This window comes from Primulina tabacum, chromosome 5, assembly GCF_025594145.1.
Source record: "Primulina tabacum isolate GXHZ01 chromosome 5, ASM2559414v2, whole genome shotgun sequence".
NCBI lineage: Eukaryota > Viridiplantae > Streptophyta > Magnoliopsida > Lamiales > Gesneriaceae > Primulina > Primulina tabacum.
This window is the reverse complement of record NC_134554.1, coordinates 14,382,262-14,504,490: the sequence shown is the minus strand read 5'-3', so window position 1 is coordinate 14,504,490 and position 122,229 is coordinate 14,382,262. Positions and strand designations below refer to the sequence as shown.

The 122,229-nt window shown below is 32.8% G+C and overlaps 11 protein-coding genes, 1 long non-coding RNA gene and 1 pseudogene across 22 annotated transcripts; 4 read left to right on the top strand and 9 right to left on the bottom strand.

The window, feature by feature from the left end:
* Positions 1–8,555: 8,555 nt before the first annotated feature.
* LOC142546905 (serine/threonine-protein kinase-like protein At3g51990) lies at positions 8,556–10,355 on the bottom strand. Its single transcript, XM_075654874.1, has one exon. The coding sequence runs from the start codon at positions 10,214–10,216 to the stop codon at positions 8,873–8,875; it is 1,344 nt and encodes a 447-aa protein (XP_075510989.1). The 5' UTR covers positions 10,217–10,355; the 3' UTR covers positions 8,556–8,872.
* A 17,185-nt stretch (positions 10,356–27,540) lies between these two features.
* LOC142546904 (agamous-like MADS-box protein AGL15) lies at positions 27,541–37,599 on the top strand. The gene is given in 9 exon segments (XM_075654872.1): positions 27,541–27,973; positions 34,081–34,156; positions 34,491–34,555; positions 34,642–34,741; positions 34,999–35,040; positions 35,726–35,752; positions 35,754–35,768; positions 35,894–36,066; positions 37,331–37,599. Coding segments are annotated over 9 exon segments (747 nt in total). The 5' UTR covers positions 27,541–27,791; the 3' UTR covers positions 37,398–37,599.
* A 4,606-nt stretch (positions 37,600–42,205) lies between these two features.
* LOC142546903 (N-terminal acetyltransferase A complex catalytic subunit NAA10-like) lies at positions 42,206–44,072 on the top strand. The gene is made up of 2 exons (XM_075654871.1): positions 42,206–42,598; positions 43,636–44,072. Exons 1-2 carry the CDS (start codon positions 42,299–42,301, stop codon positions 43,900–43,902), a joined length of 567 nt encoding a protein of 188 aa, XP_075510986.1. The 5' UTR covers positions 42,206–42,298; the 3' UTR covers positions 43,903–44,072.
* A 1,070-nt stretch (positions 44,073–45,142) lies between these two features.
* On the top strand, positions 45,143–58,718 carry LOC142546902 (glutamine--fructose-6-phosphate aminotransferase [isomerizing] 1-like). Its single transcript, XM_075654870.1, has 11 exons — positions 45,143–45,527; positions 46,331–46,503; positions 48,166–48,274; positions 53,327–53,472; positions 53,733–53,897; positions 55,898–56,258; positions 56,642–56,892; positions 57,060–57,174; positions 57,256–57,511; positions 57,587–57,755; positions 58,158–58,718. Exons 1-11 carry the CDS (start codon positions 45,317–45,319, stop codon positions 58,239–58,241), a joined length of 2,040 nt encoding a protein of 679 aa, XP_075510985.1. The 5' UTR covers positions 45,143–45,316; the 3' UTR covers positions 58,242–58,718.
* A 447-nt stretch (positions 58,719–59,165) lies between these two features.
* Positions 59,166–66,983, bottom strand: LOC142546901 (protein RETICULATA-RELATED 4, chloroplastic-like). 2 transcript variants are annotated; one of them, XM_075654867.1, is made up of 8 exons: positions 62,376–63,084; positions 61,726–61,794; positions 61,320–61,451; positions 61,190–61,243; positions 61,047–61,091; positions 59,988–60,127; positions 59,766–59,891; positions 59,166–59,679 (listed from the first exon to the last, which is right to left on the bottom strand). In XM_075654867.1, the coding sequence occupies exons 1-8, from the start codon at positions 62,865–62,867 to the stop codon at positions 59,631–59,633; spliced, it is 1,107 nt and encodes a 368-aa protein (XP_075510982.1). In that variant the 5' UTR covers positions 62,868–63,084; the 3' UTR covers positions 59,166–59,630. The 2 variants fall into 2 exon arrangements, with proteins under 2 accessions (XP_075510982.1, XP_075510983.1); XM_075654868.1 differs by lacking the exons at positions 59,166–59,679; positions 59,766–59,891; positions 59,988–60,127; ... (2 more) ...; positions 61,320–61,451; positions 62,376–63,084 and adding exons at positions 63,691–65,280; positions 65,557–66,983 and having other exon boundaries at positions 61,725–61,794.
* LOC142544156 (uncharacterized) lies at positions 66,638–66,949 on the bottom strand. The gene has a single exon (XM_075651225.1). It carries the CDS (start codon positions 66,947–66,949, stop codon positions 66,638–66,640), a length of 312 nt encoding a protein of 103 aa, XP_075507340.1.
* A 1,467-nt stretch (positions 66,984–68,450) lies between the features above and the next one.
* LOC142544842 (uncharacterized) lies at positions 68,451–68,908 on the top strand. Its single transcript, XR_012820116.1, has 2 exons — positions 68,451–68,581; positions 68,684–68,908. It is a non-coding gene; the product is annotated as an uncharacterized LOC142544842 (long non-coding RNA).
* Positions 68,909–69,458: 550 nt separating this feature from the next.
* LOC142544841 (mitogen-activated protein kinase kinase kinase 20-like) lies at positions 69,459–70,738 on the bottom strand (annotated as a pseudogene).
* Positions 70,739–78,422: 7,684 nt separating this feature from the next.
* Positions 78,423–80,957, bottom strand: LOC142546900 (protein TEEBE-like). The gene is made up of 3 exons (XM_075654866.1): positions 80,798–80,957; positions 79,652–80,149; positions 78,423–79,198 (listed from the first exon to the last, which is right to left on the bottom strand). The coding sequence occupies exons 1-3, from the start codon at positions 80,874–80,876 to the stop codon at positions 78,672–78,674; spliced, it is 1,104 nt and encodes a 367-aa protein (XP_075510981.1). The 5' UTR covers positions 80,877–80,957; the 3' UTR covers positions 78,423–78,671.
* Positions 80,958–85,338: 4,381 nt separating this feature from the next.
* Positions 85,339–99,480, bottom strand: LOC142546898 (protein SEMI-ROLLED LEAF 2-like). Of its 3 annotated transcripts, XM_075654864.1 has the most exons (20): positions 98,990–99,480; positions 98,378–98,452; positions 97,215–97,330; positions 96,362–96,476; positions 95,932–96,060; positions 94,162–94,209; positions 93,321–93,517; positions 93,028–93,224; positions 92,626–92,918; positions 92,300–92,449; positions 91,842–92,216; positions 91,600–91,749; positions 90,190–90,262; positions 89,315–89,442; positions 88,980–89,186; positions 88,758–88,892; positions 88,559–88,687; positions 87,798–87,971; positions 87,023–87,156; positions 85,339–86,880 (listed from the first exon to the last, which is right to left on the bottom strand). In XM_075654864.1, exons 1-19 carry the CDS (start codon positions 99,122–99,124, stop codon positions 87,037–87,039), a joined length of 2,946 nt encoding a protein of 981 aa, XP_075510979.1. In that variant the 5' UTR covers positions 99,125–99,480; the 3' UTR covers positions 85,339–86,880; positions 87,023–87,036. The 3 variants fall into 3 exon arrangements, with proteins under 3 accessions (XP_075510979.1, XP_075510978.1, XP_075510980.1); XM_075654863.1 differs by having other exon boundaries at positions 85,339–87,156; XM_075654865.1 differs by having other exon boundaries at positions 85,339–87,156; positions 97,215–97,307.
* Positions 99,481–100,322: 842 nt separating this feature from the next.
* On the bottom strand, positions 100,323–102,953 carry LOC142544840 (polygalacturonase-2-like). Its single transcript, XM_075651875.1, has 9 exons — positions 102,687–102,953; positions 102,329–102,460; positions 101,824–101,985; positions 101,657–101,683; positions 101,363–101,570; positions 101,202–101,283; positions 101,010–101,118; positions 100,813–100,929; positions 100,323–100,705 (listed from the first exon to the last, which is right to left on the bottom strand). Exons 1-9 carry the CDS (start codon positions 102,888–102,890, stop codon positions 100,466–100,468), a joined length of 1,281 nt encoding a protein of 426 aa, XP_075507990.1. The 5' UTR covers positions 102,891–102,953; the 3' UTR covers positions 100,323–100,465.
* Positions 102,954–108,438: 5,485 nt separating this feature from the next.
* On the bottom strand, positions 108,439–111,151 carry LOC142546897 (mitotic-spindle organizing protein 1A-like). Of its 8 annotated transcripts, XR_012820546.1 has the most exons (5): positions 111,045–111,151; positions 110,120–110,180; positions 109,191–109,408; positions 109,000–109,089; positions 108,439–108,906 (listed from the first exon to the last, which is right to left on the bottom strand). XR_012820546.1 is itself a non-coding variant. In XM_075654862.1 (3 exons), exons 1-3 carry the CDS (start codon positions 110,587–110,589, stop codon positions 108,894–108,896), a joined length of 261 nt encoding a protein of 86 aa, XP_075510977.1. In that variant the 5' UTR covers positions 110,590–110,998; the 3' UTR covers positions 108,439–108,893. The 8 variants fall into 8 exon arrangements, 1 of the variants encoding a protein (XP_075510977.1); XR_012820540.1 differs by lacking the exon at positions 109,000–109,089 and having other exon boundaries at positions 111,045–111,144; XR_012820543.1 differs by lacking the exon at positions 109,000–109,089 and having other exon boundaries at positions 110,120–110,183; positions 111,045–111,088.
* A 1,285-nt stretch (positions 111,152–112,436) lies between these two features.
* On the bottom strand, positions 112,437–116,463 carry LOC142546896 (acireductone dioxygenase 2). Its single transcript, XM_075654861.1, has 7 exons — positions 116,324–116,463; positions 114,205–114,316; positions 113,816–113,910; positions 113,345–113,459; positions 113,133–113,257; positions 112,939–113,009; positions 112,437–112,781 (listed from the first exon to the last, which is right to left on the bottom strand). Exons 1-7 carry the CDS (start codon positions 116,339–116,341, stop codon positions 112,715–112,717), a joined length of 603 nt encoding a protein of 200 aa, XP_075510976.1. The 5' UTR covers positions 116,342–116,463; the 3' UTR covers positions 112,437–112,714.
* Positions 116,464–122,229: the final 5,766 nt, after the last annotated feature.

Here is a 122,229-nt window from a genome sequence, read left to right as displayed (position 1 = left end):
CTCGTTGCCAACCCCTCCTAATTGCATTTCGGAATTCTCTATTTTACTTTAAAAAAATAAAATAAAAAATCAGCCGATACATTCATGTGCATTCACACAAAATAATTATAATGTATCCAAATGTGCATTGCCAAATTTATTTCGTAAAAATAAACTAATTCTTTTGAATCATGTTTACTGGGTACCATGCACCAAAATATATTAAGCAACAATACCTTATATCCTCGGAGCGAAATTAAATATTTTCTAGTTTCCGAGAAAATCGTCATATAAATTTTAAAATCTCCTAATTTAAATTGAATTTTTTCAGTTATTTACTCATCATTAATTTAAATCAAGAACTTATATACAAATGACAAGCTGTTTTTCATTAAATAATGAATTGAAGAGAAGCAAATTAAGGTGAAACATTGATGAGTGGAGCCTTCACTTTTGCAAGTGCTCACTCCTGTGAGAAATCCATTTGCACGTGGCTTTGAGACCTCTTCAATATATATATATATATATATATATATGCAAATGGAAATACACTTGACCTGTAAAGGTGAGAAGAATGGCATTTCCATGCATGCTGCTCTTCACTAAATGACACTGTTACTTCCCAAAACATCATGTTTTTTTGCTGAAAATGGTATTTTCAAGTAAATGTATAAATTTCATGGTTTTATTTCTTATATATGTATATGATAGTTGGTTGGCTGGAATGATAGGTCTCTATAACTGTAAATGAAGATGCTTGGACTTTGTGCAGTCCTTTTCTATGCAGCTGTCAAGAAGAAAACTTGTATTTTGGTTTCATGTATTGGATCTGTTAAACCACCCTCAGTCACACCTAGAAATCATTTCATTTTAACCAAGAAAAGGTGGGAGATATGTGGGATAAATTAATGGTGGATATTGCACAACACACCCGGTGGAACATAGAATAATCCGGAGACATGCACTCAAATACGATGCATGGTTCAGGCAATACAGACACAATGAAAAATGTATAAAACCTCTTTGGTGGTTGTATCCATGTTAGAGATTAATTAACACGAATAATTTTGTTCTTCTGAAGTATCTTTGTGAAGGGAAATATAATTTCCATATTAAATTGATTTCCCTAATATTATCTTTTCCTTGTTGATTTGATTGAGTATAATATTTAATTATGGTTTTGCATTTCTAGATAATTATGTTAAGAATTTATTGTGATATAATATCTTCCTTAAGTCTAATCTCATTCTTGATAAGATTATGTGGAATATTGGATTTGACTTTTTTAGATATTATATTTATGATAAAGATCTTGAAGATATTATATTATTGATAGATAACTCTTGATTTCTTTATTTTGTAGATTTTCTTGTGAGATGAAGTGAATTATAAATAAGAGAGATGAAGATTAAAAAGAAGTGAGAGAGTTTTAGTGGAGGAGTTCACGTGTAGGATTTTCGTGGAGGTGATTTTCTTGGGAGCTTAAAAGAAAGAATTTTCGTGGGAAAAATTCAGAGAGTTTGTGTGTAAAATTTTCGTGGAGTCGAAGTGTTTTTCGTGGGAAGTTTTCGTGAAGAGTTTTCACGTGAGAAGATTTTCTTGGAGTTTTTAGTGAGAGTTTTTCTTGCGGCTTCTTCCCCAGGTCAATATTCACTTCTGTGTGCACGTTCAGAAATTCAGAGAAAACCCTTATTCGAGAAACGTGCTGTGAAGAGGGTGATAGAGTGTTGCTGTGAATGTTGAGAACATCTGCGGACAACATTTGGGAAGAAGTTGATTGAATATTGTTTCTCGTGGATCTACTGTTTGGCAACACGTTTTTGCTTTCTTGTTTTAGTTTTATTCTGGTTGTTTGTTTTAGAAAGCATTTGTTTTCTCAACTTGTTGAGTAAATTGATTTTTGTCATAATCACTAGTGTTAGGTTTTTGTAAACGATTGAGTTTTCAAGTGATTAATTTTTGGCATAAGGCACCGCACAAGTATTTATACTTGTGCATATTTAATCTCGTCCATTGTTTATTTAAAGTGAATTTGTGTTACAAAATATAATATTCCGCTGCATGTTGTCCGAGATGTTGTAACATCTGGCACAACATTTAATTCTGATAAAACATGAATTTATTATTTTAAATCATATTCTGATATTCTTATTATTTCGATCATCTGTCGGACAAAATAATCCCAACAAGTGGTATCAGAGTCTACTCTTGATATACTAAGTGCTGATTCTGGTTTTTATTTTGTTTTGACAGAAATATTTAATGGAAATATCACTTGCAAACGGAGCACTTCGACCACCAGCTTCTAAACCTCCCGTCCAACAACAGTTTCGACCAAAGAATGAAGAAAAACGTTGGTTGCAAATAAATCCTTTAGGTGTTGCCCTAGGTGTTGCCACACCTGGCCGCAACATCTGCGAAAAATCAATCTGTCTGAAATCTACAGCTTCTGGAAATTCAAGTGGAGATGATGAATTAGAAGATGATGAAGAAATCACTCTTGAGAGTGCTCAAAAACTTTATGAAGAGCTATTTGAAGATTGGACCAAAAGAAACAAGCTAAATTCAACTCTCACGAAGGAGAACATTGATCTAAAAGTCGTGGTTGCCAAACTACAAGTAATTTTGAGCAAAAAAGACTTAGAACTTGGCAAGACCAAAGAAGAGCTTCACAAGGCAACAGAAACTTTGTCCAAATTCAATTCAAGCACATCCAAGCTTGAATCCATACTTTTGATGGGAAGAGATGACAAGAAAGGCTTAGGCTTCAAAGATAGTGTGTTTGAAATAGGTGAATCTTCCAAGTCTACTGTTTTTGTGAAAGGAAAAGCTGATACATCTCCACAACCACAATCCAAGTCACCAATCAAAAGCTCTCCATCAAAAAGACAACCTGCTGCACCCATTCCTAAGAAGAAACGCAGGTATGTATGCCATTACTGTTTTAAGCCTGGTCATATCAGGCCTTACTGTTTTAAACTCAGGGATGATCGCATGAATCAAAAGTCGAGCCAGATGTTGCCCCGAATGTTGTCCAACATTTCTCGCAACACCTCCAACCGCCGACCTGCAGTAAGACAAATTTGGGTACCAAAGGTAAAAACTCACTGTAAAGTTGTCTATACTTCATTGAAAACTAACACTGCAGGTCATTGGTATTTTGATAGTGGAAGCTCACGCCATATGACAGGATCACAAGAACATCTAACTGATTATGTTGAACAAAAATATGGTAGAGTATCCTATGGAGGGGGAGCTAAAGGAAAGATTGTTGAAAATGGAACATTAAATGTTGAAGGACTACCAAAGCTCCACAATGTGCTTCATGTTGAAGGATTAAATTCGAATTTGATAAGCATAAGCCAACTATGTGATGATAATTTGCATGTCGAGTTTGATAAACATATGTGTGAAGTGTTTGATGAAACTAACTTGTGCATTATGACAGGTACAAGGTCTTCGGACAATTACTACCAAATAGGCGAAGGACTTTCATGCAAACATGCAGAAGTTAGTGAACTCGACCTATGGCATCAAAAACTTGGACATGCTAGTTTCAAAATCCTGAAGAATTTGAGTAAATACGATGCTGTACGAGGTATGCCTAACCTATTATCTAGTACACCATATGTTTGTGGAGACTGTCAAAAGGGTAAGCAAACTCGCGTGTCACATCACACGTTGCCTCACTTTGGGACAACACGTTGCCTCGAATTGCTACACATGGATCTTATGGGTCCTATGGAAGTGGAAAGTTTTGGAGGTAAGAAGTATTCATTTGTTTGTGTTGATGATTTCTCACGGTTTTCATGGATAAGTTTCGTTAGGGAGAAATCAGACACTTTCAATGTGTTTAAAAAATTTCTCACAAGGATTACAAACTTTCATAATTTGAAGGTGAGAAGGATAAGGACTGACCATGGTAAGGAATTTAAAAACTCCTCATTCTCATCTTTTTGTGACAGGAAAGGTATTTCACATGAATTTTCTGCTCCAAAGAAACCATAACAAAATGGGATAGCCGAACGTAAGAATAGAACATTTCAAGAAATGGCAAGGGTGATGTTGACTTCAAAGTACATTTCAAAACGTTTTTGGGCAGAAGCCCTTAACACCGCATGTCATATTTCAAATAGGGTGTATTTAAGAAGTGGTTCAACCATGACTTCTTATGAAATAATCATGGGAAAGAAGCCTAATTTGAAATACTTTCATGTTTTTGGTTGTATTTGCTATGTTTTGAATGATAGGGATCAACTTGCAAAGTTTGATTCAAAGAGTGATAAGTGTTTGTTTTTGGGATATGCCACTAATAGTCGAGCCTATCACATGTTTAATTTAAGAACTAGGACTATTATGAAATCCATTAATGTTGTTTTTGATGACTTTGCAGATCTCAAAAAGAAAACAGCTGAAGATGATGTGGATGAGTTTCTGGAAATTCCAATATCACTGGAAAATGCAGATGTTGCTCCAGATGTTGCAACACCTAGCACAACACTTGACACTGAAGTCACTGAAGCTGAGGACGAAACGAATAATGATGATGGACAGAATATTCCAAGTAAAATTCAGAAAAATCATCCATCATCTCAAAAAATTGGAAGTATGCATGAAGGTGTTCAAACTCGAAAGAAAGAAAAAGTGGATTACCGAAAGATGGTTGGACTTATTTGCATGAGCTCCTTATACTCACAGATTGAGTGAATATCTACTGGTAATTGGCTTCAAACGAGGTGAGATAGACAAAACTCTTTTTATTCAGAAATCTAAATGTGAGATTATTATTTGTCAAGTCTATGTTGATGATATAATCTTTGGTTCCTCATCTCAAAAGCATGCTGATAATTTTGTTTCTTTTTGTGTCACTTTCAACTGCTGAATCCGAATATGTGGCAGTAGGAAGTGGTTGCACTCATCTTTTGTAGATGAATCAAATGATTGAATACTATGGACTTACAAGTGAAACTTTAGTTGTGTACTGTGATAATTCTAGTGCAATAAACATTTCAAAAAACCCAGTACAACACTCTCGAACCAAACACATTGACATTCGTCATCACTTTATTCGAGATCTAGTAGAGAAAGGATTGATTCGGAATGGAATTTGTTGATACAAATAACCAATTGACCGATATATTCACAAAAGCATTAGACTTTGAGAGGTTCTCAAACCTTAGGAAATCTCTCAGCATGTGTTCTGTCTGATCATACATGGATGTTGTCTCAGATGTTACAACATCTCGGACGTAATCTAACATGCATGTGCATTTCTAGGATTTAGACATACTGCATTTTCATGCATTCTGTGATATGATGTGTTGGAATGATGTTGCTTAATCTTCTGTTACACTTACAATTTCTTATTCTATCTTAATTAACACACTTGGATATGGTTAACAATCTGATTAAATCACAAAGTAGTTGAAAGATGATCATGTACTCCATGACATTGTCCCATACGAAAAGTGACTTGAAAAGATTGAGTAAAAAGCAAAATCAATCATGAATATGCTCTGTATCAGAAGAAAAGATGGAAAAAGCTACCTAAAAGAGTCCAATGAAGACTGTGTTTTTAGTGTGGGAGCTACCTCTTCTGAATTCAATACAGAAAGAAAAATAGAAGAAAATGAAAAAAGCTACCTAGAGGAGTCCAAAAGAAGACCGTTCTTCTAGTGTGAGAGCTACCACTTCTATGGTCAGAAAAATAATAAATCTCTAAGTGTGCAGAAAAATCAAAATTATTTTCTGGAATTGGACGTGTTGTCAAAAGATGTTGCCAACATTTGCGAAAACATTTTATTTGTGAACATATCTCATATTTGTTTTCATGTTTCTATTTCTGTTACATTCTGTTATTAGGCATAAATAGGTTATGCATAAACATAACATTGTGAATATTGTTGTGTCAAGCGGATATGCGTATTTCAACAGAGAAAATTCGATGAAAATCCGGATTTTGCTAGAAATCCAATATTTGTGATTTTTGATGGTTCAGTGGTGTTAAAATCGACTGTGGGTTCCAATTCTGAAATTATTTTGAAATGATTTTGGACGCAATTATCTCAGTAATTTTGGTAAGTGAGTGCGAGCCAAAGCTGATCTGGTCTCCTACGAGAACTTAGTTTATGACCATCGTCTGGCTATGGTGGTAGATGTCCATTCTGGACAAAAAGGGGGAGAAGACGTGACTCAAACTCAAGGGAGTGTGAATTGAAAGGATCAAATGATACTATCTATCTGATACATTTGCTTGATTTCATTTTTAATGTTCTGCTTTGTTAAGGTTCTGCTTCCCTGATGTGTTTCTGTTTTAATGAACTGCTAATGATTTTTGCAGGTGTTGTCTCAGGTGTTGCCAACACAACGAACAACACCCGTACTAACTTGATTTTATTCAGGGGAAGAAAAATTCTCATATTAAGGGGGAGTTAACTGGAGTTCAATTGTGATATTTGAGTTTGATTTGATTTTGTCCAGAAAGGCAAAAAGGGGGAGATTGAAGGGAAATATAATTTCCATATTAAATTGATTTACCTAATATTATCTTTTCCTTGTTGATTTGATTGAGTATAATATTTAATTATGGTTTTGCCTTTCTAGATAATTATGTTAAGAATTTATTGTGATATAATATCTTCCTTAAGTCTAATCTCATTCTTGATAAGATTATGTGGAATATTGGATTTGACTTTTCTAGATATTATATTTATGATAAAGATCTTGAAAATATTATATTATTGATTTAACTTTTGATTTCTTTATTTTGTAGATTTCCTTGTGAGATGAATTGAATTATAAACAAGAGAGATGAAGATTAAAAAGAAGTGAGAGAGTTTTAGTGGAGGAGTTCATGTGTAGGATTTTCGTGGAGTTGATTTTCTTGGGAGCTTAAAAGAAAGAATTTTCGTGGGAAAAATTCAGAGAGTTTGTGTGTAGAATTTTCGTGGAGTCGAAGTGTTTTTCGTGGGAAGTTTTCGTGAAGAGTTTTCACGTGAGAAGATTTTCTTGGAGTTTTTAGTGAGAATTTTTCTTGCAGCTTCTTCCCCCAAGTCAATATTCACTTCTGTGTGCACGTTCAGAAATTCAGAGAAAACCCTTATTCGAGAAACGTGCTGTGAAGAGGGTGATAGAGTGTTGCTGTGAATGTTGAGAACATCTTCGGACAACATCTGGGAAGAAGTTGACCGAAGATTGCTTCTCGTGGATCTACTGTTTGGCAACACGTTTTTGCTTTCTTGTTTTAGTTTTATTCTGGTTGTTTGTTTTAGAAAGCATTTGTTTTCTCAACTTGTTGAGTAAATTGATTTTTGTCATAATCACTAGTGTTAGGTTTTTGTAAACGATTAAGTTTTCTAGTGATTAATTTTTGCCATAAGGCACCGCACAAGTATTTATACTTGTGTATATTTAATCTCGTCCATCTGTTTATTTAAAGTGAATTTGTGTTACAAAATATAATATTCCGCTGCATGTTATCCGAGATGTTGTAACATCTGGCACAAATTTAATTCTGATAAAACACGAATTTATTATTTTAAATCATATTCTGATATTCTTATTATTTCGATCATATGTCGGACAAAATAATCCCAACACTTTGTGTCATAAGTTGTAAACGAGTCTCGACTCTCGACTATATTTGTAAAGATCCTCGAAATTTCTGTAAGCGTTAAACGAACTTATTATCAAATAATCGGAAACAACCTAAAAAACTAAACGCGATTTCAAAGTTGACTCTAGCCCATTAAAACCACCAAAGTGATCACGAAAAAAAATTGCAAAATCATTTGATTTAGTTTGTTTAAATAATTATCTTTATTTTTCAAAGGAGGACTAGGAGTTCACAAATAGGACAATGGTTAGGTAATGTTTCGAAGTTGACCTATTAATGAACAAGTAACATGGCTCATTCCCCTATACAACAGTCAGAAAAACAGCATGCAGAGTAAGTGAAAGGTTAACTGTAAACAGGTTAAAATAAGTGTTAAAATGAGAATTTTGAAGTAAAATGTTTAATTGAAATGGTCCCTCGAATCCAAAGCAAAAGAGAATTCTTTGCAGCTAAGGTGTAAAAAGACATGACAGCATTCAGTGAGGACCATTTACAGAAGAGAGGGACACCAGCTACAGTTCAAAAAGAAATTGAAGAAGAAAATTACAAAACACACGGGAGGAAAAATAGAAGACAAAATGGCACCAAATGTAGCTTTAAGTATACATTTTTTTTATAGACCGGATTTGATTAAGATATCAAGAATGTGACTCAAATATTTTAAACAATACATTAGATGCTACCAACATTATTTTACAAAGTATTTCCAACCACCTTTAGGCTTAGAGTTGTGCTGATATGGATAAGACAAAATTGTTCAACAAAGTAGGATTCGTCAATCATGGAATCTAAGTTAATCAGTCATATATACAGGAAACTTTAAGATAGACAAGTTGTCAAGCTATTTACATTATTATAATGGATAAGGATGCTAACCAGATACGAATTTGGCTCGATTTATTGAAGAAAAGTGAATCTTCAAATGAATATCATGATTCATGTCATGGAAAGCTTTGGAATAATGAACTCATCATGATGGCATCGAAATATGTTTTAACTGTCAATATTATCAAGTGATCCTAGAATATCTGAATACAAAGTGAATTGGATAAATTATCCTCACTATCAATGTAAGTTATTACAACTGAAACACAAGTAGCAATCGACTAGCCCGAAACCACGAGCTTAACAAGTGACTGATCGACGCGCTACATCAACGAAACAATAACTACAGCTGATAAAGCACAAATACAGTCCAATCAAATACCATATCGAATCAAGAACAAAGGTGTATTCAGCCAATGCATAACTAACTAGTTCCCCTTTAAGGAAGAGTCTTCATTCATCTTTATTATCCCCAAGAACCACGGTCCTAACAGTAGTCCTGCCAACGAACCGTTTACTATCAAATCTAAAACTAGGAAGATGCTTAGTTGATTCCATCTTAGGTCCTAAACCATCATCCTCATTGCGAAAACTAGATTCGCCTTTAGGACCAGCCATCAACTCCATCAAATTGCTCCTAAACCCCAGGTCGGAGTACACTCTCCCAGGAATATTGAAGGGTGTTGCATCTCTAGCATCCTTCTTATTAACACCATCATTTTCACCACCCATCCTTCTTGAATTCACTTGAACGCCTCTCGATTGATCGGGTCGCCCCACGGACTCTACCATCAAACAAGGATTAACAAATCCATTCCAAGAATGATCTGGGACCAATTTACTCAGCCCACTCAAACATTGCACAACGTCCTTCATAGAGGGCCTCCTCTCCCTACAAGGCCTCACACATTTTGTAGCCACAACTGCCAATAGCTTCCTCACCGAAGGATCCTTAGGAGGTGCAATCTTAGGATCATATATACTCAACAATTTACCTCTTCTTATCAAAGGAATAGCCCAATCAACAATACAAGGCGGCGAATGGCTCACATCAATGGCTTTCCTACCACTAATAATCTCTAAAAGCAAGATACCAAAACTAAAAACATCAGTTTTAGTACTCAAGTTATCAGGGGTCACATAACATGGATCCAAATATCCCATTGTCCCCGCCGGTGGAGTCGACCTCATCTTAAAATCATCTACACACCTCAATGCCAGCCCAAAATCCCCCAATCTTGCACTGAAATTCCTGTCAATCAAAACATTAGCAGACTTGATGTCCCTGTGAATCACAGGGGGGTTCAAAGAATGAAGCGTATCAATGGCTTTTGCCGTTTGCAGAGCCAACTTTATCCTTCTACCCCACGAAAGAGGCCGAGAATGTGAATGCAAAACATCATAGAGAGTGCCATTGCTCATGAATTCCACCACCAAAAGGCGGTCCTGGGAGTCATTATTAGTGAAACCAACAATGTTAACCAATCTTGGGTTCTGGAGCTTCGACAAAATCTCAATTTCATTCTCAACCTCATTCGGGTTCTCAAAATGTGGCTCTGCTTGCGCGGTTCTTGACGGTTTCTTCACTGCCACAAGGCGGCCGCCGCGGAGGACGCCTTTGTACACCAGCCCGTGGCTGCCTCTGCCCAACAGTTTAGTGTCTGAGAAATTGTTTGTGGCCAACTCAAGGTCTTTGTAATCGAATTCTTGAACTTTGATAAACGAAGAAGTTGATGTCGAGGCAAACGAATCGGCGGTACAGATTGCTGACTCTGCGTTGCAAGAGAGATAACCCATCGTCAAAATCCAGAATTTCTAAGAACTGAGCCAAAATTGTATGCGTAATCTCGTGTATGCGTTCGAAATGTGGAAATTGGAGTTGGGACAAAAAAGGTAGAAATGGAGGATGAAGCAGTACGCCAAGTCGAGCAGAGAGAGATGAATTTGTGGACTGCTAATAATAATATATATATACTGACAAAATCAAACGTATTGGAAAATAATATTTAAAATGTGTGTATTGAATATTTGAATGTTGAATATTTGAATGTTGAAAATAAGAGTTGTAAATATTGAAAATTAGTGTGTGATGATGTAGGTAATGATGTATTTTATTTTTGGATTATTTGTAAAGATTTTCTATAAATAGATCTCTCATTTGTGAAGAAAATCACAATTGAGTAGAGAGAAAAATATTATAAAGTGTGTAGTTTGGTAAATTTTGAGAGTTTGAGATTTTTACTTTTTACCATAAATTTTTACTTTTTCACAACACGTTATCAGCACGAAGCTCTAAAAGTCCTACATACTTTTCCAAGCTCCAAACAGAAGAAAAAGTTAACAAAAATAATTATATTTATTTTACTGTTATTTATTTATTGTGTATTTATTTAATATACAATATAATGTTATTATTAGAAATAATAAAAATAAATTTTTCATAAACTTGTTATAAATCCTGGGAGGATGTTAAGACGACATCCCACACTCCCGGTAAGGGATACGACAAGTATAAAAGCCTATAAGGTTTTTAAACAAAATAAATTATGACACTCATTATAATATTATGATATGATATACATAATTATTTAAACATGTCTAATATTATATATATCATATTATTACCATAAAATTATACAAATACATACCTTTATTTTTTTAGTACCCCAACGGTCATAAATGGTAAAAAACGGCTAGTTTTTGCCCTATAAATATGATCTCACAAACACATTCCATCACTCAAACTTTCTCTTCTTCTCTAAAAATTATTCATCATCAAATTTTTCGAAGAAAAAAGAAGATGGCTTTCTCAAGGATATTTTTAATTATTTTGGTTGTCATACTCACGAGTCTTGTATTTATCGGAGAATATCCTCCTCGTGCGTTTTCTTTATTTTTACAAATACTTGTACTTGTTGTTTATCCGTTACTTTGTATTGCAATAATTATTAACTAATAAAATGCATCGTAATTTTTTTTAGTACCACCATGTCAAATTTAACAAAGCTCGAATTTGTTGCGCTCGACATCACGGGAAAGAATTATATGCCATGGACTCTAGATGTAGAAATGCATCTTGAGTCATTGGGTCTAAGCGAGACCATTAAAGAAAATGGCATATGCACGTCACAAGAAAAGGCAAGAGCCATGATATTTTTGCGTCGACATCTCGACGATGGATTGAAATGTGAATATCTGACAAAAAAAATCTCATGGCTTTGTGGAAGGGATTAAAAGAAAGATTCGAACATATAAGAGAAGTTATACTTCCGACCGCCCGGGATGAATGGAATACATTGAGATTCCAAGACTTTAAAAAAGTCAGTGATTACAATTCGGCGATGTATAGAATAATCTCGCAATTAAAATTTTGTGGACATGAGGTCACAGAATCTGAGATGCTTGAAAAAACATTTTCCACGTTTCATGCATCAAATATTACTCTACAACAACAATATAAAGTACGTTGATTCGCGAGATATTCTGAACTCATCGCCTGTCTTCTTGTGGCGGAGAAAAACAACGAGCTATTAATGAGAAATCATCAGTCCCGACCCACTGGATCAACAGCATTTCCAGAAGTAAATGCTGTAAGTAAAAATGAATTTAAACCTGGAAACCAAAATCAAATTCAAAGACAAGGTTTTGGTCGAGGTCGAGGTCGTGGACGTGGACGTGGACGTGGAATTGGCCGTGGTCGTGGTCAAGGCCGTGGTTTTGAAAATAATCGAGATAGTTATTTTTATAACTCATCTCAAAAGAACGTCTCAAACCATCCACAGAAAAGGCATTATGAGAATACAAGTGTTAATGAGAAGCACTCAAAAAGATATGAAAGTTCTTGTTACAGATGTGGTACTCCAGGACATTGGTTCAAAGTTTGTCGAGCCCCTGAGCACCTTTGTAAACTTTATAAAGAATCATTAAAGGGGAAAGAAAAGGAGACCAACTTCACTGAACGCAGTGACCGTTTGAGTGATTCAACTCATTTTGATGCTGGTGATTTTATGAATGATTTATCTGGAAATGATCAATATGTTGGTGGGATAGAAATGAACAATATTGATGCTGCAGATTTTCTCAACGATTTCTCTGAAAATGAACAATATAATGGTAGAATATAAATGTACAATAATCTATTTTTCATGTATTCATAGAATAATGTTTTATTGTATACTTATGATTTGTGTTATATTTAAATATATATTGCAAGTAATTTATTTCATTGCATATTTTTTTGAAGTTCAAATATGGAAAATGCTATGAACAAAGCTGAAGTTTGCATACCCGATAGTGGTACAACGCACACTATCCTCCGAGATAAAAGATATTTCTTGGAACTAAAACCAACAAAAACAAGGGTGAATACAATATCAGGTCCTGTAGACTTGATTAAAGAATGTGGTAAAGCACAATTTTTGTTACCTAATGGTACAAAATTTTTTATCAATGATGCTTTATATTCACCACAATCGAAAAGAAATTTGTTGAGTTTTAATGATATATATTCCCATGGGTATGATACTCAAACAATGAATGAAGGGAATGAGAAATATATGTGTCTTATCACATATAAATCAGGAAAGAAATATGTGATTGAAAAACTACCAATGCTCCCTACTGAATTGCATTATACACACATAAGTCCCATTGAATCAAACATGGTAGTTGATAATTCTTCGATATTAACCAATTGGCATTACCGATTGAGACATCCTGGTTCAAAAATGATGCGAATAATTATAGAAAATACACATGGTCATCCGCTGAAAGACCAGAAGATCTTTCAGAATAATAAGTTTCAATGTAAAGCATGTTCTCTTGGAAAACTTATTATAAGACCATAACCAGCCAAAATCCAAACTGAATCACCAATGTTTCTTGAACGTATTCAGGGTGATATTTGCGGACCAATCCATCCACCATGTGGACCATTCAGATACTTTATGGTATTGATTGATGCCTCCAGCAGATGGTCACATGTATGTTTATTGTCAACTCGAAATGTTGCATTTGCAAGATTACTTGCTCAAATAATAAAATTGAAGAATCAATTTCCCGATTATACAATCAAGAAGTTAGACTTGATAATGCTGGTGAATTTACTTCCCAAACTTTCAATGATTATTGTATGTCTATGGGAATCATTGTTGAGCATCCTGTTGCTCATGTACATACACAGAATGGATTGGCTGAATCATTGATTAAACGTCTGCAAATGATTGCTAGACCAATGATTATGAAAACAAAGCTCCCTATTTCTATATGGGGACATGCAATTTTACACGCTGCTTCATTAATTTGCATCAGACCAAGTACATATCATAAATACTCCCCATTGCAGCTTGCATTTGGTAAAGAACCAGACATTTCTCATCTGAGAATTTTTGGATGTATGGTGTATGTGTCTATTGCACCACCGCAACGAAAGAAAATGGAACCTCAAAGAAAGGTTGGAATTTATATCGGTTATGATAGTCCATCAATCATTCGATATCTTGAACCTCAGACAGGCGACGTGTTCACAGCACGTTTTGCTGATTGTCATTTTAATGAGGAAATCTTCCCAATGTTAGGGGGAGAACAGAAACATACCGAAAAGGAAATTACATGGTATGTATCATCATTGTTACATCTGGATCCAAGAACAAAACAATGTGAAAAAGATGTACAACAAATTGTACACTTGCAAAGAATATCAAATCAAATACCAGATGCATTTGCATACACAAAAGGGGTAACTAAATCATATATACATGCTGCAAATGCCCCTGCTCGAATTGAAATTCCAAAGAAACAAATGGAAGATACTCATGATGTCATTAAACGCCTGAAGCGTGGAAGGCCAGTCGGTTCCAAGGATAAAAATTCTCGAAAAAGAAAATTCATAGAGAAACACGATGATCACAAAATAAAGAATGACGTTTCTGAAGAAACACATGATGATCACAAAATAGAGAATGGTGTTCCTGAAGAAACACATGATGATGAAAATGTTCTGTCAGAACCACAAACTGACGAGAATCATGAAATCTCTATCAATTATATTAATACTGGAAAAATATGGAACCGAAAAGATATAGATGAAATTGATGATATATTTTCTTATAATGTGGCAATCGACATCATAAATGATAACAAAGATCATGAACCAAAATCTTTTGGTGAATGTAAAAATCGGCAGGATTGGATAAAATGGAAAGATGCCATCCAGGTTGAATTAAATTCGCTAAATAAACGTAATGTTTTTGGACCTATAGTCCTTACACCTGAAGGTGTAAAACCTGTTGGATACAAATGGGTTTTTATTCGAAAGCGAAATGAGAAAAATAAAATAGTAAGATATAAAGCTCGACTTGTTGCACAAGGTTTTTCTCAAAGGCCTGGAATTGATTATGAAGAAACGTATTCTCCTGTGATGGATGCAATTACGTTTCGGTATTTGATTAGCTTGGCGGTATCTGAAAATTTAGAAATGCGTCTTATGGATGTTGTTACAGCTTACTTATATGGATCACTTGATAGTAATATATATATGAAAATCCCTGAAAGATTTAAGATGCCTGAAGCACAAAGTTCAAAACCCAGGGAATGTTATTCTGTGAAATTACAAAGATCATTATATGGGTTAAAGCAATCAGGTCGAATGTGGTATAATCGACTAAGTGATCACTTGATGAAAAAGGGATATGTAAATAATTCAATATGCCCTTGTGTTTTCATTAAGAAAACAACATCCGGATGCGTAATTATTGCTGTATATGTTGATGATTTAAACATCATTGGAACGAATAAAAAAATTCAAGAAGTTGTGTCATACTTGAAGGAAGAATTTGAAATGAAGGATCTTGGAAAAACCAAGTATTGTCTGGGTTTACAAATTGAACAAAAAGAATGTGGAATGTTTGTTCACCAGACAAATTATACAGAAAATATCCTTAAACGTTTTAATATGGATAAAGCAAATCCTTTAAGTACTCCAATGGTTGTTAGATCATTAAACATAGAAAAGGATCCATTCCGTCCATGTGAAGATGATGAAGATATTCTTGGTCCAGAAGTACCATATCTAAGTGCCATCGGTGCCCTTATGTACCTTACAAATTGTACAAGGCCTGATATATCTTTTGCCGTGAATCTGTTGGCAAGATTTAGCACATATCCAACAAAGAGACACTGGAACGGAATTAAACATATATTCCGTTATCTACGAGGAACGACAGATTTGGGACTTTTGTATTCAAAAGATGCTAATCCAAGTATAATTGGTTATGCTGATGCTGGATACTTATCTGATCCACACAAGGCACGTTCCCAAACTGGATATGTATTTACTCGTGGAGGCACTGCAATATCTTGGCGTTCTCAGAAACAAACGCTCGTAACAACTTCATCAAATCATGCCGAGATTATTGCACTACATGAAGCAAGTCGTGAATGTGTGTGGTTAAAATCAATGACCCAACATATCCAAATTTCATGCGGATTATCATCTGATGAGAAGCCTGTGATACTATATGAAGATAATGCTGCATGTGTTGCTCAAATGAAAGAAGGATACATAAAAAGCGACAGAACTAAACATATTCCTCCTAAGTTCTTCGCATTCACCAAGGAGTTTGAGAAGAATAGATGTATTGATGTTCGTCACATTCAATCAAGTGAAAACTCATCAGATCTCTTCACAAAGGCACTTCCTACGTCAATATTCAGAAAGCACATATATAATATTGGGATGCGCAATCTACGAAATTTGTGAAGAATTGTTCATGTCAACATCAGGGAGAGTTTACGTGACTGCACTCTTTTTCCCTTACTATGGTTTTTATCCCAATGGATTTTTCCAAGTAAGGTTTTTAACGAGGCAGTACAAAAACACGTAATGAAGACATCATCGTATCATGATCATCATCACAAGGGGGAGTATTGGAAAATAATATTTAAAATGTGTGTATTGAATATTTGAATGTTGAAAATAAGAGTTGTAAATATTGAAAATTAGTGTGTGATGATGTAGGTAATGATGTATTTTATTTTTGGATTATTTGTAAAGATTTCCTATAAATAGATCTCTCATTTGTGAAGAAAATCACAATTGAGTAGAGAGAAAAATATTATAAAGTGTGTAGTTTGATAAATTTTGAGAGTTTGAGATTTTTACTTTTTACCATAAATTTTTATTTTTTCACAACACAACAAGCATTTTGGGTTTGATGCACTTAATTTTCAATAATCGGTCATTTTATTTCGGAGATTTTAACATATATGTTTGTTCTAAATATATATTGTAATGACATAATAATTTACTGTCGGTATCGTAAATATATAAACATATTTATTTAATGTGCTGAAATGAATAAGAAGTTGATCGAAATTGAAAGAAAGCTTTTGTGAAGAGAGAGAGAATGAATAAGACGGCTTATTTTTTTGAAGGACATAAAGTTGGGACAATGGGTCCGTTCCTCGAGTTCATGCGTGACAAACATTATATGTAAGTAAATACTTATTTTTATAATTAGTGTATTGAAAGTTTTTTTTTTTTTTTTTTGAAATGATGGCTATTGAAAGTTAAAAATCCCTTATTAAATTATACAATGATATATCTATATCTAATATATAAATATATGAGTTTGAATTGTGAGCTTACTATTTTACCATTTTATTTGTTTTACAATTTATCATTTTAATGAGATTCTTTAAGTCATTTTCTATGTTGGTTTAATATAGTCATTAATAATGTACTTAATGTACTTAACTCAAACAAGATAATTATTTTGAGCTTACTATTTTACCTTTTTATTTGTTTTACAATTTATCATGTTAATGAGGTTCTTTAAGTCATTTTCTATGTTGGTTTAATATAGTCATTAATAGTGTACTTAACTCAAACAAGATAATTATTATTTTGATTTTACTTTCAAATTTAATTTAATTATTTAATTTTATACATTTCCGTCAAACTCATGAAAAATCCTTATCATAATGTTATACATTTAAAAAAATCTAATACTATTATGAATAAATGACTTTAAATTGTGAGCTTACTATTTTATCATTTTATTTTTTTTCCAATTTATCATTTTAATGATGTTCTTTAAGTCATTTTCTATGTTGGTTTAACATAGTCATTAATAATGTACTAAACTCAAACAAGATAATTATTATTTTGAGCTTGCTATTTTACCCTTTTATTTGTTTTACAATATATCATGTTCATGAGGTTCTTTAAATCATTTTCTATGTTGGTTTAATATAGTCATTAATATTGTACTTAACTCAAACAAGATAATTATTATTTTGATTTTACTTTCAAATTTAATTTAATTACTTAATTTTATACATTTCCGTCAAATTCATGGAAAATCCTTATCATAATGTTACACATTTAAAAAAATTGCTAATATTACAACATATATTACTATTATAAATAAATATTATAAATATATGACTTGATTTTACTTTCAAATTTAATTTAATTAATTTTATACATTTCTGTCAAACTCATGGAAAATCCTTATCATAATGTTATACATTTAAAAAAATTGCTAAAATTACTAACATATATTACTATTATAAATAATAAATAATAAATAAATATTATAAATATATGACTTTTATTTTTAACTTACTATTTTATCATTTTGTTTGTTTATAATTTTCTATGTTCATGAGGTTCTTTAAATTATTTTATGTTAGTTTAATATGATTATTAATAGAGTGCTTAACTCAATCAAGTTATTTATTATTGTAATTTTAAATTTACTTTTAAATTTAAAATTAATTGCTTTAATATATTTTACATTGACATTAAATTTATAGAAAATCACTATCATAATGTTATAAATTAAATAAATTTTTAATATTACGAACATTAATTTAATAATGAGAAGACGAATGGAGATGAGTGTGATTGAATAAAATTAAATTATTAATAAATATTAAGATCATATAAAACATTTTTTTCTCATTTAGAATATAGATATTTTTAGACTACTTATGTATCAAAATAGATACGTGATTGAGAGAAAAATGTTTGTATGTAAGTGATTTAAATGTAAACATTTAAGCTATTTAGTCAATTTTCGATATATGATGCTAAATAAATATTACAAAATAATATATTATCTATTAATCTATTAAATATATGAATTATTTTTGTGAGCTTACTATTTTACCATTTCTTATTTTACAATTTGTCATGTTAATGATGTTATTTAAATATTTTTTATGTTAATTTAATAGGATCATTAATAGTGTACTTAACTCAATCAAACTAATTATTATTTTAATTTACTTTTAAATTTAATTTTAGTTACTTAAATTTATACATTGCTGTCAAATTTATGGAAAATCTCTACCATATTAATGATTGGTAATAATGGGAAGACGAATGAAGGTGAGTCGGATTGAATAAAAATAAATTATTAATAAATATTAAGGTCATATAAAACTTCTTTCTCCCATTTAGAATAAATATATTTTCAGACTCTTTATGTGTCAATAGAGATACGTGATTGAGAGAAATTATTTAATGTAAGTGATTTCAAACACTGTTTTTAAGCTATTTATTCAATTTTTTTAATAAATACTGCTAAATAAATATTATTAAATAATATGATCAATTTGATCATTTTGTGTTCTTGCAATGAGAAGAGTTTTTTACCCTAGCGTTAATATGTTTTATTGTTATATGTCATTTGTATTGATCATGTTGTGTTTGGATTGCTTATGTGATTTGTTTGTTTGCCGAAAGAAAACAGAAAATAAAACCACATATTCCATGAAAATGGTTATTTTTCAATTTTTTATTGTTGAGATATTTTGTTAATTTTTAAACACATAATGCATGTTTTCTGTTTGCTTAGATTAATTAGTTTGAAGTGACTTAGAAAATATTAAAAATGCCGAAATATTTTTTGTTTTTACCTTATGTATCAGAATATCAAGAGATAATATTTTTTTATTTATTGAGGCAAATGTTTTTCCAAAATCATGTCTATAAATCAATATTTAAAATTTTTTACGACATTATTGTATTATCTATTCAAAATTTTTGTATTTAGATTGATAGAAAGTATTTGAATTTGAGTTTTTATGTGCTTGCTTATATTATTTTTGTAGTAATATTTATTGTGAAAATAATAGGTGGACTAAAAAAATTCGGTACGTTTAGGAGTCCTCTTGTGGACGACAAACATGAATAAATTGTTAAAAGATATAATATCCGGTAGATTTTTTGCATGCGATTTTGTTCTAATTCAATGATTATGCATGATTCTAAATTTTAATTATATCACCAGTTAACATATGCTTTGTTATTGCTAGATATATTTTGACAACGGTCTAATATTTTTCTTTGGTTTAAGAAAAATTGTTTGACTTTATATTATATTTTTACGACTATTTTTCTTAATGGTTTTATTGAAGGATTTTTTCATGATGATTTCGAGGCACCATTTTTTCCTTTGTGCGTGTGTGTGTGTTTTTTTTTTTAAAAAAGATGTGGAATATCTATGAAATAATGACGTTAATAAGGCGCCTTCTCTTTATTTGAAAAAAATATTGGAAAATTTATACAAATTGTGAATAATATGAGTTAGTATTTAATTTGAGAGTGATTTGTGCTTTTTGTTGCTCGTATATACTTCCATTTCTGTGTTATTGTACTAAATAAGTTATTTTAAACTTTGAGTTATCATTTTTTTCTTATCGAGTTTGTTTGGTTTATGATTTTTTATTCATTTTGGTTAATATTGTTGGCGGTAATTGATTTTTCTGATATTATATGATGTGCCTTGTTGTTTATATGAAAATAAGTATGAGAGTACACCAATAAAAGCCACGTATTTTGGGTCTTCTGTTCTACGAAGAGGATAATAGATGGCTTCTGTGAAATATATAATTTATTGGTTCTTCATACATATAGTCTACGAAATGCGTCAAACTTTGAACAAAAAAGTTAAGACAAATATAATGGATGAAAAAAGACATGTTAAATAAAAAATAATGTTGCGTATTAATATGTCCTAATTTCTGTATGATATAATTCAAACACATTTTTTTATAGATATTTGAAATTAGGTATAACTAAGCAACATGAAACATATACATATATATTAAATCGTATTTAAAGCAAAATGTTAAAATCAAGAATGATTCAGATTTAAATTTCAATGAAGCACAATGAAGAAGAAATTGAAGAATTGTATGTGTACGTTAAGTTTTATATAGTGATTTTGGTTTTACTTCATGGTTTGTGACATATGGATGCCATATAAAATGTCAATATTTCTAAAAAATAAAATCGTTTTTCAAAAAGAAAAATTATTCAGTCAGAAAAAAATACAGCAAAAACAAAAGGTGCATAATTCTCATTCTATTTATAATGGTATGAGAATAATTCTAAAGCGTTGTGGACACAATAAATCAATTTTGTCCATTTTATTGAGACATTGAGCCATTTCACTTTATTTTCTCCAATATTATTTCGATATATTTCGAAGTGACTAAAAGGTTGTTTTTGTCTCATTTTTAGTCAAAGTGTCTGACCAATTAATTAATAAGATATACGATGCTAGCATAGAAAATTCCTCGTCAAATAAATTCACTTAGTCAAATATTTAAATTCAAATAGAATTCTACAATATTTCATAAAATTAATTTTGACTATCATAAAATGATTATAAAATATAAACAGTTGTATTATTAGATGAGATATTGAATAAGACAAATACTTTGACATTTATTTGAATAATATCTCATACGCATATCTTAATTACGTTATTCGTGTCTTTTCTCAAGGTTTTTAAAATAGTGTTATTAGTTTTGTATGTTGTTCCATAAGATATAAAATATTATAAAACAAAATGTAAACTCAATAGAAGAAAATTTTTTTTGTTTCAATGAATAATATAATATTATGTTCTAAACACAACAAATTAGATTGAAACTATATCATCCTCATGACATGATGCACACAATCATTGTTCTAAAGCTTTCAAAAAAATGACGAACGAGATGAGTTTTCTGAATTGAGTCAAATTAAACGAGGACACAATTCTAAGATATAGTCATTTGAAGAAATTTTCAAGTATTTTTTATCACAGTGATTGAGAAATACTGAAATAATTGTTAAAAATTTATTAACTTTATAGCTATATGATGACAATATTGATACTAAATATATAAAAATGATATCACAAATATCACAATGTTTGAAGAAGGTGCAACACTATTCATTGATTATGTTGTTGAAGAATATATAGGTTATGCATACTTTTAGTCACAAATGAAAATCTATCACGACTAAAAGCATGTTTTCTTGAGAATTATAGTTGATGATTGTCAAAAACTGAAAAATCATTTAACAACAAAACAAATAGTCGGAAAAATAAGATTATCAGATAAAAACAATGTAGAAAACCGAAAAAATGCCGTGATAAGGAAGCAAACTACGAGCATGTCAGATCTCAGATGAGGATTGTAAATAAAATAATAGATGTTAAAAACGATCAGATACTTGTTGAGTATACCAAAATGGTTATATGCATATTATAACAAACTACGACAAAGAGTTGTTAAGTTATCAAAATAAACCAAGAAGCTGGATAAGATAACTTCTCCAATTCATATAACGTCTATGGTCATGAATTTTTATTTTTTGTTGTTTGGTTTGTTTCAATTGATAAATGCTATTAGCCATGTTTTAATTAATTTAAATATGATTAAAATTTCGTATATATCTTCAGCAGTTTATGTTCTCAAGTGCAACACACGTGCATTTTTCTAGTATATATATATGTGTGTGTGTATGTATATGTGGATCATATGTACGAGACAAGATGGAAAATCATATGTGGCTCAGACTACACCGTTGGATTAAAGCAGAAAATGCATGGAAAATCAGATTTGGAGTCTTTTGATCATTTATATTCCAGGTGCACTGTCTCAAGAAGAATTTGAGACGGCTTTAGAGAAAGTTCATGGCAACTTCGACAGCTACACTTAAAACGTTCAGAGACGTTTATCGAGGTAATTTGATTCTAAATAAGATGAGATGTGTTACACTTACCGTCATAGTTTTGGAATTCAAGGAACCGTGCTATGTTTTAGAGTGAAAAACCGGTAGTAGAAGTCATAGTCAAGAATATTAAAATTCTTAGCTTTCGTTGTATTGCTAGTGCGATTTCGATTATTGATACTTTATAATAACTGTTCTATGATATAGAGTTCATTATCGTAAATTCTCTTCTGATATGTCCAGTGTAGTTGTACATATTATCTTTTTATTTTATTTAATGGAAGTAATTTCATTTAAAAAAAAAAGAAGAAAAATGCTAAAAAATTTCAATCACTTTTGGCCTCAGATTCCATTTGAAGCTACTAACAACAAAATCTGCGGGCCATTATTTGTGAAAAGACTATGAAAACTCTTATTTTTTTAACCAAGTCTGTGGGAAACTTTTTAAAGTTTGCAATCTGTTTCTTTCACACATCATCTTAATATCTACATAAATAAATAATTCAGGTGGCATCTCATACAGTTCTTTGAAGTTGGATGTTCTATTTTTTTAGGTTTGTTTAAAAAATAAATTTTATTTTAATATATCATAAAGTTCGCTCACCCATTTTGTTTGACAGATTATCATTGAACAAATGACTCTTAGTCAAAACATACTAAAATTATTTTAATCTATAACAGATGAATGTTGTAAAAGTACAAAGCCACTACTTTATTGCAATTAAATTTCAATTATCGAAGTCAATTCAACATGTTTACTTATTTAATTAATAATTTTTAAAAATAGGTAACACTAATTTTCAATAGTAATAAATAATAAAACTTAAAATAATTTAATTATAAATACAAAAATTATATCAATTTTGTTTGTGAAAATATGTATTAATAAAAATAAACAAGACAATTATTTATACTCGAACATAGAGAATATGTATGTTAAAATGTTTGCAATTAGCGTAACTTTATAAATTTTAATATATTTAATTTATCATAATTATCTTTATATATGCGTGTTCATCAATTTATGCATCCATCGAAAAAAACGTCGGTTTATCGAATTCTCAGATTGTAGCAATCTAAAAAAAATATTTATTTTTGAGAAAACACCCGAATTTGGCCAAAATGGAAACAAGAAATAACCCATTTAAGCACAACAGAATATTCAGTTCAAATATCATTGTAATATAAATTTTGTTAGAGTCAGTGATTACTTTCCAATAATTTAAAGTCTTTCTTTTTTGCCGATGGCCTTTGGCATCTTTTCAATTGCTTGGATTTGCTTTCATAATCATTGGCCTTGGGCATCTTTTCAATTGCACCAAACTTCACATTCTCAACCCAAAATCCTACATAACCTTGACTTGGTTCCAACCTCCAAGACTTAAATACTTTGAACCCATTTTATTCATGCTAGTTTCCGTAGTTTTTGCGTAGATGGAAATTTTCGTGGGGCGAAAACCAATACCCCTTGGAGGAACCATCTCCTCCAAGAGTCTCCCACATTTGGAACACTCAACCATATCTACGTTCTATTTTGTTTCATCATTTTTCAGCGTTATTCTCGACAAAATCGCGCCTGCGGCTCAACATGGGCTAATCTATTTGCTCCAAGCCATTGCATTCAGCCAATAAGTACTAATTCTCCATCTCCATTCAACCGAACACATGGGAGTTGAAGGGCGATACCATTGGCTACTTCAAATTGTCACATTTGTGTCCTAATCACTACCCTTTTGGCATTTGGGCAGCCTAAAAGTTTCTTGAATGCATTTATAAGAGCACATAGTGTTATTCTCCAAGGCATTTGGCTCGTGGTAATAGGCTTCATGCTATGGACACCACAACTGATTCCTAAATGTTGCTACTTGAAGTCCTCGGACGTAGGCCGAGACATCGTTTTGTGCCATGGGGATCATGCCCTAGAGCGAGCCAAAGCGTTATTGAACATTTGGTTTGGTCGGTATATATATGATAAGATTAACGATAGGTATATATATATATAGAAATATCTCTATAATTTATAGAAATCCAACTATACATTATAGCAATTATCGAAAATTTTCCTAGCAAAATATATCTTCAAAACAGCTCTTGAATTGACCCAATCAGCATAATGCAAACCAATTTATTAATAATAGAAGGATTGAAATAATTGTGTATTTATTTATCGTTTGGTTTGTGTGATATGATAAGTAAATGATATATAATAAGAGAGATTATAAAATGAAATGTAAGGATAAATAACACATTGTGATAAATTATATGATGCTTGATATGATTTTAAATTGCTTGATTATTTTTGTTAATTATATTATGATTACTAAAATGTCATAATCATATATCAATTAGTAATATATTCTTAAAATGATTGAATAAGTAAATAAAATTTTAGAACTAATTTATTTAAAAATTATAAATAAAATTAAATATTATATTAATTATTAAATTTTCACTAATTAAAATATCAATCAATATTATAGAAAATAATTAAAAATTAATAAAAACACAAATATGCATTTGTGATAATTAAAATAGTAATACAAATTTGAATATTAAATAATGCTTAATAATAATAATAATAATTAAAATATGATTAATAATAATTAAATTAGTTATAATATTAGTCCAATTATAAATTATATTTAAATATTACTAAATCTATTAAATTTATAATTATTTTAAACTTTCAGATATTAAAAGAAAATTTAAATTAATCAAACATCATATCTTCTCTTCTAACTGATAATATAACCAATAAAAGAAGATAATAATGCTTATACTGCTGGCTGAGTGCGGGTTGAACGAGCCTATCAAAATCTTAATCATACACACCAAACACATGATAAGCAAATGATTAAAAATTGATATTCTCTTATCATATACGACAAACAAACATTATTTATTTATTTATTTTGAAACATTAGGATGAGTATATATTTTCAAATCACAATTTGGGATAACAAGATAAACTGATATTTTTGTTTCAAAACTTCTTCTGAAAATCTTTATATCATTTAATCTATAAATATCGAAAGCAAAGTACCTGATTAATTGGGAATTTGGTTATTTTTTTTTTCGACAAATGAATTTGGGAATTTGGTTATTTTTAAATTTCAAATAAGAGAAACAATCAAAACTTTCCTTTATATATATTAAATGATCTTGCACTTATTGCGTTTCCATTTCACTGCCAAATAATAATTCAGAAGATCTCTTTCACCATTCCAAAATTGATATCAACAATCAAGAAAATTTAATTCTTTCCTCTCATAATAATTAAAGGCAAATCTCTTGAAATTAAAATTATTCCAACCACCCACTATAAATTTTATTCACATATGTCTCATTTTCACACACACACATCCTATATATTTTAATTAATTAATATTTTCTAGCATCATGGAAGCAAAGATTTTGGGATGTGTCATCCTTTGTATTCTTGTACTGAATCCTAGCCTAGCAAATGCTGGTTTATCCGTGAAGAAGCAAGAGCATCACGATCTTGATTGGCCATATTGCACAGATAAAAAGTGCTTAGGTTATTGCATAGCAGCTTGTTCCAGCCTTAATGTCAACTCAAGTTGTGTCGATCAGAAGTTGTGTAAATGTACATGTTTGGGCTAGGAATCAATTGTTATTGTTTTTATTTTGATAATGAATAAAGAGATCGGAAAATTTCAGACGCACGTACTTCTTTATGATTTAAAATATTAGAATTTCATCGTTATCATCGGCTGATAACAATTTTTTTTTTACCAAATAAAAAATGTTCGATAATCATTCGTCAGCTCCGATTATAATTCTTTTTACCAAGTGAAAAACGTTCGGTTTCATGATCATCATACGTGCACACTTGATAATGAACTAAAATGAGTAAAACATAGTGGTGAGTCGTGGCCGAAACCACTACTGAGAAGATATGGAAATGACAATGACACGCAGCCTGCCATTACCCATTTCTGCAGTTCGTATTTTGCTAATTAGGGGTTTTCCATGCGTAGAAATTTTTTTGGTACATTTTGTGGAATTGTTCCATTAATATAATAGAAAGTGCTTTTACAATTACTATTATAAATAGTAAATATAATTGCCAATAATACACACACTCACACACACACACACATATATATATATATTGATTTGAGCTGGATATTTTTAATAATTAAGATTTGATGAATCAATATAATATTTTGAAGATAAAAACTTGTGTATTTTGTGAGACAGATATCTTATTTGGATCATCCATAAAAAATATTACTTTTTATGCTAAGAGTATTAATTTTTATTGTGAATATCGGTAGGATTGACTCATTTCACAGATAAAGATTCGTGAAACCGTCTCACAAGAGACCTAATTTTTTTTTAAACTTCTATGAGATATATCGCCAATTACTTATAGACAAGTGTCCCAAAATTTTATGTAAAATTTAATAAGATTTCACTAAATCGATTACAATTTAATTAGCAAAAGATACTCTTAACTTTAATAGATAGATAGATATATTCAGTTGAATTTTAATTTTCGAAATAGTAGATGAGATGCAGATTGATTTTGGAAGCTATATAAAAGATTCACATGTATAAACATATCCAAAGATAAATTTGAATTTTGTTATCATTATAATTATAAATGGAATGGTAAAAACTTAAAAATTGGAAACTAATAATAAAAGTCAAAATATAGTGGTAAATGAGTAAAATATGAACGAAAACGAAAAAAATAAAAATAGCAAAAAATTAAAAATATACACACTTTTTTTCCTATATATGATATGCCATTTAATTCTTTCTTTTAAATTTTTTGTTTACTTTCTTTGCAAGTATCTCATTTGAAATGTATTTATCTTTATCTTTTATCCATATCTAACCATATATTGGTTTTTAGAATTTTAAATATGAAAAAGAATAAAATATAAGATTTACTCAAATCATTTATCTTTCAAGAAGATATACTTTTATTTAAAATTTAAAATTAAACTAAAAAGTGGAAAGTGGGACCTGCGTGAAAATTCAGAATTTCAATAAAAGGAAAGACCTACCTTAATGAGGGAACGAGTACAATAAAAAGAAATAATAACAGTCATGCATTGAAATGCATACAAGTATAGGCCATGCAGAAAAGAGCTTCCCAATTCGATGCCATTTGTGGACTCATCAAAACCTCTGCCTTCTCTCCCCGTCTCTCTGTATTCTCCTCTTTTTTCTACACTGTTTTCTTTTCTATTTCGAGTAAAAAACAACCCCGTCTTTGATCAAAGAAAGAAGCGTGTGGTCGAGATCTGGGATTAAGAAAGAGTCGTTCTTTCGAGACTTTTGGTCTGTGAATTTTTGGTGGGTTTTCGGAGAGGGGAAATGGGTCGGGGCAAGATCGAGATAAAGAAGATAGAGAATGCGAATAGCAGGCAAGTGACCTTCTCGAAGAGAAGGGCCGGGCTTTTGAAGAAGGCGCATGAACTGGCGGTGCTGTGCGATGCTGATGTCGCCGTTATCATTTTCTCCAGCACTGGGAGGCTCTTTGAGTTCTCTAGCTCCGAGTATGCATGTCTTTCATTTCTTTTCCATGTTCTTTTTTTATATATTTATTTTTTTCCTGGTGGGATTTATTCGTGTGGTTGCATGTGTGTTTTATTGTTTTGATTTATTGATTTTTGTTTTTGCTTCTGAAATGGTCTGTTTCGATTCTGGATTCGCCTTGCTTGGATTAGATTTTAGTTGAGGTGATCTTCAATTACGAAAAACAATAGATTTGAGTTGAATTTTTTTCATTTAATATGGGAACGAGGGATATTATCAAATTTAATAATTATATTATAAAATATTGTAAATTTTTAATCGAAAATAAGATCAGCAGCGTAAATATAGTTTATATAAATCAAGTTATCTATTTGTACTTTGGGTTTTAAAGTTTAAAGATTGATTTATACTTCGGTTTATTGTTCCACACGCTTACGGTTTGATTCAATTTTGGCCCGACATCTAGCTTTGGAGCGGAAATTGCTTGTTCTTTCTTTTCTTTTTAGTTAGGGAGGACTTTGTTACGACGACGTCTCGAACTGAAATCATGTTGGACTTTGACTTGATCTTTCATGGTCTATGGGATAGGACTTGGTGGCTTGTCTTTTCGTGTTGTTTTCTTTTAAGACGGAAAAGAACCGGTGAGAATTAGACAAAGGATGTTATTTTTTTGAATGAATTTCTATTAATTTTTTTTAATCAACAAACGTGGTAATCGGAATTTCACAACTTATTGGTTGTGTTCATCTGATTTCCAATAAAACTCGACTATCGATTATTGTTGTGAGATTTACCCGAAACTCGATCAACCTCTCTCAAGAACACTCAACGTAATTTCAGAAACTTTGAATTGAATGTGTGTGACCAAATGGCAGAAACTCAGAGATTAATAATCACACACAACGAGCACTCCAAAAGATGAAATGCAAATTGAGAAAAATGGAAGACGACCGATTTACGTGGTTCGGTTCAATGTGAACCTACATCCACGGCAGCCAACCAAACAAAGTCCCGCTATCACTTTTGAAAGAATGAGAGAGCACAATATGAGTTTCAGCCTTATGTCACTTGTCATACATGATATATATATGCTATCCTCCTAACTACCTTCTAACTGTCTAATATCTATCCAAGTGATTCAAGACTTAATCTAACTCCTTTCGATTTCCCCAATTCTTATTTACAGTGCTCCTTGTATCCATGAACAGGACCATCCTTTGACATTTCTCCACCTTGGTTCTGTTATGTCTTCAACCTATGTTTTCTTCTGTTGGCTGCAATAAGACCCTCAACTAAGTTTTCACCTCCTTAAACAAGTTTAGGCAATGTGTGAACTTGGTTACTGGTAGGCTTTTAGTTAACATATCAGCTGGGTTGTCTTCATTAGCCGCCTTCGCAATTTTAATCCCACATTTCGCTATGACTTCTCTTATGAAGTGGAGTCCAATGTCGACGTCCTTTGACCTCTGGTGATACATTGGATTTTTCATGAGGGATATGCATGCCACTTCTATTATTGCAGTGCTCATATCTTCCTGAACTTCGCCCATCTCCTTAATGAAACCATGAATCCATATCCCTTCCTTTATTTCTTCGGTTGATGACAGAGCTACTACCTTTTGGAGACTAGCTTTCCAACTTATGGCTCCACCAAATGCTGTGAATATATATCTCGATATTTACTTCCTTGTGCACAAACAACCAGCATAGTCTGAATCCACAAAGCCTTTCACCATTGTTGATGCACTTAAGTTTGCTTTGAATTTGATACCTATGTCCCAAATTCCATTTATATACCCTAGTATCCACTTCAACACTTGTCAATGCTCCTTTCCTGGGTTGGGCACACTCATTGCATTGGCTAAATCTGGTCTACTGCATACCGTACAATACATTATGCTTTCTATTGCATTTGCATATGGAACTCCTGTCATGTACTTTGTCTCTCCATTGTCTTTAGAAGCCTGTGAAACCGAAAGTTTGAAGTGTTGTGCAAGGGGAGTGTTTACTGGTTTTGACTTGGTCATCCGAAATCTACCCAACACTTTGGATATCTATGATTCTTGTGACAAGAACACCATTCCTTCTGTCCTATTGCGTCTAATCTAAATCCCAAAATCCTACTTGCAGCAACCATGTCTTTCATTTCAAATTCTGCACTTAACTGTCCTCTGAGTTTATTTATTTAATGTCTGTCTTTGCTTGCCAACAACATATCATCCATGTATAGCATTATATAAACTTGACTTCCTGTTTTACCATTCCTATAGTATACACAAGTGCCATACTTTGATCTATGAGACCTATCTTTTCCATAAACTAATCGAAGCGGAAGTACCATTGCCTCGGGGACTGTTTGAGACAATATAGCGATCTCTTCAATAGGCAGACTTGATTTCGGTTCCTTGTTCAAAGCCACTTGGTTGCTTCATATAAATCTTCTCATGAAGTTCACCGTGCAAGAAGGTTGTCTTAAAGTCCATTTGGTCTAAGTCCATATCCTGTTGAGTTACCAATGCTAATATGGTTCTTATGGACGTTTGTTTGACCACCGGGGAAAATATTTCATTGAAAATTGAAAGTCCACCCCTTCTCTTTTAGTGAAGCCTTTTTCTACAAGCCCTCACTGCTTCAATGCTGAGGATCCCTTCCTTTTTCTTAAAAATCTATTTGCAACCTAGTAACTTTTGGCCTGGTGGTTTGTCCACAATAATCCATGTTTCATTCTCTCTTTTTCTACAACCCCTCACTGCTTCAATGCTGGGGATTCCTTCCTTTTTCTTAAAAATCCATTTGTTACCTAGTAACTTCTGGCCTGGTGGTTTGTCCACAATAATCCATGTTTCATTCTTTCTCAAGGATTTCATTTCCTCCTCCATAGCACCAATCCATTTATGCCTTTCCTCAATCTTGACAGCCTCCTGAATATCCAGTGGCTCCACCTCAACTATGTATTTGCCACTACAAAGGCATAACCAATAATATCTGCATAACCAAGTCTTTGGGGTGGCTAACAGTCCTCTTTTGCCTAGCCCTCACTAGCTGGAAATCACCTAAGTCTTGTTCCACTTGAGTTTGATCAGTTGGCGCAGGTTCTTCTTGAGGACCTGCTCCGTTGATATCCGTACTGTTTTGAAGTTTTAAATGTAGCTTGCCAGTATCACTCTTACCTGGTGACCAAGGGGTTTTGTGTGTCTTATACGTTGTTCCTGATTCATTGAATACAACATCTCGACTCACAATACATTTCTCATCTCCAGCTTCAATACGCCCCAATCTATATCCTTTTACACTATCTGGGTAGCCTAAGAATACACATTTCTTGGCCCTAGGTTGTAGTTTATCCTGTTTGACATGGGCATATGCAGAACATCCAAAAACTTTCAAGTTTGAGTAGTCCGGTGGATGCCCTGTCCGGGCTTCTTGTAGTGCTTTGAAATCTCTAGCAGATGATGGTGACCTATTAACTAAGTAGCAAGCTGTTTTGATTGTCTCTGCCCAGAACGTGAGTGGCAAACCAGACCTAATTAGCATGCATCTAACCTGTTCAAGTAATGTCCTATTCATTTTTTCAGCAAGGCCATTCTATTGCGGTGTATTATTCACAGAATGATGCTTCGAGATTCCTTCATCCTTACAATATTGATTTAACTGATGCGATCAAAACGCTAATCCATTATCTGTGCGAAGTTTCTTAACCTTCCGATTGAATTTCCACCATAACCTTCCATTCCTTGAATGCTTGGAAGGCCTCATCTTTGCTTTTCAATGCAGTGATCCATACCTTTCTGGAGCAATCATCAATTATGGAAATAAAATATCTCGAGCCACCTTTTGATTGACCCTTGAAGGACCCCATAAATCTGAATGTATTTTGTCTAAAATTCCTTTGGTCTTGTATCTCGATGACAGCTCTTGCCAAGAACACTTGCCTCACAAAAACTCCAGACCTTCTTGTTTTTCTCCGCACAGTAGACCTTGTTTGTTGTGTTCACTTAAGTTAATGTGGCCTAATCTTTGATGCCACAAACGAGTTTTATTAGACTCCTCTACTGTCGAATGTACACTGCCAAGAAAGTATTCCTTTCCAAAATGTGAGAATGCCATTTTTCTGCACACCTCTCATTGTGATTAAGGAGCCCTTTAAGATTTTCATCGTTCCATTTTCAATCTGGATGGTGTAGCCAATCGAGTCAAGCATTCCTACTGAGGGAAAGTTCCTTTTCTGATCAGGAACATATCTCACAGACGTGACAAGTTGTTGCAACCATTTGCCATTTTTTATGTTGCCAACACCCGTAATCTTGTGTGTCTTATTGTTTCCCAAGAGAACACTTCCAAGATTCCTCTTCAACTAGGTCTTGGAACCGATTCTTTTTATAAAAAATTTTATATATTCGCATCTATTTTTTCTTTCAAGTAAGATAATAAATATCCATATTAAAATTTATAATGTAATACATATATAATTTTGATTTTGATTTTAAAAGATAGTAAAAATAAAAAAAAATGAAAATTTGAAGAAAAAAATTATCTATAATACATGTATATGTTATATATAATTATTTTATTACATTATATAACTAAAGAATTACATGCATCTGCTCTTCAAAATCAATTATCAATCAAAATCTTAAATAATTAATGCATGAAAAGAGATATTAATGAGCAATATAAAGACACATAAGTTATTATTTTCTATTATAAAAACAATATATGACATAATCTTTATAATAAATATAATTATAATGTTCATTGATTAACATTTGTCAAATTATGAGAATTTTTACATGTGATATCTTAATATTTTTATTTAATTATTTTGAAATCAAACTAACTAATTCAAAAAATACAAAAAATAACATTTTTATGAAAGTTTATTTTTTGGTTATATTTCAAATTTTAATGGTGGAAATCATACCAGTGGTTTGAAATCTATATTTAATAATTATTGTATGAGTTTATTTGATTTTATTTGATTGGTATTTACCATATAATCTTATTTGAATGTCTATTTAATTGCATATGTTAATTTATTTATTATTTTAAAACTGTAGTTAACAAGAAATTAATAAGTCATCAATGTTAGTGTACGAAAGATCGATTCTGATATATAATTAATTACCCGTGATATAGAATTCTAAAAAAAAAGTAAAAAAAATTTCGAAGGAGGTTAAATATTATTTAAATTGAATATTATGAGTTATATTTTACTATCAATATTACTATTTCATTAGTTTTGATATTGTTTTGATGAATTAGTTACGAGGATTTTAAATCGATAATTATTTGTCTTAATGTGCTTCACTTATCTAAATTATGATTTATGCATTGATAAAATTCATAATTTTGTTGATTTTTAAGTTATTCTTTTTTATATGTGATGTTTGGATATATAATTTTTTAAAAAAATTTGTTTCAACTCATTTCGTTCTATATGTTATGTTCATTATCATTTATTATTATAACATAAAATCAACAGTTTTAATTTTAATTTTGGAAACAATTTTGAAAGTAAGTTATATAAGTTCTAAATTAATTTATTCGTCTAACATGACAAGAGATTAGACCCAGATAAATAACAAAATGATTCAAATTATTTTTTTAGAAAATCAATTTTTTTAATTTTTATGATATAATTGATAAATGCGTGAATCTCATGTACTTCATGCTAGTATTTTAAACACATAGTAGCTCAAACATAAAGTTTCGGTTGTTTTTCTAATAGCTAAATTATGTTTCCAAAGAATGCTCCCAATAATCATAGCGATTTTGAATTCTTGAGAATCAAACATGTTATCTTGGCCTGATATGCATTGTAGGAACGAGCAACTTTCGTTTTACCAGAGTTATATAATTGTGGAATTTCAAATATTTTAAATTGTACAATAATTCGAGTGCCATATTTCAATGACTTGGCCTTTAGTTGCACATTTTGTTGCCATGTTTCAATGACTTAGCCTTTAGTTGCACATTTTGTTTTTGTTTTTGTTTTTGTTAATGTATTTGGTTGTGTGTGTGCATATATACATATAAGTATGTATACATATAAAGTATTTTGATATTTTCTTTTGAAGAAGAAAGTATCTTGATTATGAAGTGTTAAAAAAATTGCATATGTTTTCAGAATGAAAAGTATACTTTCAAGATATAACAAGTGCCTGGATTCTACTCAGGTTGCTGCACTGGAGTACAAGCTAGAGGTATGCTACTATAACTCTGAAGTATGAAAAGTATACTTTCAAGATATAATTTCTGCCGGATTATCGTAGCCAGCAAAAATTCGAAGTTTGGTATTGGACCTACTATAAGTCTGAAGCTTTTTATATCCGATGTTGATTAGTTTAATGAATTTGGAGAAGAGATAGATCTTTGTGGGGTTTTGAATGATTTACGAATAGCCTATGACATGGTTGTAGGTTACACATGATACTTTTCTACGAAGTGTTGTACTATAATTGTGATGTAGTAATAAAGGATGGCAGTGTACAGTTAAAATGGAGTGTTCAAAATGTTTTCCCTTATTTTTTTAACCAGAAGCAGGAACAGAAGGAAGTGGATGTACTCAAAGAGGAGATATTGAAGCTCAAATCAAAGCAACTGTATGATTTCCTTTAATAAATTATAAAAATAAACATCCCGCAGAAATATTTGGAAAACTAAATCCTGTGTTGGCCGTTATGTGAAGGCAATTGTTGGGTAAAGACCTCACAGGTGCCAGCTTACAAGAACTGCGGGAACTTGAGGAACAACTGAACGAGGGGCTGCTTTGCGTGAAGGAGAGGAAGGTAGGCATATATAGTGAATTCTAAAACTAATTAATTTGAGATATCCCATTATACTTCACATCTGCGTTCTGAATATATCATTAGTCCATTGATGTATGCATTGCCGCGAAGCATAAAGCAGATGAGTGTTCAAAATTTATTTACTGAATTATTAAACAAAGTAATTCGATATATTTTGCCATCGAGATGTGTGTTTTTTTGTTTTTGTTTTTGTTTTTTTTATTTCGAGTCCGATGATGTATGTTCTATAATTCCAGGAGCAAATATTAATGCAGCAACTAGCACAATCTAAGATACAGGTGTGTGAAAGAACTTTAATTACCGTCGATCAGTTGCTAGGATACAAAATGTTTCTTTCTGGAAAAATTATTGAAGTTCTCATTTGTGGCTCATAGAGGTGCACACGAGTCAAGTCGAGCTCGAGTAGTACTACTTGAGCTCGACTAGTAATACTCGAGCTCGACTCGATTTAAATTTTGTTACTCGAACTCAATCAGTAATCCATTTTAAGCTCCAGCTCGACTTGTGTATATATCAAGTTACTCAAGCTTGAAAAGCTCGAAAGTTTGATTTTATCATATAGATCTTGAGCCCGGGCTTGTATATGTATTGACAAAAATATCCCTCATTTTTTCTTCTAAATTATATATATATGTATGTATATATGTGTGTGTGTGTTTATGTAGTTAGTACTCGAGTAGCTCACGAGCTACTCGATTACAAATAATTGAAACTTGAACTTGACTCCAAAAAAATACTTGAGCTACTCAAACTCCACTCGAACTCGGTCAAATCAAGCTCGAGTCGAGTTTTGAACGAGATGCTCAGGAACTACTTACAAGTAGCTTGACTCACTTGCACAATATTGTTGAGTGGATTCGGATTTGAGAGAACAGAATTTTATGCACTAACAATTTCCCTACAAGGATCCATTCCTTTTACTTATTTGAATGGAATTTTTCTATGATTAGCTTTTCTATGCAGGAACGAAATGCTGTATTGGAGAATGAGAACCTTACGTAGGCAGGCAAGTAGTATTCATGCATGCTATGAATATTCGATTTGACTTTTGACACTGCATATATATATATATATATATATAAACCATTTCTCGGCTTCACAAAAAAAATTTGGGCTTAATATGAAGTGTAGGTTCAAGAGTTTCAAGGTTTTTTCTCGACCACCAATCTTCCATCACCACATTGTGTTCAGTATGAACTAATGGAAAAGAGCAACTCAACAATCAAAGATGGCTCCAGAAGCCCTGAAACTACATGCGACAATGGTCTTGCAGATGAAGACTCTGACACCACCCTTCAATTAGGGTATTGTGTTTCCTTTAAATTCCTACATTTTTTTCTTAGTTCCATCTACTCTTCCTTGTCATTGCATATGTTACATGTTGTTTGGGGACAATTTGATCCATGAGGTTTGCACAAAAGTGTGTATGTTCTCATGGATATATGGGAATTCAACAATACTATTAGAATCAAGTATGATGTGGTATAAATACAGTGAAGGTTGCATTTGGATTGATGAAATTCTCTCAACGTATTTCAAATGTGTTTTTGTTATTTGGAGAAGTAATACCACGAACTTCATATCCACCCTTACATGTTAATTAGGATATATATCAAGTTTACTCAATAATGATGTCATTTGAAATTCATTCTATTTTATATCATTAATGTATAAATAAGTAAAGTATGAATTTAAGATTTAGCTTATTCTTTCATTGTTAACAATGAATCTATAATCGAAATTCATGGATTTCAAATCCATATCCCAAAATGCAAGCTAAAACTTTGATATTATCAAGATTCTGTAATATCTCTGATACGATTTATTGGTGAGGTTGGAATGATTTAATCTGCTGTATCCGTCCCCACCATCTTATGTACATGGAAAGGAGATAGTTGTATTCCAAACTTAATAGTATCTATCTATATCTTGGATGCAGGTTTTGTTGTTGAAAATTTGTAAATCATGGTTTCATCTGTTCTCTTTGCTAGCATTTTGCTATTTGAAATTTAACTCGGATCAGAATAGGGAACCATAATCTATTTTTCTTTTCCATCTTGTGCGTCATTTATAATGAATCCATAAACAACCGGTCAACTACTTCTCCACTGCACTACTCCATGCGGAGGACAGAAAACTGCTTCGTTCTTGTTCCATGAACAGAGAGCGACTACAAGAACATAACCACACATTTTGGCTATCTACTTCTGGGTCTATGTATGTCAAGTTAGCAGATTAAAGCTCCCATAATTTTGTTCTGCATATGTTATCTCTGTTTCTTTATCCTCTCGTGAGCAAGCTTATTAAGATTGTTACTCAATGTTCTCTCTGATTCTCTGATTTTGGGTACAACACCGTGCAAAGATCTTGGTTTCATGTTAAATGCTCCAGTTCATATTTTCATGTTTAACTTCATGGAGTGCTTTTGAAATTGAAGACCATACCATATTCAAAACCAAGACAGACCATTAAGAGTTTTAGCCTTTTGATCATCTGTACTGACGATGTAGGTCTTATTAAAGTTCATAAAATTTGCCAGTTCTTAAACACACTCACTCTCTTGTCCAGGCCCCCTGTTGGTGTTATTCGTAAAAAGAGGGCAGTTGAGGGTGAAACACATTCCAGCAGTTCTTGAGCTCCAGTGCCTTGCAATGATCTCTTTCTGGCTATTATCTCTCCTGTTATTCTGTAATCTAGCATTAACATTAAACAAATTCAGAGCAAACTTTGTTTAAGCACGATTTCTATCAGATTGCGTTTATTCTAACATTGTATGTTTCAAGCAATGTCGATTCAAGTCTGGTTCTTTCACTGGATTAAAATGTCCATAACTTTTAGTCTTTTAGCTTATTTCATTACTTCATTTGAATGGTTATTGAGGGAAATTCAAAGAACTTCTCAGGTGGATAACGCTTGTTCATTTGTGGTGCTATTTTGGTTTTCTAGTTTTATTTTTATGTTGTGATTTCTCTCACTGTTTTTCTAACTTCTGGTAATTCTCCTTGTCCGTTTTGTTTGCCTTATCGCAATATCCCACCGTCAGTCTTTTATTACGCAATGACTACGATATGTTGTCACATGAAAATTGATGTCAAATTCGTATTTCAGTAAGTTTAGAGCCAACACTCGAATCTTTATGGTCTTAACTTTGGTTCTGGCAAACTTCTTTGAAAATGACAACGGTGTACTGAAAACAAGGAACTCGAGTTTTCGTATGTATTTAACAGCTAACATCCACTATCGCAAGATTTACATATTCACGGTTCATTTACATATTATATATATTACCCACGTAACTGCAAACAATTATCTACACACACCTAATTTATTTAATCCAGGGGATGACTTGATGTATTGTAAAATATATATATATATATATAGAACAAAATTATCAGAAAAATGACAGATCCATCCTCCCGAGTCTACATGTTCTGTTTTGTGAGCCGAAAATTGTCTAACAGTTGATTTCTGGTCGCCAAGACTTCAGAGAACAGATTGTTTGCTTGTTTCTCTATGTTCCTGCACCAGATTTTCCACCTACTTCCAATCTCGTCTTTAACTTCTTGATTCCCTCGTCCCAGCGTTTACCCGATATCGCCTCCGGGACCCTCTCCAGCATATCATTCAACTCTTCGACCTCTTTTGCAACACACTTTGATCCTATCATCTGACTGAATCTCAAGTTTAGCCCTTTGATCGAGGAGTCTTCGAACCCCCCCGAAATTCTTCTCAGTTCCTTGTATGGTTTAGCATCACTGCACAAACCAGAGAGTATTAAACCAAGTGCCCAGTATCCGATCATTTTTGTCGCGGTCAAAGCTTCAAGAACCACATATTCCTTCTCCGAGAATGGCTTCTCCTCTGTCACAAATAAGCCCGTTACCTCTTTCCACTCCAATCCCAGATTTCTTGAAGGGATTCTCTTAAATTTTCGTGCCGCAGAATGTGTTGGATTTTTGAACTGATTCAGGGCATGGAAAACCGAAATCTTGGCTTCATTGACGTATGCAACAGAGGAGGTAATGCAATTTATCAAGTGTAGGAAGTTTAAGGTGAAGTTGAAGTAATTCTCGATGGCTCTGCCACCCCATGTACTCATGGGGTAGTCTATCTCCACCACCAGCTTAGCTAAAGCCTTGCTGGTAACATGTATCAACTCAAAACACTGGGATAGCCCGGCCAGCGACAGATCATTCGATCCAGATTCCTTTAGAAACGAGGTTTGGCTCACGAAATTCGATATTTTGGACCGAAAATTGCGTAATGACGCCAACAGGGCCTTCGAATTCAGGTGGTGATCTTCCAGCTTGGAAGGTAATTTGAGGGATTGGCAAAGTTTTTGAATTACAAGTACCATGGCAGATAAAACTCTTTTAACTTGTTTTTTGTGGTTTTAGGTGATCGATGTTTATATATGGTGGAGGCACATTATTTTAAAAAAACAAGTGGGCATGAAACAACCAGTCAAGTCGTGACTTGTGAGTTGCTTTGGATAAACATTTGCTTAAATTAAATTTGAACAAAACCAGCAACTTGCATGTGGTTTTCTGTATGGTTTAAGATCTTTGTATTCATTAATTATTTATTATGTTCCTTGCACGTATGTAAAGGGTCGCCCAAATTTAAAGAAAAAAGTAAATAATTTGATTGTCAAATATTCTTGTCCGTGTCAGTTCGTCTTAATTGTTTATTCAACACGCGTTTGATAAGCATCCGGTACTGCTTCTTTTCCACCCATTAAAGCCCGAAGGCTGAAAGGTCAGTCAATGAATTATCTCACACGAAAATTAATTTTTTCGGTATCTTAATTTATTAATTAATAACATAAGATTTTGAAACTTGGCTCACACTTTATTTTATTGTTTCTGATGTTTCTGATGTAATATTCACACACACACACACACACACACATATATATATATATATAAGATTACATGAATATCATATATGGTTAGATATGTGCACCGCCTTTATATTCTAGATGATGAATTAGAAGATATTGATTAAATTAAAATCTTGATGATGTTGAAAACAAATTAGGAGATTTGGTTAAATTGGAATAAGATATGTTTCTGTTATCATGTACCCAACGAAGATATGCAAAAATTTGTGTGAGACGGTCTCACGAGTCGTATTTTGTGAGACTGATATCTTATTTGGGTCATCAATGAAAAATATTATTTTTATGCTAAGAGTATTACTTTTTATTGTGAATATCGGTAGGATCGACCCGTTTCACAGATAAAGATTCGTGAGATCGTCTCACAAAAAACCTACTCAAGAAGATAAACGAGGACCGATAGGCGAAAGATAATGGAGATTTTGGTGGAATAGAATAGATTCTACCATCACAGACGTGGGAAAATAATGGATTTACTTGCTAGTTACATTATAATTATATATAAATAAAAGAACTGAAACGGGCCGCTATCTCCACAATATTAGGGTTACAAAAATATAGAGCAGATAAATTGTTATGGTTTGGCAAAATCTTGGTTTGATTTAATTAAAAAACCAAGTGATTACATCGGTTGAGTTTAAATTATTGTACAACCATAATAATTGATCTAATGACTTATGTTTTGTCACATTATGATTATCGATATTAATATTACATATGCGTGATTTTTATATTTTGAGTTGGAGGAATTCAAATCTCGTCTCAAATTTAAAATCTTGATGTTAGATGAACTGTAAGTTGTTTGATGTTGGGATTTATTTCTTGAATTGACTAATGGCTATATTTTTTTCTGGGAAAAGAGAACTTTTTTTTTTTTTTTTGAAAAGTGAAAGATCATGTGTCTGAAACGGAGGAAGAATCATACTAAAGGCAAAATTCCCAAGACTGGTGCGGCTTGGTAGAAGCAAACAACTGGACCGTTGAAATTGCATCTCAAATCATTAAATGAGAGAGTAAGAAGATGAAAAGGTAAAAATTACAATCGTTATTAATATGTTTAGTGCGTTCATGATACATGAGATTGGTTGTAATGTGGATCGCCGCCTGATTATCACATAAGAGATTTGTTAGACCCAACAAAGTAACTCTCATGTCAGATAATAATTCAGAAAGCCAAATTATTTCACAAATAGTTGTGGTCATAGCTTGATAATCTACTTCCACATAAGATCGAGAAACATTGCTTTGCTTCTTTGTTCCCCAAGAGCTCGAAATACTCTCTAAATTTGATATAGAAACTTGTCAAGAATCTACGGGTCATAGGACAAGGTCTCCGGTTGGAGAACTGTTGGTTGACAATAAAATCCCTAAACTAGGATTGTTTTTTATATATTTGACCACTCTGACTGCTGGATTGTTTAGGATCATTCATAAACTAACTCAATGTCGGAACAACATAGCATATGTCGGGTGTCTTGTAATTTTAAAATAAACTAATCTCCAAACCAATCTTTGATATGAATCTAGATCAAAGAGCAAAGGGTCAAGTGTACCATCAGGATTGGTAGAATGAGAGAGCATATCCAGGGCATAACTAGTCAACTTCGTATGTTGTTCCATGGGCATGTCATAAGGCCTAGCACCAGCCACTCCCATCTCTCCAATTAGTTCCAAGCCATACTTATGCTAAGATGAATAAATCATTCTTTAGATCGGGCGAGACGATCTCAATTTCTAAAAAATATTTTAGAACCCCAAGATCTCTAATTTGTAGGTGAGAATGCAAGAAATTCTTGAGATTGACGATAACCAGCAAAGATCACGACATTAGAAAATTTGCGTTTTCACTGTCAAGAAGTATGTTTTAATCCATAAATGACCTTCGTAGCTTACAAACTTCTGACATTAAAACATGACTAAGTCATTAAGAATTGAAACAAATATGTTCTTTACAAATTTGAAAGATGAAAACGAATCCCGTAAATTGAAATAAACTTGAAATAATTATGAACAAAATAATGAAAATTTGAAAGCTTTGTTATAGATCTGAGTTGATGTCCATCTTTCTACGATCTTGTACGTGTTTGAGTGACCTAGACATTTTTCCTCCAACTGCCTAAATTCAGCACATCAAATTCTTTTGCATAGTCCTTTTTTTTTTGTTAGCTTTTTCATTTTCTTTGTGGACAAAAAATAATAGTTTTCAGGCCAACAATTATATTTTATATTAAATTAAATAAATTTTATTTAGTAAGTTGTGAATCACCTATTAATTTTAATATATTTAATTAATCATAATTTATTAATATGTTTAAAAGTAACTTTGAAATAATTATTTAAACTAGACTTAGAAACCAAATTGGAATGAAACTTTACTAACTTTAAAGTTATATATAATTTTACAATTGAATTTAAATATATAAATCGATAAAATTAGTTATATTCTTGCGAAAAATATATATATAAATAATTTGTCCAAAAAAAAATATAATAATTAAAGAAGAACCTTCAAAAAAATAAAATAAAAATAAATAAATAAAGTAGCCACACCACACAAAAAGTCACCAAAATCTTCATCTTCGCCACCAATCAATCAGTATTCAGTCCCTCCTAAACCCTAGTCCGTGAATTCAACCATGGTGTGCATCAGGAAGGCGACAGTGGATGATCTACTGGCTATGCAGGCCTGCAATTTGTTCTGCCTGCCGGAAAACTACCAGATGAAGTACTACTTCTACCACATCCTGTCATGGCCGCAGCTACTGTACGTGGCGGAGGATTACAACGGGACGATTGTGGGATACGTTTTGGCGAAAATGGAGGAGGAATCCTCCGAATGCCACGGCCACATCACCTCGCTAGCGGTGCTGAGGACGCACCGCAAACTGGGCCTCGCCACCAAGCTCATGACTGCTGCCCAAAACGCCATGGAACAGGTTCTTGACGAATTTTCATTTGGCTTTCTATTTGTTTAGCTGTGCTGGGTGATTTGGCGGATTAAATTTTGAGTTAGTGTAATTGGATTAAGGATGCCGATTTGAAGTTGATGTAAAATATGAAGCTTTAATGAAATTATTTATAATTTGGATATTACGTCTCCCAGTTTCAATCTCAGACTAATTTCTCTTCTCTGCATATCATGGTTTGCTAATGTTATATGTTTAAGGATGGATCTAGCAGGAGAGGCGCGAAATGTTTGCACTCCTAAGATTACAATTCACCCCATCCCCTGCTCTTCCCCAACTACTAATTCAAATCCATGAAACTTGATTTCTCACTTCTCTGAATTTTGTTCTCAAGTAATTGTCTTTCAGTTTTCTTAAAATTATTTTGCTTTTGAGATAAATAACTAAGCATTCCCAAATGAACACTACTTGTGCCTGTGAATGGGTTGTGAATTTGGACAAGCTATGATAATATTTTTATCCTTTTCCTAGTCCTAGCATCCTCGCTTTTTTTTTTTAAATACCAATATGTTCTTAATTTTTCCGTGGCTATTGGTTTGTATGAGCCTACGGAAAGCAAAATCATATTCTCATGCCAAGTTTATTTTACCTACACGCCATTTGAATCTAGGATATAGTGTGAGAAAATATATAGTAAAAAAGAACTTTATGCACTGCTTTCTTGTTTAGATTTAAATTTTTTGCAAGTGCACCATATTGTTTCGAAAATCCGTTATTTTTCTTAGTCTAACACACAATTGAGATTAAAATAGGTCTCTAAGTTTTACAGTCATTATGTGGCATCATTCGTGCTTCAGATTTGAAGTTGGAACGTTACGGCAGAATGAATAAGTTGCTCGTTCTGGGCCTTTTTGCTCTTGGTTCGTGATTGTGTTATAATATGTACACTGAGGTTGATCAATTTACTCTATTCTCGGTATTATTTCACATGAGTGCCATTGGCAGATAGAAATTGAATTACGTCCACTTCAACAGATAATTAAACCTTGCGTTTGTTTCTTGAACAGGTTTATGGGGCGGAATATGTATCTCTGCACGTAAGGAAAAGCAATAGGGCTGCATTCAATTTGTACACTGAGACTTTGGAATACAAGATTCATGATGTAGAGGCTAAATATTATGCCGATGGTGAGGATGCCTATGATATGAGGAAGCAATTGAAGGGTAAGAAGCACCAGCCCCACCACCACCACCACCATCATGGTGGCGGTTGTTGTTCTGCAGATATGAAAGCAGAGGAAAAGCATGAGTTAGCAGCAGCCAAAACCGAGTGATGAGATTAATGCAAGGGTCAGAATTTCGTCAGTTTCCATGCTTGATGTGTGAAAAAAGCTCTGAACTTTCTTAGCAATGTCCTGGAAGCTTGGATAATTGTTATAGACTTATTAATGTGTTGCGCATTTATACATCCTTGGGTTTTATTAATCCTGGCTTCATAATTTTATACAGAGACTGCTAATTTGTTTTATAATGTTCACCTCGAAGAAACATGACAGCTCTTAGTGGATACCTACGCATGTGCTTCAATATTTTCTCCATACTTTTGTGCAGGGAAAGTCAAAAATATTCATGTATGATCCATTATGTGATCTTTATATCAGAAAACCTAATCTAAATTTTGGCCATAACTATTAATTACACGTGGATTACGTGTCTCTAGTGATTGAATTGGTTATTTATCTATATAGAAAGTCATATGATCTCATATTTTTTCTTTAAATTTTTTAGATATTAATATGCTCTATTCACATCACATTTTTGTTCTGTGTCCGTAGGCATATTTCATGCATCATATTGCCTAGTGATAAACGTTTAGCTCTTTTCTGATTCTATGGAAGCAATCCAAGCAGTGATGACATCCTCTGAGTATTTGCGACCTGAGTGGTCGTTGATCCGGCAAATTCAAAACTTGCTTTCAAAAAACATCCAAACATTTTAAATAATCATTCAACTCATCAAGTATATAACTACGCTCTTTTTACATGTTTAGATGATCGTCTGCAAATGAATGTTGAATTAAAAGTTAAGGTGAGACATAAATATCCGAGACGAAAATAATATATATGATTTTACTTCTATTAAGAATATCCATGCAGATTGCAGGTTTTGAAAGAACCTCAACATGATATTGAAAACGATAACCAAACTGCCCAAAATACAACCCAAATGAGCAACTACATATATATGAACACAAATGTACTAATTATGCCTAAATTGGAGAGAGCATTGTAACACCTCCAATAATACGAAATACTCATCGAGTATTTATTTCAAGAAGATTTTAAATTGTTTATAACTATTTTTATAAAATAGTTGAGAAAGAAGAAAATAATATAGAATTAGAGATAGCAGATATATGAATCCGTAATTCGTAAATTTGGATTTGGAGTAATGCTTTTAGAATTTGTTAAATTTATTGTACAATTTTTTTAGAAAAAACAATTATTGTAATTACAGAAATTCAAAATTGATAAAACTACAATTTCCATTTATATATATAAAAAAAGAAGCCACCGTTGGTCAAAGGAAGCTCCAAAATCCAAAAAGTCACTCAATTATTTTCGTCTCTCCTTCTCACCACCCTCAGCTCCTTCTCACTCCATTTTCTCCATATATTTGTAGAAATCGAACAGATTTGACCAACCCCTGAATTTGTAGAGACAAATCAAGCAACAAAAACAATTTAAAATGTGTGGGATTTTCGCATACCTGAATTTCAACGTGAGTAGAGAGAGAAGTTATATTTTACGATTGCTTTTCAATGGACTCCGCCGTTTGGAGTACAGAGGCTATGATTCCGCCGGAATTTCCATTGATTATGCTCATGAAGCTTCCACTGCATCTCTCGTGTTTCGCCAAGAAGGCAACATTGAGACCTTAGTCAAATCTGTCTACCAAGGTGATTCTTTTTTCTCGTTTCTATTTCCATTTTTGTTGGGTTTTAATCTGGATCATGGATTTTCGGCGATGTACTTTGGTTTTTGTTTAGGATGGAGTCATAGTGACGTTGGTTTTGGGTTTATTTATCTTCTATTCGTAATAATCATCGCAAGAATGTTTTTTTTCATATTTGAATATGCGACAATTTTTAATGGAATTTATTGTGATTTTACGCGTGTTTAAGTTTCATATTAGGGTTTAAGTCATTTTATACAATATCCCATCTTCTTTTCTCTTGTAATGGAGCTAAATTAACAGATTAGTATCTTGCGTGATCACATTTTTAACAGTGCTACATTTGTGGGTTTGTTGATAATATCAAGATTAGGACTTGGGTCTAACTCCATGACAAAGCTAGTTCCAATCGAGATTGTCCAACTTCATATATAAACTCCCAATAACTTAATGCGGATGAGATATCTAACAAATAAGAACACAAGATAAATTCCATCTTTTGTTTTAAGAAATGGCACGATTCACCTAAAATATGGGAGAAAAAAATACGATCTCACCAATAAATCATTTCAAGTGCCACTATGGTTTGTTTTTTTGTGCAAATGAAGTTTCTTATTCACTTACATTTTCTCCCACGTTCGAGCGATTATTATCAGTTCGTATTCTCAGAAGTTGGTGCCACAACTTTGTTGTGGGATGACTACTTAGTTGCAGTGGCTATGATTTGGTTTTTTGTGCAAGTGAAGTTTCTTATCCACTTACATTTTCTTCCACATTCGAGTGATTATTATCAGTTCATATTCTCAGAAGTTGGTGCCACAAATTTAAATTTGGAAGAATCATTCTCAACTCATGCTGGAATTGCGCACACACGCTGGGCTACACATGGGGAACCAGCTCCAAGAAATAGTCATCCTCAGACTTCTGATCCAGAGAATGAATTCTTGGTTGTTCACAATGGGGTTATAACCAATTATGAGGTTGGTTTGCCTCTTGTCTTTTTAACTCTTATCACATATCTTCTTTTACAGAAAACATATGATCTGGTCAGCAGATATATTTGTTGTTGGATTGACTATTTGCATTTACAGCCTTCGCCGTTGCTTCATTATTCTACAAAAGTTTGTTTTGTTTCTTTATGACTTTTTCAGCATTATGTCTTGCTTGACCACATGAAAATCTGTGAAATACTCAACAAGCTGGAGTTCGATATTTGCGGCACACGCAAGCTTTGTATTTCTTATTAGCTTAAGCTTCAAGTTAAGCTCTACTAGTTTGAACTCTTGTCTGGGTTGTGAAATGTTTCCAATTCTTGATGCAAAGAAGAATTGCAGGAGTGAGAATTCACGAGAAACACAGTCAAGGTCTTGTTTTGAGATAAACTGCGAGATATTTCTGCAGTAGATATTATCATTCTTACTATGACAAAAGCTTGATTATGGATAGGAAATTATTAATATGAATTCCAGCATCATATAAGCCTGTGTCTGAAATGGAATACACCTATTGGCGTATATTTTACATGACCAGAAAGTAAAAGTTACTAACTAGGAACACCTAGTTGAACTAATATTTGAAGCCTTACAGCTCAAGTTAGTAACTCCTAGTTGAACTAGTATTTGAAACCTTATAACTCATTTTACTTATTTTGATTAGATTGTATTTTTATCTGCTGCCTGGCATCCTGGAATATCTAGTTTAATGGGTTTTCGGATTTGATCTCATCAATGCGTCTGAATGGGAAAATGTACAACTATGTGTTTCATGTGGAATAATATGTTCGGTAGCTTCATGCTTTCTGTTAAGATTAGGACTTGAGGCTAACTCTACCTCAAAAACTAGTTTCAGGGTGATGATTGTCCAAGTTAATATATACAACTCCAAATGACTTATTCCAACTGATGTGTGATATGAAACACACCCCCTCACACTCAGAAATGAAAAACTGGAGCGTGAAGTTTACAAGACATTATCGGATGACCCATAGAGCAGTCCAACACATAATAGTAGACTTGAGCTCTGATATCATGTTAAAATTGAGATTTGGGTCTAACTCTACCCTTGAGCTTTTGGTGTGAAGTTAGGCAAAAGTCTTAATCTTAATATGTTATCAGAGCTCAAACTCAACGTTACATGTTGGACTGGTGGGCCACCCATTAATGTCTTATAAACATTACGCTCTAGTTGTTCATTCCTGATCTTGAGGGGGTGGTCTTAGATGTCTCATATCTGCTGGATTAAGTAATTGAGAGTTTTATATATAAATTTGGACAATCTTCCCCCATTGAGCTAGTTTTGAGGTGGACTTAGACTTAAGTCCTATTCTTTAGCACTTTCCTGCTCACATTGCTGGAAGATATCAAGTGGATAATATGGTGCTATATGAATAACCGTTGCTACTGAACTTGTTTTCAGCGTCTCCATTGCTGTGGTAATTTGATTTACTTGGTCTTATGGCTAAGAAAATGAATCTCTTCTCATATACATCAAGATGACATTTTTTATATATCCTTGGTTTTACCGTATTTCTACATAGACTTAAGATGTCATTGTTCTAGAGCTTGTGTGCATATTCATTTGCATTTCGATAATCTATCCCCAATTTTTCTATTTCTTGTCCATTCTAATAATGTGGTTTTTAGGTATTAAAAGAGACACTGGTTCGGCATGGTTTTACCTTTGAATCTGAAACAGATACGGAAGTAATTCCAAAGCTTGCAAAGTTCATCTTTGATAATGCAAACGAAGAAGGTATTTTACCGCCATAATTGTGGGACAATAATTGCTAAAAGTCTAGTTCCTCTTGTTTAATGTCTCTTTTCTTCTCTCCATACATAGTTTAATCATAAATCAAGTATCGTGTGCATAAAAGCTGCACTTTTTCCATCAATTCATCACATTGAAAACAACAGCAATAAAATTAACCATATTAAAACATACAACAAATTTGGTGGTTTAATGCATTGGAATTCATTAATAAATAATCAAATTGTGCGTAAATGCCTTATCTAGTGCACAAACAAATACACAAGCTTCATGAACCTGAAATGCTGTAATGCTGCTTTTAAAAGGGAAAAATACAGGGGAGAGATAGAAATTGCAACTTTGGTGAGAAAAACAAATTCTGGCTAATTCTGAAACAGTAGGAAAGTTTCATAGTGTGTGGCTAGCAATTCTACCTGTTTCCTTTGGGTCTATTGATATTTCACGTATCTTGGCTCATGTATGATAATCCTTTATCATCAGTGTGATTGTTTTTGGCATATGTTTCTCCTGTTGTTTTTGGTACTTTTTACTGGACTAGCATAAAAGCACGTGCATTCCGCACATGAACCCATATAAAAAAAATAACTAAAAAATAAATTAATAATAAAAATATTTTTAATCTTTGCATAACGTGATCCAATCCATCAAACAACATTTCGTTAAGAAAAAGATAGATCAAAACAAATTATAAGAATTTGGAATAATGATTTATCAGATTAAGTACTAAATTGAACTAACATAACAATACAAATAGAATGATATGAAAGGATTTGAATTGATTAAGCAATATAAGAGTGGAAGAGATATTTTAGTACATGATGTTGATATTTATCTATTCATTACATCAATTAATTGATAAATATGTTCCTAAAATGTAAAAATTACATCTTGAAAATATAAAATAGTACTTACTTATAATTTTGGAATAATTAAGAACATGTGACAATAATTTTTCATTTTAAGTTATATTCCAAACTATAACGACATAAATATCATAAATTCGAAATCTTTCACAAACCTACATTTCGTTAGTCAATAAATTATATAAAATAATAATAAAACATTACATTAGCTAAAGAAAGCCTATGGACACAAATGGTATTTTGAGAAAAAAAAATTAATATATTTAAACACAAGAATTGAAAATAAAATAAATAAATACTTCATTCACCCCTTCTAAGGATGACAACAGGGCGGGGGCGGGGCGGGACGAGTTCGGAGATGGGGATAGTAAACTCATATCCGTTTCGAACTACTTCGGAGATTTTAAAAAATACCCAATCCCAAACCCCAACCCAAAAAAATGGGGATCTCATCCCCGTTTCGGGTTTTCCCCGCGGGGTCCCAAACCAGTGGGAAAAGTTGTCATCCCTAACCCCTTCTATGTCTTAGATATATTTGTTTAAAGCAGTGAACTAAGAAAACTTCATTTCCAACAATTTTATTAAATGAAGATTCATTTCCTTAAATTAATAATTGAAATATCATTATTTATATCAGAAAAGAGAAAAAAATACCACCACTCTAAATTAATCTTCAGTGTCATGTATCATCATAATCATTATCCTCTCATTTTTTTATAATTACATTTGCTAAGGTTCGAAGCTATATATATTAGACATTAAAAAGTTAATAAATTTTAATTAGAATAAATTATAATTACTTAAGTATAATAATATTTTTCAATTCAATTGATTATTATTAAAAGATTATCAATAAATTAGATTCATATCGTGCCTAACTTCTTCAACTTTTTTCTTTTTTTTGTTAATTAAAAACAATAAAATTTAACATCATAAAATGGTGATGCATGAGATAATAAATAATAATGAGATAGTAATAAAAATGGATAATCAATTCTTATTAATTATTAATCGGGATGGTCAAATTGCGACTCATGATAATAAGAAATATTTTAGAAGGTGTCAGATGAATGATGAAAATGTCATATTTATAATGGTCTAACATTTTTTTTTCATATTTTAAAATTTATTATATCATATTAATATAAGTGATATAATTGTCATAACTTAATTGTTTTACAATTGTAAATAGATAAAATTATCTATTCCTCTATACAAATTCAAAGGCATCACAAAGATAGAAATTTAGAATTTTAACATAAAATATAGAAAATTAATTATAGACTATTTTCTCCCTCTCATTTAAATTCTAATTTGTATATATTATTTGCACAACTGGTGATTCTCATTACACCAACCATAAAAACTCTTGCGAGATGATCTCACAGATCAATTTTGTGGGTCGAATCTTTTATTTGAGTCATCTATGAAAAAATATTACTTTTTATGCTAAGAGTATTACTTTTTATTATGAATATTGGTAAGGTTGACCCGTCTCACAGATAAAAACTCGTGAGACCGTCTCACAAGAGACTTACTCTACACCAACATAACTTCCAATTTAGTTATGGTAACGTTATACTAAGAAATATATGCAGGAATATCTTGCTTTTACTCCTTTTTGACTCATTTGTTTCATTTTTTAAAACAATTTTCTAATAATTTTATCTATGTACCATTTGACTCTATTTTTTTCTTCATATAATAGATGCCGTCATTGATTTTTTTTAGAAAAATAAGCTGAAAAAATATCAATTGTGATAACATATGTAAATAAGCTCAAAATATTTTTTTTGGTTCAAATTAAGTGTTTATTGATTTTTTTATTTAATGTTTGATTACTTTTTTTCAATATAATTGTTATTATGTACTTGTATGTAAATAATTCTACAAATATAAATAAAATGTCATGTCATTATTTTTATGATTGAGTACTATTTGATAATATATAAATATGGGGAGACTTAAATAAAACAGAATCTATGAGAGTAATTAAAACAATTAGTCATTAAATTTATTTAGTATCAAAATTAATGGGGAAAAACTAATGAAAAAATTGATTGATTTTCTACGTATTTCTTTCTCATTTTAGCAACTGTACAACAATATTTTTCTAGTATCATATCATTCGATGTATGTGGATAAACGATTCATTTGTCCACACTTTTATATGTACTTCTTATTCAAATTTATTAATTTTTTTATTAATATTATTTAAATTCACAATTAAATTTAGGTTTATAATATATTATATTTGTTCATGTATTTAGAGATTAATAGTTTGACAAAATATATTTAAAATTTTGATTAAATATAATTTTATTTTCAATTACAAATCGTTTTATTTAATTTAAAAATAATAATGATTATTTAATTTTTTTATTTTTTCATTTGTCAATATTTAATTTAGAATTTATTTGAATGACTTTTCATGAAAAGCACTCAGATACTTTATCATGGGCCCTTCATATATATAATTTTTTGAAGTTTTTTTAAAAAATCTAATTATATTAAAATTTATTTTTAATAATTCATTGAATTATTCAAATGATAGTGAAATAGAACAATAAATAATGTAATTAATTTAATTTAGAATTTAAATGAAAGTCCAAGAAAATTACTAAAATCGAAAAAATAATTGATATTAATATTAAGTAAATTTAATAGTATCTTTTTTAAAAAGTAGCTCAAACATTTAAGAACATGGAGATGACTTATTTGCTACATATAAATTAAAATATAAATATACTCAACTTTATTTCTCATGCTTATTTACAACAATTAGAAAATTTTTCTATCATTCACAGATCTATATATATATATATATATATATATATAATTTTTTTAAATGAAATATGACTTAATTAAATATTATTAGAATAAAAGAAAGACATGGGAAGAAAGTCAAAATTACAAAATCATAACCATAAAATGTGATTAATTAGTATTAATTAATAGAATAAATGTGAAATTACTACATATGTTACTTAATAATGAAAATAAATAAGCATGTAAAAAGGATAATTATGTCCGTTCACAATTGGAAAAGAAGCTATTAACAGAAAATTTGAATTCGTTTTCACTATATATTTATATTTTAAGGTTTTTCTTATTATCGTTTGAAAAATTAAATCATTTCAATTCAATTGATTATTATTAAAAGGTTATCAATACATTAGATTCATATTGTGCCGAACCTTTTCAATTTTTCTTCTTTTTTTAATTAAAAACAATTAAAGAAAAAACTAATGAAAATTTTTTTATATATATTTCTTTCTCATTTTAGCAACTGTACAACGATATTTTTCTAGTATCATATCATCCAATGTATGTAGATGAACGATTTATTTGTCCACACTTTTATAGGTACTTCTGATTCAAATTTATTAACTTTTTTGATTAATATTATTTAAATTCACAATTAAATTTAGGTTTATAAAAAATTATATTCGTTCATGCATTTAGAAATTAATAGTTTGATAAAAGAAATTTAAAATTTTGATTAAATGTAATTTTATTTTCAATTCAATTCGTTTTATTTAGTTTAAAAATAATAATGATTATTTTAAATTTTTTGTTTTTTCATTTGTCAATATTAAATTTAGAATTATTTGAATGACTCTTTATTCAAAGCATTCAAATACTTTATCATGATTCATTTTTTGAAGTTTTTTTAAAAATCTAATTAAATTAAAATTTATTTTTAATAATTCATGAATGTATTCAAATGATACTGAAATAGCACAATAAAAAACATAATCAATTTAAGTTAGAATTTAAATGAAAGTCCAAGAAAAAATTATTAAAATGAAAAAAATATTTGATATTAATATTAAGTAAATTTAATAGTATGTTTTGTTAGAAAGTTAAAAGCACGAAATCATAATCATAAAATGTGGTTAATTAGTATTAATTATTAATTAATAGATTAAATGTGAAATTACCACATATGTTACCTAATAATGAAAATAAGTAAACATGTGAAGGGTAATAATGTCCGTTCACAATGAGAAAACTTTTCTATTATCCACACTTTTATAGGAATATGGATTAAGCTGCAAAGCTTCCTATAAGAATTTAACAGGTCACTTGTTTATCACTTTTTATGTTCTTTCTTATGCTTTTGTACGAGTATTTGTTATGACATGGTTACGAAGTTCCAATTACTCAACAGGTGACAAGAGTATGATGTTTAGTCAAGTCGTGCTTGAAGTAATGAGACATTTGGAAGGAGCATATGCCCTTATTTTCAAAAGCCGGCATTATCCCAATGAATTGATTGCATGCAAACGTGGCAGTCCATTGCTCCTGGGTGTAAAAGTAAGTACTATGTTACCACCTCTTGTTGATGCAAAACTTTAACATGCAAGTAAGTAGTATGTTGCCTCGTGTCGATGCATTAACATACAATGCAAATGTGGCAGTCCACGAAATTTATATGCATGATGAATGAAACAATTATTGTAGCTTTTTATATCCACAGAGCTCTGTGCTTGACTGAAGCACAAGCCTGCTGTTTCTAAAAATTCCCATAAACTTTGGCTAAGTCTGTTCTGAAAATGATATTGTCGTTATTTCAGGAGTTAACAGACCAAACCAGCAATGGTGCATCTTTTAATGATGTGAAATATCTTTCGAGCAACGGGCAACCAAAAGAATTCTTTTTTTCGAGTGATGCAAGTGCTTTAGTGGAGCATACAAAAAAGGTCTTGGTGATTGAGGACAATGAAGTTGTTCATCTCAAGGTACTTTTAACTGTTACTAAATTGTATTCTATAATCACGCTTGTCACAATTATTCCCTTAACCATTAAATTAACTTCAAACATTTAAGAAGTACCACATGCTCGTTATGTTCTGAATTTTGGACCTGAGAAAATATCATTTCCCAAGTCTCCTGATTAAGTTTCTGTTCTATCCTTCCCTTTTCTAGTCATTTTTTCTGTTCTTCAGCAAATGCATGAAACTGAATATTGTACTATTAGTTTGCAGAGTGTGCAAGCACTTCTGCAGTATTATTGGTGTAAAAATGTGACTATTTTTTTCAGATCCTTGCAAAAATCTTGAGCTTTGGAGGTGACCAAAAGACCAGATATTCTGTTCTATCTGATGCATGCCTAACTATTGCTACTTAAAGGCTTGTCTAAAACTGACTTAAATTCACATGATCAGTTTTTGGAAATCAATTATCTTTGTTATGCTATGAAATACCAACAAAATTAAATAAGTTCTCTTTCTTAAGAGTCTTGAATTTCTGTATTTCAGACTTGCCCGCCCTTCAATTTGAATCAAATGAGAAAAGCATTGACCCTATCCTATCATAACTTGAAAATTGGTTATAGTACTTTTACATGAAGACATTCTCTCTGTCTAAGGTCCTAAAAAGGTACCAAATGTAGTTAAACAGGGATGGAATGGAACCAAATGATGTAAATGTTTGGGGACATTTCTTTAGTTTGTATTTATTAGTTCTTTTGACTTTGAGTGTTAATTTTACATAAGTTTAGGGAAGTATATTCTGACTTTTGTACTTGATCTTTGGTGAAGAGGAACTGCTTTACTTGAGAAACCATCATTTGTACAATTACTGGAGGGTTTTGGCGTGTGTTGCACATGTTACTGTTCTATGTTTGTTCTCCCATTGTTTGCATTGACACAATTTCCTAGTCTTCCTTTCTACCATTCAAAGTGTATTTTTTATTTTTTAAATTCAGTGGAAGTCAATTGACCAATGAAGTACGAAACAAAGATAAATTTTTTAAACCAAAATTGAAGGTGTCATTTTATAATATATTTTGTGCATTCAGGAACTTTATGAATCGAGGATGTTTGGTTAGTGACATGATTATATGTAATTGGATTTGCTTCAACTTCATTTTAAGTTACGAGTTGCGCACCAGGGTGGGTGATTGATATTCCCAATGGCTGGGATTGCACCTGGAATTTTGATTAATCAGGAAACCATGTTGCCAAAAATGGTTGGTTGCTTATCCCAATGGCTGAGATTTATTGAAAGCATTGCAGTCAACTATCCACTGGCAGTGATTTAAACTTGTGAAGAAGGGGAAGTAGTTCAATTATTTTTTAGAAGAAACGGATAAGGTGAGAATTGAGTTGAGGATAATGTTTGAAGAAGACTTGCTATGATCATATTTGACAAGCTAAATACTTTCTTTACAGGATATATGTTCTCAGGTTTTTTGGTAGCGAATCTCGATGTTGTTTATCAAGCTTTGTCCTATTCATCAACCCTCAGAGACATAAAGGAATGACTTACCTTAATATGTTGAACGTCTTCAATTGTGAATTTCATATTTGGTCATTGTATCTTTATCACACAAAATACAAGTCACCTACATTGACTTGCTTCAATCCATCTCTGCAAAGTGCAAATTCTACTTTACAATTTTATAGTTTCATTGAAGATTATTCTGAGTTACGATCCAAAACATTGGAAGTCATTCCCGGTTTGTTCACAGTGCAAATGTTACGTCTTTTGGTCCAATTTCTGCTTGCTGAAATTTGTAATATCTTGATTTTTATCGTTTGAAGGGCGTTATATGACGTGAATGATACCAACATGAAGCTGATTTATTTATTTATGCTCGCTGCAAATCTAGTAATTTATTTGCATATATATATATATATATATATATATATATATAAAATAAAGAAACAAATAGAGTTTCTATTCATTTTTTTACTGAACTTAAGGGCTTCGCTTCTGTTGAAATTGTTGGCTCCAGGATGGAGGTGCTTCCATTTTCAAGTTCAATCACATTAAAGGTAAACATGGGGGAACTCTTACTAGGCTCCCATCTATTGAACGTGCTCTATCTGTTCTAGAAATGGAGGTTGAACAAATAAATAAAGGGGAGTACGAGCATTATATGCAGAAAGAAATTCACGAGCAACCAGAATCTCTTACAACATCAATGCGAGGAAGGCTTTTACGTGGAGGATCCTGTAAAGCCAAGAGTGTCCTTTTGGGAGGATTAAAGGATCACCTCAAAACCATAAGAAGAAGCAGAAGGATTGTTTTCATTGGTTGTGGTACAAGTTATAATGCAGCTTTAGCTTCAAGGCCCATTTTAGAAGAACTTTCTGGTTAGTCACGCGTCTAAATTTAATATGTAGAATGTAATTATATTTTAAACATCAAAATTTAATGTACTACATCATTATTAAAGCAAGACTATTTTAGAAATTTTAAAAAATCAAGTCTCTAACATAACATAAATTTACAGCTTCATACAGTGCTAGGGAGAAATGTCTTAGAAAAAAGACATGTCAAAGAGACCAAAATGTGTTCACATCTAGAGAACCTAAAGTACTATATTATAGAGGGGCGTTTTAAGAAACAAAATGCTGAACCAAATAGACCAGAAGGGCTTACTCTGGGTCGCTCTCTTTCTTAAATATGGAGTATAGATTTCTAATGCAAATGGTGAGAATCCATTCCTAAAATAATTACATTACTGGCACTGCAGGTATTCCCGTGACAATGGAGATTGCTAGTGATCTTTTGGATAGACAGGGCCCCATTTACAGAGAGGATACAACCATTTTTGTTAGTCAATCGGGTGAAACTGCTGATACTTTACTAGCATTAGAATATGCTCTTGAGAATGGTGCATTGTGTGTTGGCATCACAAATACTGTTGGTAGTGCAATCGCCAGGAATACCCACTGTGGTGTTCATCTAAATGCTGGCTGTGAGATTGGTGTAGCCAGCACCAAGGTAAACTAACTGCATATAAACCCTTATTTGATTTACGTAATAATACGAAAAGAAGACCTAGTTCTAAGTTGCTCGGTATCAATGATGTTGAGTTTCTCAATCCTTATACTTATGACTGAGTCAGCATCCTTTTATGAAGTTAGCTAATTATTTATTTCATCAAACAGGCATACACAAGCCAAATCGTAGTCATGGTTATGTTGGCGCTTGCAATTGGAGGTGACACATCATCTAGTCAAGCAAGAAGGGAAGCTATAATAGATGGTCTATTTGAGTTGCCAAGTACGTATGTGTGAACTTTTGTTGTTTCCCCACATATTTTTTGATGACTTATGTGCGTTCGATGTTTTTAATAAACTGTAGGTAAAGTAAAAGAGGTGCTGAAGCTAGATGAGGAGATGAAAGATCTTGCAAAGTTACTTATTGCCGAACAATCTCTTCTTGTTTTTGGAAGAGGATATAATTACTCTACAGCTCTGGAAGGAGCCTTGAAGGTAAAAGAAGTGTCACTCATGCACAGTGAAGGTATGCTTGCTGGTGAAATGAAACATGGTCCATTAGCTCTAGTCGATGAGACTCTTCCTGTTGTTGTTATTGCCACCCACGATACTTGTTTCAGGTTAGTCTCTTGTATTAAAGAAACACAATTGCTTTCATTAAGAGAATTTCCTTAAAATTTTCTTCTCATGAACAGCAAACAGCAGTCGGTCATTCAGCAACTTCATGCTCGCAAGGGTCGACTAATAGTCATGTGTACTAAAGGAGATGCAGCATCTGTCTGTGTTGGTGGATCTTGCCGCGTGATTGAAGTTCCTCAGGTTGAAGATTGTCTACAGCCTGTAATCAACATAGTTCCATTGCAGGTAAATTGTCTTTGTAACTTATCTGCCACCTTTTTTCTATTAGCGAGTGCATATTCTAAAATTTCATGTCTCAGAACATAACTTCGTTCATCTTTCTAATAACTACAAGTTCTAGTTGGAGTTTCATTAATCTTATCGTTGGGAACAACAATTACCTTTGTTGTCCCGTGGACACCATATGGTAGGTATAATGATCGAAATCTGGTGTTTAGACAGTTGCACAATTGAAAAAATTTGAGTTATGCGACTACCATTAGTTAAGCTTTTGGCATAATGACAATAAGTGTGAGATCCTACTTTTATATATCCCTTGAATGTCAACGTAAATCAGGAACTTGCGTTTTATATGAATGGAAGTTTTAGCGACTTCCTTTGATCCCTGTTAGTTTTCTTTGGCTGCAGCTCTTGGCGTATCATCTAACTGTTTTACGGGGATACAACGTTGATCAGCCACGAAATCTTGCAAAGAGTGTTACAACTCAGTGAGGAATACAAAGACTCGACCTGTGGTTGTATGTGCCTTCTGAACCTTGACAATAGCATAAAGCTCTTCTGCAATATTTTGCTATGTGATTCGGGTTCATCCCATTATCCGCACATATTAATTTCTGGGAAATCGGTAATTGGTACGTGATGTAACTAAGTGGCTTTGCATTAATCCCCATGTTCACTCCTTGTTATACCCTGTCATCGAGAAACTGTTCATGGAAGGCTGTCTATGTTGTCCATTTGGACGAGGCCTCGAGCCTCTTCAGATTTGTGCGGGAAGTGGGCTTGTAATGTGACACGAGCCTTTCTTTTTTGTTGAGCTAGTTTTGCACGATTAATTCTTAAAAGCCGCAGTCGACTGTTATAAAGAGATTGTACTAAAGTATAATTGGTGAAATCCCATCATTTTTAGTGTTCACTGTTTAGGCATTGTATTATGTTCGTCTACTTTTATGTAATTCTGTATTTGTTCTACTTTCAACCTGTACAATATGTATGCATATGTTTACGTAGTACTGCGATTGGATGGAAGGATTTGGATTCGAGAAATCATTCGAGAAATGATTTAAAATAACTTCATGTTTGAATGTGTATTCCACCACAATATCTCAAAATATAATTATTTAAAAATATTTTCAAGAAGATTTACGCAAACAAATTAATGAATTTGTTATTATGAATTTAAAATTCCTAACTTCAAGTTCATCAGTTACAAAAATCTGAATTGAAATTGAACCAAATATTATTTGTATATATTTTTAGTTATCTATAAATTAAATTATTTATAGTCAGATCAAACTCTATCTATCAGGTTTAACTTAATTATTTAGCTGCATCAGATAAAGTTTAGTTCTAATTTTTGAGCCGTCCAACAAAATAATTTAAATTCAGATTAGAAATGAAACTCAAAATGGTTCAAAGTCGACTTAACTTCAACCTTTAAATTCATATCACATTAGCAATCACTATCGATTTAATTCATTTGCATCCAAATATATACACTTGTATTAGTAAAAATTTTGCTAAAAAAGGAAAAAGAATGGGCGACATGTGCATATTGCACACTTACAAGAAGAATATAACCTACCTATATATCCTTCCATTTTCAAACACATTACCGAACTTGTGTAACCACAGGTCTCGATGTCTCTAACCTAAGAAGAACAATGATCTTCACCAACTTCTCGAGCAACAATTCCATAATTCGGGCACAAAACTTGAGAGTCTACGACATCAAAGATTGGCAAACTTTGATGTAGGGGCGGTAGGTGATCATTTTCTACAGGTTATGTTAATTTGGTTGCCGAAAGCAGAAATACAAATCAGACAGGTTAAAACTGCCCAGTTGATTCAGTAAACGCCTGGCCAAAATTGTACAGCATGTTCTCATCCATTTATGGTTTGGATTCCAATCCAATGTGCATAAGCCACCCACCTAATGCATGAGTTTCAAGAAGTAAATCAAGGCAACAATGGATACAAGCAAAAAGGTGTTTTAGTAATGAAGCACAAAAATCTTACATCAGGGATCCCAAAAAGGTATTGCCTGTTCGAATAGCAAAACACATTGTCCCTAGTATGAACTTATGTTCATGGAACAACGGTTCTAAAATACGTTGTTCTATAACTCCAGCGAGTATTTGGTACCTACACAATAAAGAAAACTAGTCAGCGAAGCATGGCAGAAGAAATGCTGCATACTTTCAAAAGTTAAAATTTGGTGATAAGTCGTATAAACTATACCTAAGGTTACTTGAAACTGCCATAAAGACCCCATATGCAACACTTGTTGGTAGAATGGGTAAATCGTTCGTTTCACCATCAAAAGATGCAACAATTGCCATTCGTGCAGCGATTAACAGAACTGTTAAACCAGTGCCAATCTACATAAAAAGATCACATAATGGCTTAATAAAAATCGTCTGTCCACAATTAACACAGTTTGAAATAAGAATACAAAACATTGTCTGTTACCTTATAATAGAAAGTACAAATAAAAACACAAAAGCAAGTTACCCAATAAAGTTTCCAAGTAAAAGAAAATGGAAGTTGAGAAGTAAACAATAACATTTATGGTGGGTAAAGTAAGACGCATATTGCGATCTCAATCATCCATGTATGCAGAGAACTCAAAACTTTCTACGAGGCCGAGATGGGATGGAGGTCAGCTCTATCACCAAATCCATACATAGGAAAACTGTGATATTGTTAAAATAGTTGATCCTCTTTTAATGAAGAAAAAGTGGCTGCAGCCTGTAAGATCCGACAAACTATTCTTAAAGGCGCTTCCTATAAGAAATAATGGCTCATTGGAACAAGCTTTATTCCAAAATGTATTTGCACAGAGAAGCCAAACTGAACAAAAATGTGTTTTTTCTCCTCAAAAAAGCACTTTTAGGTCTAATGTGGACATTAGATTATGTATTTTTAACTTTAAAAACGCTTTAAAAACTGTAAAAAGACGCCCAAAAATGTAAACATACAGGTTTTGCTTCAATTTACTTGAAATTTTTTAAAAATGTGCTTTTAAATTTTATATCTAAAAATGCTGCGGCTTCTATTTCAAAACTTTAAAAAAAAAAAAAGTCATTGATAAAGTGGTCTTTTTGAGCTAAGTACTTTTGTATCCAAATTAGCCACTGACCACTTTAACAATGAGAGAGAAAGAGAGAGATAAAAGTTCATAATAAACAAAATACTCCACATCTGACAAAATGCAATCTATTAAGAGCGCTTAATTCCAGAAATTTTTTGCAATATTAAAATCAAATTTATTATTTCCTAAATGGGATATTGACTTACCAGAGATGCATCGGTCCCTACTACAAATAGTTTTCCTCCATTTCTCTGCAAGGCAGAAAATATAACTCTAAGTTTCATGATTTCACTCAATCCTTAATACAGAACTGTGGCTTCAATCTATTGTTAAATAAATATCAACGAACCATTATAGCCCCTATCCTGTGTAAAAGTGAATAGGACATACCAGCAAAGGCAACCTGCAACAAGACTAAAAATCATTCAGTAGCGATACACAAGTTTGTGAAAAATGAGCTTGCACAGTTTGAATGTCACCTGAAATGCATTATCAGGGCACGCATAAAAGAACTTATTGAGATATCCAGCATTTACAGACAGAGGTGGTTGGAGAGAAACAGTAGGGGCTGGTAGCCAAACAAGCATGAAATCTGCGATGATGGCCATTGCCTGAGACATTAAATATAAAAAATATGATGAAGGAACAAAAGTAAAGTTTCAAAAGTTCGATCAGGAAAACAAACTGGTCACTGTACAAGTAGGTGAAGGACAAGCTGGGGCAAGATGACATACTCATAAGAAATTAAGAATTGCGTGAGTTAAGAAATGGATTTTGATGCATATCTATAACTATCTCGGTAAGTTCAAGGACATATAAGTGATGTATCACATTAATCCTTTTCCTGGTATAGCTAAAGATACAACAATATGATATTAGACATACCAGGTCAGCAAATACAAAATCTAGCTCCCTTGTGAAATTTTTTTGACGCCCTGCCAGCTCTGCAGCAGTCTGACACGTAGATGGTACATAGTGAGCAATAATCACGTCTGATTAACAAACAAGACATTGAGAGATCATATATACCAAAAATGAATAAAGTAAGGCGACAAGCAATCGACCATCATCAATTTTTAAGGCAGTTCTATCATGGGTTACTTCTCATGCACTACAAAGTTCCCAACTGGTGTCGCAAAGCAATAGTCCAATTTCCAAAATGCACTTCCTTCCAAAATAAACCCGAGTTTGAATGGACCAAAAAGTCCGCAAAGAAAAAGCCATTTAATGCCTCTATATACCAACAACCTGATCAATTAGGAAAATGGAAAGGAGCTGTAAAACTACGATTCTAGAGAGTCTGACCAGGAATTGTGTTGAGGACTCGATTCAATTAATGTATTTTGAAGGCCACAAACTTTTTAGAAGAGTTCCATATGAAATCTGAATCTTTTCCCTCATTTGAGGGCTACTTCCCCCCTTAGGTCGAGCCTCTCTAGCCTTGAGAGAGCCAGAATTTCAGCAATGTCATCCCAGGTTCCAAAACTATGGGGAAAAGTATTAATCTTGAATGATTTATAGGTAAAAGGACAAACCTTGGCGAAGATTCCAACACCACACTCGATGACGACTTTAGTCAAGAAAAGATCATCAGCAAGCAACCTTTCCTTAAACCCTCCAAATCGAAGCAACCAGCCAAGAACCGGAGAGTTCTCGAGGTCAAAATACCGATGAACTACCATCGCCGGAATCTTTCCCGACTCAATGGCAACAGCCAAATCATGGGGGATATTACTCAACGATCTACCCACCTCAGCCAAGGCCCCGAGCGCCTCTCCCCTGTTTAGCTTCTTCTCCACAGTTCCATCACTGTTATCTCCTCCACCAACATCGCTTCCATCAGCACTGGAGAAGATGTCGGAGGAAGGACGAGAGAGGATTTTTGGCGATGAATTGGAGGAGAGAGTAGTTCTCCGCAAATGGGTATTCAAGAATACGTAGGTGACGGATGATGGGAAGTAGTGGTTGCACAGACATGGCGATACAATGAATTGGGACGCAAGGTGCGAAGAAACTGCGGTAATCATGCCGGCAGCGGTTGAACGTGTGCGTAAGTGCTTAAACTAAAGAGATGCGGCGGCTCCGATGCTTGCAGACGGTATAAAAATTCGACGAAAACCGACGCCGCGGATTGGAAAAAATATCAACGTGGGGTTTTTGGCAACGAGATATCTAGCGAAGTCTAAGATATCATCCTTTTGTTGTTTTCCGACAATAATCGATTTGACATGGTATGGAAGGCACATTCGAATTCGAAACATGGATAAAAATCTCTTTAAAAACTTGTAAAATCAGCCATTATAATGACGTGTGACGTTTTAAGTGGCTCAAATTATTATTATTTTTTATTTTCTTACCCCAATTATATTTATTATCATCAAGAAATATTATTATCGTTTGAAGAGCGTATTTGATCATTTTCATATTTGTATGAAGGAATATTAAAAAAAGGGAGAGGATATAATATCATATGTGAAAGTTATTATTATTTTGAGGTTAATTATTGCATTTTCTAGGGAAAAAATTGGATATTAAAAACATTTCAGATATGGTATATGGAGTTAGAAACTACTGGATAAAAATAACTAAAACCATATCGTTGTTGATGATGGAATTGTTTCCGGTTCTCCTTTGGCAAACGAAAATAAAAAGGATTTCTCGCGTATAATTCCACTGAATTAAAATCAACTAGCTACATACAACATTTTATGGACTAAATACAATAAAATATAATGCAATTAGATATCAATATAAAAGAAAAGTTCGCCAATCAAAACCATATAAAAAATACATCTTTTTTTTAGACTAAATCAACAATTTTGATATGCCGAAAGCCAAAATATGGAGTACCTCATTAGCCGTGCGTCTACAATGTTGGACTTATAAGCTTGATATCCTCGATCCGAGATGACGAATAAAGGATACAATGGCTTCATCATCCGCATACTGAAGTGAATGAGATATAGATCTTGCAACATTGCTAGCGTTGGTCTCGAGGATGACATGGTGCCAATGGTTTTGAGATTTCCTCCCCTTGCTGCCAGTAGTTCGGCGACATAGGCTGAGAAAACTCCATCTAAGCACAAAGGCCGAGTAATTAACACTATTCCTTGTTCATTTCTGGCTACTACACCAATACCCACCGGCTGAATTCCCCGTGACACCGCCACATCAACATTAATCTTTACAATCCCTGATGATCGTGAACACCAAGAAGTATGCATAGATGGAAGCGAGGTCTTTGGAGAGACCATTGGTTGACATGCCAGAAATTGTTCCCATGGAGAACTTGCTCGAACTACATCCTTAGGTGGCAACGCTTTACCCTGATGTACAAGTTGATTTCTATCAAGCCAAATGCTCCAAGATACCATTGCAACACTGCCTAGATCCATGAAAGATCGACCCTTAAAACGAGCGAGTATCAACCACATTGCCGATTCCGACCATACATATTTTGCTCCAGAAAAGTTCCACAGAGCATGAAAACTATGCTCCGGGAAGTAATGGCAGCGCGGACGAGAGGTGTCAATGGAAATGCCCCTTGCTACCAGATGAAGATTAGAAGGTAATACCGCATGGATGGCCTTCCAGATAAAGATTTTGATTTTGTTTTGAATGTTCAAGTGCCAAAGTTTTCGGAAGAATTGTGCACTATTCCTTGATAATAAACCGTCACTACTTCCAACTCCATCTGCCATCGCAAGATGATATCCGGATCTAACTGAGTAAATTTCATTAAGAGTTACAGTGCCAAATGATTTTATCACTTCCAGACAGAGCGTAAATGGGAAAATGATCTTCTCGATAAGGGATATATTCGACTGAGTGTATCACCTTGGGAGCTCCGGTTTTATTTGTTCGAAAGAAAGATAACGTCAAAATTCATCATGGACAATTGGCCAAAAAAACTGTTCAATTAAGGACCAATTCCAATGCCCCGATTCTGTTCGTAAATCGCCTACTGTCAAATTCTCAATAGGTGAATCCGGAATTGTGATGGGCTTAAAAGTGAGAGGTCACATTAACCAAGGATCCGTAAATGCTCGGACAGACATTCCAGAACCAATCTTAAATGGCAGAACCACCCCCCCCCCCCCCCCCCCCCCCCCCCTCTTTTAAGCAAATTTATACCACAAAGCAGACTTCTCGATTCGTACTATGGATTATGTCCCAACAAAATACAACTGATTCCATTTGATCCAGTAAATGCATCCATCTTTATTATTGCTCCACCAGAATTTCGTAACCATCATTTGAAGAGAACCGCATAAACCAGGGGAAATCTTGAAAACGAACATAGTATAATTAGAGGTGGCTTGAGCAACTGCCTAATTGAGATCTCTCGTCCAGCTACAGAAAACATATTGCCTCGCCAAGATTGTAAATTTCGAAGTACTCTTTGCTTGACGCCATCAAAGACCCGGTTTTTACTTCGACCTACAAAAACCGGGAGACCCAGATATAGTTCATGAGATTCATTTTGAGGCATTCCCAGAATGTGAAATACTTGAATTTTCTGAATCGATGTCAAGTTGGAGCTAAGATTTCGATTTGTCAGTGGATATATAGAGCACCATGAAATAAATCAACTCCAACAATATGCACACAAGTGTTTTCCCCAACTTCAGATATATTATTTTCAGTGAGTCATCTAAAAAGAACTGATGGAGAATTAATTTATCATAATTAGTAGGAACTAGGAAGATTGCTAACCTATTCAGATTGCCAACAGGATCAGAGTAATAACATTCCTGCATTAAGCATACTGTATCAAGAAATGAAAGCCTGCTCCCCAGAAACCACCCAAAGCACCAGTTCTCGGGCATCACTTCAGCCACCACTGCCGGCTGCCGCACATATTCAGATAACCTTTTTGCCCATTTATATTCATATACCGTTGCTTGTAATATCCTCTTGAAGCAAAAGTCCAACACCAGATAAGTATTCATTTTTGCATCTTGAAACTCATTTCAGTAACAAAAGTCCCATAAATTTGAGACCGGACAGTTTCAGACACCAATGCTCTCGATTCTCAATAAAGACGGAAACACCAACAGCAGTAGTTAGTTACATATACTGTTACAGGCAAAATTCCATTCTCACTAGCTGGTTCCAATTAAAAAGACAATCTTCGTCCCAAAAATTCACAGGCACTTGTGGTACTCAAGATCCAAGAAGAACTTGAATTCATGGAAATTGCATCTAACAATGGGAGGGAGAATGGAGAGAAAACAAATGAATCGAGACACAAAAACCAGGTTTGAAGAATGCATTAATAGTTTACATCGACTCATTTACCACCTATGAAACACAGAGACAGCATTCTCAAACATCCACCCACAGTTCCTACCGCCGCATAACTGGTTTGTACACAAATACACACAGAAAATTCATAAAACATTTGATGATTAGAAATATTGAAGTAATGTCAACTTGAACACATTCACAAAAACATATATAATCCGGGATAAAGAAGAGGCATAAAATAATTGGGACGAAAATTATTTTTTTAGATTGTTTTCGATTGCCACTTTCCACTACTTGTCCGCCATGATGTAATTTCAAGAAACACATAAGTCTATCTAGCTAGCACAAAAGTAACAAGACGAAAAATCAAATCTTCTATATTAATATTGGCCATCAGAATAAATAAACTAAAATCTTATTGAACCCTTCAACAAGATTCAGAAAATTTCACAAAAAAGGTCATTAGGAATCCAAACAATCTCTTCATCCCCCCGAATTCCCCACTCAAGCTCACATCTTGGCTTCAGGAATACATTCCACGAACAATTCAAAAGACAACACGGAATTGTGGCGCCTCGGCGCCGCTTGCCGGCAGAATCTCCCAACGACAAGGTTCGAGCTCGTCAGATACGGGGCAAAACCCCGCCAGAGTCACCTTGTCAGCGGTGGCAGCGACACAACCGAACTCGAACACCGATATTTCAGCGGGAAGCTGGTCGGGTTTCCGAACCTCTATAGCTCCGTTCCTGCCGGGGACCTCTGGCACCGTTTTGGGGTCGGATTTAGAGGCCGGAATCGGTTCCTCCCGCTTGCTTCCATTACCGTCACCTTTTCCGGTGAACCACGAGAGAATTCGCATTGGGATAGGGCTTTGCCACAATTCACAAAAGAAGATTTTTTTGCAAGATATTTAAAGATTTTTGTGAATTTCGTTTTTATAAAATTTTATAAATTTTATATTAATTATAACATATTATGAGCTAATAATTAATTGACATATATAACATATTCAGTTTGAAATATTTTTTCGATATTTATATTAATAAGTAAATTTATTTATTTAAAAGTTAAATCATTTAATCTTTACATATGTATATACGTGGGTTTGTATATATGTTTGTAAATTTTTAAAATACGTCAATTGATTACTTTGTAACATTGTTTTTGAATTGATAATATACATGTGAAAAAATATTATTTATCATTACATAGAAATAATTTTGTATAAAAATATCATAGCTTACACATTAATTGAAACTGGTAAAAAGAATTTAAAAGATCATGGTTGTTGCGAGACTATTCAATTATTAAGAATTAAGCGACATTTTTTTGATCATCTTTTATTATTATTGAATATTACATTAATTTATATAAATCATAAATTAAAAATCACAAAATCAAATCTAGAATTCAAAATTTCTTATGATATTAAAATAAAAAGTTATTAAATGAAAAATCAGCCAAAAAACTGAAAAATTTGCTAAGGAAAGATGAAAATATAGAGATACATTTTGAAAATTTAAGAGAGTGATAGAGATAGATGAGAGGAGAGAAGATAAGAAGAGAGGTGATGTGAAACGACAGAGAGAGATATAAAATAGCTTTTGTATGAGTTAGAAGTTTTAAAAATCCATCCAAATCTTTGAATTGAACCAAATACAATTTTTAACAATTTATAGTTGTACCTTAGACTTTAATGTTTATATGTTAACTAATTCCACGAAGTTATTAAAAGTCTATTGAAAATTTGAATGCCTCTAGACTTTTATAGAGTTTTTAAAAGTCAACGTTGAATATCACTTGACTTTTTAAAACTCCATGAAAGTCTATTTTGAATACCACCAGACTTCTATAGAGTATGCAAAAGTCTTTATTGAATACCTCTAGACTTTTAAAATCTACAAAAGTCATTAAAAGTCAATACGAGGCATGTTTCTTTCAAGCAATGGTATTGGCTGGCGAAGACATTAGCAGAGCAAACTACGGTGAAATATGAATGGGATTGATCTGGTAGTGATGAATCCTGGGTTCGTGATTGGTCCTCTCCTTCAGCCAACTCTCAATGCTTCGTCTGACTTCATTTTGGACATCATAAAAGGTCCTATACATAAGCCTCAGGACTCTTGGGCCTGTTCCAACTTTGATATAACATAATACTTACTGTTATATTATTTAAATGACATTGCAGGAAAAAATGTATTTCACGACTATCAATTTGTTGATGTTAGAGACGTTGCGTCTGCTCATGTTATGGCTCTTGAGGATTCATCGGCTAAAGGAAGATACATTTTAGTCGAATCGTCGGTGGTTCATGACGAGGCTGTGCAGATTTTACATGAGCTAATTAGCCCTTCACACAACATGTTATGGCTCTTGAGGATTCATCGGCTAAAGGAAGATACATTTTAGTCGAATCGTCGGTGGTTCATGACGAGGCTGTGCAGATTTTACATGAGCTAATTAGCCCTTCACACAACAATCCTCAATAGAAGTATATCTCTAGAACTTATAGTTGTCATCTTTTAAATACGATAAAGTTTACAACAAGTTATATATGGTGTTATTTACTTGTTAGATTTGATTGTGATTGCAGTGTTACTGGGAATCTAACATTTAAGGTGTACGTCCAAGAAGAAAGCCGAGAGTTTGGGGTTGAATTTTATACCTATGGAGGTGAGCTTCCAGGGCATGATCGAGACTTGGAAGCATAAAAACTTCCTCCACATTTGGAAGAGGCGGGACCAGTGTTAGGCAAGAGCAGTTCTATTCTATGTTTTATTTGATGCGTGTCTAGTTAGAGTCGCCGGACTCCTAGAAAGGGGGAGAAAAAAGAGATTAATTGGGGTTATACAATATTTCTCTCGTGTATCCTACTTCACTAGAACGATGTAATTAATTGTATGTTTTTATTACAATTATAATTTTAGAATTACAACTTATATAAATGTTGCAAATTAATTTGCATCTAGTTTAACTTAATGTTAATTTTTTTTTAAGTTACTCTCATATTCATGCATATTAATGAGGGGAAAATTGCAACCTTGGTTATATAAATTGGCTTGTTTAGAATTTTAGTCATATAATTTATCAAATTTTAATTTTAATCCAATAATTTGATATTTATTTTTCGCTATTTTTTTTATCGAAAGCTATTAAACTAATCAAATATTGTATATTTGGCACGAGGATAATAAAGCAATATGATGTACACGTTAAATTAATCCATGAAATGTTTTCTAATTGGGCTATTTATTGTTTTATTTTTGTTGCCTTTATCGTATGTATTCATGACTATTTCAGATGCTGCAACCGCTTATTATACACCGGACTGGAGTGCTTCCTCCTTGGACAAAAAAGAGTGAATGGGGAGGTTTGGTGCATGCTTTCGGAAATTTGGAAAATGTTCTATGCTACGCTTCGGGTTTCGGGCAATAACTAATGAAATTCTATCTAATTATAAGGTTGCAAATTAAGAAGAAAACATGCGTGGAAGAATCCCATGCTAATATTACTACAGCAACACGTTCAAATGGTGTGTGTTATAAAAATCGATCTATTTACAACTTGATTAATTGTTTTGCCGTTGATCACATTAAACAGGACGGACTGCAGCAGAGTCAACGACATGAAAACAGCTGGGGACCAATGAACTGATGCCGTGAGATAATCTTGAGGTGAGATAACGGTGGTGGTGGTGGTGGTGGCTGCTGCATTTTCCGGCATGAGGGGAGGCGTTTCTAGCTTTGACAAAGGGATGATCTAGAAGCATGTCGGCAGTAAATCTTGATCTTGGATCCTTAACAAAACACTTCTTGAGAAAATCTACGGCCTCTTTCGAAATCTTCTTAGTACTCGGGATCTCCGGAATCTGATCACTACAGCCGATCGTCATCATCACATCCACGGCAGTCGTCGGGTTGTCGAACTTCCAAGGAGATTTCCCAGTCAACATGAACAAGAGAGTGCATCCCAAAGACCAAACATCTGATTGAGGTACGTATGTTTGATTGGCAATCGACTCCGGTGCCGCATAAAGAACGGTGCCCCTGAATCCCCCGTCATCCTCATCATCGCCGCCACGCATGTTAATAGCACTTCCGAGATCTGCGAGCTTTGCAGTTTCTTCGCCAAAAGTGTTCACACTCGTTTTCTCGTCACCTCCTTTAACCATTAAGACGTTGTGTGGCTTAATATCGCAGTGCACGTACCCGAGTGCGTGCATATGAGAAAGAGCCATGAGAATCGATCTCGTGTGATTTTTGACAACTAGGCTCCGGCAAACCTTTGCCGCCGCAAGATTTGATGACATCTGCCAAACAACCTCCGGATGCGTACTCGAGAAAAATATTGTATAGTTCCTGGCCATCTTCTAGGGTGGTGTCGTCCCCGAAACATCGGATGATGAAGGGACAATGGTTGAACCGATCGAGCAGCTTCTTTTCTTTGAGAAGAGAGTTGGAGTGGGATGATTTAGAAGATTTGACAGCGACGATGGGTGGAATATTACCGAGGCAGCCATCTTGTTGGGTTGTTCCTTTAGAGACAAAGGCAAAACCCCCTCTGCCCAAAGTTTCTCCTCTGATCCAATGCATCTTAATTAATTCTTCGTTTCTTTGCAATCTTGAAAACAATGGAGGCTGCCCATGTATGTAGATTGGCCGAGTATATATAATATTGTTTGAATTCTAGCACGGTTTGGATTCGGTAGTTAGAACACGTACATATCAAATCAAATCATTCAATATCCATCAGGTTTCTTCAAGTGTATTAGAATCCAACTTATCGTAATCGAGTAATTTGTACGCACTTGTGTCGGGTTGTTTGCTTAAGATTTTCTTCAGTTGGATTTTCTTGGATTGGGTTCTAACAGCTTCCTTGTTTTACGTTAACTACATCAAACATATGCTTTTACTTTGTAAATAGATTGTTTTCAAAAAATCTAGCAGGAGACCAATTTGCCTTCATTTAAAAAACATGAACATACGTAGCTTTTGCAAATTTAAATTAAATTGTTTTAAAAAGCTTTAATATATATCAAAATATTGAGCTACAAATTTACAAGATATTGATTAATTTCATACTAAAAAAAAGTAAGTCTCATCTGATACGGTCTCACGGATCTATATCTGTGAGATTAATTGATTCGATTTATATTTACAAAGAAAAATAATATTTTTAACATTAAAAATAATATTTTTCATGAACCGAATCGGATTGAAGCGTCTCACAACATTGATCCGTGAGATGATATGATAGGAGTTTTTGTCAAAAAAATAAATATTAATGTTATGTGAAAATTGTCATAATCTTCCAAATAAAAAAAAATCTGTCATAATTTCTTCCAAAATCATGAAATCTAGCTTTTTTTTCCATCTAAGTGTGCACCCTTTATCGACTTATATAATTTTTTTAAAAAGGGAATCTTTTACTAAATTATTGCGTAAATATACTCTTTAAACGAATTCTTATCTTAAATAATAAATGCTTACAAATTTATTTGCGATCATGGCTGAAATAGTTTAATTACTTAATACTTAAAATATTTATTAATTATGTGATCATCAAATTAAACACCCTTGGTGTTTGTACGTCAACTGATTTTGTAAATGTATATTTTTTTTATTAAAAATTTAAAATACATTCAAATCTGAAACGCCCTTTCTTATTTTTCAAAAACATTATAGGATTAAGTTTCGACTAATGGTCTGTTTGGTTTTTTTCCCAACTGATCAATTGAAAAGCTGAAGTAAAAACGACGAAGCTGCATGTGCATGCTTTGCGTTATCTCTCCAAAGATGATTTTAGGGCTCTTACCGCCGTCGAAATGGGTATGCGCAATGTTTGTCTCCTTGCCGTCTCAATGTTTTCTTAAAAAAATTATAATTGAGGAGTTTGTTTTTGCTGTTTTAGGACTTGGTAGGACTTCATTCGGGGAAGTCAATTCGAAACGTGATTATTTAAGGCATCGAAGTAGTTATAGTTGGCTGTACTCGTCACGATTAGCTGCTCTCAAAGAATTTGCCTTCATGAAGGTTTCTTTATGCTTAATTATTATATTAGTTTCCGTTTAGTTCTTTTATTGGAAGAAACAAATAGTGTTCTGCTTCTGCCGTTCACATTGAGTTGGTTTTGTTTATTTTGTACTATTCTCCACAGGATCTGGATGAACATGGCTTTCCCGTTCCACATGCTGTGGATTGCAATCGGCACTGCGGTATCATGTCACGCATCCAAGGTTATCCACTGTAAGTGTTATCTTGTATCGGCCAAGTGATGTGCTGAGAATTTTTTGTTAGAGATTTTTCTCAAAATCATGTTTTTTACGTATACATGAACATGAAAAAATATATGCGGAAGCTTAAATCGAGTGTTACTTCCGGCCATTGAAAATTTTGATTTATCTGATTTTCTTCTCTATTGATGCCTTCTAAACACTTCAACACTCCTTTAGATGGTGTATTTTCTGTATGAGATTGTGTGTTTAGGTACCTCAATGCCTTCGGTATTTATAGGCACACTCATACCATCACCGAGTGTTTTTGGGAGCTCGAGATTCAAACCAAGTTTGTATATTTCAAAATTTGAGGTTGCCGTGTACAAATTTTTTTCAACAATTGTTGGCAATGACCGTCGTCATTTTCAACACGTTTATTTTACGGGTCACAATTTTCTTACATTCTCCCACTTGACCCGTATATCTCATTTATCATAGCAGAAATTAAAATACATGAATCATGGCGATATGTCATCTAAAAACGATTATTATCTTTCATGTATCACAATGTATTATATCTCTCAAATAACTTAATGAATAAACCCTATGTTTATTCGAGGTCCAACTTTATTTATATTTTTCATGATAACTGAATATGTACATAACTGAATATGAAAAATATCATAACTTATTGAGTTTCATTAATTTTGTTTTTTTACAACAAAATTACATAAAAAAACCAAGTCCCATTCTTTCTGTATGATCCTTGAATTTCAATGGTGGCATGCCTTTAGTCAAAGGATCTGCAATCATCAATTCAGTGCTAATGTGCTCGATAACCATGGTTTTATCTTTAACATGTTCTCTTATGGCTAAATACTTAATGTCGATGTGCTTGCTTCGACTACTACTTTTGGTATTTTTAGCCTTAAAAACAGCAGCTGAATTGTCACAATATATTCTTAATGGCCTAGATATAGAATCCATAATTCTAAGCCCCGAAATGAAACTCTTCAACCATACACCATGTGAGGTTGCCTCAAAACAAGATACGAACTCAGCTTCCATAGTGGAAGTAGCAGTCAATGTCTGCTTTGCACTTCTCCAAGATACAGCTCCACCAGCTAGCATAAAATTATATCCTGAAGTGGATTTTTTTGAATCAATGCAACCAGCATAGTCTGAATCAGAGTAGCCAATTACTTCCAAATTTTCAGTTCGTCTGAACATAAGCATATAATCTTTGGTCCCTTGAAGGTACCTCATGACATTCTTTGCAGCTTTTCAATGGTTTAAACCTGGATTACTCTGATATCTTCCCAACATCCCAATAACAAATGCAATGTCAGGTCTGGTGCAAACCTGAGCATACATCAAGCTTTTGACAGCAGAAGCATAAGGAATGTTTTTCATTTGTTCCCGCTCTAGATCATTCTTTGGGCATTGGCTCAAATTGAATTTATCGCCTTTCACAACGGGAGCTATACTTGGTGAACAATCTTTCATCCGATATCTCTCTAAAATTTTGTTAATATAGGTTTCTTGAGACAGACCTAGAATACCTCTAATTCTGTCTCTATGTATCTTAATGCCTATGACATAAGATGCATCACCCATATCCTTCATATCAAATTTTTTAGAGAGGAATTGTTTCACCTCATATAACAGACACTTATCATTGGTTGCAAGTAATATATCATCCACGTATAGAATAAGGAAACAAATCTTGCACTGACCTTCTGGTATATACATTGATCCATGGGGTTCTCAACGAATCCGAATGAAGAGATAACATCATGAAATTTTAAATACCATTGACGGGAAGCTTGTTTCAATCCATATATAGATTTCTTAAGCTTACAAACCAATTGCTCACCATTACTAGAGAAGAATCCTTCAGGTTGTTTCATATAAACATCTTCCTCTAGTTCTCCATTGAGAAAAGCTCTTTTCACATCCATTTGTTGCAAATCTAAGTCAAAATGTGCAACTAATGCTAGAATGATACGGAGAGAATCTTTCTTAGATACAGGAGAAAAAGTCTCCTTATAATCGATTCCTTCCTGAGTGAATCCTTTAGCAACGAGTCTTGCTTTATACCTTTCAATGTTGCCTAATGAGTCTTTCTTTGTTTTGAAGACCCATTTACATCCAATGGCTTTTACACCATCAGGCAACTGAACAAGATCTCAGACTCCATTAACTGCCATAGAATTCATCTCTTTTTTCATAGCATTAAACCATAATTTTGACTCATTACAACTCATGGCTTGTGAAAATGTTTCAGGATCATTTTCGGCTCCAATGTTAAAATCCGATTCTTGTAAATACACAACATAATCACTAGATATAGCTGATCTTCTTATTCTAAAAGATCTCCTAAGGTTGTTTGGTTGATCAACAATTTCTTGTTGTTCTTCATTAACAACTTGATCCACTGGATTTTCATCAGCAATTTGTGGAACTTCAGTAACTGGTTGTCTAACACCCATTTGGTCTTGAGAGGTGTGAATAACGACCAATCTGTCATTTGAATAAGAGGGTTGTTCATTAATGTGATCATTCTCAAGAACTATGTCTTTCGAATGATCACTCCCACTAATCAAATCATTTTCAAGAAATTTTGCTTTTTCTTGATTCCACAATTCTAGTGTTGTGAGATGGACAATAGAATCTGTACCCTTTGGATTTTTTCGGCATAACCAATGAAATATCCACTTATAGTTCTTAGATCCAGTTTCTTTTCATGTGGGTTGTAAACTCTTATTTCAGAAGGACAACCCCAAACGCGTATATGTTGCAAACTCGGTTTCCAACTTTTAAATAACTCAAATGGCGTCTTTGGGACAACCTTAGTTGAAACTCGGTTTAATATATACACAGCTGTCTTAAGAGCTTCAGTCCACAAGGATTTAGGAAGTTTGGAGCTACTAAACATGCTCCTCACCATGTCCAATAATGTTCGGTTTCTCCTCTCAGCTACGCCATTTTGGTCCGGAGAACCAGACATAGTATATTGAGCAACAATCCCATGTTCCTGGAGAAACTTCGCAAACGGACCAGGTGCCTGTCCATTCTCAGTGTATCTACCGTAATATTCTCCACCTCTATCAGTTCTCACGATCTTAATATGTTTTCCACATTGCTTCTCCACTTCAGCCTTAAAAACCTTAAAGGTTTCAAGTGCTTCGTTTTTATTATGAAGCATGTAGATATACATGTATCGTGAATAATTATCAATGAAGGAGATGAAGTATTTCGAACTTTGCATGTCCATATCTGGACAACAAATATCTGAATGTATGATTTCTAATATTTCTGTACTCCTCTTGGCACTCTTTTTAGACTTATTGGTCTGTTTTCCCTTAATACAGTCAACACAAGTCTCAAAATCAGTAAAATCTAAAGTACTGAGTACTCCATCATTTACTAATCTTTTAATTCTTTCTATAGAGATGTGTCCCAATCTCCGATGGCATAGTATAGAGGAATCTTCATTTATAACACATCTTTTAATACCTCCTTGAACATGCATAGTGGTGTTGTTATTTTGTAAAGAAATAGAGAAAAAACCATCAACCATTGTACCATTTCCAAAAAGATTTGATTTATAAAACAAATTTATTGATTTATCCAAAAACTGAAATGAATAACCAAGGGGTACAAGTTTTGAAACTGAAATTAAATTTCTAGAAAAACTAGGAACATAAAAAGTCTTTTCCAATTTTAAAATATAACCACTATTCAACACTAGGCAGCAAGTCCCAATAGCTTCCACATGCGAAGACATTTTGTTTCCTGAATAGATGCTCCGTTCATTTTCTATTGGCTTCCTTAGGTTTTGCATACCCTGCAAGGTAATACCACCATGGATTGTAGAACCAGAATCAATCCACCATGTGTTATAAATCATATCAACCATATTAGATTCATAAAAGACAAATGAAGTAGGAATACCTTTCATTTCTCGTTAGAAAATTTATTTAAATTTCAAAACTTCAACGTAGAACTTCAAGCACAACCGACAACAAAATTCTCCGAAGAAATTTCAGGTAAATTTATTATGTTCGAAATTCAAATTCAAACTTCTTACGTAAAACTTCAGAAAATGAAAAAAAAAATTTCAAGGCAGAGGTATCGTGGCTCTGATACCAAATGTTAGAGATTTTTCTCAAAATCATGTTTTTTACGTATACATGAACATGAAAAAATATATGCGGAAGCTTAAATCGAGTGTTACCTTCGGCCATTGAAAATTTTGATTTCTCTGATTTTCTTCTCTATTGATGCCTTCTAAACACTTCAACACTCCTTTAGATGGTGTATTTTCTGTATGAGATTGTGTGTTTAGGGACCTCAATGCCTTCGGTATTTATAGGCGCACACACATACCATCACCGAGTGTTTTTGGGAGCTCGAGATTCAAACCAAATTTGTATACGCATCTCAATTTTCAAAATTTGATGCTGCCGTGTACAAATTTTTTTCAACAATTGTTGGCAATGACCGTCGTCATTTTCAGGTCTTGATGCCAGATGTTCTAATATCATCCTGTCTCCAAATCGAGAAGGATGTAAGACAACATTTCTCTTGTTCTTTCTGGTGATATTACCACCTCAAAAGAACACATAAGTCATATTTTGCCAGTTATAGATTGAGATTTGCGCTCTGGAGTTGACTAAATTAATATAGCTGAAAGAGTACATAATGCAGCTTTCGGGAAATTTGTATTAAGTTTGTGGCTATTTGTGGAAAAGACATTAATTTTAGTGGGCGTAATGAAATAAATCAGAGATACGATATACTTGACCGGTGAATGGTGATGTTGTGACTTTGATGCATTGTGGCTGATTACTTTCAGTGAAAGTTGAACTTGAACTACTTGATTTAATCCTGAAATCTAATAGCAAAGGCGAAATGCCATGAGATATGGTATTTATGTTCTTCTTTTTCTAATTATCCAAATTGAAAAGGCTAGCTCACCCAAGTCTTCTTAGTTTGTATAAATTTGTTAGGAAAATTTATTGTTGTACCCGGTCAATTTTGAATTGTTTATTCTTTGCAGTTACACTTTCAAATGATAAATCGATATTCAAATGATCTTTGACTTAAAAATAGTTATGGCTAAAAAACTTCTGGTCTCTGCTGTTTTTATAGTTCATTGACGTGGATGTTGAGAAGGATCCAAGTTCAGATTCCGAACTGATAAAGTGTCTAAATAAACTACGAAAACATGCAATTCAATCAGCTCGTGGGAGAAGGAAGGCTATAACTTCCAGAAACACTTTCAAAGACAGAGGCGGGAAGTCTTCTCATAATTCAAAGATCCAGAAGCAGCTTAGCAGCTGGTGAAACATGCTTTAAGTGGAGTGAACCGTGGTAAAAAGTAATGATTTTGTTTGAGCCATTACGGGTGCCATTTGACAGACTGATTGTACAATCACTTGCCTCCTATACTGCTATACGGCACATCAAAGGAGATTGAAACATTGTCATGAATCTTATATTCTAACTTGTCCTATTTCTACCATTTCCTCCTGTATTCCGGCAGTTTGACTGAAATTTTTGTTCTCCTACTTGAAAGACGAATTCTTGTATATTTTTCCAATAATTGTACCAAAATTTCTATAAAAAAAATTAAGTTTGAAGGGTACCCCCAGCATTTCACCGGAAAACATGCGAATAACAAAACTTTGCAAATTTTCACTATTTCCAAGGCTATTATTGACTATTTGCCTACAGCAATTATAGAAATATATGTTACTCCAAGTCATAGTGAATGTATTAAATCCTAATCAATGTATTATATCGAGATAAAAAAAATGTAAATGATAATTACTGAAATATAAATCGAAATAAATATTTACATTCCACATGACTAACTCCCTGGTTTCACCTACATCACTTTTCAGATGCAACCCATTCCTCTTTATGATTGCTAGAACTTTATTCTACTCCAAGTGTTTATCCGATAAACATGGATATTTTTTGCTTTCATTCTAAAAGTTGCATGCTTTTATTACACACAACTTGGTACGCAATCCAACATATGTTAATGTTGCTGCATTTTTGTGTAGATTCCTAATGTTGGTGCTTCATCAAGATCATACATTCCATATATACCACTCTCCCCTACTTTTTCCAGAAACGTAGAGGATTTGGATTCAGAAATAGATGTGGAAGAAAGATACAAGGCACGGAAGACGGGCGTAAAAGCATGCCACAAAATGGATCATCCTCGGCCTACATCTCTAATACTAATGAAGAACAAAAATCTTCATAGTTTATGCAAATACAGATACGCAATACTATAACTCCATTACATATATATTAACCCACACGTGCCTCAAGTACCTATGCAAAGGCATCAGATCTTAGCAGCTGGAAAAACCCGAACTTCATCAAGAACTGGGCCGCAAAGGGTTCCAAAGTCCTTGATTTTTGTATGGTAATATGAGCTGAAAAAAGTCAATCTGGTCCGGTCCAAAATAGCCGTGAACTGGAAACTGTAAGTCTTGAACTTCCCCATTCCTTCAGATTGGAAGGGAGCTTTCATAGTGGATTTGGCAGCAAATGCTTCGACCAACATGGATCCGTGGCACCCATTCTTTGCATCTCCAACAGAAAAGGTAAGAGTGTAGACCTTTTTAGGGACTGTTCTGATGACTTGTGCAATGGCGCTCTCTCTTCCTGCAAGAAGTTCTACCGCAGCTTGTCCGAATGGGACGTTGAAATGTTTGGAATCTATGAACTTTACAGCCTTGAGCGACTCAATGATCCAGCCAGGAAGTGGGGAGGTGACATCTTCTTGTTTGGGCGGAAGGAGGACGCCATTAGTTGAGTTGATCAAAAGATGAGGACCCTCCTCAAATCCATGATTCTTAACCAGGTTAGCTGCAGAAAATTACAAAGGTACACAAATGTAATGGCCATATAAAATTTAACATGTATATCATCAAACAGGTTAGCTTGCTGTTAATTTTATGATCTTTACTAATGTGTACTTAATAAATTAAGTAAATATGTAAATAAACTTGTGAGTTTGAGTATAACTCGAGCATTAATTCAACAGAACTAATATCAGACTTGAAAATAAAGAATTACGCTCTAATTTCTGTCAAACTGAAGCAAGAGCGTGCTGTTTTTCCCACATCAAGAGCCAACTCGAGTTTGCCTAATAAATTTCGAACTCAAACTTGAATCAAATTGCAAGAGATTTTAGCTTGATTGGATAATTTTGAACGCTACTTGCAATCATTTCAACATCAAATCTATCATGTTAGTCATTCTTATCAGCACATATGAATTTAGATCAAGAATTAAAATACTAGAATTTGAGATATATACCTTTAGTGAACCCTGGAGGGGAAAGCTCTTTAATGGCAACAACATCCAACAAAGGACCACAAGCTGGATTCTCCTGTTTCCCAGGATTCTCGAAAGCCACCTTTGCAAAATTGGAATTAGCCCTGAATCCCCAGCCGTAAATATCACCACCATTACTAGCATACAGAGTCTGCAAGGGAAGATCCCCTGTTTGAGGGTACACAGAAACTCTCAACACCTCGTCTTGTGCACAAGTTCTTGATGCACCAAATGTAAGTGCATAAAACGTGCCATTTTTGACAGGGATAGTTTGGGATATCGAGGCCTCGTTCCCAAGTCGCACGGCATGGATGCCGTGAGCAACAGCGAAGTACATCCCTCCCGGCTGCGGACCGCCGGCGATGTACTCCACCAGGCCATTGATTTCCCATTTTGGGAGTGAGAATTTGCCTTTGAGGACAGTTTTGTTGATGTCAGTTGGCTTTGGTGTTTCCTCAAAGTTTCCATTAGGAAGGAGTCCTGGAATGACGTCAAAAAAAATGGATTTTAAGCTTGAGTAAAATCAAATCTTTACCTATTTCTTAGACCAGATGTACAAAAAAGTGACCACTGGAGAAAAAAAATGAGAGCTCGAAAATAAAGTAGGAGGAGCTTGAGCTGCTGGCTAATCGGTTCAGTTTTAGATTCATATTGTCATGAACAGAAGCAAGCTCATATTAGCGACTTTCATGATATTTCTCTATGTATTTAATGCCACTTACCTACCGTACACTTAATATATCATAACACTAATTTTTCATACAATAGAACAATTACTTCATATATCATGACACTAATTTTTCATACAATATAACAATGGAAATTATTTTAAAAATTAATTCAAACTATTGGGCATATTCCCGTACTAAGCTAGAGCTCGAACTCTATTCAACTCAAAAGCATTAAAAAAGGCCAATAATGAGAGATTCTAAACTGTATTCATTTAACAGAGCAAATCCCATGAGATACCGATGAGTGAGATTTTTGCAGAAAGATCAGACTTTTTGAATGAAGATGTGCATTTCAAGAATGGCCCAAGAACAATGCAATGCAGTATCAAAGATCTACTACTATACACACACATTGGTCTCAAAAGTACAAATCGAAGTACCAAAACCATAGGCATACCTTCTAAAGGAGGTGGTGGGGTAAGAGCAGAAACTGTGTGTAGACAGTAGAGAGAGAGCAAGAAGTGAAATTTCGCCATTTTTTTCCCACAGAGAGCACAATAAAGATGTGCAGTGGAAACAGAACTTGTCTAATACAAATATAAAATGCCTCAAGGACTGTTCTTATAGAGCCAGCTTCAGCAGATGGTCGAATCCCATTATGTACACGTATAGCATATTTATTGTTTGTGTAAAAGGTTGAATATTTTAATGAATTTTGATTTTCTAAATAGTAAATTTTAGGTCCTCGAATCACTCTTCGTCCATAAACATTCTCGATACTTTTAGTCTCTGAACTTCAAAAAATATAACAAAATTAGTCCTTATTTTTAATTCTGTGTTTAAATATAATGATAAGGACTACATTATCATATTTATTATATTTTAGGGACCGAAAATTAACGAAAAATTTTAGAAAATAAAATTTTGGCAAAGATAAAGAAGCTAAATAATATAATATGTACAATTTAAATATATATTAATTATATATATGAAAAAAAATTTATATTAATTTTGTACACAAGTTATTAGCACAAAGAAAACTTAGATAAACAAATGAAAATTAATTAAAAAATTTAGTTAAAAACTTATACAATAAATCATTTTTAAATAAAAAAATTATAAATGATCGATTATTTTTTACCAAAAAAATTTCATTATTATAAACTTTGTTAGTTCACATACTAAATTTTATATTTTTTTATAAATATAATTTGGATTTTGCTTAAATATTATTGTAAGAATATTATTATTATTATTATTATTATTATTATTTTAAGATAAAGATTACTATAACTTTTAAACTTATTAAAATTAAGTTATAAGAATTTGATTATTTTTAAATTAAGTAATCAAAATTATTTTTAAAATAAATTTTTAATAAATTTTTATGTTTTATTTTAATATTAAAATTGAAGAGACAAAAAAAAATTTTATAACTAAAATAAATAAATGGGATTTTCAGGATTAATTTTGGTCCCTAGAATTTATTAATTTAATAAATATCATAAATTAGTCTTCACAAATATATTTAACCATAAAATAAACGACAAGGATTAATTGTGTTACAAATTTCGAAGTATTGGATTGATATGTTTAGAGACCAAAAATATTTTGGTACGAAGATATTAGATCTAAAAGTGTAAATTTTATCGATATTAAATTAATTCTTTATTTTCCAACAGAAAGAACTGATTCTTGTCACCGAATCTGTCTGTTTTGGAATGGCAGAGCCAACCTCCCTCCTTAATCAACGCAATAATTTATGGATAATTTCCACAGAAAAGTTCAGACCAAAAATGTCTTCTTTTTATGATTTCACATGACCATCGAAGACTGACAAAAGAAAATGATGGCATGCATGTGCATATGATGATTTAATTTTAAATAAAATAGGGGCTCCAAAATCGATCTTAGATTGAGATTTAGCTCAAGTGATCCCATCTTCTTTCTCCTGTGTGGTGGCTCGAGTTCGAGCCCTCTCCACCCCATAATTTAGGAATATCAAAAAAAAAAAAAATTAATCCTTTTCACGGAGAGTATTGAAGCAATTAGCCCGTATTTGATTCTATTTTTTGCTTTTTTCAAAAATAATTCTTTATATTTTTTTCAGAAGTACGTTGGATGAAATATAGATATTAAATTTCGTTGAATCAATGGTCTCATATCATAAACGGTAAATTTTTTTAATGGAATGTGAGTTATTATTATTAAAGTTTAAAACATAATTATTAAATAATTTTTATATAATATTTTAAGAGAGTGGTGAAAAACTATATTAAATTAGTTATTTAATACCATAATATGTAAAAGGCATGAAAAGTCTCACCTCCAGCCCATGTGACTCGGGCCCATAATTGAGTTCAGCCCATGTGATAATTATATATATTTTATGGATATAATCAAATCGAACGGTTGTTCGATTAATCATATATATTCGAACTAGAATTTTTTTAATATGTTCAAAAAAAATTACGAGACGGTTTCATAAGTCAATTTTGTGAAACATATATTTTAATTTGGATCATCCATTCCAAAAATATTATTTTTATTGTAGATATAAGAAATGTTGATCACCTCTCACGAATAAATACATGTGAGATCGTCTCAAAGTAAACCTTCCAAGAAATCAATGATGCACGTGATACTTAAATGAAATGACAATATTAAAGTGGCATAATTGTTAATAAGTTATTTTGTTTGATCGGCAGCACCACTGAATTGATTGTGCAATCAATGAATTAAAGTTTTGTATTTTATTATTATTAGAAGCCCAAAATAGTAATATGTGTGAAAAAAACAGAAGAGGAAAATATAAATGTTCCTCTTTGTGTATATGACCCCAACTCGATTTTGAATTAAAATTATGGGTCTACTAAATGTGAATGAAACAAAAAACTAGGAAAAGTTTTGGAAAATGGCAACTAAAATCCCATTTGAAATTGCAATTTCTTTGGGTTTAACAAAGTTGTTGGAATCCGAATGATGACTGGGGATCACAATGCTTGATTTACTCTTTGGATTATTGCCCACCTTTTCCCAGGCACACATCATTGAATGTGTGTGTTTTTTTTTAACTATTTAATTGGACGAAAATAATTATTATCATATTAAAATACAATTGAATAGATTTTAATTTCGATTCTAATTTCATCCCAATGGATATTGAATAGATCTCTTGTGAAACGGTCTCACGAATCTTTATCTGTGAGACGAGTTAACCCTGCTGGTATTCATAATAAGAAGTAATACTCTTAGTATAAAAAGTTATATTTTTCATGGATGACCCAAATAAGATATTTGTCTCACAAAATACGACATATGAGACCGTCTCACACAAGTTTTTGTCTTATCTTTACGTTAACGTGGAAGCAAATGTCAACAACATTACTCTTATGGGTGACCATTCGATCGGTTTTTTTCAAAAAATAATTTTTTTTAAAAAAGTGAGAGATGCATGTTTCCATTAAATTTCAAAAAGATATTTAATCACGTTGTAAGGCTTTATTTGGGAGTATCTCAAGGGTAGGTTGAAAATTTAAATAAGGAAAAATGCAACAAAAGTTAGAGAGATAAGCAAGAGTGGACTCTTTCAAGTTTCAGTAGTGTTTTTTTTTTCACCAAAATAAGAATGAAATGTCAAATAAAAAAAATAGAGAATCAATATCAGCACTCTAGTTTTCTCAACATAATCATAATAATTTATCCAGTCTTTGAATATTTTCATAAAATACTAGATTATAAATAAAATTATAGAGGGTCTAATCTGAAATATATATTTTTTAAATGAATTTTAACCAATAATGAGGGGCTATGCATTAGAAACCTTGGAGAATTATGTTTTTCATGAGACGGTCTAACATATCTTTATTCGTAAAACATGTCAATATTGTTTATATTTACAATAAAAACAATAATTTTGGCATAAAAAATAATATTTTTGCATTAGTTATCCAAATATAAGATTTGTCTTATAAAATTGATTCATGAGATCATCTCATAGATGTTTTTGTGAAGGTTAAGTCGGACGAATAGGGATTGAACAAAATATAGTGAATTATATATTTATTTGATTCATTTTAAGTTAAGATGATAAAAGGGTGTCGTGGCAACCAAAAACAAAGAATTTCGACATCTTTTTGTTTTTTATTACGAAAATTATATAATGGGTGTTTAAGATCAAATAAAATTAATCGTGTTTTTTACCAGGGAAAATAATAATTCCACAATTAAAATTTCTTCTTTATTTTATTCATTATTGATAAATTAATAAAAGAAAATTAATTTTTTATATACGAATATAACTAACATCTATAACATCCAAACGCTCAGCTACCAGATCATTGACTTCAAATATTTAAATTTCTAATTCTGTTACAAAATCATGTTTTTCTTGCAGTGAGTGTTGATAATATATGATTTTTCACGTTCTCTAATGTATTATCCCACATAAAAAATCATATCATGAGATTTTTGTATTAAATTTTTTATATTATAAGAATTGTTATATAAATTTGGTCGTATGTATCATTATTCAATTTTTATATTACAAAGTTTTGATATCGGCACATTGCCTATGGACTTTGATATTACTACTAATGTCATTTCTAATCTATTGTATTATTTTAGTACAACTTTAACTTCAAAATAATATACTTTCTACACCAAATATAAACTCATAAATTCAAAAAAAAAAAATTCTTAAAATATTTCATATTATTTTATTTTCAATTTTTTTATTCGATAAATTATGTATTTTCAAATTGATTAAATATAAGAAATCTTACAATTAAATTATAATAAAAAATTTTATTCTTAAATCTTTTTTGTGAAAATTAATAAATTACGAGTCAATAAATATTAATTCATATAATAATTTTATAATTCAAATCAAAGAAAACGAAAGACAAAAAAGCTATTAAAACATACTTTAAGTATTCAGCGCGATAAAAAGATATTATTATGTAATAAACGAGTGTATTATGAATGCATGCTCAAACAAAAGGCGAATAGATGGATATATATATCTTTATCCTCTCTAGTCTCTTCAAGAATCAAGACACGTAACTCAAGACACGCCTTTTAGCACATGTTTTGGTCCTAAAAATAAATATCATGGTTTTGCAAAAAAGGGGAAAAAAACAGAAACATAATTTTGTCCAAAAGGGAAAGGCCCGCCCCGCCACCTTTAACTTTTCTTCTCAAGATTCAAAGCTATCTTCATCCTTTCTTCACCCATTATTCCACGGCCACCATATCCATTCAGCTTTGAATTAAACCTCCAATCATAAACAGATCCCTTTTTCTATTCCATGGCAGCACTTACAGTTGGCCATTTAAGCCTCTTCAAGCACAACCTCCGACCGTATCTAATTCCCAGAAGAAAATCAGTCATATCTTGTGGCCAAAACAGTGATCCCTTGAATTCCCAGAAAAGAAACAAGGAAAAGATAGAAGAAAAGGGTGTTAATATTATTGAGCTGACTTTTGTTGGTATCAAGAAATTTGGAGAAGGATTGAGAGATAATATGAGCCCAAAACAAAAGGGTGATTGGAAAGATATATCTTTGATGAGCCTTTCTTTTGCAGTGTATGTGTATATGTCGCAGAAGATTGTTTGTGCTTACTGTGTGTGGATGTCCATGCTCAGGCAAACTTGGTAAATATATCATATATGCATACCTAGCGAGCTCTTTCTCTCTTTTTGGATCTTGTGCTACTAATTTAACCATGTACGTTATTTTCATGTAAATTCTTGTTAATCTTACCCTTTGCTAAATATCAGGGATCAGGATTTAGCCTGTTAAAAAAATAAAGGGGTTTCATTGAGCCTATGTTTTAATCTAAAATATATAATTGATCATTTTGTAATAAGTTATATAAATTTTTATTTTGAATTCAAACGATAAATTGAATATAAATTATTAAAAAACGTTCAATATTGAATATCCTTTATTATGATAACATGAGGGAGTGTTGACGAAGCGTTGAATGACCTCTGAATCTAATTATCATAAATCCACATAAATAAACCCTTTCATTCCGCAATGAAATGAAATTTTGTTTTGTTTTCAACAAGATACGACTGGCATATGGACTGAGAGTTGGAAAAAGTGGAAAAAAAAATTTAAAACAAGATGTTTTCCTTTTTAAAAAAAATGCTTCGAGTTTCAAAAGCCAAATTTATTTTTGAAACAATCTCTCAAACCATTTTCATATTCAAACGTATCGTTGTCACGACTTTCGTTGCCTTCTGGACTCCACTTTTGAAAGCAAAATTAATAAAATTTATACTAACTTTTTAATTTTTGAGCAATTTATGTGAACTATTCAGTTATGAGTTCTACTCGTGATAGGAATGGGTACCACAAAAATGACATGAAAGTGACGTGGTGGCGTCACATGAAATGTCATCTAATAAGATAAAAATTAGTATATTACAATAAAGCTCGCCCAAGAAGGAACACGTTTTCACATCCACAAAAGTATGTCAAAGATATACAGGAAATCAAAACTTGATAATTTCACTCCTCTTCAGACTTCCTATAGTAAAAAAATAATGAACTCATAAAAGAACTTGATGAATAAGCTGAAATTGTATACATCTTTTCAAAACAAGTTATATATATATATATATCTTCTCCAAGAATTACCCGAAACTAAACTTGCAAGAATGTGAGCTCACCAAATGGAATCGTATCAGCCTCCAGCTGCTTTCAAAAAGTTATCATATGGACTAGAAGCTGGTAGAGGAAGGAAGTCGAGATGATGCTGAAATTCAGCAGAGCAAGGCATAGCAACAATTGCAGAAGAAGGTGCCTGAAAATAAAATGACAAAATGAATCACCGTATTATGTGCAGTTATACAAGTTCATGTACTCGTGCAGTAAACTACACAGAAATACACTGAAGCGAAACTTAACAAATGATTATAATATGTTTTCCGATTCTCCCATCAAGTTTTAAACATAGAGATATCAAACTCGACAGATTATAGTTCCAGAAGAGATGCATGGCACGAAGAAATCTTAGGGGAAGTCTGTTATTTTGTTTTTGATATTTACTTGATATGTACGCATGTAAATGATAAAAATACAGATCCAAATCCATAAGAGAACGAATCAATTTAAAACCATAAAATAGTTAGGTAGTAAAAAATTATTACTAATAAAAATAAAATAAGATAATTAGAAGTGAAATGAACCCAGATGGCATGGATGATAAATATGGGATATTCCAGATTGACTCATTTGGACAAATACAATACCAAGGCAGGGTACATGTACCACATTATAGACACATAAACAGATGGCTTATAACATTGATGATAAATATGGGATATTCCAGATTGACTCATTTGGACAAATACAATACCAAGGCAGGGTACAACCAAGGCAGGGTACATGTACCACATTATAGACACATAAACAGATGGCTTATAACGTGATCTGAGTGTTAACCTGACTGGCGAAGGTAGCGGAGATCTCTTGAAACAGCTGGGCACTCGTGATATTGGACATGGCTTGCTGCTTTGCAATTTGAAGAGATTCACACTGATTTGCCATATCCTTAAATGGCAGGTCAGAGGGGGTTGAAACTGAAAGCCGCACGACCTCTTTCGTTGTCTCCGATACCTGAACCAACATCAGTGCCGTGATTTTAGTAGTGCTGTTAACGTGAGTGAGGGTTGCAACAACTTAAACATGAAGAGACACCCATTACATCCTTCTTGTCATTGCCAAGTGCACAAAATAAAAATGACCAAAAAAAGTTCTGAACAACATGCACAAACAAAATTAAAAAAAAAATCATTATCTTTTCTTTAGTACGTTATTATAAAAGCAAGCGGCTCAATTTTTATTTGAAAACAGTTCTAATTGCTTCAGTTAAAAACTTATGAATCAATCGTTAAATCAATTTCCAACTTGCTCATTGTGGGGAAATAATCTGGCATGCATCACATCTTCTGTCATCATCTAACCATCTAGTTTAATGCAATGGGTGCAGACAACTAAATACCACAAATTATCCCAAAAACATACTAAACTGTAAATAGTTTTTCGTTATTCTCAATTGTAGGGAGTTATTATGCCTTGTTTCCAATGCAGAGACGTATAAGAAATATAACTGTGATCTGGCTGGTCTTTCAATGAATGAAATTTCTGGCTGCAATGCCGACCATTGAAACTAGAAGATATAACCTAACAATTATATAGCGTACCATATCTATAAATTGGTTGACACTTAGGAGGCCGGGACTTTCCAAGGTCAAAGGGGTGAAAATATCTGTTTGGCTTTCAAATGAATCAGTTGGAAAATCATCGTTTATTAGCAATATTGGATGCTTGACCTGCAGACAGCACAGGCAAAGAGATGTAAGTCTTAATGCAGAAAACGAATAAAGCACTTGATTAGAATACCTCCGGAGAAGATTCTTTAAAACCATATTGGTAGATTTGCCCAGGAGTTTCAGTGACTAGCTGAGCTCCCAAAGGGCATACATCATCAGGAAGAAAATCTTTAAGCAATTTCTCCTTTATAATGGATGACTCAACCTACACAAAGATCTCGAGAATTAGATGTGTACTGAATAACTACTAGCGATGGTTCTACAGAAGAAAACAGAATGATAAGATGTATACACTGGATAGGTTCCCCAAACTTTCCACTACCATTGAAGCAAAAAATTCTGTGGATTGGTTCTCACTAATTTCTATGGCTGCAAGTGACTTCATAGCATCATCATCATCTTCTTTTGATCCATAAACTTTCCTCATATGGTTTACTTCTGTCTTACCATCTCCTGCCTGCAACTTACAGTCATCGACCAACTGGAGAAAAGGATCAACCTGTTGAAGTTGTTCATCAAATATAGCACACATTAAACTTTAGATTTCGGGAAACCGCGTGGCCCAGATGAAGATGATCAACAGCCTGCTGCTGAAAACAGGCCACAAATTAATGCCAGTTCACCTACCGTTTTATCAGTCAATGCAGCCTTGGCAGATGTAACAAGAGGACGGAAATTGTAGGCTTCCGATAAAAAGAGGATCATTGAAGTAGCCAAGGTGAAAAGAGACCTACGACGTGATGGTTGAAGCGGGCCTAGAAATGCAAGAAAACCATCCATGTGATTATTTTTTATAAACATAGGCGAATCAATTATCCAATATAGGGGGAAGTAAACTCAAAAATCTCAAGGCAATGATAATGTCATGCTGCACTTTTAACTGAAATACAGCACATCACCCAATTTCCCAAATGATATCTGTCATTCACCTGATTCATATTTGTTTTACAAGGATCATACTCCTCTCCTGAGATCTCACTGTTTCCATATATCAAATAAAGAACAAAAACATCCAAATTAAACACCATTCCATACATAGTATCTCCATTATTTCATTGCAAAAACATATTCAAGGACTTTGTGCAGATCCCACATGTTAGGTGGGCCACATCATTTTAGATAGAGGTTGAACCGTTAAGAGGGGATATTGATCGATTGAAAGGAAAACAGTCTCTAGCATTGCGCCCGAAATTATTTCTATGACGCACTATCACGGTTTCGGTTAGTGAAATAGTATTTAATTAGTTAACTTCCTTCAAATGCTCAACAAATTTCCAATTAGCAAGGAAAGAACTTTCTAATTTTGCAGAGGATAATAACAAAAGTCAAAATACAAGCCATATCAGGTGAGCTTCTCATCTTTGTCAGCAGATATTTGATGAATCTAAAGCTATAACACTCATTGAATCATTATTGTTGTTGTAAATATCAGCACACAACAAACACATTTATACAGATGATATCAAACATGCTACAGTTCTAATTCATTGATAGGAACCTACCTCCTTGAAGAGATATGCTCCTTAAGGAAAATGCAAGTTGAAAACTTCGAATGAGAATCTCATGACTAGACCTCTGAAAATGTGCAAAGAGATGGTCAGTAAATTTCCATGAATCGTGACAGTGCCACTCATTTGTATATTGATTCCTAATGCAATTTTGTTGCCTTCTACTTTTTCATGTTTGGACAAATTTGTGTCAAATAACATACCACACAAATGTTCCAACTTCTTTCCAAATTAATAATACAATTTTCTTCAACATCACAAGTACCCAAAGGGTATATTTTTTAGAAACTGTACACACATGTCAAGAACAATTTTTTAGCCTAGATTACTGTCTCATTACAAGAGACTTCAGATTTCTATTGCAATGTTAGTAAAAGAAATGAAAGCTAATCCAAAGGAGTATTGAGTGTGCCAAAATCTCTACCCTTCCGTCATCAGGTTGCACATGAGGTTCTACAAGTTTGCTGGTATGTATTGGTATGAGCCTTAGACTTTGTTATTATGAACATGAAATACTATGAAATAGAATCCTCGGTGCCAAAATGTTTCCTGTATCAAAAAATGTGAGTTTCCTTTTGCCTTGGCTCGCCGATGAGGCAGGGGTAACATTTTGAAGACAAATTTTTAAGAGCTCAGAGTGAAGGTGGTCTAGGGCAAGCTTAAACTTTTATCCTTGAAATTCAGTATGTTAGAGTGGTTCTGCTTCAATATGCTACGGCAATTTTAGAACCAAGAGATACACTAAACCACAAATTGAGGCACAGGCCCCAGCACACTTCTAGGACCTTAAGTCTGCAGAAAATGCCATGATAACTGCTAGGTTTATATTATTTTTTAGTCTCATTAATTATAAGATGTCATCACCAAAAAATAATTACCATCAAATATCATCTTATACCAGTGCACGGAGTATATGTGTTGCAGTCAGTTGCATGTGCATCGAATATAAACATTATTTGGAATTAAAAGTTATTTTTGTAAATTTGAATTTAATATAACTTTTTATTTTTATAAATTTGAATTTAATTATACTTTTTGCTTACATGTAATGGTAAGGATAAATTTGGACATCCATTAAAATTACTAAATATAATTTTTTAAGGGGTTTACATGTTATAATATATTAAAGATATTATCCTTAGTTAAAATAGTACTAACACAAAAATATTTTTGGTAAGGCCCACGGACTTACTATAGTTCAATATTAATAGGAACATAATTAGTACCATAACATAGATTAGAATAAGAGATAAAATTGACCTTAAACTACCTTACTCCAGTTGAACACAAAGAAAAGAGAATGCGAATGACCTTAAACCACCTTACTCCTATTGAACACAAAGAAAAGAGAGAGGTGCATAAAACACTAGCAAATTGTAGTTACAATCTGAATCACAGTATTACCTTGTCTTGTGAAAATAACATCACCAAGCTGTAAGTATGAGCAATTGCTTCATAGTTTGCAGGGGAGTTCAAGTGAGATTGTGCCTGCACCCAGATTGAAGAAAGCAAAAGGCTGATTTGTCTATTTTTCAACTTCAGAGATGTTCCTTTCTGCATAAAATACATAATGTCATGACAGATGCCAATCAAACAGTTTTGTAACTGTACTTTGAGGACGTTCAAACAGCATTAAAGCAAAATACCGGTTCCGTATCCAAATTATCCATGGTTGGTGGAACTGGTTGCCTTTTGGCACTTATGTTTCGACTATAGCTGGATGTCAAACGAGCAAGCATGGATTGATTTTTGGTCTTTTGATCTGTAGACAGCAAAATTCCATCCGTTTGTTCTTTTCTCATCTTCCCAAAGAGAGCTGCTGAAGAGGAAAAGGTGGAAACGGATCTAGACAGTGTCCTCTGTAAATCAATAGGTTTAACAGAACATTTGGAGGCAGTAAAAGGGCAAACAGATGATGGAACAAGTACGACTGTAAATACACGATGCGCTCCAAGCCTTATTTCATGGTCTTGAGACACCATTGCTAGAAGTATTTGATGGAACAAAGCCTCAGGGAAAGCCTATATCAATAAAAGATATATCTAAGGAAGTTTTCCAAGAAAATTTAAAGAAAATACTAGAATATATCATATTTTAAACATGCCTTATTTTGGTATAATATATTTGGTAAGAAAGCAGCAATCTGAGCAGTGCGGTAAACAGCACCAATTGTGTTTCTAGCCATGACTGTTATATTTGAAATGCTCTCCAACATCATTGACATTAAATCCAGAATGGGTCCAGCATCTCCAACCTATCATGTATTTGGTAAAAATATCCAAAAAGCTCTTAGAAGTTAGAACACAACTAAACCAGAGTCTACTGCAGCCATCGCACGTAAAGTAAGCAACATTAAGCTTTGATTTGCAAATAGTTAGCTCCTCATGCTGTTTATATATATCTGTAATAAATTGGAAATGAAAAGGTAACCTTGTGAGACATTTGAATGAGGCACTCATTGACGACTGCATAAAGCTTCCTATTCCATTGAATTACTTCTTCTCCAAGGTCCGAATCATCAAGAGAGCAGTGAATACTTTTCCTCAGATGTCTCATCATATCACTAAATGCACCAATAATTGTCACAGATGGCTGTGCCCTAGTTGCGCGAGCCAGGGAGGTGGCAAGCTGCACAATATCTATCTGCATATCAGGTATTCTCAGAACATTCTTGTGATCAAGATGCTTGATTACGGTAGAGAGCAAGAAATGAGTGTTATAATCTGCATTCACGGTAACCAGAGTAATTAATTACGCAGAAAACCCCAATCATAACAAAATGCTGATTTGGCCTCAGTCTATCACTCGAATTTACCAGAGAAGGGAAAAAACCTGATTTCTCCATAATTGATTGCATGTCCAGCAATACTGAAAGAGCAAGCCCATGATCAGGAGACCAGAGATTGCCTTGGTCAAAGTAGCGGAATAATGCCTCCAGAACACGTCGTACAGTTGTAGCCTCTCTGGCCAACTTCGCGATGTTATGCAAGCAGACTCTTGACCAGAATTTAGGGTTTCCGCTATCTGCTCTGTTTACAATAAAGGAATCGATCATGGTGACAAGAAGATCGAAGAAGCTGGCAGAAGAATAAATTCATTACAAACACCTTGGAAAGAGGAATTACAAGGTATAGTAGTCTTTTTCATTGACAATCTTCCTCCAAGAAATAGCTCTTTTCATGATATCTGATGATGGTGACATTTGGTTTTCAACATTATGCACTTGTGGAACCCTATGGTTCTGCATATTCTGACTACCATTGTTCGAGTTATTGGACTCCTCAGAAGGGACTTGACAATTTTCCAGGATAGCAGACACAACCTGATCTTTTGAAAATAAGAGTAATAATTGAGTATGAAAGTAGCCAAGGACGCCTTTGGATGAGAAGGAAAATTATCGACACAAACTTCCAGAAAGAGCATGGACATTTATAAGGTGCCAATCTAAAAGAATACCTGAAAGTACAAAGGGGCAAAGGACTCGCAAATAGAAAAGAAGCACATAAGCTGTTCTATTTTCGAATCTCCTATCATCTTAATGAAATTCATACATGAGTATGAGTGCCTACAATTTGGAAGAGTTACAAACTCTAAAAGATCAAGGCAAATGTAACTACTGTTTAGCATTAAAATAGGGTTCACCAATCCCATGACGCTGTTGTATATAGCTCATTTTAATGAAACTTGTAACATCTTGGAGAGCAACAGGAACATATAAACAAATGCATGATATCATAGTAATCAGCATGAGTTGAAGATGAGGCAGTTGATTCACAAAATTGTATGATACAAAGTGATGCTACAAGTCCCAATTGGTGCAATAATTCCCGATAATCTACCAATTGAAAAGGCCTCACCAAATAGGAATATGCCAAACTAGTCCAAATTTAGAAGGCATCTAACTTTGAACTTTCAAGGGAGTGCCAAAACCATCAGCAATAAATAAACTATCAAAAAGACACTCACATTGTCAAAGTCAGTTGAGATATAACAAAATTCGCCCATGAACCAAATCTGTCAATCGAAAGATTAAGGAGAATTTGTTAGAGCATAATGCAACTGGACTCTATTTAGCAGAAAGAAGCACGGTAGCAAAATAACAGGAAAGAAAAAATTCAGAATTTCCATCAATTCAGGCATATACCAAGAAGAAAAAAGCATTCACCAAGAAGTAGAAAATTCCATTAATTTCTTCAACAGCAAGTTTTTAAAGTCTTCGATTTTCTATGAAACAAATATGGAACTAGGCGAGTATCATGTCGTGTACAAGAAAATCTATCGAAGACAATTATTGAAGGCATGCACCTAATGTTCTTGAGCCAACATCTAGGTTCACTGCTTCAATTAAGCACAGGCCTGACTTGCACTCGAGCTTGAGGTAAAGCTCCTGACTTGCTAATGTGTGGGTGTTTATTAGGAGAGAAGTTTCTTTTAAAACTAAAAAGGAAATGCTCAAATTGTGTTTCAAAATGCGGTATTTCAAAGAAAGTATTCAAAAGCTCAAACCCACACAAAGCATTATGACACAACATGTTTCAACCACAAATGAAGCTCTTTTACCAGCTCAGTTGAGCCTTCTCTCGTACTGCCTCTCTATCCTCTCATCTAAAGAATTTTGGTTTATATTTCATTCAACATTTTGCTAAGTACATGTTTGACTGTATATGATTAATACTTTCGTGAAATTTTAGGATACTACTTGTTAACACCGCATGCCTTGTGCTTGGGCTAGATGATATCCATCTGCCTTGTGCCTTTAATACCTATGTTCTGTAGCGTATCACAATGCCAGCAAAGAATCTAATACCTCGAAATTTTTACCAGGATGTTTTATGAATGATGGTATTGTTTTCAGAATTGGATGGAATTGGGATTAAAGAATAAATAAGTCAAGATTTCGATTAAGAAACTATAAGATATCAAGAACAGAGTAATTGATGGTGGTGAGAAAATGAATGTATGGGGAAGAGCAATATTCAGAAGTGAAATGAGAGATAAAATTAAATAGAACTGTAATCATTTCAGCCTTGGGAGTCCTAGTAGGGCAGAGTTGGCACTAGAGGTGGTATATAGCTACCTTAAACCTGGAAGAGAAGAGGGTAATATCTACTCAAGTTAAATTCAGCTATTAAAACTATGTAGACATTTTACACAACAGTTATATCCTTTAAGTTTGTTGAGTCCACACCTTATTTCTATATGGTTGTATCTAGCTTGATTCTTGCCCAAGAAAAATCATCTGTTTCCAGGGGTAACAAAATAGAGGAATTAGTAAAATGACTCAGCCTATTTATCATTTCATTCTGATTTGACGAATGATGTCCTAACTTCCGCAAATCTTCACAAACTGATAACGAGAATATATGCACCAATGTGCTTTCGAACTTCTCCATTTCCCCTTGCGGTGCCCACGGAACAAATCCCTATTTATATATTCAATTTCCTTCTCAAAATTTGAATTTGAAAAGTGAATAATTAAACTGGTGCCAATTCTTTACCTTTACTTTCTATCACGATTGTAAAGGTGTATAAAATCTCACTATTCAAATCTAGAGATACAGAAATTTATACATGGGAACTGAACCATGCAAAAGATTACCTACTCAAAAGAAAAGGTCTCGGGCGGTTGAGGGAAAAGGGAAAGATCCCCTTGAATTTTTCGTACTGTTACATTTTTTAGAAAAAGTAATTCGTTGCTGCTTGAAATATAAAAAATATGCAAATTATGAAGCTTACAATAGAAGAGAGTGCTTGAAGCCCAGCACAACGTAGTTGCATCATTCTTTCATCGTTACCCATCTCTTGAGCTAAAAGACAGAGTTTTGGAATCAAACCCTCCAAGTTGAACGTATAGGTACCATCCCTCTACAACAATAAATGTAATCACATAAGCCCAGAGAGCAATGTTAAGAATTTACCGTAAAGAATTTCATATCTGTTTAGTTTCAAGGAAACCAAGGAATGAACAAAGTTGGTGGAAATTTTTTCTTTTTGTTGTTTGGTTTCCTGAACAAGGACTTAAAAACTAAAAATCAGCAAGTCCCTGCTACCTTCTGCATTATGTTGTTAAGTTGTATTTTCACCCACTTCTTTTTTTTATCTTTTTTCTTTTTTCGTTTTTTTTTGTCACATCCCACAGATTAAGCCAGGGGAAGAGAAACAACACCTGGTTATTTACAAAGTCAAAAAGTGCCTGGCAACCATTAATTCGCAACTCATCATGCCTCGTTTGATCCAGTAAGATGTGTATTATACCGAGAAAGCTACCAGCAAACAGTGGCCTGCCATGTAATACACATGATATACAGTACAGGAAATCATAATGATAATATCATAAAAACAACTTGCCGCATGACAACTAAAAAGGTTGTTTGCTGTGATCATAAATACTAGAAGATTGCTAAATGCTAATGACATCTGGAGGATTAGCTCAGACTGATCTTTGTTAATTTCCTAATTAGACTTCAATATAAGATAACCTAGCTGTTTCATCTAGTTAGGCGGTAACTCTCTTAATAAACCTGTAGTTACTCTTTCTCAATTTTCTTGCAAGTGAGACCACTTAAAATTCTTCCACCCATAACCTCCTTCTAGAAAATTCCTTTGTAGTAACTATCATGATTACAAATTGTTTCCTGTGGCATTACCAGCTGCAAGACTAGCGTGTGCCCAAGCGTGGATACAGAATCTCTCAATTCTCCGAGCCATGAAATAAATATGCTGGGAAATGAAATCAGTGGAGTTATTAAAAATTTTGATGCAGTGTGTGTTAACTTATACATTAAAAACATCTTCCTAGCATTAAGGTAATGCAGTGTCAAAAGTACAAAAACTAAGAGAGAATCTCTGGCAGTATCACATTATTAGAATATGAGCTTTGTGATATGTATGCACAAGTAAATTTAGAACTCCAATATTGAGGTACAAAACATACAAATATCAATGTAACAAAAGCAACCAAAAAAATAAGACCACTGAGTAGTAACTTTTAAATAAAGAAAAAAGATTAAGGAACTCACATTTGCTGCTTGCAAGACATCAGCAGCTTTCGATAAACACAAACGACAACTTTTACAGACTTGAGATTTTCATTTCTCAGTTCCCGATAACACCTTTGCTCAAGAAAAGTTGTAATCTGATTAGAAATCATAAGCTGTCATGACCTGTTTTTTGCAAAGACTGATCCAACTAGATAAAAATGAGATCAAACCAGCAAATGACAATAAAATTTTCAACTCAAAAGTACTTCAAATTCGAGACGCTCCGGGTTAAATAGGAACCAAAACATGATACAGGTAAATTAGCTAGCTACGCAGATATGAACTAGGAAAAAAATGTATGTACTTCAAACCATGGCTTCAATTATTCCAGTAAGAACAGAACCAATAAGACATTAAATTTGAAAAACAAGATCTCGGTCTTATATAGGCTAATCTGTGTATCAAAGATCAGGAGGCATCTGTTTTAAAAACAGTTATGCACTCTTAGATCATGATGTTTTGCAACAAAGGAGCTATGGATTCAGCACTGAGCACCTTCCAGATATCAGTTAATATCCTCCAAAATTCAGTAAAATTGGAGTTTGGAGTAGTACTTCTCTGCACTGAAGGAGTTGGTTTGAAAAACATATCAAATATGTGGATTTTTCCTCGTGAATGGCTTGCAAAACAGCATATAGAATGCCCTATATTTCCAAATGCATATTTAGGGGAAGACCATCAATCGACAGTAATGCATCATCCCTAAGCAGGATAGAATTTTTGCATATATCCTTTAGAAAGAAAGAAGAATGATAATCCTAAAATGAAGATGGCTGAGAAAATTATAAGAATAAATCCCAAATCCAGAGGACAATGACAAATGCAAGCTCTAATGCAATATAATACTATGAGTTAATGCATCAAATACTAATGCAATAAATGCCAAGTTTTTAACGAAAATAAAAGGGCAAGAAGTATTCCCAGCAATGCAAGAACAAGGATTATCATCGAATTTGTATGACATATTAATAAACACAATTCTGAATGCATAATTAGTTCAGCATAAACATTGAATTTTTTACATGAGGGGATAAAGGTATGGGATTGCCATGCAACAATGTTGAAAAGTCAAGCTCGCTAAGTACACTGCTAAGTGGGAACCAATCAGTCGTACTCTGAGCATATGATCAAAGCAACCTAACCTTGGGCACACGTAAGGGGTTTCTGGAAGCATATTCACACAATTTACTGATTTTGCGGTCATTAGGTTCTTCCTCCTGTAAAAAAATAAGGGAGCGAATCAGTCCAGATAATATGATAAATTTTTGAAATTTGCATGTTCAATCTACAACAGCATTATTCCTAACATGCTAACTCGTCGTGCATGAATACCACAGACTAACAGTGTGCCTAAAGAAAAATGTAACAAAGTTGAAATTACACGTTGTATAAGTCTCAATATAAGTGTCCGGTCACTGGTGCCAATTGATCTTTTTCTATAAAAATAATTACAATACAAGGATCTGTTTAAGATATATTTGAACTTCAAGCGACGTAACAATACTGTGATTTAAAAGTTTTAAAACATTAAAATTTGCGAGAACTAGTCCAGTGTGACATAAAACAAATAATTAAGATCAATAAAGAACGCAAATTGACAAAGTAGTCTTAACATAATAGCAGAATAAATTGATGTTCCTCTGATGGCGTTAAGAAATTAAACATCGTACATCTCCAATCATTTGAATAATATAATTCGATGATAAGCGAATAAATTAAAATTTTCACCGTTTCTTGAAGGAGACAAAACTAACCATATTCCGCGGGAAAATTTCTGCCAACAATTTCTTATAACGCTTAACAGGGTGCCGCGATCTTGGCCGCATTGCAGGGCAACAAGTACATAGACTGTCACAAACGGGCATAACTCGCTTCGACATCACACCCATTTTTATTTTTCTGAGTCCTTTGAATCCACCACAGATATAAAATTAATTCTTTCTAAAAACGGGGGAAACCACTCAATTGATCAGATAATTGAAACAAAAGCCGATAACCTGATTTTAGAACGGAAAGATCAAGAAAAATGGGGAGATGAGGACCGGAAAAGGATCGGATAGATCTGGGAATCGAGATGGGATTTATTGAGAATGCAAAAAGTCGATAATGGATCCAATTGACGACAGAAATCAAGAAGAAAAAGATGAATAGAATAGTAAATTAAAACGTCGGAGAATTTTTCAACGGCCTCCGACTTGTTCGAATGATTGCTGATGTTTCCCATTTCGTGTATGCACTTGCATGGTTGGAAACACTTATAAAGGAAGGTGGGCGTGGTGTGTTGTGGTGGCCCTTCTTTAATTATTATTATCATTTTTTTATTTCAAAAATATTTTTGACGTTAATGTTACATGCAAAATCTGGTATTTGTCAATTTTGTGAGACAATCTTCTGTTATTTATCATACAAAATATTGACAAATTAGTATGTTTTATTATATGTATAAATCGAGTTGACATGTCTCTTATTTATGATCAGATATGAAATAATAAAGCAATTCTTTTTTTTTTCACTAAAATCAATATAATCAATGAGATGTACATACAAGGAGATTTCAAATTCACCACCCATCAATTTAGTTTTATATTTAATGAATTTCAAATACGCCAACGTATACATTGACATCATTTGAAATATATAATTCGAACCAATTCATCCATATCAAATGAATCCAGAATAGGTCTCTTGTGGGACAGTCTCACGAATCTTTATCTGTGAGACGTGTCAACCCCACCGATATTCACGATAAAAAGTAATAATTTTCATGGATGATCCAATTAAGATATCAGCCTCACAAAATACGACTCGTGAGACCGTCTCACACAAATTTTTACAATGAATCTATCGAAACACAACCTAAAAAGAATTGGCCAAATATAGGCAACGGATCAATTTTCTCCGAGAAGCTGCAATATATAGTTTGAATATTATTTTCTGAAGTTCAAAGAAATGGGCACTGATACACTTTATGAAATTAAAAAAAAAGGTTTATTTTTCAGTTTAGATTTTTCCAATAAATTGAATTACATAACATTAATTTTTACAACTATCTCTACCAACACCGTCACAAACCTCATTTGGGTCGGCTACTATTCTATGTTCTAACCACATATTTCATGATCAATATCAACTTTTGATCCAAAAACGAAATACAAACCCAAACATGTATTTTTATGTATAAAACAAAAATGTATTGTATATATATATATATAGATATATATAATCAACCATTAATCATTATGGGCAGAGCTGCAGCGTGGGAAGGAATTAACTCCTGCATTCAACATTGTGAGCTGAGAACAAAATGCTTCGGCCTTTCCATCTTCTCCGTGTGTGTTCAATTTCACATTTTCCATGTAAAGATTTCTGCATGGAAACGATTCACTGCAATTGAAGTTTACTGCCACCTTTGTAGCACTTGTGCCTCTTATATTTCTGTACATTATGTTCTCTACTTGCACTGCTGAATTCTGCATCAATCATTTGATTTTTATCATGTGAGAAACTTATACATACATACATACATATACATATACATATATATATATACATATAGGTGAGAGACTGAGAGTGGTACCTGCTTGACACAATTTTTATTTTTGTCACAGTAATTTTGATTTATGATTATGGGATTGGAGACATTTTGCATCAGGATATCTTCAAACGCGATGTTTCTTGCGCTTCCACTCCCTCCCTGCACAATTTCACACAATTGAATTACACATAAATTTTTAATATATATATATGTATATATATATGGTAGGTATGAATTACCTGCCAAGTTTTTATTCTGACTCCATTAGTTGCTCCAGTAATCTTGACACTCTTGACCAAAATATTTGAAACATGGTTTTCCATATTATTTTCACCTAAGCTTCCAATGCTGAAATTCAAATAAATTAAATAAATCCTTAAAAACAATATAAAAAAATCCAGCAAAATTAAAAATCACAAATTAATTATTACCTGATTCCATGGCCTGGTCCACACATTATGTTCTGCACTTGAACGTTGCTAGTTCCATTCACTATTGAAATACAATCATCACCTATACATTGCAAAAGAATTAGAAGATTTGATCCAAGTCAACATTAAAAGAAACCAACTGAATGAATCCATTTATTTACCAGTTTTAATTATAGAGTCTAGAATATTGATATTTTGCGTTTTGGTGATATGAATTCCATCAGTGTTAGGGCTATCTCCTGGTGCTGTAATTCTAAGGTTCGAAGCCTCAACGTCGCGACAATCCTGGAAAACCACATGCATCTGTTGTGCATTTTGTAGCTTCAAATTCGTCATCTTTAAATTCACACAGTTTTTGAATGTCATAGCCTGTTAATTAGCAAAACAAATTAATTATGTAATTGATATTAATTTTTTTCTTTAATCATTGTATAGAATTTGAGGAATGAACGTACCGTTGGTGCACTCTGCGTTTGGCAAGGCTTTAAAAGAAATCAGACAAGGAGGAAAAATGTCAGCACGTATTATTATATATGAAACAAAACGATTATAATATTTTGAAAGTAAATAATTAATATTTTTCTTGAATAACTTAAAATAATAAATTCAAACATTTATTTACCTTAGTTTTCTTTATTTTGCAAGAATTTTTCCACCATATTTCACCATTGCCATCTATAATACCACCACCTGAAATATTCATATCCGTAACATCTTCGAACTTTATCCAAAGTCTCTTAGGGGTGTCGTACATTTCCGACATAGCCTTTACTGTACCTTGGATCTAAAATGAGAGAATTGGGGCGTCAATTTACAGTAAACAATCCGCATATTATATATATATATATATATTTATATATATATATATATATATATATAGAAGTAGGTGAGTGATCGTTTTCTTGGTTTTGTTGTGAAGTGATATGTTTATTATGTAATGCATGCAATGAAGTGAGCGCCGGCCAGATATAAATCCAGGCAATCGTTTTTTCTCAGATAAAAAAATCTTTCAATTTAACTAATATATATGATCAATTTTTATTTTCCTGAAATTATGTAAAAATATGTGAATATAAATTTCTTGAATGTATATGTGCATATGAAGTAAGAATGTGTACGGAACTCGCCTCCATAGAAACAGAGTTCTTACAAGGGCCTGAAAAATCAACATGTTTAATGTAATAAGTTTTGCCTCTTGGAACCACAATTGTCGATGAACTCGTAGAATTACAAGCCTTGTCCCAAGCTCTGCTGAATGCCTGGAAAAGAAATTAACTTGATCAGAAACTAAATATTAATTAATGATATTATTGGTGAAGAACTGCTAGAATCATAACCACAATTTATCTAACAGTTTTCAGAAAATATGAGAAAATCGATATTGTATAAAATAAAATCAGTTAGAGTTTAAGTTGATCATGAACAGACACGCGATACACATATATACACAATCAAATATTACAATAAACTTTGGATGAATCAAACCTGGGCATTGTCTGATTTCCCATCAGCTTTGGCTCCGAAATCGTCGACATTGATCAACACCTGTTGTGATACAAGATGATGTCTGCGATCTTTGGAGACTTTTCGATGCTTATGAGATTTTCTTCCATGACAAGGGGATGAACACAATAGAATTAATGTCAAAAGTAATACAAATAAAATCCTGGGCATCATTATTTTCTCCATTTCTTGATGTAGAAAAACCAATTTTTTATACGTTGGCTGAAACTATTTATGAAAGAATATGAAGAATTGATGTCTATCTTCACAAAAATGGCAGCAGAATGAATGCTTAAATACGTGAAGAGGAAAGACGAAATCTATTTTCTGGAGGAATTCACCCACCACTGGTGTGCTGTGTTGACTCTACGGGTAAATTTCAACTGAGGAAATTGAGTAATAGTTAGTTACTCTAACATTAAGCTTGTTCTTTTAAAATCAACGACGCAACTAGGCAAATAAACAAACAATTTCAGAAATGGTTTTAATAGTCAATGTTTTGAACATAATTTTATATTAAAAAATATATATTATTATGGGCGTATTGATAAAAAAAAATTAGGCCAATTATCTGAAAATTTAGCTAGGATACAAATTCGTAAATTTCATCTTTGTTTAACTTAGATATAACATAATTAATTTAGATGGTTACAAAACATAAATTGGTGTTTTGAGGGTACAAGATAGCCATCGATAAAGGCGTTCACCAATCTTGGACTTTTTGTTTGTTAGATAGCTAAATTTTAGTAGAGACGGTCTTGCGAATCTTTATTCCTGAGACGGGTCAACTCTACCGATATTTACAATAAAAAGTAATATTTTGACATAAAAAAATAATGTTTTTTCGTATGCGAACCAAATAGAAGCTTCATATCACAAGATTGACCTATGAGAGCGTTTCACAAGAGTTTTGTGGAAAAAAATAGATGTGATAAAATTCACACCAAATTATTTTGTCATAAGAAAATCTATTAAAACACGCAAACACACACTTTCTCTATTTCAGGTAAGACATTAAAATAACCCAAAGTTAAAGAGAGGGGACAAAGATGAAAGGAAATTGAGTTTTACCCCTATAATTTGTACTTTTTTTCATTTTTCGTTAGGTTTTAGTAATTAATTTTCATTTTTAGTCTTGTAACAAATATTTTTTTTCCATTTTTTATCATGTTTGATTTTATATTGTAGTCATGTAACTTGTATTTTTTTTTCATTTTGGTTTTTTTTACTGGATTCAGTCGTGTTATCTTTCAGATAATATTCTAAAAAAATCACAACAAGCATGCATGTTTTCTTTCAAAGATCCATATCATCATCCATGTTCGCTATAAAAAGACCAAAATAATAATTAAAGAAAACATTGATGTTACATAACTAAAAATACAAATTCACTATTAACAAGATGAAAATAAAAAAATAGACATGCAAGTTACGTGACTAAAAATACAAATTCATCATTAAAAAATGAAGAAAAAATGCAAATTCGTTGTTAATTTTCAATTTTCAGTTATTTAGTTTATACTTTTTGACTTAAATTCTTTAGGAAAATTGTAATCTCACGAAAGTCAACTTTTTTCCCATTTAGTTCCCTCTTTGTTTCAAATGTTTATTGACCAAGTTTGATTTTCTTCGGTCAACAACTTATGCACGAGCCCCATCTTGAAATTGGCCAAACATATGAAGAATATTAAGAGAACATTTAATTTGGAACAAATTACTTCAACTTCGCCCCCGCGCACACACATATATAATAACTAAAAAAATTATATATTTACTCAATCATTAAATTATATTTTAAAATCAAATGACAGAAGAGAAAAATTTTCAATAAAAAATATAAATTGTGAGGAATATGTGTGATGCCCCGTGCCAAAGAGAGCGAGGTGCTCGCCGATGTCATGAGGTTACACGGACAATGATTGGCTCATGGCAGGATTCTAGGCGAAGAGAACATGAATGAATCGATATCTCACCGGAATGAAATGGATTGTAAACTGTTCAGGTATGAGACTATGCAGTTAAGGAGTGTTTAAACGATTAATAGTTACTATTCACATCAATAAAGGCGCATTTTTTTTGAGAGTTCGTCACTTAAGAATTTCAAAATTAAGCGAGTTTGATTTGATGCAATTATGAAATGGGTGACCTTTTAAGAAGTTTCTCAGGGTGTGTGTAAGTGATGATATAAGTACGTTAAAAAGATACGTGTTGGTACAGTTGATATATTCATCGAATATTGGACGTTACAATATGAGTTTATTTTCACCCTATTTAATTTATCAAATATCGTTGGTTACGTGAATCTCTCATATTTTTACTAGAGTCTCAGTTCATGTGTTTGGGATCGAAGGACTAAGTTTTGTTCATTCCCATACTATTTGATATATAACATGTTTAAATTGATACATATTATATATTTAAAAATGAGGATGCAAATTACGAAGTTCGCAAAACGTTAGGTGTTTTGCACGAGAAGTACTAAATATCTGTAGACTGGAAAATTGGGGTCGTTGAGAAATGAATTTATTTAATTTTATGCATGATGTTTGAAATGATATGTCAACAATGTGGGGATCTTTGTTGGAGTGGAGTTGGGGGAAATTAGCGATATTACAAGTAATTGGCTATTTGACCACTTCACGTGTGGAATAAATAATAAGAGAAAAATAAGCATGGTGAATCTGTCGCAAGCGAATTATGAAATGTGTGTGGCGTTTCAAAAAGGGCAAACTTAAATGGGGGAAGTCGTCCAATTGTATTAAAAAAAATTTATTTTATATAACTTCTTCCGATCCGATGTTTGAATAGTTTAATTGGTTATTATGGAAAGTCGTGAGGTGGTTATAAAATTAGAATAGGTCTCCTGTGAGACGATCTCACGAATCTTTATCTGTGAGACGGGTGAACCCTACCGATATTCACAATAAAAATTAATACACTTAGCATAAAAAGTAATATTTTTTCATGGATGACCTAAATAAGAGATCTGTTTCACAAAATACGATTCGTAAGACCGTCTCACACTACTTTTTGCAATAAAATTATTATCGCAAGCGATTTTTTCTTATGTCATGTCTTGTTTTAGGCTTCTGGTTTCCCTTAACCATGGTGTAGAACAATATGTGCTAATTTCCGGTGGAACGATACTAATGGAAAATGGGGAATGCATCGGTTGAAATGGGAGAATATGTGTAGACCAAAATGAGTGGATGAGTTAGGTTTTCGACACCAAACTGTTTTAACAAAGCTTTGCTAGCTAAAAAAGTGTGGAGAGTCATTCATGAATCGCCCAATTCTTTGTTGGCGAGTCCCCAAGGGCCGGTACTTTAAACATACAAACATTACGGCGGTGGAGCTGTGGTCCAATCCTTCTTATATCTAGTGTTGTACAATGTGGAGTCGTGATCTTGTATATATAAAAATAAGGTTGTGTTGGAGAGTGGTTGATGGGCCATTTTTTTTTTTTTTTTTGGCTAAATCTGATCCTTGGATCCCTGGTCTATCTTTATACCCAAGTGGCTTGAACCAACTTCGTGACGATGGAACTAAAGTGAAGTGTTTTATTAAGAGTTCTGGGATCTGGAATGAGGAAGCTGTGCGACATATTTTTCCCTCGCATGAAGCCGAAGCAATTCTTGAAATTCTATTAAACAAATGGGTAGTGAAGATATAAGATTTGGATTGGTAGCAAGATTGAAAGTATTATGTAAAAGATTGTTATCTTGTGAAAATGAATAGTATGGCTCTCCCACCTTTTCAATCTATGCAACCCTATCATTTATGGAGGAAAACATTATGGAAGCTACGTCTCTCGCCTAAAATCCATGTATTCTTGTGGCGTGCCTCTTGGGATTTTATCCCTACTGCGGAGAACTTATTGACATGTCATGTTATGACATATGGTATTTGTTTTGTCCGATAATTAGGGATGTTTAGAAAAATACATCATTTTGGTTGAGTGTGAAAATGCATTGTGATGCATCTTCTTTTTTTTTTTATTATTGTGCTTTATATTTTTCGAGGATCTTTAAGCAAGAGGACTTCGAATTGTTTGTTAGACTAAGTTCGGCGATTTGGCATGAGACATGTAAGAGAACACATGCCTCTTCGGGGCACAACTCTAATTTTTGCGTCTCTTTACTTCATTGCATTTAATTATTGTTGCTTTCTTGGTAGATATTGTTGAAACATTTTTGGTCGTTTTTTATTGGAATGATAACTCGGAAAATGATAATGTGACACTGAAAATGATGATGTGGCATCGGACATTGCTGGCGTGGATCTGGATATGGCTGACTTGCCCAATATCACGTCAGTATTCCAGTGAAAAATGATCATAATTGAAAAAGTGTACAAGTTAGTGGACTAAAACTGTATATTGACCAATAACGTGACTAAAAATAAAAAATGTGCAAGTTTCAAGATAATAACATTGTTTTCCCATTTAACATGCCATTCATATCCAAAAAAAATTTAAAAATAGAGATGCGCTGCATTATCGGAGAATCAAATATAAAAACTAAAAAACTAATTATTTTATTTCAAAAGTATCAAAGAAATCTAGAAATTGACGATTACCTAAAATAAATACTCGTGTTGATTATAATACGAGCCACAAACAAGAGAGAGAATTTAGAGGAAAAATCCTTGGTATCATACTATTCTATGGACACGTTCAGTCTAAAAAATAGGATATTAGTTGAATCATACATCTTTGTTTTATCTAATATTTGATTTAACTTAAATCCAAAATTTTTTAAGGTTTTAAAATTTTATATTATCCACATATTATTATTTATCATATTTATATTATATAGTCTTCGTGATCATATCATTCAACGTACCAAACAATATCTAAAACATTTACTTTTCATCAAATTACAAATTTTTCTGGAAATGTCAAATTGTAATTTCGATAATGTATACGTTTACTACATGTGGATGAATAAAAAAAACCGGATAAATGATTTTTTTAAAATAATAAAAATAATAATAACCCAATAAATGATTCTATCTTATAGTTGATGTTATTCAACAATTCACCAAAATAAAATATTTTATTAATAAATTAGATAATAAATTCCATGAACATAGATCAATCAAAATGACATATCCATTCAAAAATCGGCACTAATCAAGTTCAATTTAATTTGCTCACTTAGATTGGATCTTGTTCCAACCTTATTCCGTTGGAACGTTGACAGTTATATTAATCGAAAGGAAAAATAAACCAATATATAAGATTACGTTATGTAATGCAAATCTATGAACAAATTATTCTCTTTAAATATATACCATAATAATAAAATTATTTATTTAATAAAGATAATGATCTAAATTGAGTAAAAAAATTATATATATGCTTTTACAAAAATCATATGTTTTAAATTATATTTAACAAGTTACCGTGCCACCAGAAGGAATGCAGAGTTTTGTAAAAAGATTTCAGCAGCATTAGCTTGAGTCCAAGTCATAAACGAAAACAATTTAAATTAGGATTATATTATGATCATTGAGCGGTCTGTGAGTTGAGTTTTGAGCACAAGGACGGAATCCATCTATCTTGAAAAATATCCACTGAAGAACCATCACCAATGCGGCAACGGCCAAATTCTAAGAGCTCCCTCCCCAAATCAATGATGGCCATATATAGGAAGGGTTGCTTCCAATGTGCACTTTCATTATATCCACGTGTTTAGTGTTTAAAATATCGAGCTTTGAATACTTTTGCAACTAAGGATGATCAAGTAATCAACTCAAGGTAACAGGTCCGACTTCCTAGTACATTATATATAAGGAAACATGCCTCTGTATATTGATCATAAAAAAAGAAATAAAAGGGTATTTCTATAATCAAAACAGAAAGACTAGGACACCAAGGCACAACCAGTTTCTCGAATTTAGCCCCTTAACCAGAGATATTTTAGACGATTAATTATTTCTCATGTCTGATCATCTTGTTGATTATATATTGTCCACAGTGGGAAATTTGTGTACCCATTGTAAAACTTGGCTACGCTTTGGACGGTAACATCTTTTTTCCTGTGGCCTTGCAGGTGTACTTCCACCGCGAATTATAACAAAAGCTCAAACGAGTGGATCTCCATCAGGCACCCTTGCAAAGCACAAAGAAGTCACCAACATAAGCCACCAGCTTTCTTGATCCGCCACTAAACCTTTCCAGGAAAGTTATATCCTCCTCCTGAACCAAATGAGATTACAAGAATTTTATTAGAGATAGGACATGAGATGACAAGAATTTTATCAGAGAGGACATTAAATAATCATACAAAACCTACTCAGTCGCGCATATATATATCATGTATGGTAAATCTAAAACATAAATATGTAGTCTATTCACTATTGGTCCAGCACATGTTTACATCTGACAAAGATGGTAACAAAGGCAAATCAACACAACAAACTTCACAAAATGTAATAAATCCAGATGTTAACAACAAATTATGTTGATGAGATACCACTTACCAGGTCAGAAAAGTCACGCAGCATGATGCGGAAGATGAAGAAGCTGTGAATTCACTGCGAAGCTCCTTGATCATGGCAGTGAGTGACTTCGCATCAAGACCCATATCACAAAGTGCAATGAGAATTGAAAGAGTATCGTGATCAAGCCCAGTTTCAAGAAAGTTTGACATGAGGAAAACTACGTCCAGTGATTCTTGTGCAGCTTCCGGAACCATTTTCTACAAAAATACAGCATTTTCAATTTGGGAAACAGAATACAAGATGAAGGCTAGTTATATAATAAAACGTAAGGACTGAAGAGTAGCGGTTTTCTCATAATTATTTTCAATGATGAAGAAAGCACACACATATTACAAGAAATCCAAAGACTAAGGATAGAATAAAATGAAAGATACAATGCAATATAGGACATTAAATATAATTTCAACACATATATATATGACTTCTATTGAGGGAAGGATCGACTGGAATATAATTGAAGTCAAACAGTGTGTAGGGCCTTCCTTAAAGCCCTGGTACCAGCAGCAGCATGTCCCAATTTTACGTGGTAAGACGTTCTGATACAAAAGCATTATTGGCGAAACACATTTTTTCTTTAAGGAAAAAAGAAGAAAGTTTTTTTTGTAAAAAAGATTGTTGGACAAGCTTTTTTTTATGAAAGAACACTAAATAACGCTTGAGACCGAAGAATACAAGTCTCAGTCTTCTGGTTCAACTTCTCTTTTAAAGATTAAAAATATATATATACTTTTTCGCTATCAAATCCAAACATATAACTGTTTCTCTGTTTTAAAAAAAGACTCGCAGACACTGCTTAATAAAGAACTTTTTATGCTCAAGTGCCTTTGTATCCAAACTGGCCTGTAGAAGCCAACATTTTCAAAAGTCCTGGTAAGCCAAATTCAAATCAAAGGCATCTCAATTGTTACCTTAAGTTCGCCAAACCTTACTTCACATGTGATTCACCTTGCTTTTTCTGAAGTCAGACACCTGCTGATAGCATGATCACACACATTAAGAAAGATAAAAACATTGGCATCAGAAAACGACTTCAGTAATCAGTATATTGCCACTCGTCATCACCTTTTAGCAGGATTCAACTATAGTTCAAAACATCTTATTAGCATTCAAATTTTGAGCTCGAAATAGTATCCACCAAGTGATTGATCTCCATCTCATTGATGGACTATTTTTTATCAACTCCAAGTTCCAAGTACAACCAACTATTTTAGATTTAACTAGTAAAACAATTACATTAATGAAGAACACAAAAAAGTCGTAGTAGGAAAACAATCGTGATCACAACAGATAATAGAAACTCAAGAACTATCATTTTCAGGATTTAAATCTACAGAAAGAAATCAACTACACTAATCAAAAGCATGCAGCAATCAGCCATATCCCTCAGAAGTGCCTATTATCCACCTTTGCATATTAGGCCCCTCCACCTCCTGCAATAAGCACGAGGGAGCTCCAAATGTGCATGTTTTCGGATTACTAAATGTTTCATCAACGGGATGTGCGAATTTGATTAAGAATCTTAATAGCTGCAGAAGGAAGCCTATATTTAACTGACAGGACAAGTGCAAGAAAACTAATACAGAAATTGAGTGAGTGAGCATAAACCAGCTAAGATTTCACTGTCCTGTTTCAATTTTGTATAATAAGGTTACAAAACAAAAAATTCGAAGAAAGATTAGTACACACGTACAAACGAAACCTTTCGAAAGTATTCGATACGCAGTAGTCTAATTTGAAATGGCAAGAAAAATGGGAAGAAATTGGCGGAAAAACCAACAGTTAACATGAACATACACGCATAATACACATTGAAACACAGAGGATCGAGAGAGCCTTGCCGTGAAGCGGCACTTTGTGGCGGCCGAGAGCGCAAAGAGTAAGAAATTCCAGGGTTTTGTTTTGATTCGATACTAGGTTGATTAGGGTATTGAAATCTACGAATTATGAATTTCAAATATTTTAATGTTTTATGAATTTTAATTAACATGAAATAATAATAATAACAATAACAATAACTTATAAATATAGGAGTTATGGATTTAAAATTTACAGTTCTTGTTTTTCTAAACCTACTAAAAAATATTTAAAATTCATCAATCCAAATATAACCTAAAACAATTATCGTTCATCGTCACTCATTAAAGTGACATGACAAAGGGGCAAAAGTAAATAATTTGCGATGAAATGATTTGAAATCCATATATTTCAATTATAGTTTTATTTATAATAATAATAATAATAATAATAATATTATTATTATTATTATTAAATCTTAAATACATATCTTAATTATGTATATATTAATTATATAAAGTATAATGGATTTGAAATGACATTATTATCAGATGAACTTGAAATTCATCACAGTTAACATGAAATATCGTATAAACATATAAATAGTGGATTTAAAATTTATAATCTTATTTCTCTAAATACAAAAATACATTTAAAATTCTTCCATCTAAGCGCAAATTTTGAAAGTTAAAATTTTATAATCCAGAACCAAATTTTCGATACCAATTCAGTCGTTTCCAGTGTCGTATCAACAACTAAACCAAAATAGTGGAAAGTTAAATTTTATAATCCAGAACCAAATTTTGAAATTTTAATGGAGCACAAACCAAACTTGAGGGAGTAAGTGGTAAAAGAAAAAACTATTTTCTTAATTTTTTATCGTCGTAAATTTAGCCATAGACCGAAGTTTCCTTCAAGACTAGCTATGGAACTTTTACAGTTTTACTCCTGCTAGGTTGTTGATAGCTACTGAAAATTCTTACGGAAATTAAATGATCTTTTGAAATTTTAAATGTATTGTTTTTATTATAAACTTTACCGACAAAAGTTATTATTCGTACGCATGAGATAACAAATAGTACTAATTAGCACTAATGTGAAAATCCAACAAAAGTTACAAAACACATAACAAATTATATTAAATTAATGATCTTTTAAATCTTATATTTTTAAAAAGATAAGGTCTAAAACCCCCGGAAATGGACAAATCTGAATTGCACCAAACCTCATCGTGAGAAGTCTAAAAAAACATAAAATCATAGAGCATCAAAAGATTTAGGCTTTCACCTTGGATAGAAAGATTACAAATCCCATTACAAGTATAAAAATGATTTGCGCCATGTATATAATCCCATCCAAATATGCTCGAAGATAGGCTGTTTTCGCGCTGAGGGATTGCAGTTTAGCTAGGGATTGAGGTTGGGAAAAAGATGAACAGAAAAACAATATATCATCAGTTATAACAAGACGCGTCTTAGTATTGAAGCCAAGCAAAGACAGCCAGAAATCTCTAGATATTAACCAACAGATTCGACACATTTATAACTTAAAAAGGTTCGAAGATACACACTTGCAAGCCTTGATCAAACAGTCTATTGCAATATTTTAGGTTCATTATTGGACAGGGGATTATATTACAGGATAACCATAAAAGACCAAACCGATGGTGGCTGACAGTTGGCTGAATTTTATCAACATCTAGATGTGCTTTAAGCTGCAGCATCAACCGTTTCTCCAGCATCTTTCTTCTGCAGGAAAGATTCAATATATTGTGTCCTGCGGGAGACAACATTCTGGTGTTAGATCTAATCAACAAATTTTAGTGGTCGATTTGGATTTTGATTAATTGGTTTAAATAATTGGGAAGATGATCTCTAAGCTACAAAGGCGTACGAGGTTTGCAGGAAGCTGATGTGTTTTAGTATTGAGATACCTTGCAGGAAGATGATCATGAGGACGATTAAATGGGGTCCATATGGGATCACCAACAAAGAGTCGCATTGCCTGTATGCGACGATGTAAGGTCAAAAGGCTCAGTTTTAAATAATATGAACGACAGGTGGAAGATCAACACAAAAGCACATAGTTACTGATAATGTTAATGGTGGTGCCTCAACTAAAAAATACCTTGATATAGTTGTCTGAGTCGAGGGTGAAACGATGATAAATACCAGCTGGCAGGACAATCATCGCCCCTTTCTTCACCCAGACGCGGATCCAAGCTTCATCACGATCACGAACATCAAAATAGCCTTCGCAAAAACACAAAACTGTTTAGTAACAAAGATCTTTCGTAAGATCAGAAGAATAATCAAGCCAAGTTAGTCATGTGAAACTACCACTCCCTGCAACACAATAGCGGATCTCTTCATCCGTGTGAAGATGTTCTTCATAGAAGTTCTTGATCTTCTCCTCATAATTGGGAAGCTTTTCTGGGCAAACCTCACAAAAGTCCTGAAGAAGATAATAACTTGAAATATATTAACAGTGTATGCGAAATTCGAATCATTTGAAATCAAATCAAACATTTTAAATCCGTGATTTTAAATATATCTGATTTATTCAAATGATCTTGATCGAGGTGAGTTTCAAATTCACTCCCTCTCAATTCAAACTCATGTATTGATAATTAACGGATCCCAAAAAAGGTGTTATTTGAAATCCAAACTTGACAACACTTCCCCCAAACCAAAACATTTTACCCAAACACGACCAGATGTTTATTACAAAGAAAATAACTGTTTTGACAGAAAGGCCATATCTAAAAGCCTATATATGACAACGTCTTATTACTTAACAAATTTCCATACCATGTAGGAATATCCACGTGCTTCGCGAATTTTTTTCAACTCTGGATCAGTTTCATAGTTGTCAGCATCTAACCTCCAACTGAGCACTCCAATCTCTAAAATAATTGCAATAAGGTTCAAATCCGATCTCATAACCAAGAATTACGAAGAAATTATTCACCCATTCAGTTGCCTTTAAGGGAAGGTATATAACATTCATCAGGTTTTTTTTTTGCATGCATTAGGCCGGCCCTGCCATTATCAATCAAACAAATAACTTTCTAAAGCCATTTGGGAGAAACCGGGTAGCAGCACATGCTCGACACCAAGGATCTCTAAGTTCACATAATAACCAACAAAATAACAAGTTGTAGAACAAAGATAGCACGACTTCTAGGAATCAGATGTACCATCAAGCTTTTCAAATGAGACGAATTCTTTAGGTTCCCGGTGATGGGGAAGTCTCTGATCTTGATCGCTGTCATCCATGTACCATGCCTGAATAACCTCTGCTCTGTCATCCTGCAAGTAAAGAAATTTGTTGGCAGTGAATTTCATTTTGGATTCTGTCTCAGTTATCGACACCAAATTCAACAAAACCACGCAAAGGAAATCAAGCATCACATTAACAGTTGGAAAGCTTTTTAACAACCCCATCGGCAAATTCATTCACACTGAAACTACAAAACCCACAACGATTTGGTGTTTTAACAAGCAGTAAAGATGTCATCTTATTATTGAGCCGAAGAGTTGGAAGGTAGTAGTTTCTGAAGAGGTTGTCCTAAATCTTGTGATGGTGGCAGAGTGCCATCCGACTCCTTACAATCTTGCTTGGTTAGAACAAGGATCAGAAATTTCAAATGTCTCATCTGACAATCTTTTTTTTTTCAGTAGAAGATGTATATCAGGATCAAATTTATTTTGATATCACTCCTATGGATGAATGCTGTCTTTGATTGGGCCAACCATGGCAACAGGATCGACATGCCAACCACAATATAAAGGATAACGCCTACAACGTTTGTTCGAAAGCAAAAGGATTATGCTTCGTCCATTGAAAAACCTACCAGCTGCCCAACCAAATTAAGCACCGCTGCACTGATCTGTTTTTCTCTCAGATCCAAGAAGTTATTAGAGGTGTTCATTTTGAGTACTTGTCTCATGATGATTTTCTCTTTTCCGACAAGTCAACAACCAGCTATTTTTATAAATTGTAACCAATGAACGCAAATTATGAAAAGATATTAATGGTTGAGATAGAACTGTTCACTTGATACACACATCATACTCTTGGTCGACACTCCACTAATATTTTGAAAGATAAGTTGAGTGTTTCGGGGTTCGCCAAACGTCCGAAGACCACACTTCTGATGAACGACTATAATGCAAACATGGACCGACATTAGATGGATTTTGTTCTTGGTCTACCACGTACACAAAAGGGATATGACTATTTTTGTAGTAGTTGATCAGCTCCAGAAGATTTCGCATTATCCATAAATTCAAGCGACTGAACTATTTTCCAATGAGTATAGTTTCCATGTATTCCTACATCCGTTGTTTCTACTCGACATTCTTATTCCTCGAGTCATTAGTGAACATCTCTTTGGCAATCGGTAAACAGCAGCATGGATATGAGTTCAGATAATCATACACAAGGTGATGGTCAAACCAAGGTCACCAATTGCTCCTAAGGGGATTTGCTTCAAAGTCTTGTGGGAGATATTATTAAGTCTTGGGTGCTAAGCTTAGTCAAAAGGAATTTGCTCATAATCATGCTAAGGGCCGTCATACAAGTTTTAGCCTGTTTCAAGTGTTCCATGTTGCCTGTAGACCTTGATTCAGCAAGTTTTGAACCAGTGAACTCCACAAGAATAATCCGAATACAAAACCCTCCCTACTCCCGCTTGTCGAACTAATCATTCAATTGCTAGAGTATAATTAAGTCAAAAATGAAAATCCATAGAACCTGTATATTTCAAGAAAGCCACCCCACCATAATACGAAAATAAAACAGAACTCGTACGCTTTCCCAGACCAATCTAATTCAAACGAACTGTAACCTAGAATAACCATGCTCATAATTATTATAAAATCCTATAGTTCTCAATAATTTTTAACATGGCCTTTTTAAATTGAATTTCGCCTCCCTGAATTTCTCATTTTCTTAGGTACTATACACGAAAAATTCTCAACCCCCGTGACAAATATATATCGATCCGGTTATCAACTCAAAATTTCAAGCCACTGTCGGTCAAAAAAAGATACCAGCGGAAATATTTTTCTCAGGGGAAAAAAATTCAACCTTCACGCAAAATGTCTAACTTTAGCTTCGAATGAAATTCAAAATCACATGTACGAATATCATCATCTCACAAACAAATAATTCCACAGAAAACGAAAACGACACAAAAAATTACGAGAACAGATCCAATTAGAACAACACTCGAATTAATTAAGATTCCAAGCAACCACAAAAACGAAATCAAATTGCGAAATCAAGAACTAGAAGATGAAGAAACACAAAACCTTGCTGAGGGAACCCATTTCCTCGGTTTCTCCGAAGGCGCTGTTAGCGTGAATCGATTTTCTGCGTCTTTGAAGAAACACTGAATAATATTTGGTCTAGTGATTGGAATTTAGACCGTAGAAAAATCAGTCATTGTCACCTGCCACTGATTTTATTAAGATTCAGTGTTTTTTTTGTATTTTAATACACAAAACACAAACTTAGTTTTTAGTACATGTTTCATGTATTTTTATCTTTTTACCCTTTTTACTTAATAAAAAATTATATAAATCTTTTTTTTGTTAGCAATCTTCTTTTTCCACTCACCATTCCCGATGTATTTGGACCACATATACATTGAATTAAAATATTTTTTTATTTAAAAAAACAATTCACAACTAATCATTGAAATTTTTGAAATACTTAATTTTACTTGCGAAATACTTAATTTCAATTTTAAAATACTTGATTTAGTAAATGACATACTCGTAATGTGTATTAAAATATTTGATATTTGAATATGCAACGCAAGTTCACCAAGTGCTCGTATTTCCTTCCAAGATCCATTTGGATGACATGTTCATTTCATTTAATTATTTTTTTATTTTAAAAAACAAAACAAATTCGCAACTAAGCATTGAACTTTTTCAAGTACTTAGTTTTACTTGCGAAATATCTAATTGCAGTTTTAAAATATTTGATTTGGTAAATGAGATACTCAGAAAGAGTATTAAAATACTGGATATTCGAATATGCAACGGAAGTTCACCAAGTGCTCGTATTTCCATCCAAAATCTATTTAGATAACTTGTTCATTTCATTTAATTATTTTTTTTATTTTTTAAAAAAAAAACAAATTCGCAACTAAGCATTGAAATTTTTTAAGTACCTAGTTTTACTTGCGAAATACCTAATTTCAGTTTTAAAATACTTGATTTGGTAAATGAGATACTCATAAAAGTTAATAAAATACCGGATATTCTAGTAGGCAACGTAAGTTCACCAAATGCTCGCATTTCCATCCGAAATGCATTTGGATGACATGTACATTTCATTTAAATATTTTTTATTTTTAAATTCACAACTAAGCATCGAAATTTTTGAAGTACTTAGTTTTACTTACGAAATACTTCAATTTTAAAATACTTGATTTGATAAATGAAATACTCAAAATGAATATTAAAATACTGGATACTAGAATATGCAACGTAAGTTCACCAAATTCTCGCATTTCCATCCAAGATGCATTTGGATGACATGTTCATTTCATTTAATTATTTTTTTATTGTTAAAAAAAACAAATTCGTAACTAAGCATTAAACATTTTCAAGTACTTAGTTTTACTTGCGAAACACCTAATTTCAATTTTAAAATACTTGATTTGGTAAATGAAATACTCAGAATATGTATTAAAATACTCGATATTCGAATATGCAAGGTAAGTTCACCAAGTGTTGGTCTTTCCTTAGAAGATGCATTTGGACGACATATTCTTCTCGTGTGATATCAATTTTGTAAAAAAATATCAAATTCCCAACTAAACATGAAACTTTTAAAGTACTTAGTTTACTTGATAAGTACCTAATTTCAGTTTCAAAATACTTGATTTCATAAATGAGATACTCAGAATAGGTAATAAAATACTTGATATTTCTAATATGCATTATGATGCAATTACAATGCAATTGAAATTTTAACAAATACATTGTTCATCACTCCTCATGAAATAAAAATAACAATTTATTTCGGTATACAAAGAAAGAACTTACTTTTACTCCGGGACAAGTATGCTACTATATTTTTGTTAAAAGTAAGTGCTTATTTTGATCTACAAACAACTTACTCTTACTCCACGATCACTAATGAACTGTGTTCATTTCTTTAAAAGACATGAATAAGTATTCTAATGAATCTTAGTTGGAAAACCAACCATGACTGAATTTACGTTGCATATTCGAATATCCAGTATTCTATCACATATTATGAGTATCTCATTTACCAAATCAAGTATTTTAAAATTAAAATTATGTATTTCGCAAGTAAAAGTAAGTACTTCAAAATGTTCCATGCTTAGTGATCGAGCAAAACTTTCATTGTAAAATTCTTAGTAAAAATCAATAATATTCAAGCTCGAAATAATAGCAAGTGCACGATGTCAAGTAATAATATAGTGTACAAGAGTACGAGTATCGTTCATCTAAGGATTGTATTTCTCAATTATTATTCTCAGTTATTCAATTTTTAGCAGCGATACTTCAGATGATTGTTTACTACTACGATTATTAAATAAAAACTCAATGAAATGGTTCAAGGATTGAATGATGAAATAAATAAGCTAGAATGATTGATTAAAGTTCAATGAGAAATGAATTTGTTGAAAATCTCGGTTCACCTATCCCTCCTTAATCTACTTAATTCGTTCGACAATGATCTATGCTTTCGACGAGATTTCATATCCAATTGAACATGCCCTCTCAAGCTATGCCAAACTAATTCAACTCAGTGAAGTAATTAAATCTCTTTAATTATTTGTCAAGGGTGAATTGCATGTCGTTTTATTAAATCCCCTAGCTTTCGACCTACTGGACTATGACTATCGACGTGTATCCGACTTCATATTTCTATGTAAATTGTAAATCCACGTATTATGCTACTCGTTCCTATCACGGGTTATTCGCTCGAAAAACATTGTCCGGAAATCTTCAAATCTTCGCTCCAAGCTTTTTTTCTCTTTCAATGCTTTGTGGCTGCTAAAAAGTCCTCAAACATGTCATCCAAATGCATCTTGGATGGAAACACGAGCACTTGGTAAACTTACGTTGCATATTCAAATATCCAGTATTTTAATACTCATTATGAGTATCTCATTTATCAAATCAAAGATTTTAAAACTGAAATTAGGTCTTTCGCAAGTAAAACTAAGTACTTGAAAAAGTTCAATGTTTAGTTGCGAATTTGTTTTTTTAACAATAAAAAAACAATTAAATGAAATTAACATGTCATCCAAATGTATCTTGGATAGAAATGCGAGCACTTGGTGAACTTACGTTGCATATTCTAATATCCAGTATTTTAATACCCATTCTAAGTATCTCATTTATCAAATCAAGTATTTTAAAATTGAAATTAGATATTTCGCAAGTAAAAGTAAGTACTTCAAAATGTTCTATACTTAGTTGAGAATGTGTTTTTTTTAAATAAAAAAAATAATTAAATGAAATGAACATGTCATCCAAATGCATCTTGGATGTAAATGCGAGCACTTCGTGAACTTACGTTGCATATTCGAATATCCAGTATTTTAATACTCATTCTGAGTATTTCATTTACTAAATCAAGTATTTTGAAATTTAAATTAGGTATTTTGCAAATAAAAGTAAGTACTTGAAAAAGTTCAATGCTTAGTTACGAATTTGTTTTTTAACAATAAAAAAATAATTAAATGAAATGAACATGTCATCCAAATGCATCTTGGATGGAAATGCGAGCACTTCGTGAACTTACGTTGCATATTCGAATATCCAGTATTTTAATACTCATTATGAGTATTTCATTTACTAAATCAAGTATTTTGAAATTTAAATTAGGTATTTCGCAAGTAAAACTAATTATTTAAAAAATTTCAATGCTTAGTTGCGAATTTGTTTTTTTTAAAATAAAAAAATAATTAAATGAAATGAACAAGTTATCTAAATAGATTTTGGATGGAAATACGAGCACTTGGTGAACTTGCGTTGCATATTTGAATATCCAGTATTTTAATACTCATTCTGAGTATCTCATTTACCAAATCAAGTATTTTAAAACTGCAATTAGGTATTTCGCAAGTAAAACTAAGTACTTGAAAAAGTTCAATGCTTAGTTGCGAATTTGTTTTGTTTTTTAAAATAAAAAAATAATTAAATGAAATGAACATGTCATCCAAATGGATATTGGAAGGAAATACGAGCACTTGGTCAACTTGCGTTGCATATTCGAATATCAAATATTTTAATACACATTACGAGTATGTCATTTACTAAATCAAGTATTTTAAAATTGAAATTAAGTATTTCGCAAGTAAAATTAAGTATTTCAAAAAGTTCAATGATTAGTTGTGAATTGTTTTTTTAAATAAAAAAATATTTTAATTCAATGTATATGTGGTCCAAATACATCGGGAATGGTGAGTGGAAAGAGAAGATGGCTAACAAAAAAAGGATTTATATAATTTTTTATTAAGTAAAAAGGGTAAAAAGGTAAAAATACATGAAACATGTAGTAAAAACTAAGTTTGTTTTTTGTCAGGTATTAAAATACAAAAAAAAAACTTATGTGTACGGAATCTTAAAAAAATCATTGGCAGGTGTATTTTTCTACAAATTACCGTTAAATCAAACCAAAGATTCTCGGATTCCCACTCGTCCACGTTATTACGTAATGGAATTTTTGTCCGTTTCGCCAATGACCAAAACATTCGCTATATTTTTTGTTAATAAAAATTAAAATTATTAATATATATTTTAAAATTAAAGTTAATGATTAATTAATTTTCACTTTTGTATTTAAAAAATATATATATATAACTTCGGCAGCAGGTCCAGACTCGTCGGGTTCATGGGATGGGCGTGAAGGGTCCAATACTAGACGGGGTCGGGTCTCGAGTTTAGTCAGACTTTTCCTAAACTCGGCTCATTAACATTACTAATCTTGAGAGTTTTTGAGTTATTCTAGAACCTAATTTGAGGGCACTTTGAGATGAAAATTATAGTTAATGAACTTTATTTAAAGTTGATTTAGATGATTTTTTGACTGTTCGAGCCTTTCAAACTTATCATATGATATGTTAATCTTTAGTGCTCAAGTTGAGCTAAATTCAAAAAGAATGGTGTATGCATTGCATATTTTTCGACACACATTCGATATTTTTTGTGCAAACTCATTATACCTACCCTCACGAGCCTAAATTAAATCTCATTTGATGCACTTAATATTATTATATCTTGTTGAGCTCGAAAAAATCGATGAAAAAGAAAAGGAAAATTCCTTACGTGAAAAAGATTATCCAAATGGCTAAGGCAAAAGGAAAAAAAAAAATTAAAAAGTTTTGTGAATGGAAAAAAAAAAAAAAAAAAAAAACCTAAACCAAGAAAATTGGGAAAAGCTCAAAAAGTGCGAAAGTTAATTGTTTGATATTATGCTCTCTTCTTTGTGCTTGATTTAGGAGAAACCATATTTATTTATTTATTTGCCCAAACATGTGAGACGGTATCACATATCTATATCTGTTATACGAATCAACTCGAACTATATTTACAATGAAAATATTTTTTGCATAAAATATAATATTTTTTAATGGATCAAGGTCGAATAAATGATTTGTATCACATGAGTTTTTTGGTTTGAATATAGTCATTTCAAATTGCAATATGACATTTTCATAGTATTTATAATTATGATATTATTCATTTTTGAATACAATTCAAATTAATTAAAAAATTGTACAAACATGTAACGTGTGTGCCAATGCACTAATCAATTGCTATTATTAAATATAAAATTAAAACTTTTTGGTATGGTAGTCTCTTGTTTTTTTTCATCAATTCAAATTGATGTCTAGTCCTCGATATAATTATGATATGACACTCGTACAAAAATAATCAATTCAAATTGCTGAATGAATCAGGATAATATCTAAATTTGAATATAAATAAATTCACGAAAAAATAAAGACCGTACAAGCAGGTATATTATATATTTATATATGGAAAAATAAAACTGAAATTACAATCATTTCCTCAAATTTTATGCTAAAGAGATCACTCGATCATGCTTGGCAAGCAAGATTTAGCGGCAGTGCACATGTTCTTTTATTGTATTTGGTGGAAAAATTTCATGAAGACTTTAGTGACACAACCTGACTATTTTGACGAGCAATACGCAAGGA

What these genes read in the sequence shown, in the direction of transcription:
- LOC142544156 (XM_075651225.1), bottom strand. Translation starts at nt 66,949, where the DNA reads ATGCGAATTCTCTCGTGGTTCACCGGAAAAGGTGACGGTAATGGAAGC.
- LOC142546898 (XM_075654863.1), bottom strand. Translation starts at nt 99,124, where the DNA reads ATGGGTGTGATGTCGAAGCGAGTTATGCCCGTTTGTGACAGTCTATGT. An exon ending in ATCAATTATGGAGAAATCAG is followed by an intron (nt 92,919 to 93,027) that starts GTTTTTTCCCTT and finishes CCGTGAATGCAG; the next exon opens with ATTATAACACTCATTTCTTG. An exon ending in TTAAAGAATCTTCTCCGGAG is followed by an intron (nt 88,688 to 88,757) that starts GTATTCTAATCA and finishes TGCTGTCTGCAG; the next exon opens with GTCAAGCATCCAATATTGCT.
- LOC142546900 (XM_075654866.1), bottom strand. Translation starts at nt 80,876, where the DNA reads ATGGCGAAATTTCACTTCTTGCTCTCTCTCTACTGTCTACACACAGTT. An exon ending in CCCACCACCTCCTTTAGAAG is followed by an intron (nt 80,150 to 80,797) that starts GTATGCCTATGG and finishes ACGTCATTCCAG; the next exon opens with GACTCCTTCCTAATGGAAAC. An exon ending in CCCTCCAGGGTTCACTAAAG is followed by an intron (nt 79,199 to 79,651) that starts GTATATATCTCA and finishes AATTTTCTGCAG; the next exon opens with CTAACCTGGTTAAGAATCAT.
- LOC142546905 (XM_075654874.1), bottom strand. Translation starts at nt 10,216, where the DNA reads ATGGGTTATCTCTCTTGCAACGCAGAGTCAGCAATCTGTACCGCCGAT.
- LOC142546902 (XM_075654870.1), top strand. Translation starts at nt 45,317, where the DNA reads ATGTGTGGGATTTTCGCATACCTGAATTTCAACGTGAGTAGAGAGAGA. An exon ending in AGTCAAATCTGTCTACCAAG is followed by an intron (nt 45,528 to 46,330) that starts GTGATTCTTTTT and finishes TCATATTCTCAG; the next exon opens with AAGTTGGTGCCACAAATTTA. An exon ending in TTGGTGTAGCCAGCACCAAG is followed by an intron (nt 56,893 to 57,059) that starts GTAAACTAACTG and finishes TTCATCAAACAG; the next exon opens with GCATACACAAGCCAAATCGT.
- LOC142546903 (XM_075654871.1), top strand. Translation starts at nt 42,299, where the DNA reads ATGGTGTGCATCAGGAAGGCGACAGTGGATGATCTACTGGCTATGCAG. An exon ending in CCCAAAACGCCATGGAACAG is followed by an intron (nt 42,599 to 43,635) that starts GTTCTTGACGAA and finishes TTTCTTGAACAG; the next exon opens with GTTTATGGGGCGGAATATGT.
- LOC142546897 (XM_075654862.1), bottom strand. Translation starts at nt 110,589, where the DNA reads ATGGCTGATTGCTGCATGCTTTTGATTAGT. An exon ending in GCTGCATGCTTTTGATTAGT is followed by an intron (nt 109,409 to 110,559) that starts GTAGTTGATTTC and finishes GTATTTTTGTAG; the next exon opens with AAAATGGTTCCGGAAGCTGC.
- LOC142546896 (XM_075654861.1), bottom strand. An exon ending in CTCATTTGAAAAGCTTGATG is followed by an intron (nt 113,911 to 114,204) that starts GTACATCTGATT and finishes CAATTATTTTAG; the next exon opens with AGATTGGAGTGCTCAGTTGG. An exon ending in CACGTGGATATTCCTACATG is followed by an intron (nt 113,460 to 113,815) that starts GTATGGAAATTT and finishes TATCTTCTTCAG; the next exon opens with GACTTTTGTGAGGTTTGCCC.
- LOC142546901 (XM_075654867.1), bottom strand. Translation starts at nt 62,867, where the DNA reads ATGATTACCGCAGTTTCTTCGCACCTTGCGTCCCAATTCATTGTATCG. An exon ending in GCCCTGATAATGCATTTCAG is followed by an intron (nt 61,244 to 61,319) that starts GTGACATTCAAA and finishes GTCTTGTTGCAG; the next exon opens with GTTGCCTTTGCTGGTATGTC. An exon ending in GCAGTTTCAAGTAACCTTAG is followed by an intron (nt 59,892 to 59,987) that starts GTATAGTTTATA and finishes TTTATTGTGTAG; the next exon opens with GTACCAAATACTCGCTGGAG.
- LOC142544840 (XM_075651875.1), bottom strand. Translation starts at nt 102,890, where the DNA reads ATGGAGAAAATAATGATGCCCAGGATTTTATTTGTATTACTTTTGACA. An exon ending in AGACTCTATAATTAAAACTG is followed by an intron (nt 101,284 to 101,362) that starts GTAAATAAATGG and finishes TGCAATGTATAG; the next exon opens with GTGATGATTGTATTTCAATA. An exon ending in TCAGAATAAAAACTTGGCAG is followed by an intron (nt 100,930 to 101,009) that starts GTAATTCATACC and finishes GAAATTGTGCAG; the next exon opens with GGAGGGAGTGGAAGCGCAAG.